Source organism: Trachinotus anak, unplaced genomic scaffold, assembly GCF_046630095.1.
Source record: "Trachinotus anak isolate AG129_WGS33_773 ecotype Australia unplaced genomic scaffold, CSIRO_AGI_Tana_v1 ptg000008l, whole genome shotgun sequence".
In the NCBI taxonomy this organism is placed as follows: Eukaryota; Metazoa; Chordata; class Actinopteri; order Carangiformes; family Carangidae; genus Trachinotus; species Trachinotus anak.
The window spans coordinates 13,243,584-13,387,762 of record NW_027273859.1 but is presented as its reverse complement, the minus strand read 5'-3'; the positions used below and the strand labels follow the sequence as shown (position 1 = coordinate 13,387,762).

The 144,179-nt window shown below is 39.1% G+C and overlaps 1 protein-coding gene across 2 annotated transcripts; it reads right to left on the bottom strand.

The window, feature by feature from the left end:
* Positions 1-29,091: 29,091 nt before the first annotated feature.
* Positions 29,092-138,272, bottom strand: edil3a (EGF-like repeats and discoidin I-like domains 3a). 2 transcript variants are annotated; one of them, XM_071482708.1, is made up of 12 exons: positions 138,201-138,272; positions 138,009-138,087; positions 137,423-137,930; positions 111,578-111,604; positions 100,565-100,693; positions 79,662-79,775; positions 71,218-71,399; positions 60,919-61,074; positions 59,683-59,827; positions 59,339-59,523; positions 40,650-40,805; positions 29,092-32,338 (listed from the first exon to the last, which is right to left on the bottom strand). In XM_071482708.1, the coding sequence occupies exons 3-12, from the start codon at positions 137,484-137,486 to the stop codon at positions 32,189-32,191; spliced, it is 1,308 nt and encodes a 435-aa protein (XP_071338809.1). In that variant the 5' UTR covers positions 137,487-137,930; positions 138,009-138,087; positions 138,201-138,272; the 3' UTR covers positions 29,092-32,188. The 2 variants fall into 2 exon arrangements, with proteins under 2 accessions (XP_071338809.1, XP_071338808.1); XM_071482707.1 differs by having other exon boundaries at positions 111,578-111,607; positions 138,201-138,263.
* Between the last annotated feature and the right edge of the window lie 5,907 nt (positions 138,273-144,179).

Sequence of the window (144,179 nt, the reverse complement as noted above, 5' to 3'; positions counted from 1 at the left end):
CACATTCAGGTAGTGAGACATAAGAGAACATAAAGAACGTGTAAAGAACACGCAGGGGACTGAGAGGGATTAAACAACAGACCGTTTAGGGATGTATGTGTTATGTTACACCAGGGACTGATGCTCTCCACTGAGAAAGTTGTTTATCAGCCTGCTCACTGTTCTATGCTGAAGATTGTGTCCAGCCCCTTTATCGCCTACCAAAAGGCGCTGCATTTAAAGACTGTGGAAGAAAGATAGATGCAGTAGATACATCCAAAACAAGATATCTATTCTGCCCCAACAGAGCTGCTGGTAATAAATAAAGTCTAAACAGCAGGTGGAGCTGTCTGTACAGTTAATAGGCCCACAACAAGGCTTTTTTTTCTTCAAATTGAGGTAACAATGCATGCTTAAATAGACCGCCCTTGAACTTACTGTATCTCTGTACAAAATACATTGTATTACATAAAATACATCATACATGGATACATAAGATAGTGTGTGTAACCTATGTGTAAAAACACACATAGGTTTTAAAATTCAACACTGAATCAAGTTCTGTACAATTGTTGAAAGAACATGTGAAACAGGGCTGTAACAATGAGGAATAGGTAGCAGTTGTAGCTCTGCAGCCCTCTGTCTAAAAGAACATCCAATGCGTGTAGTCGGAATCAGATTAAATCTGAAACATGAGAAAAAAGATCCTTCAATACCAATTTGATTCTGAAGGTTAAAGCAATACTGCATTTCGTGAGGCTGTTTGTTTCCTTTTCCCACCTACATGCTTTTTAACATCCAAGTGCAGGGTGCAATTTGGTGCAGTGTAACCCAGTGAACAGCAGATAGCACCATTGGACTCATCATCCTCCATTTTCCCGTCTTTATACAAATGAGCTCAAGCAGGGAGGCAGGTTGAAAAAGGGTAGGTGGATGCAAGCACTGCTATTTGTATGGTCATAATGTATATGCACTAGTGTCTCACCTGACCTTTTATACCTTAACATCACATTTTCTGTTAAAAATTCCATTAAAATTATTATTATTTTTTTTTCAGTACTAAATGTAATATGTATATTCTGAACGGCCCCTTTGATACCTGCTATTCATGTCTGTCCTCACAGGAATACAATTTACAATACATCAAAGAAGCACAAAAATAAAAGAGGGCTGGGTAGGTAGGGGGATGTACACTTACTGCGTCTTAGGCAGTGCACTGAAAAACACCCACTGTGCGGTGCATTGCATAATGTTGCACTGGGATGACTCATTACATAAATACATGTGTGTTGTAACAATGCAGCAAGAAAGTCAGAGTATGATGGCATACACCCTAAAGATGCAGATCTTAAGATGTTTCTTCTGTTGACTGGGTTTAACTGAGGCTCAGTCTTTTGAATGGTGCAACCTAAGAAATGCAGATTTTTGTTTTTCTGTTTTTCACAGACTCACTCCATTTCCAGCAAATACAATACACAGACTGGGGTGGAAAGTAGCTCTAAGGATATTTATTCACGTGTGGTACTTAAGAACAGTTCTGGGGTATCTCTATCCTATCTGGGACAGGAGGCATTATCATGAGCTTTGGTTTGTGATTTTTCACATTTATGGTATGTATGCTGTAGTAGTTAAAAAATCACTTCAATTTCAGTTAGAAGAGTTAGACTAAATGATCGGAATATTTCTTCCACCACTCTATGCTGGGACATCACATGGATCAATATATTTCAAAACACTGAATCAAAACAATCCACACATCAGCTCTTTCATACCATTAAGTATCATTTCTAAAACTTCTGCTCACTCTTGTCTTCATCTTCAATTCACTTCGTTACTGCCATATGCACAAAGACTGTGACCTTATTTTTTTGTCTGTGTGAAGTTCTGTCTTTTGAGATGAGTGTTGCTGAACTGTGTGAAATCTGAGTGTGGGACTACAGCTTTCTTTTTATGCTTCCATTTGATCATTCTGGATATTCCAACACACTTGGGAGTGAAATATTGTGTTGTTCAGTCTGCAGTCCTGAAAGTGCTACAGTGCTGTCTGGAACTACGGTATATCCTTGCTTTTATATCCTCTCTCAGGAGACCACACAACAAAAGATACAGTTAATGAGTTTATTTGAAAAGGCCAAAAAAAATAAAAAATAAGCTGAATGGAAATTGGCTTAATAATAGTGAATGGATGAATAGGCAAAGGAGCATGAATAGTGGCTTTGGGTAGAAGTCATCTGTGCTTGAAAGTAAAAATCCTCTTCCAATGGAGCTTGTAAATTGAATGCTGGACAGATGAGAAGACTGGATTTAAACATTTAAAGTATGGAAATCTTCCCCTCACGAGATTTATCCAGTGAGGGTTTGCTGAGCTAAGATAACCGAGGTGTCTCTTTTTCTCCAGAACAAGTCATTCTATTCACCCAGGATAATGATGTCTTTTTTTTTTTTTTTGAGGAAACCTTTGCACCAATCTGATTAAAATGTACCCAAAACAACAGTTGTCTCCAGCTGCAGCTTTTAAACAAGGTGATTATAAATTCCATTAGTGGCTCGTTCGCTGCGAAAATCCTACATAATGGTAGTAATTAGGCTCAGTGGGTCTCTGGTCAGTTTGGAGCACATCAGGCTATGCTTGGTGTTAGCACTCCTCCCCCGAAATCACCCCACTGCTCAGTCCAGCTGCGAGGTCAGTGAGCTCCACAAAAACTCAGATAGTCTGGTAAAAGGAAATTACTTTTTTTTTTTTACCATTATATTAGATGTACACGGTTGATTTGATCTTAAAGGCAGCCTTTCAGACACTCTCCAGTGGACTGTGGGGTAAACACACATGACAGGAAATATATTGTGGTGACTTAAGTCAACATTTTTTCAGTTTCTTGCAACCCTCCACATATTTGGACATCAAGGCTTCCCCTATGCTCATGTTGTCTTTTGTCTTGAGTTTGTTAAGATCCCCTGTATCCTGCCTTATCCTTTCACCTTTTGTTCTGTTTGCTGAAGAAGGAGTGAAGTGGTATTGAGGAAGGCTCTTAACTCATGCCCCCACCACCACTGCTGCTTTCTAGCCCTGCATTATTGAACATGCTGCAGCACGGCCAGAAGGCAAGACACCAGGTCACAGTCAAAGAATCAGGATCAGTTGTAGTGGACAAGCTATATTTAAATCAGGGTCAGGGCTGTTCTGAGACAAACAGGCAGCACATTTCCATTTGTTAATCATCTTTGAATGGATCCTGTCTGACTTTAACACCATTGATGTTGAGTTCAGGGGCCCTAATCCCGATCAACAAGAGTTAATGGGAAAACGAATTGCAAAGCAACACGCCCAGATTAAAGAGTTATTGCAATTTGTTGTTTTTTTTCTCTTAAATGATAAACATGGTATGGAGGTCTAGTGTGGAAGCCCTGAGAGACAATTGAGAAAAAAAATATAGTGATCTATTTTCTAAGTCTGATTTAAATTGTTTTCTCACCTGTGTGACTTAGACTTGGGAACAGGTGAATTTTCTTTTCTTTTGCCCAGATAATCTTTCTAACATAACTTTTTTTTTTTTCATCAACACGAAAAAAAATGCTAGGTGAAAAAATAAGTTTTACCAGGATCTTCAAAATTACTATTTTGTTCATCTGCAAAAACAAGTGAATTGTGCACCTTGTGTTCAGCGTGTATGGAGAAATGAAAGAAAGAAAACATGAATACTTAAGTCCTATTTGTACTTCAGCCTCTTCTGGCTAAGATGATGTAAAAAATGTGTTTCATAAAATGGGCACTGATAATGAAAAAAAACAAAAACCAAAACAAATGTTGAGACATAACTTTATTGTGACAACAAGACACATGATTCTAATGATTCTATTGATTTCTCTTAGGCTTGTACTATGAGTCAAGGGCAATTGGAATCCGGGAAAGAAATACCTGTTATATCATTGCTGCTGCCAGGCTAAACTATGGGCCTACAAGACGTGGATCATCAAGCATTTTCTCCTAAAGCCCCCAGAGCCCTTCAGTGCTTTTACACATGAGCAGACAAACCATCCAATATCCTGCATGGGGCAGAATTCTGAAATATCTGCACTGCACAGGCCATCTAATGTCACACTGTGGCTTTCCTTTTGTCTAATTTCTCTTGCTTCTTTCTTACATCTGGGTGTTTTATTCAAGAGGGGTCACTCTTTCCAGACCATGACTTTCTAGTAGGTTGTGTGATGCCCATACTTTAAGAACGTTAAGGTGGAAGAAGAATCATCAAGAATGCCAAGGCAATTAATCTCATGACCTGCTGTAGGTCACATGGAGACATACATGGGCAGAGTTTCATGACTTCAAAGGAAAATGGGACAGAAATATCTGAGAAAACCATGAAGGGACTGTAATCCTTACAGTTTAATCTTTTACTTACTGCCATAAGTTTAGTTTGCTACTATTTTGCCATATTTAATTTTGGATTCAAAATGATACAGATGAAAACCTCCCATAACACAACAAATCTTTCAGAATTGTGTACCATTTGTGAAATGAATATAAATGCGCCATCTGCAGAGCTTGGATGACTGGCCTCTATTCAAGAGCAGACCCAAAAATGGGTCGCATTGTATTACGTTGTCCTGGAAACTCTTGCTCTGAGAAGGCAGCGTGCTAACTTCTGCAGCACCTACTACAGTCTGAAGAGGAGAAAAACTTCATCTTAAATATTCAAGTATTTACATATGAGTCATTATCCAATCACTGCCACACATCAATGCACCAGATGATGAGGGGTTTAGCGTGATGCACTGGGAGACACTGAGCTGGAAAGTGGGTGCGATAAGTGAGCGGGTGTGTTTCTGTGTGCGATGATGCCAGCAGCAGTGACTGAACAGTTCAGTCTGTTTGGAAGAGCAGCTGGAGTCAGAGTTAAGATCTGGTGTTTTGATTTTTTTTCCTTATTTTTTTCTCTCTTCCAGGTGTTTTAACAGCATCCATGTGCACTTTTTGACATCCTTTTTGACAGCCACACTGCTCCAAATTCTGGTTGGCATCTGTTATCGCCAAATAAATTAAGAGAGAAAGAGTTTGAAAAATCTCAGTTATACTCAGTTTGTTGTTGTAACTCAGACACAAACTGAGTAGCTGGCTGGATAGAGAAAACATTATACAACCAGGATTCAAGCACAGATTTTCTCATTCTTTGGAGAAAGTGTTTTGACGAGAAGCGCCAAGTCTTTGGTCTTAATGGGAGTTTTTCCAGTCTACTATAGTTGAATTTGGATGTTGGCAAATGGAACCATACAAGAATTAGGTATGGCTTGGAAAAACCCCACTGCAGCCTCCTCAAACCATAAAATAACGGGTTTGATGCAGAACGACTGTGCTGAGGTTTTTACAGTCGCAGATGCTGAGAGCCATGATAAGCCAGTGTCTTCACAGTCTCATTTGTTGACACACAATATTCACGGCCTTAGGCTGTGAGAATTTACCAATTATCTGTGTGTGCCATAGAGCAACACTGTTTGACTTGGATGCAATGCGTATGTTTGGCTCCACAGCACAAACTGAAAAAGCAACACACATAGTGCCCCCACCACTGTGGCTAGGAGGAAACGAACAATTTGAAGCTGTGTGCATCCAACAAAACACAAAATTATAGTGTAAATGAAATTTGAGTCATGCTGTAGATCCAGACGGTGAAAACTGTCAAATGATATATAACATAATCATTTTTTTCATGCATTGTTTCTACCCAAACCTATGATAAACAGCATGTGCAATATCATAATATATAATACAATATTTTTTTTTCTTTCTATAATTTAAATGAGCTATTTGTAAGTTTTTCTATTGCTACAGAGGCAACGTTAGCTTTAATAGCTGTTTATTCACCAGTCTGGCCAAGAACTTCAGCCGTTGTTGCATTTACAAAAGGTTATAATAAGCCCTCTGAACAGTGCTACTTCTACAGGACAGATTGGACGCTACAGTGACTCGGTATCCAAAAGTGACTTGACAAGCCAACCGGGCGAGGGCTAGCTGGTTAGCATACTAACTTCTAAAGAAGAAAACAAGTGAACGAAATAAAAGCAAAACAAGAAGGTTGATTTCCGCCACTGCAGACAGCTCTTGGTGAAAAAAAGTATAAAGGTTGATGCTTAACTTGCACTGCATAATTTAGCATGTTTGTTTTTAGTATGTATTAATGATGGAGTTACAGTTGACAGTGGTATAACAGGAAAGTATATACAGCACTTCAGATGATAAGATCCTTTACAGTCATAAAGAGCAAAAGACACTGAGACAGCCTAAATCCACAGAAGGGGTGTGGCTAGTTTGCAAAAATGCTTGGAACAATCTCTCTGCCAAGTACCTTGAAAAACTATGCACAAGTGTGCCAAGGAAAACCGCATATTGATTTGATTTAGCCTTTTTTTTCTGCTCCTTGCATAAAGTTAATTGGTAAATACAAATATACTCTCTTGAACTAGTACCTAAGTAATTTGCACAGTGCTGTATGTCATTACAGCAAGGGGTTATCGGTGATAATGAAACAACAGAAAAGGATGTTCCATAAGAAGATAGCATCTTGAATGAACCAGTGTCTCTGTACTGAGGGGAGAAATCTCTTGATAGAGCAGTGGAGACAAAGTCCTATAGCACCTGCATACTAATTATAGTCTCCAGAGCAAAATCTAATGGTGTGTTTTAACTCTAAATTGAGGAGTGGAACAATGCCCTTAAATTTCCTCATTAACTTTTTCTTTCTTGTTAACTTTACATCTTGTTAACTTTTCACATTGTCTGGTTCCATGATGCTTTTCACCATATATGTTTTTTACCATGTAATAAGACATTTTGTGAAAATGAAACATAGCATTGGTTCAGGCTAATGCTGGCTCAGAATGAATGACTAAAAATATTTTTGCTTGTGTATTTGCAATTTCGATGTTACACCATTACCCTGATACCTTCTGCCTCCAGGAAACACCTGTATGCATGCATTCTTAACGCCAATACACACGACCTGTGTGTGTGCGTGTCTGCTGCGTCACGGCCAGCTCTAGCTTCCTACATAGAGTTTACGGGCTACCCAAATGTTGGATTTCTTTTCATTATAAATTAATGTCACTAAAGTGCCACTGTCTACACATGCAGCTGTTAAATTATAATTATGTTTATATATTTTCATGTCTGTGTTCATGTCAGCATAGACATAGACAACTATAGTGAAAGGTGTCAGTTTTATGAAATGTTACTGGTATGATAATATGACAATGACTAGGTCTTTTCCCTGTCTATTTTTGCTGGGAGACATGCGCATTACACGTAAAAAATAGGAAAGATGCCCAATCTCTAGATCACGCAAATCAGCTGTGAGACATGCGTGACGCGGGCAGTGTGTCCACTCTAACTTGGGCACCAACATGAAAACCAAGACATTCCACGGCCACTACACACACCACATAACCAGTGCTCCTGGCCTAAGCCCGACACTGAAAAAAGCTTTTACTTTCTCCCACCTACTCGCATGTTGTATGTTACTAAACTAGCAGTCAGCCACATAAACTTTGTCACTGTGTGTGTGAATAAGTTTAGCTTTAAGCAGTGCAGATCGTAACTGACTAAAACATTTTTTCTTTTTGACTTACTGTGAAGAATGATTCCATTAACAGAAACTGGGTAAATTTTTGGCAATGGCATTGTAATACAATGTTTACAGGTTGAGAACTTAGTTGTGATGAATATTTTGAACTGACTCTAGCGACTCAGGAACTGCTTTGCATATTGTTAATTTCAGCACCAGTTTAAGCAAAGTACTGAAGTTGTGCCTGTATTGACTGATATTGGATGGCTTCAACTGTTTGCAGTATGCCTTCCAGTTACTGGCTCATTCATAGCATCATAGCTAGTAACAACCAGTTATATTCATCACAAGTGTACATCACAAACATAATAAACTTACATTGCCACTGCAGTGACAGACAGTGTCTAGGTTTCTCATTTCGGACATGCTAAGGAGTAGATGATGGGGCATCGCACCTCTTACTGTTGTGAAAGCGGGTTAGACATTCTGTACCAACAGCCACTGTTTGATCTTGGCTTCTCTGTGCATAACACAGCAGCAATATCACCACACAACATTCAATTTATTCTGCGTTCTTCAATAAAACTTGAATATTCCTGCAAGACATTTAGTTTACGTCTGGCTCACTGCAACCAATTAATGAGCTGACTAATGACTTCCAGGTATGTGACAAGCAGGATACTATGTACAACTTCCTGGTCACACCAAGAAAAAAAAAAATCATTAAAATAGCTTGTTTTCCCTATTTTCCTCACCTTTGGCCTTCGCAGTGGCCTGCATTGGAACCGCAATTTAGCCATGAGTGTACTGGTTCTTCATTTGACTTAAATATGAAGACATTTTTACGAAAAGCTTTCTGTCAGTACTTCACCTCAATCATCAACATTATATTGATAAATCATTTTAATTAATCTTATTTAGCTGTCCATTAACATCTGGCATCATTTCATGTCCTCATTGTGTTTCTGTCTTTTCCAGTCACCTGACTTCACACTGTGGACCTGCACAGTAGCCTCGTCACTAATACACAGTGTGGCACACTGTGTATTATGTCAACCAGTCGTGACAGTGGAGCCCTTGTTTTGCCTGAATCTGCCTGCTTGCAACTGTGATTTTGTTTTTTAGCTTTTCCCTGTCTGCCTTAACTGTCCTGTATTATGCCTGCTGACAAAGTAAAATCTGTTTTTAATATTCCTGCTTTGTGAGTCTATACCTGCTTTTGGGTCAAAAGTAGTATTTCTAGTGTTCCTCTTACTGTCAGTATTGCGAGAAAGTACTGCTACAACTTTTGGTTGCATTCCTAATGTAACTATTGCTATTTCTAATGTATAAAGTACATATGGAGCCCATCAACAACTACTAAAACCTCCAATCTGTCTCCTCTTTTCCAACCATCTGTCAATTTGCACATCCTGTTTTTGTCTCAATTTCTGATTTACTGTTGTGCTCTCTTCCACTCTGTACTATTTCCTTGTTTTTTCTTTCTTCTCTCTATTTCCTCTATTCCCCATTCCTGTGTTTTTGTTATTCATATGTATAGATTCCATCCTGTCACTCTCAATTTACTTTCCCATTTCTACTTTGCTTTTCCTCCTAATTTACTTTTTTATTTGTTTTTATCTGTTTTCATCCATTCCTCTGCACCTATTGTTCTATCTTTACATCCTTCCTTCTTCTCACCCTTTTTTCTTCTGATCCCCACCATGTTGCCATTATATATCTTGTCTCCTCCCAATAGAAAACACACTGACGATACAGATGTAGTGCATTAGACTTGTTTAGTGTATGCCATTTACCAGGCAGGACCAACATGACTTTAAACCAGCGATGCTTTCCAATGACAGCATCATGTATTTGATGCTGTCATTGGACACCATGAAGCAGACTTTTGCAGAGAGAGTGTCACAACTGTCAGGGAGGCCTGAAAGGTATTTCAAGATCATTTTTAGCTGGGTGTCATCATCAAAGATGCTTGGGGCTTACTGTACTGTACAAAAGTAAATGGGCTGCTCATCACCAGAGACGAGTGTGTCTTAATAACTCAAATAATAATAATTACTCAGTCCTGCCTCCTTTTCTGGGACAACAAGGCCACAGTCCATCTGTTCCAGTGACACAAAAGAGCAGTATTCCCCCAACTGTGGCTTCCTCTCCACAGTGGACAAGTGTAGCTTCTTCACTTATCAGTGTAACTCGTTTTAATTTTTAACTAATGCATGGCTCAGGCCAATGAAGCCTAGATGTGAAAAAAAGCTGTAAAATCCCCCTTTATTACATTTTCTCAAATTGAACAAAGGTTTCACAAATCTTACACAATGTTTTAAGGGATCTTTAATATGTCAGGGATAATCTAGTTCAGTTCAATTATAAATAATTATTATTATTTTATATGCATATTCACAAATAGAATAAAAAATTCACAAATTTGAAAGTGGGTTTCAGACAGCATTAAGGTTTTGCTTAAAATGTGCAAGCAACAGAGGATTGGTCGCTCAGCACTGTAAGTTGAGTTTCCCTTAACTTTTCCCTTAACTGCTGATTTGAAAGGTGCGAACCAGAGGCTAACTTTAGCTTCATCTTCAGTTCATGATGCCAGCTGGATAGAAAAGTTTTCCTATGATTGCTGTTACACCACATGTTGCTTTGTCAGGGGCCTATTCATCAGATTTGAACTCGCCATTATAACTAGGCTAAGATACATATCCGATGTATTTAGTTCATAATTTAAAGACCACCTTGCATGTTTTACTATTTTCCTTGTATCAAGATGCAGCAGCCTGCCCTATGTTCATCTTACAATATGTTTATCTGACAATAATCAATAATATTGAGCTACCTCTCAGATGAGAGGGATTCAAGGGGAATTGCAACATGCTGTTGCTTCACATAGGTTCGGTACATTTAGTTCAGCATATTTCTTCTGAAGCAGCCAGGATGTTGTCTGAGGTACTCTCAGGTGAAAATGGCTTCACTGGCATTGAAGGGAAATTTCTATGGGCTCCCTGCTAATTAAGTATGGAGCAGTCATTTCGTTTTGATGATTTAGCTCTTAGCAGAATTCAAATCTCTGCTTGGACTCATTGAGAGCTCCTTCCATCAAATCTATCTATATAACCTTTCCTTGACTTCACTCTCCTGATGTAAGTGCTTCAGGCTGAGCTCTAAACTGGGTTCTTGTAAAAGTGAAAAAGCCAAAAAAAAAAAAATTTTTATGACAACATCTTTTATGGCAGTTACGTGTTGTATGTAACAAATCTTATTTTTATTCTTATTTTTTCTCCATAAACAGTTAAGAGGGGAACAACAAAAAATAATAAGTAACTGTAATAATTCATTTTATGTAAAGCAAAGACCACTGACACATATACCTGTGAGCTGTCAGCTAAAAAGTGAACAAAAGCGTACACGCACTTAGTGCAGCTTCAGGTTGCAGTTGGTGCACATGCAAGAATTACTACAGGACAGAGCCCGGAGATGTGGTAATGTATATTAACAAGCGAGATAATAACTTTAATTTTTTGATGAAAATGAAACACAACCATCATAGAGGCCCAGTGAACACAACTGAGGCAGAAATAAAAATAGAAATGTTTTTTTTTTTTTTTTAAAGCTGGGGTGGAGGAGATGTAGGCTTTGTTTGTGTACTTGTGTGTTTGCACCTCCAGTTTTGAAGTAAAGTCCTCTACAGGTCAGAAAATTCTTTGTTACAAAGAGAGTTAGTCACTCAGACAGAGCACAGGTGACAGATATGCATTATGCATGGGAGAGGAAGGGAAGGCTAGATATAAAAAGAACACTAAGATATTCACAGTTACTCATACAGTTATACAGAGCTATACTGTACTGTTGTCTGTGCAACTTTATTAAATAGACCTAGACAAGCACAGACTGCAGTCGGTACTGTTTCAAACAAATTATTATAAGAGAATACTTTAGAATATGTACAGCATGTATTGTGTGTTTATATATGACTTACTCATATTTGTGTGAGCTTTTGCTCATGTTTAAAAACAGCCCTCAACCTAGACCCACCACAGTCAACTCCGTGCTTCTTCTCCCTCAGGCTCAAAGGGCAGTCTGAGGTATGTTACCCAAAGGCAGTAACATACAGCTTTAAAAGGAAAGTCTTGTGTCTCTCCATCTGTCATTCTGTTCTGGGCCGGGCAACGAGAGCTACAGTAAAATTGCTTCAGTGATCAAAAATTACAAACCTGATGTCAGCAGCAGCACGATATACCCAGCAGTCAGCTGCTTACGTCTCCCAGAATCCCACAGAGAACTCTATGCAGGTTCATGTTTGTCCTCCTTTGTGTTAGTGATTGATACTGCAGGTAGAGAGTGTTAGCTATCCTCAGTTGGTACAGGTGTTCATGGTGTCTCTTATTAGCTGCAGAAGATTAATGATGCAGATTAATTGGCAGTAGGAGTTCGTACGTTCTCCTCTGAGTCAAGTTAATTTTATGGAAATGAGGGTGATTTGGTCAGTCGCTATCTTACCAAGCACAATGTTTATAAGTTCTAAATTGGTCCCAGTATTTAACATTTAGTGCCAAAAACTTTTAAGCCCCATGATATTCTAAAAGCCACTCTCCTTGATATCTTTTATTAATTTTAGCAACTTCTTGTATGAAAGGGTCACATATAGAGATTAACTAACAGAGAATTGTCACCAAACTCTGTTTAAGCCCTAAGCTCTGACATAGGGTGTCTTAGTATCTTTCAGCTCATTGTTTTGGTTTCATGGGCTGCAAATTTATGGCTGTCATTAACTCTCATTGTTCTCATAAACCCATTTCCATTCGCAGGTGGCAGTTGTTTTCAGGAAAAAAAAAAGTTAAGGTCAAACTACCAAGCGCCAAACAGCAGACAGAATAACAGGCGAACATAATGGAGCATCTAGCAACTAAAGAGCTGGATGTTTCTTTAGGAGTTGAAAGAACAATACAGAACTAACAAGTATATATTGGACATAAATTCTCTAGGGGCCCTGCAACACAATGTTAACCGCACGTTTCCATGATGCCAATGCTGGTTATTGTAACCACAGCAACAATGACACTGACACTGTAGGGGTGTTATTTCAAGAAACACTCCTGTATGTTGCATCAGAGGTGAGGGACAAAGAACATATATATATATATATATATATATATATATATATAAAACACCTATATATTCTGGATGGAGGACTTGTTGCCATACCAACTTTGCTGATATGCAAATGTTGTTTAGAGCAGAGTAAATGCAGGTTTAAGGTAAAAAGAAACTTAACATTATTGTGTTCTCAGGTAGCAGAGCTGAGCTACCTTGCTTTTTTTCTGATAAATGAAGATCCAGACATCTGAGGAATCCTTCATCCAGTTAAAACATGTAGTAAATAGCATATTTAGTAAATAAAATATATAGTTGAAAACGACCAAGGAGTGAAACATGTACCATAAAAATGTGGCTCATAACTGTAAAAAGTAACTGCGAATGGACAGTTACTATGATTAAAATCACAGATTTTTCTTGGTTTGAGAATTGCTGGAAACATTTGGGATAATGTAGTACCGAACTCAAAAAAAATTACAATAGGTCCAGTAATTTTTAGACATTTTTATGTGGAAAAGTTATATATTATAACTCTAACTAAACCCAAGCTTCTTTGGATCTGGATAGATACGAACTGATAATGACACTGGGCTGTCAGCTAAAAAGTAATATAGTGCCTCTAATAGAGAATGAGAGGAGTTGAATTACTGTGCGAAGCCAGGCAGGGTGGAAAAAGCTGACATGTGAAACCTATGAAGAAAGAGGCTTAGCTAAGTCTCAGAAGACTCTGAACAGAGGAATAAAGAAATGTCAGAGGGGAGGGCGGCTAGTACACAAATACACACTTGCACACATAGAAACCACAAGTGGGCATACTGCAGGCTGCCTTTGTGAGGTGCTACCTACAGAAGTTAGGAACTGCGCAGAGTGCCTCATAATTAGTCTTTCAACAGGCTGGACATAGTTAATCTTAATCTGTCTCTTATCTCTGGTTCCAGACGAGGGGAATTAGTGGCCTTCACCCCGCCACTTGGTTTCTCTTCACGCCTCGGCCATTTCTCCTCATTACAGCATTACAGGACCATGTGGCCCAACGTGATACCACAGCAGACCACGGCTAGCTCGTTAGCCCTATTCTCATTTAGGCTGATGAATGATATGTGCCCTCTGTGGCATCAGCGATTCAGAGACATTGATTCTGCAACTCAAAAGGTTCTTTAATCACGTTAGAATTGTAACAGAGTGCTCATTGTGCTCCTCAAGTGCACATGGGCATGAATGTATTCACCCACACACACACCCACACACACACACAGACACACGAAAGAGATGTTCACTTTCTTATTCTATTTCTTATTATAAGAACCTAAAGTGAGGTGTGCATTTGAAATTCCTCATTTATTTTTCCATAAGCATTATCTGAGTTTACCTTAGCATACTTTTGGCACATTTGCACTTGGCATCCTCTGTAACCATCCAGATAAAACTAATTAATACATGGTATGCTTCAACAATTCTGCCACGTACAGACTGATATATTGTGTTTATCTGGAACTGAGAACCAATTTTCTGCCTGCCAGGATTCACATGTTGAAGCTAGCCTGTAGCATGTTGATGAAATCTTTCTTGGCCGTCGATAGTTACTTAGCAACACATAGTCATTACATTCACAGCACAGTAATCCCAGAACAGCCTATAGCTGGCCCCGCACTAGAAGATAATTGGGCAGGTTTTGAGTCTGATTGACCACTCCCCACAATTGCGGTGACGTATCCAATTCGGGGGTGGTCCAAACGGTTTATCTGCCTATATGATCCTGTAGTGTGAATGGGTTAACAGACATAATCTTAGTGTTTCCGACCGGATTAGAGTGTCCCCTGACTTCCAAAGTCTGTAATGTGAAAGGAACAGCGATGGAATATTGAGCAATATCCAATGAGAGCGAGCTGACCGAGAAAGGTTACCGCACATGATGTTTTCTACCCAGCAATTAACATTACCTCCGCCCAGAGCACAGTAACATTGATATGGAGTGACATCTCCATGGCAGTTGAAGGTCAGAGAATTTATTAAAATGATTTAATTTGTAATGTGGTCCTGTGTCTTGACAGAATTGTCTGGTGTGTAAGTTCTTATAATTGAAATAAAAATTAAATTTAAAAAATCTGTTAAATCTGTTATAAGGTCTGTGGTTCTCCCACATTTTTAAAATCAGCTAAGATTTGATAATTCTCAAGTGGGCACGAAGCCAATGCCAAAAAGAAGAGATAAATAAGTAATGAAGAAGAGAGCAGAGAGAAAAACAGCAAGAACGGAAGACAATATGAGAACACAGTGAAAAAAGATGAAAGCACTCATGCATCTTATCTATGAAAAGTTTTATCTCCCTGTCTCTTTTCAATTAAAGGTATAGTCCGGGTCTTGTCTCAGAAGGATGACACTTTCACCATGGCCCTGCACCATCTGATTGCTATTTCACTAATGTTATTTTTATGCAAATACGGTGTTTATCTCATCTTCTTTTCCATGTCCTAATGAAACGCCTGCTATGCTGCCATCATTGCCCTCCCTGGCTACAAGCAGAAAAGTCACCAGATACGCGTCTCAACACTTCTGAGCGTTGTCTTCACTTTCATGATACTGGAGAGGAGATGAGCTGGATGTGTTTAGGGTGTTGCGGGCCTGATGATACAAGAACTGTTTCCCCCATTTGATATATTTTGTTAATGCGTAAAATGTAAAGATCACAAGAAGGAAATTATAGAAAAATCCTACAAGTAGCAATTTCGTGTCATCATAAAATGGCTTTGCTCCCACTTCACTGATTCAGTGAAGGGTTAACTGCATTTAAACCTAAACAAATACCTCTACAACTATTGGATGGATTGAAATGACAATTGGTACATATATCCAAGCTGCTCAGGTGATCAATCAAACCTCTGGTGATCACTGGACCTTTCCTGTACCTTTCCTGTCTTTTTTTTTTTGTTTTTTTATTTAATTTTTTATAAATTCTTTTTTTTAAATGGATGGATTGCCATGGAATTTAGTACATATATTCATGTCCCCTCAGAATCAACCATAATCATTTTGGTGATCCACTGACTTTTCATCTAGCGTCATCATGGTTTACAACCAATTACCTGCAAAATTAATGACATTCCCATCAGCCTTAGGTGTACTTTTCTGCTTGGTGCTAATTGGCAAATTTTGTGCAAATGCGAATGCACTACTAAGATGGAGAACACTGTAAAAATTATACATGTAAAACATTGGGTTAGCATTGTCACTGAGCATGCTGCCATGCTGTTGTTATCATTTGCCTCAAAACACTGCTGTGCCTACAGCCTCACAAAACCAGCGTAGCCTTGTCAAGAGCCAGAGAGCAGTTTCTCGTGCTCAACCTTGTCAACACTGTAATTGGATTTCTTAATGATTTAACTGCATTTGCACTAAGCACAGGCGATAAAAACAAAGCCATGAGACAAATATATTTGTGTAAATATTAACTTGCAGTGAAGAAGTATAATATATTAGTAATATACCCAGGAAGGAGTGCACACGAAATATTAGTATTAACAAGTATCTTGTTGATAATCTTGGAGTTCACTACAGTATTGTAAATTACCCAATTTGGCTTTTTTAAGCTATGAAAGAGACTCAGCTCGTTATGTGTTGGTGCTAAAAAAACATGAGGAGAGGATGAAAAAGAATAAGGAAACCACTCTACATCTCATACACCAGCCAAAGAGCCCATTTTGTGCTGGCACAGTTATTTCAGGGGCAGAAGAGAGGTTGGCATTGAGAGGGACATTCAAAATCCTTCATCACAATGTTGTAGAGCTACTACATAAAGACAATAGCATTACCTAATTAAAACAATGAGCCAATTTAGATTATTTGAACATCGTGCTTTTACACAGAGGTAATGCTCTGAGACAGAAGTCATCACATCCATCTTGGGAAAAAAGGAGAAAACACTCACTGAAAGACACCTCTCAACAGATATTTTAATCAACGTACTGCTGTTCATATTTGTGATAGTGACTGTGATACAAAACTAATGGAGAGTGTAAATTTGAACTGCAGACTTGTTGGCTGAAATTAGAGATTTTGCCAGGGGAAGCCAGACAGTGTGATGGTGTGAACTCACATGAGGTGTGAAACCAAGAAAAAAAATGTTGAAGTGAGACATGCAGAGATCATAACAAAGGAAAAGGAGATAATGAAGATTACAGAGATCTGACAATGAGGTTGTCACATGCAAAAAAAGGATATTGATTGGATGAGTATTATCATGTCGTCACACTTTTTTTTTTCTTGTTTTAACAGCAAATTATTTTCCTTTGATTGACGTTAACATGATATGTTAACATAGCTCGCTACATTGTTGTCTTTTATAGGACAGTGGGACTGTAAAGATAGGGTGAGCCACTGTAAGCATCCTAAAGGTTATTTTACTGCCCTTGTTATAAAACAAAGACGGAGAATCCAAATGGTTCCGTAATTAAAATGTCATTAATTTGTGGTCTCTTATCAGACCTCACAGACAGCTCTTAATGCAGGCCTGCGAGGAAGATAGAGCTTGCATGTTCACGGACAGCACTGCATGCTGCTCCACTCTCCCATCCACTATCTCAATAATGGGATATATGTGGCTGCAACAGACTGCGCAGCATTTTGACAATTAGCCAATTACATTTCATCTGTGTAATACAGGGACTGGTTCGCAGAAATAGTTGCCTCATGCAAATATCTCATTAAAAAAGTAAATTAGGTTTCATGATCAGTCGCTTTAATGATTCATAATCTTTTCACTTCACATCACAGACACGTTCAAACATGAACATGGGCGTGCAACTGTGCTTGTGAACACAAACATGTAGCTATGTACATACTATGTACATACTAATATGTATTTTCAGTCAGATGTTCTCATTTCAGTGTCATAAATGGAACTGCAGCCTGATATATTCTGTTATTTTCTCAGAATAATTTTATACATATAAAATTAAATAATATAACTCCACAACATGCAGTGAAATAATATTCCATATCAAATTATATGACGGATAACATTATAGGATTGAACGTGATATAATGCATGAAGGGTAATTTTATAACATCCCATTTGTTTGAACAGTTAACTCTCTGAAGGTTCACGTCTGTGTTTTATTCTGCTTTTATCCATTCAAACCCCAGATCATGACAGGTTCTCCCTTTCTCTCCTTTTCGGCTTTGTGCCTTGTGTGAAATGAAAATAATAAACAATAAAAATCACCTTAAGTGACAGACACTAAAATGAAGTCATGCACAACTTTGAAATTTGGGGATTTAAATATGTTTTTCATTAAACTGTCACTAGTTCATATTTTACCATTTCACATTCTTTAAAAAAAAAAAAAAGAGAAGTCACACAGTAATATTGAGTTAGTGGAATGAGTTTCTTGCATGAAACAGTCCAGTTCTCACTAACATGAAAAGAGCATGTATTGTACTCTTGAAAGTATAGATATGCTCATGGCCAGCTCTAGATATTCTACTGTCCTTGGTGAGATAGGCAGAAGTCTGTGTCACCCTGGATAAACCACTCCACTATCCACTGTGTAGGGCATCCGACCCTCATGTATGCATTTATGCTTTGTCAAAATCCAATCCCAAGAGTTTTAGTAACTTAACTTTAACCATACCTTAAACATAGTTTATTCATCCATTGTTAAGGTACTTGTCCTGCTTTAAGGTTAAGATATACGCAGTCTGTTATTTGGGTGTAAAATACATTTCCATTTGAATGAAAACTTCACTGATGGCCTAACTGGCCAAAGTTTAGGCTACTTATCTCGATGAGATTACACATTCACCTCTGTGAGTGACTTGTTCTTGCTGAAACACAGACCACAGACATATCACAAGAGTTAAACATGGTGCAAAGATAGCAGACTGTTTTCTTAACAGTGAAAAGTTGCCTGGCAAAAGTGAGAGGGCTGGGAAAAAACCCTAGATAGAAAACAAACAGACTAATATGTAAGCAGCACTACTGATACTACAGTATATATTACATCCTCACTTTGATATTGGAAGAAGAAGAGAGGAGGCCAGAGTGAACTCTGGAAGAACTCCAAGTCAGAAGAAAACTATTAGATAATCGTTCTTGTTTGACAAATCAGTCTCATCTGATGAATCTCCCCTCTCTATCATTCCCATCTGCTTGACCTCTGTAAGCCCTGAGCTGCTCATGCCTGAACCAGGGCCTGCTGCTGAGGAGAGCTGGCTGGATGTGCCGTGTTACACATGGGGCTCATGATGTAGATCAAACAGGTTGAGCAACGACTGGACACAGCCAAGCCAGTTCACCTGTCCTGGTAGCTGAACAACTGGTGGCATCAGTCCTGGTGATGTTTGAGCCTCAAGCTCGCCAGAGGAGGTCATGGTAGGTGGCCTGACCTGAGCAGATGAGAACACAAGCGAGGACAGCTGCCAGGGACAGATGCTGCCATTTGGAGAGCAATAGCCGGTTTTAACCGTCCGTGTTATTAGGGTGTGTTGTTGAGGCAGCCCTCAGACTGGATTCACTGCTCAGGCAGCTACCATATTCAGTTTTCCAGCTCAGACAATGCAGACTCGCTTGTTCTGCCCCAACAGGCTGCTTTATTAAAGCACTATGTACTCTATTGTCTGTGTAGGGGAAAGAGACAAGTGTTGTGCTGTTCCTGTCAATGTTTTTCATCGTCTTGTGCTTATTCAAGAGAGAGTCGGTTTCCCCCAAACACTCAGAAATACACATGCAAACACATGATGGCTTATTACACACGAGGGCATGTTATTGTAGTCAGAGGTCCAGGTGTGTTCTTCTTGCATGTTTATGACACATTAAAATAAATAAAACAACTCTCTTTACATTCATAATGAATATAGAATAAGGCAGTTATATAACACAATATGTTACTGAAATGACAAAAAACAAATGGTTTAAAAAGTCTTTAGTGTCTGATAAGCTACACTGCAGTATCAGGTCTTAGCAGACAGACTGAGGATATAATAAAATTGGGTCTCTAACATCAGAGTGTGGGAAACATCAGTGATTTATATTATTATCACTTCTCCCATGGTGTTTGACTGCCACTTCCCTCTGATTCTGGTATCATACCTGTAGGAATACAATATTTTCTCTTTTTCAAATAACCCTTCAAATCAGAGTGACTCTGCAGTTCGCTCCATCAGAGCACCACACAGGCCCAGTGAATGTTCCTCCTGTAGCTGATTTAACTGTCATATCACATCTGCATCAGCAGCAGTGGTGCAGAATTCTACGTTGAAACCTCTCATTAGTGTTTTAGTGCGCTCTGATTGCTGATTGACCAAAGTGAGATTGCAGGCATTAAAGCTATTTCCTCTTCCCAGTCACATCCTGCCATATATTCCCTTCTTTATCCTCTCCTGTCTCTCAAGCTTTTAGGGTTTGTTATGGTTTGGCTCAGGTCAGACCTGACAGCGCTTTATTCTGGTCTGCTCTCTTTGTCCCTGGCCGCAAAATTTGTTTTCCTTTTGTGAACTTTAAACAGCAGTTAGACATCAAATTGTGAAACAGCCAAAAAGTCAAATTCTTCTTCAAACTAATTTTAGACTGCATGAAAGGTTCACTCAGAGATTCAGGAAGGTACACAATAGACTGAGGAGAAAAGAGGATTCAATTTGTATTCCCCCCCCCACCCTCCCAGTACTACTACTAATACTCACACACATTTGGCTTTCGACCTTCTGACAATGTTTTAAAATGAAAACCTACTTTTCTGATGTTATCAGAATCATATTTGCCACCCCGTGTGAATATCATCATCTACCTGCTGTTTACAACCATTAACCTGCAATCAGCTTTGCATTTCCTTCACAGGATGCAGATAATATTCCCTACATCTCAACTGTAGCTCCATTTAGTTTCTCTGAACTCAATTTCAGCACTTAGCACATCCCATGCAATGAAACATGTATAACTGCAGAGATGAGATCAGTGGTTATTCCTTTTCATTTCCCCATCATGTACTTTTCTCCACACTGATGTGGATTTCAAGTCACAATTTTTCACTCTTGATAAAACTACTGAGTCGCTTCCTGTGTTTTGGCATTAGGTTTTAATAACATGCAGCATTCATTGGCAGAGATGAGAGGGCGGTTGGTTTGAAAGGCTCTCTGAAGTATAACGCTGCACCCAAATGGCTCATTGGGCTTTCATGCCAATTTGGTATGATCTCTGCCATCTCAAAATGTAAATAAAAAAAGCTTATGCAAATAGGAAGGATTTCATATTTCTGCAAGGATTTAAATGTTTGTTTACTCATATGACTCCCTGGGAGGATATGTGTGCTTTTTTTTTTTCATAAGAAGCTGTTGGGAAAACATATTAATATGCAGATAGGACTGACTTACTTTTGCATTTGACTTTTTTTTTTTTTTCCTTTGGACACAGGAGGTAAAATTCTTTAACATATTTCAACAGGAGTAAGAGATAGAAACATGTGATCCATATCTTTGATCTGCCTGTAAAATCACAACATACAGCTTTTTGCTTATATTATCTGTTAGAGACTATCCTTTGTTTGAGGTGCTCAGTATTTTAAAAAAAAAACATACACAACAGAAAATCACCTTACACCAAAATGTCCCATTGAATTGGGTTGTATAAATTTACCGCAGTTGTACAACTCTTATCAGTAAAAAAGTCACCACATGATACATCACAGTGACTGAGGGATTCAATCTCTGTCTAGTTCATATGTCCTTGAGGTTCTGATCATGAATGAGATAGCATGTTTACCCTCTAGATAACAATGCCGCCCTTCAAACAGCGTGCCAAAGGCCATGCATTCAGCTCTGACGCTAGAGGACAGACTCAACATGGCACATTTACACGAGAGAGCTTCCACAGTTAAATTTGACTCTGTGCTCACGTCTTGCAGCTCGAACAGGTTTTGAGGCTGCACAGCTATTGTAACACTCAGTACATTGGTTCTGAGCATTGCACACAAACACACGCACGTACACATATGCAAGCTTGAATCATTCCAGCTGTCTGGTAAAAGGATCGCTAGTCACTGCAAAATGTTTTCTGAGGGAGTCATCCCATTAAAACTCTTTAATTGCATCTGGCTGAATACAGTTCATTGGCAAAGTGGAGTCGACATGAAATGAAATGATGATGAGAACATTTAAGCCAGTGGACACTCAGAACTATGGGAATCCTGCTGCCTGCTGAACAATGCAAAAATAAATCAGGCAGATATTGAGTAGTTGACTATGAAGATTAAATAACTGATACAAAAGTAAGGTTGACTGGGTAGCACAGAACCTCTCTCAACGGTGTCTTTTGATAAAACAGTAAACACAACTGCCAAAACCTGCACAGTGTGCATGATGATTACTTGTCTGTACAAATGTAAACTACTATTCATATATAAACTGAAACAGGTGGACCCATCCAGGTCAGTTTTTCACAATAAACTGGGCAAAATCATAATAAAAAATTTCACCACCCCCAAATGTTACACAAAATTATTTGACATCACAAAAATATAACTAAGCCTTACCCACAAAAGCTTTCTCATCATCATCATTTGGCAGGAAATCATAAGGAAATGTTTATGCATACATTACACACACACGATCTGTGAGTTTGGGTGGACGTAAGAGACATGTTTAAGAAGTCATTTATGAGCCATTAAGAAAATTTAACCTGTAACAAGTTAATAAAAGAAGCAGGTAATCATACTGAGAGTATTTGTCCTATAAAAGACAGAATATATCTCATGTTGTTGGCTCTGTTTTGTTTCAGAGCCCTAAAAAAGATTTCTAAAGCAACAGAGGACAGTCCCAAATCGAAATGATGCAAGGCCAAACTATTGTTACAGAATATACGCAGTGAAAATGCTTTGGGCTACAACACACTCCATATCACTGCAGATACAAATATCCAAACCACACTATTACTACCTTGAGGGATTTTATTTGTATTATTTGATTCTAATTGAGTCCACAGAGAGTCTACAAAAAGCGTGCATATTTAGGCTACCGCACAAAGAGGTAAGTTAAACATGTTGGCTGGGTTTCACAAGCCTACAGGATCAACAAAAGATAAGAGTCACCATAATTTAATCCAACATTAGTCACACAAAGTCCAAAACTCAAATTAAAAGTCACTGGATCAGTGTGTGTGTGTGTGTGGCCTTGAAAGTACTTTTCTCCTCAGAGTGACAGGAAGATGATCAAGGTGCAAGGTGAGAGAAAATAATTAATTGGACTTTCTGAGATATCACATCAAACTGTCTCTCAGTGCCACACCCTCAGCCTTCCCTCTGATGAAATTTACTTTTATACATAATCAGAACCTGTTCTCTGAAATGAATATTTTGTGTGGAGAAGGACCAAAATAAAGCGGTTTTACTGTGAAAAGTGAAAATTAAGTTGACCGAGCAGTGTGAAATGGTGACCTAAAGAAGTGTTGCTCTGACTCTGAAGCTCTCAGTCTGTTCTCAAAGCTGCAGGCATTACTTACAGTGCTGAGTAGTTTAGACTATATTTCTGCCTAGGATTTTTGCAAGTCGTACAAGAGTTGACTCTTCCTATTCCTCTAGACATGGACTGGAGTCTCGCTGGAGCTCGGCTCATGTATCTTTCATAGGCTCTGCTGAAAAGTTCTTTATTCCCCCATCATCAAGTCATATCATCACTGAGGGACAAGGACCTCATCTCCAGAGGTCTCATCTATCTTATTTTGTCTTGAAACTGGAACCACATTTTCTGACACATCTTCTGTCATCTCCTTCACAACCTTTGATCACTTTAATTTCAAACCTTTAAAATCATTTTGTTTGTTTCTTTATGATGTAAAGCTCATGCATCAGTGACAGCGCCTATTAAGGAAACTGTTCTGCTCAAGTTTAAAAAGTTAATACTGTAGGTGATTTCAGGCCATATTTCTTGAAAATTCATTACTATCTCTTATTGTGTTGTTTAATAATTAATTCTGTTGCCAGAGTCAGATGCAGAAGAGTAAATGTTACATCTCAGTTTTTTGTTTCACTTTCTGTTGAGATGTCACAATTTCATCATGTGTCCCTTTCATAATTAGGTTTCATTTAACTCCTGACATAACTACCACTACTATTACTTGAAGGGAAAAATATTACATACAGTAAATGCCTTTTTGCCTCTTTGGGGCAGTAGGACAAGCTGTAACACAACAGTGGCATATTTTTACAAAGTTGATTAGGCCTAGCGTTAGCCAACATTTGCCTATTTTGCACATTAGGAATAGAATAAAATAGAATAGATAATTTATTGTCCCCTTGAGGAAACTTTTTCCCAGTGAGTGAACATCGATCGACAGTACTCACAATAAACACACCTCAACAACAAAAACGCACAGGTCACGTCACCATGCTACACTCACTGTGATCGCCACAGAGCAGTGGCACAGTGCAAAATTGACATTTATTTGGAGTCAAAAGTTTAACATTTAGTCTGTGTTTAGCTCTGTTGTGGTCTTCACGAACTCCAAAGGGAGTTGCTAACTTTGTCTGTCTGGTGCAGGCAACAAAGGTGCTGGCTCTAAAACCAAAACAATGAGCTGAAAAACTCTAAAATGCTCTGTAAAGGTGAGGGGAGCTGTTGGTTCATCACTTCAAGCACCTCTTTCACATTACACATAGTCACCCTTGATCCGCTGTTACAAATATGGATTAATGCAACTTTAACTTTAACTTTTCCATGCATTAGCATGGAAAGATAAGCATGTTTACATGGCAAGTGTTTATCTGTGCTTTCAGATCTAAATTGATTATGACTAATTTGTTAAACTTAAGAAAAACAATACAATGCCTAACATCTAGGAAAGACAGTCATTGCCCTTTCAGAATATATTTCCTGTGAGCAGATACACGTCACACAGTGAAATAATGACTTGTCTAGGGGATAACAGGGAAAGCATGTTGTCTAAATTGGCTTGCAGACATGCACCCCCACAAAAAGGTTATAGAGAATGTATAAACTCCCCTGACTCTCCTTACCGCAGATTCTCTCTAACGTGACCTTGTGATTGCTATTTTGACTATACTTGGATTTGGTTCATGTGTTCTGTTCTCACAGAAACTCAAGCTCTTTCATCACCTCACTGAGACTTGTTTCCATACTTCTACTGCCACATACATATGTGAGAAGGCATCCAAGTTGACCTCAATGATAAATGACGAGAGCTTGATGCCTTCAGCAGCTTTTTAGTGGTAATTTCTGTCCCACTTGAATCCTCTTACAGGTACCTAAACTGAACCCAAAATAACATTAGCATCAGTTTCATTAGAGAGGTGAAGAGTACACACAAGACTGGCCCAATTCTGCCAAAAACTCCCCAAAGAATACACAAACAAGATAACAAGAGAAATATTGCAGGGCACTTGAAACTCATTTGCCCTCAATACTCATTGTGACAAACAGAGCGCCATGCAGACAAATTTAGTCCATATGATAAGTGACACTATTTATAGCTCAAACATTGAGTGGTGCTGTAATGTTCCAGATGAAAAACACTCTGGCTTAGGCATGGTATTTGTCATCACAGTCTTACTCTACAAATGAGGTAAAAAGTGAAAACCATATAAGGATGGTTGAATGGGCATTGTCAGTAGTTTCATGGAGCAGAGATCATTACTTTAGCAGCTGTAGATGATTGTGACTGGCAGAAGACACATCAAATCAAAGAACTTTTTTTTACAACTTTACTCAAAAAGCTCCTCTTACTACAAAAATTGTGATAGTCTTTTTGCCTGAAATTACCTCTTGCATTTGTGCGAACAACCTCCAGAAAAACACCTGCATTGGATGGATAGGTGCCCCTGTCCTACAGATAGGGGCATCAGATCAGCAAAACTGCTGGCTATTCTATTTGTGATCAAGATGATGTGACTCCCTAAAAAGTCATCCTTTATAAAGGCTTTATAAGTTGTCACTAATGGCTTAATTAATGGCTGACAACATCGTTACTAAAGGTCAATAGAACTGTTATAATCCATACATTAGAACAACCTTCAGGTCGCCTTCCCTCTGGCTGTTTTACATCCACCTCCGGCATGACACTTGTTTTGTTTTGTTTTTTTCATCTCAATGTCCCCTCCCATGCACTACTTGATTTATAATCTGGTAAAAGGGCTGCAGGGCATCTGGACCAAAAGAGCTATAGATTTGCACAGGATGGTGTGGCAGTTGGACAACTATGCTGTTAATACTACATTTACTAACATCAGAGCTGATAATCATTTTGTGTGTGTGGTATCTACGGTGTGAGGCAGTGATCTGCCAAATGTTGCCAAATGTAACGTTGTTAAGATAGCTGCCTTGACCAAGTGAGCTGTATCAGTGAGACATTAAAATGACCTCCATCTCACCCCACTGTATTTATGTTAACACCCCCCCCCCCCCCAGACAAGAGAGGACCTATAATCACAAGCTCAGAAGCATCTAAAGCTGGATTTACAAATGAATGTAATCTATTATGGGATCAGCATAATGTTATCCATCACGTATCAGAATTGGCTCATTCATCCTTGACAATACATTTGTTGCTGTGGATTTACTATCTTGGTGGCACTGAATGGTACATTGCAACACTGACATGGATAACACAACAATTACAGGATTTTGTAGGCTTGGGTATGTGCAGTGTGTATTTAGCAGGTTGATATTGGACAAGAGGAGCAAGAGCTTTTAACCATATCACACAGTTTTCATCAGCCTGAGGGACAAGGACCCTCAGGCTGTTTCCACAGTTGGAAAACTTCCCATTTCTATTATTTTGCTCAGAATATTGTAAAATCTGAACAACTACAGTTCAGTAACACTGAGCAATCTTCAAACATGATGTGACGATGTCACAAGCTGTGGAGAGCCCGAATTCATTTATTTTGTTTGTTCAAAATAACAACCAACTGAATTGATAAAATACAGAAATTTAGAAATATTTTCAAAACCATCAGTATTCTCAAAACAACTTCTGCATCTGAGCTTTTCTCTGTACTGTGGGAGGAAGTGGAGATGTTCCTGTTACACTTCTCTTTGCCCTCCTTTGCCAAACCTGTCAGTCAGCTGCACATGGGAGCAGCAGAGGGGGGCATTAAATGTGATCTGTGCTCTGTCATTTCTGCTCACTTCATAAAGTAACATTTTACAGCATAGGGGTGGACATGCTCCTGATGGGAACAAGACCTCTAATCTTGAGACGTTTCCTCAAATAGCTTTTTGTGCATTCTATAGACAGGCAGTCAGAGAGTCTCCAGATCACACTGCTCTCTCTTTGAAAAAATTTTTTCTCACTCTTTCAGTCTGGCCTTTGAAAAATAACCTTTCTGAATCATTATATGCTACTCTTAATATATCTTGGGCTTATGTAGTGTCATACTTGAAAGTTGAAAAATTCAGAGAAAGAGGAACGTGTTTAAAATGGATCTTGATGAGACCTGGTACATATTTGATACTGAGTTCTCAGATGCCAGTGTGTGATATTAAATAGAATTTCTTCTCTGGAGTTTGGTATTCGTGAAGCACGAAGAAGAAGTGAAGTACCACTACTTTATGACAGTGACACTGCTAATATCTAATACCATTGATCTATCTCTATCAATAGAATAAAATAAAGTATAACCATCTCTCACTCATACAAGTGCCTAGTCAAGTTCCAAGAGTTATAAGAATTAAAAATGGAGCACTGTCAAACCACCACATTTTTTTTTTTATCTTTATGAAAAAAGGCTTTCTTCACATAAGGCCTTTTGTAAATGAATGTGTCTTAGCCTCCTTCCCCCCCAGTTTACACCGTGTAGTGATGCTTTAATCTGGACACTAATTTCATCAGTTTGATGACCTTTTGATCATGGTAATAGAATTATACTCTTTATAAAAGATAAAAAAAAATAATATTGGAAAGGGAATAAAAGTGTCAAGGAATAGAAAGAGGTTAAAACAGCTGCACAAATGTTGAAACTGGCGTGGCTGCTTTATTACACACAGAACTTCATGACACCAGATGAAGATTCCAGAAATTGTTGTAAATACATATATTGGGAGTAGAAAAGTGGGAGGTGAAAAAACAAATGAATAAACAGTATTAGGTGAATATTATAACAATAAAGGGCTGAAACAGATCACGAAGAAATGTCTTGCAAATGTGCTAATGTGTGCAGCAACAGATAGCAAAATATATTCCTAATATAACAAATAATATTTTGCAATACATTATTAGCTTAGTGTATATCTAAAGTGCATTATTCTGTGCTCTAGCAAACATCTTCATATCATCCTGTCACTTTCCTTTGTTCGTCAGGCTCTAGTGAATGTAATGAAATCTTTGCACTTTGATAAGAGTTATAAATTCAGACAGCTTTAAATATAATATCTCTTATCAGTTCTGTCCAGCCAGCTGCACTAATTACAGTCAAATCTAACAAACTCAAACAATGATATTGTGTTTTTATAACTGACATCATTGCAGTTGGAGGAAATTACTTTACCTTACTGAAATCATGCTGCAAACTGAGGTAAAAAGTTCCAAAAAATGTTTAAAAGACTAAATTATTATTAATTATTATTATTATTTAAATTATTTAATCACACAAAATGAGCAGATCACGGTGTGTGAATGTGGAACTGCTTTGTGCTCTGCATTGATTTGATGCAGCTTGCAGGAAGCATCTATTTAAAGAGGGAGCACTCCTTCACCAAAAAGTGGGCACTCTCCCCTTGAATGTATAATCTTCACTGATGGAGGTTTAATGAAAAGGACAACCAGACTGAACTGATTGTTTTCTAATCAGCTTTTAATTTCCAAATAGCTGCACTCACCTGAGTTACGAGGAAATTACCTCCTGCTGCACTGACACTTTGATAGCAGAATCATTACTGGACATTTCATCTGCCAATGCTATGCGACTCACTCTGATCCCCTGCCACAACTGTGAGAACTCACCTGGGAGACGCAGAAACTGGCAATGGCAGGGCAAAGAAAATCAATGAAGCCAACTTCACATGGTAAAACCATGTTGACACTGGGCCAAGCTCGATGGAGTAAAGGACCAAGCACTGCAACGTGAGCTTTATCTGACTAATTACAACCCAAAGCTACAGTGTATTTATACAAATTTTGTTTGCAGTATAGGTTTTAAAATGACTTAACTTTCCAGTTATGTTAATATGTAGGGGGGTTATGGTTAGCTGAGTCAGCAATGGCCAGAGCACAGTCTGTTTATCTGTTACAACCTGTTATATATTGTGGTTCGACTACCATAATCATATTTGGAAACTTAAAATTTTAAAACTCTATTTTCACACTTCTACATCTGATCTGATCATTGCTGCATTACAACATCTGACAGGTTAAAGTGTAAATATTAAAATCCAGGTTACATTTAATGGGTTGTTGCTACATCCTATATCAAGACATGTTTCATACCACAGGAATTAAATAAAGAAAAACGAAGCGACCAAATCATTTTCACAGATATGTTTTTATTTGTCAAACTGAAAGAGCTTTTGTTTGAAGCAACACCTTTTTTGACTGTACACAGCTTCTCACTCTCCTCTGCAGGCTCAAACCTAACCAGCATTATAATAGGTACGTTTTTCTAGATAGTGATTGACACTCAGACTGAGGAGGTAAGAAATAATATGTGAACAGCTGACGCAGAAATACAAAGACAGGATGAGTTTCCACTTTGCGCCCTCTTTTTAACCCATGAGATGAAGTTTTACAATGTACAAGACAATCAATGGTGAGTACAAAGTAAAGGCTATTACATCTTTTATGATATGCGAGAACATAATGTGCCGGTGGACATCTTTGTTATACTGTACTGTTCAAACTCATACATCATGCAAACTTCCTCAAAGCTTTGTAGCTGGCCTGCTCTGTGATAAGAGCTCGCAGGAAACAAACTACAAAGATCTGTCAGAGCAGATGCTGGCCAAGATATAGCTATTTGAAAAGAAACAACTGAAGAATCTAAATGGAAAATGTTCCAGACAAATAATCTGTGAGAAATTATCTGTTTATGCTTATTCTGTGTTCATGAACCAAAGGAATGACAGTCACAGATTTACACCAGTATCTATTTTCACATATTGGTAATCTACAGTTAAGTCTTTAACTGAGTTTAGCAATAACACAAGTAAACCTTTCCAGTTTTACCTGTCTTTAGACACATCAGGGCCATTATAGTCTACTATATCATATACTGTATCTTATTTCTAAAATGCAAAACCAGATTACAATTGGCTATGCTCAGTTCCAGTTACCCAGATACCAATCAAAACTTTTGTTTTGTTTTCAGACTTCATACAGAAATTTGTCAACTACAACAACAACAACCATGTTCATGGCATGTCAGCTGAAAATGCCCTAGAACACAACAATACAATGTAAGCTCCAAAATATTTATACAGTAACTCATCTTCTGGCTGTGCTTTTCATCAGTTTGGACGTGGCAGCAAGTCCAACAATGTTTGATTCCAATGTATTTTTATTCATTAATTATAAAGTGATGAAAATGACAGTGACACACCTGTATTTCCAATCTAGTCAGGCAGCCAAATTTGAAAAGGTTGATGCATTAAATTTCCTGTCAATGTCTACCTTTCTCTTTCAGGCTGTGCTGCAGTCTCAGAACAGAAATGCCATTTTCCTACAATATGAAATGATTGGCTAGTTAAGTGACTGGAAGCTGACAGGTTGCATGTGAAACATGAAGCATTAAAGTAGACATGGCTCCTTTCAGCTCTTATTGGAGCACTTGGGAGCTTTGGGGAAACTAGTGAAGAGTGGAAACCACTGGAGTAATCAAGGCCTATTTTTAAGCCGTGTAGAATGGGCTGTAAGTTTTGACACTGCTGCAATACCTCAGGTACTTGTTTACTTCCATTTATTTGCCCAGCCAAGCATCACTGTTCATTTACTGCAGGATGCAGCCAACAGCAGAAGCCATATATTGAAAACAGCATGAACATAAGGTTTCAATGTGATTGGCTTACAGCATCTTTATCCCCCGTAACATTAATGTGTCTATTTTCAGCACCCTGAAGCCATCTGCATATGCAGCAATCTGCTGTCATGTCATGTGAAAATACCCACAAGTTGTTTAACATTTCATTACTAAATTATTTAAATCCAGATTAAATCCCCTGAAATAAAGACACAGGCTATATTTATTTTAGAGCTCTGTACTGTTACCACGGTTCATCGTCATTGTAGGTTTTGAGATAATTAACTCATATTAATATATTATTAATCTTGGACATTTGCTCTCTTTTGAAAATAAAGAAATGAATTAACTTATCATTTATCAGGATTTCAAAATAAAAGGTAAAAGACTGCTTTCAATATTTGAATTATGCATATATGGACATGATTTATATAATTACTCTCAGTCATTTTCTTTAAATAATACACAGAAATCTTTAAATAGGTGGCCAGAAATGATACATTTGTGGGTTACTATAAATGACATCTATCCTGAGCTTTTTAATTGATTCAACTTAGATCTCCAAGACAACACTAAGACATTAAACATACATTTGTATGCATCTGACAGCTGAGACAAATAAATAAAAAAAAAAGAACAAGCACAAACAGTAATTCCAAATATCTTAGAAAAAGTGTGGCGATAATCAAATAGATTCAAATTAAAAATGGAAACTCCTTATGAGAGCATTAACACATTTTACTAGAGAGCCTATAAGCCTCAGTGTCAGTGCTGCAGTAGCACTTTTAACTGCAGTGCTTGCCTCTTGTCTCACATATCAGTCATCTCCAGTAAGCTTTTGCAGTGTGTGTTAATGTTTCAGAACTATTTAAAAATGCACATAAAAATAGGTCCCTAAATCAAAGCCATTTGCTCTCAGGGCTAGAGGTTTTAAATGATTTGTCATAGTATACATTTATAATTCACGCACCATGCAATTTCTTAGTCTTTTACATATAATACAAGAGCATTAATAGTGTTTTGATTGATGTAGTAATGCCAGTGTCCATTAGGGTAAAAGCATGGCTTGAGGAAGTGTATTTATCCAAGTAAAAATATATTCGATAATGTGATAGCGTGTGATCTCTACATTGTATTTTAGACAGTTTAGTTATGGTATGACGTTGGTTAATCATGTCCGATGAAGCACGACAGACAGATTTCACATCTTTGTTAAAAAGTGATACTGTACAATAGCTTCCATGGCAACAAGTTAAAACCACAGTGAGACCCCCTTTTCCAACTCCACCCCTCTAACCCCACCCCTCCCATGTATATATATTACAGAAGTTCATTCCAAACAGCATGGTAAATCTTGAAGAATAAAAAGACAAAGATCACACTTTAAAGAGGAAAACTAAAAGACAAAAGTGGATCAGGGGCAGGTTTGAAATCATTGTACAAAAGAACAAACAGCAACCCACCACAACCAAACACTTATTCTTGAAAAATCCATTGGAAATCAATTTCTTTTTACAGGTTGCACAGTTTATTTTTGACATACTGGGTGAGATACTCCAGTATGCCAAGGGACAGGGGGTGATGGCAAGAAAGATGGAGGAAAGGACTTCACTCTTCCTCTGTGCATCCGAGTATCTCTACACGCAAAGTGATCCTGCCGTACCATGACCAGGGAAGGATCCGGATGAGCCGAGCGTAGATGGGCGGGTCTATCACATTCTTTCTGTGTGTGTCATTGTCAAAGTTCCCCTGGAATACCTGTGAAAAACAGCAGAGTGGAGGAGTTATTATCATTATTATTTTTTAAATGATTGCTTTTTCACACATTAACAGAATCTAGAGTCAAGTTTTTATCTGATTCACTTAATTTTAATGCTGCAGCAATATTCAGGGGCTTTTAACACTGAAAAAATAGTAAAGAAATGCTTTAGGAGTCAATATGTTGTGACTTTATTTTGCTGGGAGGCAGGTGCAGAACATTCCTGGTGCATTTCTTGCCAAATTTCTCCAGACTCCAGTTACCTTGAAGGCCTCATGCCTGAACAGGCAGCAAAGTGCAGCCAATCAGAGTTTCAATACAAACACTGCCAACAACGGAACATTCTCAGACTTCTATTCTTGGTACTTTTATGTTATGCACCACACAAGAGAGCACCTCAGCAGTTTCCTCTGCAGAAAATTGTGCACTGTTAGAGCGGCACAGCTGGAAGTCCACCTTCACAATTAGTGACTGACATCTACTGTTGTTTTCTCCTCCACACTGAGTGTTAGTGTTATTATCATGCATCCTGTTCCTGTTGGTCTTGTTTTCTTTCAATTTTGTCATTCATTTTCATGAATTTTTCACCTTGGCAATAAAAGAGAGGCTGTGGTGGATGCAAGAAATGTGAACAAAAAAGCTTGTTTCTTCAGTTTTGGCTCCATAAAACTAATGTGTGTTCTGGATCAATGCACCTACATTATTATCATGTAGCTACTGGCATAGCCTTTACTGACAGTACTGAAAATGTCACTGTATTTGCTTCATGCTACACATTGAACTTCAAGAGATTTCAGTACAGGCATCACTTTTATACCAATTCAATGAGATTTAAGAGCCATTTGGTAAATGGCAGGATTAACCAGCTGCCTCAAACAAACAAACAAACATTCCTGTCATACTGGGACGTATGTTCTGTTGTTGATTATTAGTAGGCTTGTGTTGGTGTGTGCTTAATAGACAGTAGAATGAAGTATATTAGGAAGAAATGTATCTACAGGGACTGCTTCATTGAAGGATATGAACATTTAATTTAAACAGACATGATTATGCCTGTGTAATTGGGATGTAATGGGGTTCACTGTTGTGTGAGATGGAAAATCATTGGGCTAAACCAGGCAGGTGCTGGAGACAGAAGGGTTGGGATTGGGGAGGTTCGACCATTTTTAGAGTGAAGCTTCAACTAATGCCCTTTCAAATAATCCTGGGCGCTAGTTCTGGATTTAGCCGATCAACATATGATCCCAAATGTTTCATCATAACAAGTGCTACAATGATGGCCACGCAGCAAAAAACCCTTCTCATGAAGGGTTTTGGAGAAAAATAGTTTAGACTTTGTGTGGTTCGACAAAATATTCACACACTACACACGTATTCACACACTATCGTAAAATAGAAGGTCAGAGAGGAGATTGGAAGATTTAAGTTTAACGCATCCCAGCCTCTGTGTTTGTTCAAGGGCAGAAATACAAACTTTAAGTATATTGCCAACTGGAAGACACCAATCACATAAACCTCACAGTGGTGATAATGGAAACTGACAACAGGGTTTGGTCAAACAAACTGCGTTAATGCCTCATTTACACAAACTAATCAATTTGCACAACTAATATTTATCCAATCCTCTGCAGTTTAAGGGACAAGCATCTGTTTACACTAGGGTTGAGAAAATCATAATATTCTTTAATTATTTTACCTACGTGAAGCAAGTGTGTAATCTCATCCACCATAATAATAAACCAGAAAAGCTTATGAAATAAAATATGAGTCAAGTATGTGATGGTGAAAAAAAACAAAGCTTAAAGGAAAATTGAAATGTTGATTTTGATTTGATCTTAAAACTATAACTTACTTATTTCTTAACCAAATTTCTTCCACAAAAAAACAAAAACAAACATTTCAGTTAACTTACTTACTAACAAGTTGTTATTTCTACTTTTCTTACTTTACTTTACTTTTATGCAGTTGCTCCCACAGAGATGGACACTCATGTTTAGGCTGTTTGTAATTACTCACAAGTATATAATATTTTTAGGTCACTTAAGCTTGATGCTGGTGCTTGTAAAAACCTGAAATATAATAAATGGAAAATCTCATTTTGAGCCTAATGCCACTTTCATCATTATGAAACTCTTATAACATGAATCTCACTAAAGCATACAATTATAGGTAAGTCTAAATGAGGACACAGCATTGTTCAGATTCTACTGAAGTATGAAACAAATGGTTTGTACTAGATACTGTTGTGAGCCATTTGGCTATCCAGTGGCAGCTGGACATAAAAGATGTAATTGTCCCAGATCAATATGCAACAGTGTGTCATGATATCAAACCTCTGCCTCCTCCTCCTAGCATGTGTGGGTGTTTCCATCAGTGCGACTTCTTGTATGTCACATGTTGTTCTCAGTGCTTTTGTGATATACTTTTACTGAGGACTGAAGCTGGAATCATGTGACAGGTGTACACTTTCATTACTGTCCTTATTTCACACGCCTAACACAGAGGAGCGCAGGCCACCTTTTCATCCTGCATTCTTTCTCATCATTTTCTCCCCGTAACCCATTCTCTCCCCTGTCTTTCTCATCTGTACTGTAGCATGGAGCTGTAGTCAGACAAGGTTTGCATCTGCAGACGAGCAAACGATGCTACATGACACAGCAGAGTGGTTGAGAGTGGTTCCCAACTGGACTGTGCTTACACCGATACTTGGTAATAAAGTTAAGAAACTCATGTTGCACAGAGTATAAAATTCTACCAGCTCTTTAAACCAGTCTGTGCTTACCTCTACTTTTCACCTGCTGCTGATTTTAGAATAACACAATAAACATTTGACAGTGGAAAAAGAGAAATATGTGACTTCCAGGAGTGTTGCCAACACTGTAATATTACAACCAGGGCACATAACGGTACAATATAAACGGCAGGACAAGAAGGCCATAAAAGTAGCAGCTGATTGAAATATGACAAGAATCTGTCCTAGACTGTCTGGGGAACTGCACTGTGTCAGAAGCAATGTCTCTAAAATAAACTGTCTGGAACAGGATCTATGAAGAATCTCAATAAAAGGACAAATAAAATTAGACAGAAAAAAGAAAAAGGTATTGGCAAGGTGATGAAAGTATCCTCAACAAAAACATATCAGCAAATTACTTTTAGCATATTAATAATTCAGAGGCTGAAAGAAAATAACAAAAGATATCCTTTGAAACATGTCTAAACCAGAGGTACTCTAGTGTAAAGAAAGGTTACCAGCAATTACCTGAAAACTCTGTGAAAGCTGAATGACACTTAACCATCTCCTGTTATTCCCTAAAGCATTTTAAACAAGGTTTCTTGTCACATAAGCAAGTGTGCAATGTATAGACATTATCGATACTTATTAAAACTCGTTAACATATAGATTTCTTTATTTGCGAATAATCAAACACTTAATGAATCATATTTCCAAATTTCAACAAAACAGTTGTGTGGCAAGTTAAAATATGTCTCACTATGGTGATCAGGTTGGTGGATGTTAGTGGATATTTTGCACAAATTTTTAGATTCTTTTATTGTGGATCTTGGCCCCCTTCCTTTCATTTACACCACTGATGTTACAAAGTAACACTTATCAATCACATTCCAAATATAATTTAATTTGCTGACTTTTACATTTTTATATATATCTATATAGATATAGATATATAGATATATATGTAAAAGAGAAAATAGATCACTATTAGTGGATAATCTTAAGATGTTTGTATATATATATATATATATATATATATGTGTGTGTGTGTGTGCGCGAGTGTGTGTGTGTGTGTGCGTGTATATATATCTATAGCTAAAGTAAATTGCTTTAGTTGTAGAGCAGTGGTAGAGCCTACAGCTGCTGTAAATAGTGACTTTTATAGCACCAGAATCAAATTACTGTAACCACAATTAGGTTTCCTTAAGCAGAGGAAATAATAGATTTTTTTTGTGTCTAAATTCAGGAATGAGAAAATGAAATTCAGAAAGAGAACACAAATGAAGAAGCAACCGAAGCCCGACCTGCTGTGTCTGACCTGTGTTCACCCTGCCCGACATTAGGAAAATAGAAGATGAGCCTCTTGCAACTGTCAGGTGGAGCTGACAGGTAGTTGTTTGTGCTACATGCCAACTACTAAAATAGTTAAGACAGTTAAGTTAAAAATAGTTTTTAAAAAAAAATTTTTTCACTAAAAAACTATTAAACTAATTAACTATTAAACTAACAAACTAAAAAAAGCCCAGTACTTAAGAAGGAGCGGCAGCACTGAGACAATAAACCCTTTAGCTTTGGCTAACACACACATCCAAGGTGTTTTTATGTCTTATAGGCTGACCTTTTAGTCAAATATGTGCAAGCTAGTGGAGGGTAGCTCTCGCTTCTTCCCTCCAAGTATAATTATATTATCCAATAGTCAAGACACAACCATACAGGGCACATTTCTTGAGTGTCTTCAGACTGACCCAGGGGCCACAACTCTGCTTCCAACAATTGATTTGTTGACTGGTAGAGTCATGGGTACACATTACTAAGGTAGGCTTTGTGTGTGTGTCTGCAGATACAACATTGTCCATACAAGGAAGCAGGTTGCTCAGGTGTTTTTGCTCTCTGCCCTCTTGTTACCTGAGCCAGCTCCGGTGATACCAGGAAAACTCAGCCACGTCTTTATTGAAAGATCAAGAGCAGTGTGCCAACTTAGAGGAGGCAGTAACACGCAATCATGATGAAATGCACAACTGCTCACTTCTTCTAAGTAGCCAGGAATGTGTGATCTACTTATGTGTTTCATTAATTCTGAGGTCCATTAAACCTTGCAGCTAATATTTTCCAAGACTGTGGAAAAAGAAGATATCACTATTAGTGGCTAATCTTAAGATGATTGTATTCACAGCTACAGTATCTAACAGTCAGTTACCCTCTGACCTGGTGGGAAGTGAAGGCTCTAATGGCTAATTAACCCTGTGTCACCCGAGTGAAACACTATTAAACATAAATCAATTACTTCTGTGCTTGATTGGCCACATCAACTGTGTAAATATTGACACCCAGCAAAGAGCAGTGGTACAGCAGTAGACAATGCAGTGACCCAGGTGTGAATAGCGTGTGCATGTGGAGCTGCAGCCGAGCCAACATGTATAATTATACAATGAACCTCAATTTAATTATGTTTAAACAGTGGACTAAGTTGTTACTTGTCAGTTAAAAGTGCAGTTATTCAGGATTTGTGTACGAAGAAAAGGCAAACAAGGCACTGGAGTTTGTAGAGGGTTACTGTGGTGTGTGTGTCATGTGCCCCGCTTTGACAACATCTGTATTCTGACAGAGTCTCCTCTCTCAATCTAGATGTAACTGCCTGCAGCCGCTGCCACACAGGAGCTGAAGGGGGGAGCTGAGAAGAATACTTACAAGCCTCTACCACTGTGCCCAAACCAGACACCCAGACACGCACACGCACACACACACACACACACACGCACACACACGCACACACACGCACACACATCCCTTCCAAGTCAGGCATTGTGGTGTGGCAGGAGCACCCTCGGGAGTCCAACAGCCAAATGTGTCCTCTAGCATTAATGGCTGCTTCAGCTGACTGAAGAGGGAAAACACCTTGAAGAATCATACATCTGAACAGCCCCTTAGCTCCACTAGGGAAAAACTGATTGACATTTTCAGAAGCCTTGCTAAACATGCCTGCCCTCTAATACTGAGCACACATGTACTCAGATTGACTTCCTAGCCTTGGTTCTACACTGAATTATACACAGGGAAGGCTATATGGGATCAAATATCTTGTGTATTGTGGTTTGTTTTTTTTCTTTTGAAAATGAGATTTAGAAATAAAACATAATAAACATAATAGGTTCCTGAGATGTAACCAGTACTTTTTTCTCCTTTCCTTTGTTATTTCAGATGATGCTTGCCAGGCCTTTGGAAGTTTTCCAGTGCTCAGTATTGAGATTGAAAATCATGCTGAGCCTGCAGTGGCCCGTATCCAAAGATCATCATGGGTGTTGAAATTATAAACTCCTCAAGCATGGGATTTGGAAAGAAGTGGAAAAATATTTCCGACCATCGGCTGCTGCACTGGCTCAGCAAAACAGGATCAGGGCATAAACTGATAACTGGCTATTCAGGGGTATTTTTTGCTTTAACAAAGTGCTGTCATATTAGTGTTAGATCTATCACACTGAGCCAAACAAAATAAAAATCATACTTTGAAATGACAATTGAAGTTACCTCAAACCCCCATAAACTGCTCAGAATCAGTTTTCATGAGAAAGCCAGACATAGCTGATGCTTTTATGTGCATAGACTGCAGGGCAAGGACTGCAGTAGGACTATGAAATAAGGCATGATGGAAAATGTGCAACTTAGGGATTTTACGCCATTAGAGACCTATTTAAAATTGCTTTCATACTGGATTATTATTTTTAAATATGTGGAAGAAATTTGCATTAATAAATTAATGTGTGCCAATATGAATTAAAGATTGAATGTAGTGAAATCTAAATCATCCTTCACTTTCTGATCAAATACTATGTCAAATAAGGGTCAATTGCTAGAAGTTAGTAGTTTTGTGTGCTTATTTCACCTCGTCAAGAGGTTGCTCACCCAAAAAAAAAGGTTGCACTCAAGCATGATGACATTCTCTCTCCATCTGAATATCTTACAAGCACTCAGATTGAGTTATCTGTGCAAACAAAATATGAAGCACAACTATAAACCTTCATTTCCTCCAAATCTGAGGCCATGGTGATCGGCTGGAAAATGGTGAATTTCTCCCTGTTGGGGGTTAAGTTGTTGTCCCAAGTTAAGGAGTTTGAGTATCTTGGGATCTTGTTCATGAGTGACAGTAAAATGGAGCAAAGAATAGGCATGTGGATTGGTTCGGTGTCAGAAATAATGCAGACGTTGTACAGGACCATTATGGTGAATAGAGAGCTGAGCTAGAAGGGAACGTTTTCGATTTACCAGTGAATCCTCACCTCTGGTCATGAGCTCTGAGGAATGAACAAAAAAGTCAGATCGCGGATACAAGTGGCCGAAATGAGTTTCCTCCATAGGGTGTCACGGCTTAGCCTCAGAGATAGGGTGAGGGGCCTGGACATCTGGAGGGAGCTCAAAGTACAGCCACTGCGCAAACAGGCTGAGCTTGTCTGGGTATCTGATTAGGATGCCTCCTGTGTGCCTTCCTTTGGAGGTTTTCCATCAAATCTTTCGTGGAACAACTTTTTCATTCAAACTGTTAAATTTTGCTTCATGGGAACTTTTACACATATTCACTGTTATTTATTTATGCAAATGTCTTCCACAAGTTTAAAAATGATAATTACACTATAAAGCAATCTTCATAAGATCTTATACAGTTTGAGATCATGTTCAAGACATAGATGACACTGCAGATTAAAACAGAACATATTGCAGTCTATGACCTCAGTGTAAGCAGAGTGACTTCAAGCACCTCTTCAGTATTTGCCTTTAATGGGATATGCAGGTATGAGTTCTACTACATCTTAGCTTCTTAATTCTCGATGGTCAACACATCACAAATAAATGAATAAGCAGAAGAGGTAAGGCTTATCTTTCAATAACACAGAAAGAGAGAAAAGTAAACTACCTCCCTTGCCACCAGAGTCTGAAAGACAAGGGGCTTCAGCTTTGGCTCTAACGTGCTGCCTGCAGCTCTCCTGATATCAGCAGAGAGGCTGCTGCAGCTCTGTGCTGTCTCTGTTGTTGTGGGCGATTGGAATGGACATGTGTACTCTGTTGAAGGGCTGTAAACAAGATTTTCAGCATAGCACTGTCAAGGCCAGGTTGACAGCACAGTCTTATCTGATCCCAAACCAGAGAGAGGCAACAGGACAGACCAGGCAACCCCAGTTTGAGCTACAGATAAGGAGATGCTAAGGCGAAGTGGAGAAGAGAAACAGACAGGTCCCAAAATGGACATGTTCCTACTTAATACCTGCCTTTTTGACAATTACTGCTTTGTATTTCAGTCTGCTTCAGGTTTCTACCCTTCCTGTGCATTTTTCTGTTGGCACTGTTTCTCACTACTCAGATTGCCCCATGCCTTCATGGTGTGATACATAATTCAAAACCTCTGCACTCACACTTCCCATAGGCATGCATTTATGATTCTACAGTATTTTTCAATATGTTTGCTTTGTGTGCGTGAAGATAAAGATTTATTGTATCCTTATATACAGTCATTTCCATTCCAATATGTTGATAGACCTGTTTAAAGCTGTTTGACTTCATCATAGTAGGTGGTGTGAAAAGCAACTTACCTTGTCCTTCCCTTGTTTCTCATCTTGATATACATTCCACCGTTCTCCATCATTACTGTAAGCAACTTTGTATGAGCCAACGAACTGGACATGGCCAAAGTCTTTAGCTCCCTGGGTAATGATACCCGTGACCTTGGTCGGCACAAGCAAGTCCACCTGAGAGAGGCACAAAAGGAGAGAAACAGAGAGAAAGAAAGTAGGCTGATGATGAAGTTTCAGAGATGACAAACTTTCACAATGTAGTCAGCATCTGTTCTTTTCTTATTATGTTATTAGAGAATTCACTGTAAAAAGACACTGGGTGCAAGAAGTCAGTTTCAATTATTCACAGAGTATTGAACAACAAGGCTAAGTCCACAACCTCGCCTCAGCAAAACAGAAATCCCACACTGCAGCAGCTTCTGAGACCCAGACTGCACCATTTGGGTTAATTTTTAATACGCTCTCACATTTGTTGCAAACAATTTGCAGTGCTAGTGTGCTAGGCAGTCAACACACAGACTTGTTATTTGTATTGACATTTTAGGGTTCAATTATGCTTCGTTATTTAGAAAAGGGCACAATACTGCTGGGTTGAGATTAAGCTGAACCCCAAAATGCACGACGACAAGATTAAGCACAATAGCTCCACCACATTTACCTAGCTCACTCTGCTTCAGAGAACATATTCTGCAATTATGATTAAACAGGTCAAGCATTTTCTAAGTGCTACTACTTACCAACGTGTTATTTATGTCAGATGAGTAATGCACAGTCATGGGAAAAAATAAGTACATCCCAGGTAAATTGTTGACTTATATTTGAACAGGCAAAGATTTGATCCTTTTGGAGCCCACACATAAAGGTGATATACTTAAACAAAACAACAAAGAAAACTGTTTTTTCAATCATTTATTATAGATAGATATAGATAGATGTAATATTCTTCTGTTGAAAAAGTCAGTACACCCTTGGCCTGAGAAGCTAGTATTGCCCATTTTAGCAGAAATAACTTGTAGGCCTTTTGGATAACTGTCCTCCAGATGTTGGCTTGCTGAAAGTTTTGACCATTAAAAAAAATTCTGGGCTTTGACAAGGCCACTCCACAACCCCACATTTCTTCTTTTAAAATCATTCCTTGGTGTATTTGCCAGTGTGCTTTATATGATGCAGAATTCAGAGTTGTATCAATAACTGCAAGGTACCCAGTCCCCAAGGCAGCAAAGCAATCCCAAGCCATGACATTCACCACCACGATTCACAGTTGGTATGAGCTTCTTCTCTTGAAAAGCTGTCTTTGGTCTGGGCTGAACATGTCTACTGTTATTGTGACCTGGTCTTTTCCTATAAGTTCATTAGCAAACTGTAGTCTTGCTCTCATGGTCTTTTTGGTCAGCAAAGGCTTTTTCCTAGCACACCTCCCATGCAGTTCAAATTTGTGCAATCTCTTTCTGATGGTTGATGCGAGCACTTTGATACCAACAGTTGCACAAGTTACCTGAAGATCCTGTGATGACTTTCTGGGGTTCTTAGAGACCTTTTTTTACATAAAACAATCTGCTCCTGAGCTGACTTTGCAGGGGCAGCCAGTCCTGAACAAATTGGCAGTCATTTGAGAGCTACACCACTTGTAGATGATTCCCCTTTCAGTGGAATGATTTATTTCTAATATTTCATAGATCTCTGGTCAGACTGATCAGGCATCCACAGCTTTTTTTTTTAAAGGCCTTAGAGAGCTCTTTAGATCTTGGCATGATGACACCACATACTTGAATAACAAAGAGAAAACCTCTGCTCTATAGATGACATCGCTTTGAATAACACAGGTTCCATCTGCACACCATAAGGAGGTTCTAATTATTGATACCTAATCTCAAATGCCTGTTTCTAATTTTATGGATTTGAAGGTGTGATCAATGTAGGAGTGTTCTTACTTTTTTGCTTACTTTAATTGTCAAAATGACATCAGTCGGTGTTGTGTCATATTCATTCAACAGCACAGAAATACCCTTTACATCTCTGTAGCAATAAGCAAATATGACAAATTAAGGGTGTGAAATTTCCATAACTTCCCATGTGATTCACTTTATTTAACAGACCATGTTGTTTTATAATGATGGAAAAACGTGTAAATAATAGCACTGAGTGGTGTACTTTTAAGCCAACAATGTTAGTATAAAACTGTCTCACATATAAATCTGCAGCACCAAATCCCAGTCAATACAGGATGAAAAAAGGGTGCGACTTGGCATTTTGCTGTCACATGGGAAGACAGTGGCAAAATTTAGAAGCGCAGACAGAGCAAGAGAGAGAAACGTAAGCAAGCAGATTTATTTCCTCTGCTGAATATACGCAGCATCGAGACAACAATACATCACACTAATTGGCCTGGTCATGGGCCAACATATACTGTGTCACATTGCTCTGACAAAACAAAATAGGGCCCTGTGTACATTAAACAAATGAACAAACAAACTGAAGTAATGCATGAGATATGGCTAAGGTTCATTCCACCTCCCGGTCTTGACATATTGCAAAACACCACAGTGCATCGCAGCACACTGCACCACACTTCTACTACCTGCAATATCTTACAAACCCTGAAACGATTCCTTTTTTTCTGAGCTGAGATGTGAATGGGCTCACTCAGAGTTTTCCTCTCTCGTAAGGTTACGACACTGCTTGAGAGCTTCTCTTTCCTTCTAGCTACTTAAAGATTTAGGACTGTTCCCTGGGTAGTAGAGGGGCCTTCTTAAATGTAGACCGCATAAGCAGGCACAGACCTGGGTCCTCACACACATGTAGACAAAGCCATGCCTGAGTGACTACAAAGCAAACTTCTTGGCTCTGGGTAAACTCCCAGTTCTCCGATTGTGAGATGTTAAGCTAATGAAAGTGGGACAAAAGGCATTGAAGTTTGCGTGCACACATAATTTAACTTTTAACAACGCTGTGGTTACAGGTATGCAATTATGCAGATGCTGCTCACAATGTGTACATGCTTCATTTGTTGTGAATACACTATTCATGGAGTTTCTCCTTCAAATGGAGGCTGCCACTGCTTCCATTCTTGTGTAAAGCAATGTGCATTTTTGTTTCTGAAAGCAGCTGTGGCAGCAGTGTGGAATACCTTCCTGTGATGTATATGATTACCTTTGTTATAGCAGCTTTGTTATAATGACAATAACACCCAAACTGTTGGTTAAAGGGGCCTGAAAGAAACAGTGGCACTGGCTCCTTGGCTGATTTAGAGAGGCATGACACCTCGCATTGTGAGGCTTTGATTATGCTCCAGTTGCAGAACATTGGGGTAATCTCGTTCTATCCAAGCAGTCAAGTCTGCCACCAAAACAAAGGCACGCTTGACGAGGGAACCTGTAATTGCTGTCACAGGTAGCGGTCAAAAAATACGACCGCCCCTAGCGACGTCAGCTCCCAACACTTTGATGGCCCAAACTGAATTAGGGAGCGAGATAAGCTTGTTAAAGCTACGCCTCTCCACCAGCCCCCGCCTTCTGTTCTTCTTCCATCACACTCTCAACCCCATTTTCTCCTCCAAGAGCTGTTAACACAGACAAACTAGGAGTGTGTGAAGTCTCTGTAGCAATCTCTGAATGCTTGTGGCATAGATGTTCCAAAGAAATACAACACGAGAATCAATTTTAGGATTTTCCTTGCTCTGTCTGAGATTGAAAAATAAGATTCATGTAACTCTAATCTAAGCCTCCAGTTTCCCCAACAACACAGCTGCACATCGAAAAGAGAGACAGGGTCAATTACTTATTTGTACTTCTCTTTGATGGCAGTGTGCAAAGAGGCAACGTTTGTGCACTTCTTCCAGACAAACACTCATCTCCCCTGCTCATTAAGACAAGAGCTGGTGTGTAAATCTAATGTCCCTATTTGAAGTGTGTTCACCATCGCAGGATAAAGAGAGTAATGCAGCGAGAAGCAGCTTTATAAGGAGTCAAATGAGGCCCGGTTTCCTGTTTTATGAATACAGAACATGCATGCACCGCATCCTACTGACATTCTCCCTCCAGCTGTGCTAATTTAACGGCATGTGTGAAAAGAAGACATTTAATGTTATGTGTTTGTGTTATGCATACTTTCTATATATTCTCCTCTTAGGTCACAGTGCAGAATTCAGAATTGTGTGCTCACACCTCACAAAGCCACGAGGACAGTGCTATGGCCCATCAACGCCACAACAGGGCAGCTATCATTAAAACTTAAATCTGGTGTGACAGCTTGAAAATCACCCTGTTACAGTCTTGAAAAAGCAACGATAGGTCATTTTTCTTTGTGATACACTGAAATAACATGCTACAAATACATGCTAAAAATCTTGTGTGTAAACTTCATGTGATGTTGCTCAACATGAAATAAAATGCCCCGCCATGTCACCATAACACACAGTCATTATCGTGCTAACTGTAAAAGCACAGGCTACTAAGAAGAGAAGAAAGTCTGCGTTAAAATCTGGAGGTGTGGGTTTTGAAAGAGGTTGGCATTTAAGAAGTAAAAGAGGGGTCTTATGAAAGTCTGTAGAGACTATAAGTTCCGAAGTCTCTTCCTCCTATGCTTTGATTTTGACCTTCATTATTTAAATCTATCTCTCATGTGTCCCCCTTTATGGAAGTGAAATACTATGTTGTTGTAGAAATACTCATCTATAGTCGCAATGTATTTTTGTGACATGTATTCATGGTGTACAGAATAAAAGACCAGACACTAAAACCCAAGTGAATGTTCAAATACTATCACTGTTCTTGGTTGACGTGGAGGGAAAAGTGGGAGTCATCACAGCCCCACAGTGTGTTTTGGGTTCAGGTGAAGAAACCTAAGTCCCAGTTGCATGGACTACATTTTATATTTCAGATCTGCCTGCTATCTCAACCTAGTAGTTGCCACCACCCGAAGCCCAATATGCTGTGCTGCCGCAACCATACCATCTTCGAAAAAGCCCCTTAACCTGAAAAGCAAACCCAAAATTACTAAAAAGAAACGAGGGATGAGACTGAAGGCAGACAATTTCCAGATAAATGGCTGACTGAGTACAGCACTTCTCTACTGAGTGCAAAGAAAAGCCCATTTGAGTCATGACACCTTTCTGAGTTTAAAAATGTGCCGTTCCACACACAGGCGAGCTAGCTGAACCAATTCTATATGATGAACCAGGGTCTGAGTCTCACTGAGCTTGAAAGGTTGTTATGTGACATGTATGACCTTTTCTGTATGAAAGCACATTGTCCCAGTGCCATGAAAGTAAAAGATGAAGAATGTGCAGTATAGCTGTACTCAGCAACCAGATCAGCCCAAAAGAATACGACTGAAACTTGTAATAATTAATTTTGTTTGTTTTGTTCATTAGTGCAAACAAAAGCCTGTAGCCTTTCATAAACTCAGCCTGTGGACAAAGAACCCTAATGACTTATTAAAATGGAAAATCTAGAGTGCTGATTATAAACAGCTGCAGGTCAAAATGAAAAAAAAAAAAGTGAGAGAGAGAAAAAAGTTTATAAGAGCTTACAGTCTGTTCATGGCCAAATTTAAATATACTGAGAAAGTGCACCTGTAAACCTGCAGGTGAACTGTGAAACCAGGTGACACTGAGCATGTTTGGTAACATCCAAGAAACCATTTTAAGATGAAAATCCACAAATTAATCCACACATTCCCTGTGATATATAAAGATTTCTTCATACTGATAAAAACAGACATATATAAAGGACATCTCAAAATTGTAAAGCAAACACAGAGGTCATATAAGATTTTGGTTTGCCTCAGGTTTAAAGTTAATTAAAGAGATACCCTGTTCGGAAAGGTTTAAAGGTTTAGTTTAATTTTAGGACAGAATGATAATTTGACAAAAAATCACTGTTACCTACTGCCAGATATTATATCATCTCATTATCCAATTAAACTAAACACAATCTAAACCTTCACGGACACTCTTTATAGATGTACTGTTAAGGACAGGGTCTCATCCCCCATTACTACATTATGACTCATTCTCACACACACAAACACACACACACACACACACACACACACACACACACACACACACATAAATGATCATCAACTTAAGTCTCTTTTTATTTCTTCTTCTACAGTATTGTGTGATTAAATATTTATGTGTATACAGTGACTACTCATGGTTTATCATGTTGTATTGGACTTACCATTTAAGTGTGCATGTTAACAGGCTCCAGCAGTAGCACACAGTCCTGTGTTTGACATTAATGTGAAGTCCTTTTTTTAATGTCTCTGTGGCTTTTATGTGGCACACACATACTATAGACACACAGTGCACACACACACATAAACAGACAGACACACAAGGAGTGAATATCCTTTCTGACACTTTTGTTTCCATGGGCTGGCGGGGTGTCAGAGGATCTAAATGCCCGCTGAGCGTGCAGACAGTGTGAGGACAGTTTGAAGTGTGACTCAGTTGCCTGGGAGCACTGGGAATAGTATAGGGTCTCGACTGTCCTCAGTGCTATATAATGTCAAAGAGAGAAAGCGTCATACTGCGTTAGACTGGTCATGAGGCACTGACCACCTTCCAGCTTCAACTTAAACATCTTCCTTTTTGTTTGAAATTAGACTTGTATACAGCATTTTTGAAGCTGCTAAATGTGGGATGTGAGTCAAACACTCCTCTGAAAGACACATCTCCATGTGGAATGAGCTGTCCTGACACGAGGATAGGTGTCTTTGTTACAGAGCAAGATGACTTTTGGCAGTGTGTTACAAGAGCCAGCTGGTTGGCTGGACAAGGCATATCTTACAGCCAAAATGCTGGAGACATAAATAAGAGAAAAGCACTGTGCAGTGACTGATAGTGAATTGCAAAGTGGTGGCAGATGCTCAAATGTGTAAACAGTTTTACATGGCATGAACATTGCTATGCATTACTCCCCTCTCTTCTGCACTCTAGTCTTCATGCCAGCACACTTGCACGAAGCAATGCTGCACACAAGTGAAATTAAAGTCTTCCTTCTTCTCTCTAAAAATATCTAAAATTTTTCTATCCTAACAGTATACCTACTGTGCAGAGTGTATCAATCTGCAAAGACCAGAAGAAATCCTTTTCAAGAACAGGGTGCTCACAGTTCAGACAATTTTAGCCATGCTAGCGGCATGCTGGAGTTATCCCTTCAGCCATGGCCATGCAATTTAGAGCAGATATTTATGGTGCCCAGCGGATTAATTCTGCTGAATTTGGTGATGCCCTAACTTCTTTTTCAGCTCCAACAGCAAGCCGTTATTTTTATGTAGTCACTGAAATATCTCGGTATTTACTCGATGGATTCGTGCAACATTTGCAGACATTCATGGTCCCCAGAGCATATACCCTAATTACATTGATGATCCAATGACTTTTTGTGTAATGCCACTGTGAGACTGACATTTATGTGAAATGTCACTACAACTATAATATGTATTGTCGTGAAATTTGGTACAGACATTAATCTTCCCTTCAGAATGAATGGTAATAACTCTAGTGATCCCAGGTTAAAATTTCAATTTTGCAATACGACCTTCAAAACTAATGACATTACCATCAGCCTCAGTTGTAGTTTGTTTAGTGTTGATAAGGAAATATTGGCATGCAAAAACACCACACTACAACAGCAAACATGGTAAACGTTGTACCTTCTGCCTAGATGAACCACAAAAAGTAAACTGGTGAGGCTGTGTTATGTGTGACTACAAATGCTAATATTTTACTGTAATACAGCCTGGATTGAACATTGAAAACCCTCACCCTCCTACCTTTAAGTGTTTCCAACACAAACACCTGCACGGTCAGGTTTTTTTTTTGTTCCATTTATAATTCATCACCATAGCTTAAGTGCTCTAAAATAGAAAGTGCACATTAAAGTATTATTTAATTCCTTTTTTTTTTTTTTTGCTCCAAAACAAAGGCAGCCCTTCATCAAACCCAGCGTATTAAGCACAAACATTAGGACCTGAAGGTCTGTTCTAGTAGGCCACTCAGAGCATGCAGCCATAAAACAGATGGAGCCTCAGTTCAGCATGTCAAGTTATGTCTAAGTGGTTGCAGGAACTGGGGAAGGGAATTGGCCATGGCAAAAGGAACAGCAAGGAAATCAACCATGGTGGTCTGGATCATTTAAAGCTATTACAGCAAGGAGAACAGCATCTGTACAACCAGTGAGTTGCATACCGTGTCAGTATGAGTGAAGTGAGGGATTCAGATCCATATGCGTAAAAAATGGCCTTGACACTGCACTAGTAAGGGACTGGGAGGATTTCACACTCTGTTTAATGTTCACTGTGAGTAGACATGTGATGGACACTGATAAAATCTAAAGTAGTCTGTCTCTCTGTGTGATCTTGTCTGGAGTCAAATCTGTAATTCATGCTGGAGGAAAAAACAACTGCTTTCTAGCAGAATATTAAGCAGGTGTAAAACGTGAAATAGTTTAATGATCTAAAGTCTGGTGTTCCTGTTCTAACAATGATGATACAGGTTTTTAACGGTCCTACAAAATAGGTGAGTTAAAAATAAAATCTTTTATGACACTGGCTGCTGCACTGCATAGCTCATCATACCTTGCTCCTCTCTCCCCTCTCTTGCTTCTCACATGGTATATGAAATATTCATGTCAAATTTTCACACATGTGCGCACATACACACACGCACTGCGCAAAAAAACATGGTGTGCTTCACACGCAATAAAAAAGGCAACCAAGCAATTACAAAATAGATAGTAATTATGGACATAAGTGGTCTCTGCAAGACAATGCTCATCCTGAAATGAGTTAATGCCTTAGATTAATTTTGGACTATTCTGAATTAATCATAATCCTGTAGAATGTAGCAGCGCTGCTCAAGTGCAGTCTTTACTCTCATGGGTGGAAAACATAAAGATGTCTGACTTAAACATAAAGAAGTGAGTGGGGGATACCCTGTTTTTCAAGAGATGGCTTAGAGACGCCCTGAAAACACAAGATATACATGCAGAACACATTGGACCGAATCTCTGCTGCACTGATTTAAGCTCTGGCGCCTTCACTTCTGACAATTCCTGCAGATCCCAAGATTACAGCTGGCTGTGCTGCAGACTCATGAATCAATCATCCCAAGATAAAACAGATAAATGCATCCTATGTTAGCTGAGAGGGAGAGAGAGAGAGACAGAGGTAGAGAGAGGGAGTTGAGGATCAGGATGTGGTGTTGAAGGATAAGATGGCTTCCATGGATAATGAAAACAAAAGAGTGCTATTATACAGGTTCCAAGCAAACCTATACATTTAAGGATATAGTTGGGGAGGCGACACTAAAAACCACCCGACTGAAACAGGGAAGCAGATGGATTTACCATCCCCTCCGTAACTTCATTTGGAAGCTAATTGAATCAGCATACTAGCTGCAGGGAAATTGAATAAAATAGAGCAAAGAAAGAGCCATATTGGACAGGGTTAAAATGAGGCTCTGACGATAATGCCTTAATGAAATTTACATCAGGCATGTTTTCAAATTAGTGTGGATTCTTTCTAAGATTCTTCTTGAATTCTTGGATAACGTTCTCAAGATGATTGAATTAGCAATAGCTGTGGGCAGAATTTTTCAAGCAACTTACTGAATTTATGTCTGTTCAAATTAGAATAAATTTTGCAAGATGATGGGAGTCTGTAACTGGGTAGTGAGCATTTAGATATCCGGTATCAGACTGGCTCCATCTGATATGCTTCTCCATAGGAGACTGCTAATGATCCACAATAGTCTCACTTAATGTGATCCTCCATCTTCTAAAAACTAAAGTCTTATAATCATGAACACTGTACATGGCTACATGGCGCAAATTTGACCTTGCCTTTCTGAAACTGGATTGGCAAATCTGCAAAAGCAAGTGCTGGCTGAAGAATTTATCATGGTCATGGTTACATCTGTTATCCTGGCTCCCAAGCTTAGATCAGGGGGCAGTTCCACAGCTTAGCTGTTGCTGCTATAGACCTAGACTTCTGGGGGTACTCCCATGATGCACTGAGCCCTCTCTCTTTCTCTCGCCCACATGCATTTATATCTACAGCATGTCATTAACTTTGTATTTTCGTTCTGCCATAGTTTTGTGCTCTATCTGTCTCTGTCTCTCTCCTCATTCTGCAGATATCTCTCACTCCAGAGCTGCATGATCTAGATCTGACACTTCAGCTGTTATTATTATTATTATTATTACTGGTGCTGCTGTTATTGCTGCAGTTATTATTGATAACAACATTACACCTATGGGTATTACTATTATTATGTTCACTATGACAATCACTCTGGGTGCTTAAATATAACAGAAGCTGTTCCTGCCCCACCCCCTTCCCACCCTGAGTCTGATTCTACGTTTATACCTGGTTGTGCTCTCTACTGTCTCCAAGTGCCTGCTCATTGTGGAAACTGTTGGGCTTCTCTCTATGATATAGTAAGGTATTGACCTTACTCTGTAATGTGCCTTCAGATAATGTTTGTTGTGATTTGGCGCTGTACAAATGAAACTGCTGAATGCCTGATGACAGGAGGAAGCAGGAATTCAACTTGGTGTTAAAAATACAAGAGTCCTAATTGTTTTATTTCTATTTACACTAGCAAATTGAGGGCACAGTTGGAAATCCATCTAAATCCTACCAGCGTTGTGTTGGACTCCTGTGAAGGTTGAAGCAAAATGAAGTTTACATGCACAGACGTGTAGTTGCAGCATGACAGATTAGAAGGTATGCTCAAGCCAGTGTTTCATACATTTCATACTTTTTCCAGCATCACAGCTGTGGCTAAATGGTTGTGTGCTTCTAACTGATTGCAACAGAAACCACCTGGAGACGTTGTCCCTCTAACATTCTGTTTCTTTAATTAGTTCAGCAAGAATACTTGGCCGCAGGTGCTTTTCCTATTGATTCAGCTTTGTGTGTAGAGTAGTACAACAAATAATGATAAAACGCTGAGCAGCTGGTAGAATAAAGGATGTATTTAGTGTGACTACAACTTTGAATAGTCAGATCTGCAGGGACAATTGCCTTTATCTATTTTCGACCAGATCAACATGGTAGGACAGTAATCTAAATGCTGGATTTAAGACGATATCCTCTGTACGCTGCAATTCATGGTTTTAAGGACTGTGTTTTCCATTGGGGGTGGATCAAGCTTGAAGGATACAGAAGACAAAGCACCCTTGAAAGTTCCCTATGAAGTCTTACTGTTCGTTTTCCCATGCAAGTAATTTCAATAAAGTACTAGGCTCTTGTTCTCGAAATAAAGACATGATCATTGCTATTCCAGATGATCAAAATCCCTCTTAAATCCTTTCATGCAACAATGCCTTTACACTCTCCGAGGCAGTTTTTCTGTTTTTAGAAAGGACACGCTTCATCTTTGCTGCATAAACACTCGAGAAGAGATGATAGTTTCAATGGGACATATTAAAGCCATTCTTCTCTGTGGATGGATGAAACAAACACCCTGCTAATTCTATTGATTAAAAGAAATAGAGTTTGCTGTCAGCAGCGTTGTATCTGAGGTAGCCATTTGATTAGGAAGCTGTTCTTGGAAATATTGGTGTAATGATAATATCCGCTTTGATTACAACAAATGCACGCTCACAGGCACTGAACGGGAATCAATCTTGCATTATGTCTACTCATTGTTCCTTCTAGCCTCTGCTCCACATGGGACAATGCTCTATGTGAAGTGTCAACATGCACTGAAGCTTTAGTTAGCATTAGCAAAGAGCTGGGGTAATTCACTTCTTTACTACATTAATTTATTCAATTTAAATTACACTATTAAATAATTATTATTACTTTTTGTAATTATGAATTACTATATTATTAAATAAAACATACTTTTAAATGCTTACAGTTTGATGAATACTTTTTAACACAATTAAACCCAACTGCAGAAAAGTAAAATGATGAAAAGCATTTGAAACACCTGACTGATACTGAAACTGATTCATCATATTAGCTGTGAATAATAATTTCTATGAAAACACCATATTATTTCAAATTGACCATATTTTTACCTCACTATTATTTCCAATAAGAATTATTAAGTGTTGGATATATCAAAATATATTATCTTGTGTATGTATTTACATAAAGTAAAGACAGACTAAATGGGTGCAAGCTCTCTGGTACCCTCCACTACAAAATAGTAGCTTTTATTTGAACTTATTATTGTTTCAAATCTTAGGTAAGTGTAAGCACACTAAAAGCTACAACTAAAAGTGAAATCCATTTACATTGCTCTTTACAAAATTGATTTCATTTAAGATTTTCCCTCTGCAAAAATTAATTTGAGACTTCAGCTGTCCTGAGTTCTGCTTCTGCGTCTCTATCTGCCCGTACCTTTCCTCAACAGAGGGAATCACTGATGTTCACACATTTCAATGTCTCACCTCTCACTGTTACTAATTAGTTCAGTGGTCCTTTGCTAGACTAGTCCATATTCTCCTAGTTGTGCCAAAGTATCTTCATCTGCGTTTATGAAGCTTCTGTAATTCTTTCGATCTGGGTTCATTTGACAGCTTTCCAAACGGAATTGTTACTTACTAATGTTTGTTTACAATGTTGTTTAAAACACATGCATATTTCATATGGACAGCCAACAGACACAAATCTTCTTCTCTCAGTTAAGCAAAATCAAATTTACAGTGAGTAACTACTGATGAGATTATTCAGACAGTAAAGGCTCTGTCAGGCACATAAGGAGGATGTGAGAAGGAGAAGGTGACCCACTGCAGCTGGGCAGTATAAGGCTGATCATCCCAGATCAAGTACTGGGTGGCATCTGTCTGTTGTGCTGCTTTACTGTGCCCAGCCTGAACATGACAAATCTATATTATACTTTACTGACATGCAGCCTGCTGGCAGTCTCCTCTGGTTTATCAAGTGGAAGCCAGTGCCATGGATGAACAGGCTTTAGGGACTATCACACCTCTTCCTCTGGGATTCTTAGTTGGTTAAAGCCAGTGTCACTGTATGTCTCAAGTATGAGAAAGTATCTTCACTTTTGTCCATGACCTTGAGGGATCCCACAAAACCTTAAAATCAGTGCCCAAAATGATAACCATGGTGAAATACATCTAGAAGGCTCTAGCTGCAGAGTTGATCCATCCCTCATCTTGGCAAGCCTGCTGGCAATGAGTTCTCCTTCATCGGTAAATTCAGGTCTCTCAAGACATGTATTGGTTATAGAAGTTTTAACACTACAACCATCAAGAAGCACCGTTCTCTGCTGCTTATCTCCTCAATATTGAGCTCCTGCAGGAAACCCCCATCTCGGCAAAGGTTGACTCATGGATTTCTATCATCTCATGCTCATTCACAAAGGGAACAAGTGGAATATGACGTTTAAACCCCACAGCACTTAGTGATGTCATCTACTGCAGGATCTCTTATCCTCCTGCTGTGTTAAAAACTCTGATAACCAATGTTCTTCATTACATCTTCTAATACTTTGTGTGTCTGGCTCAACATGTCTCCTAGATCTTTCAGTGGTGGTAAAGGAGTTTTTATGAATTCAGTGTCTCAACCACCTCCTTGCGGGGCTCCAGCCATGTACAGGACAAGTGGATTTTGCCAAAGACAGGAAAAAAAACAGGCCGCAACCCATTTCTGTCATACACTTTTTCTTGCCAACTTCTACCAGCAAAAACTATACTGATGTGGCAGCACCATTTATTGCTCGTACACCCTATTCACATTATTTCCCTGGATTCCTGAGGCCAGAGTAGTGTGTATATGGGTGGTATGTTTCATCATAGCACCACTATACACATTGATCCACCTTGACTACATGATGGCAGTGATTCCTTATGAGGGGAGCACCATTTCCTCATCAATCAGAGACTCCATTACTTTGTGTGCCACTCTAAAAATAACTGTCACCGCTGGAAAGAAACCATGATACTGGCAATCAAGAAATGCATGCAGGTAAACTGGTGATAGAGTAATGACACTGACAGGAGCCCGTCGAGTGCTTCTGCCAGTGTTATTACAGCAGTGACTATGATAGGTCACATTACTTATGTCTCTCCACTTGTCTTTGTCCCACCTGTCTTGGTTTATAGTCTCCCACTGTGCTTTCTCCTTGGCCCTGCATGTTCCAGCAGAGAGACACTGTTCCCCCATGCGCATGCAGTGCCTTACCTGCTAAGCTGCCACAATTTACCTCATCAGTATCTGCCTATACAAACCTCCGCTCTGGCAGTAGTCATTTGCCTAATTGTTATGTGTGCTCTGCATTTGTTAGTCTACGTACATTTACTAAAGTTTCTGGGATCCTGTGATTTTATTGCACTGCCTTCAATAAAACAAACAGCTACATTTTAGTCTTGCCTGCAGCTGGGTGTTTTAGGTTCCAACTCTGCTTCACACCAAACAGTGACCACAGTATCACTGTTTTGTGACAAGTCTGTGTAATACTGGGGAATCTTTGTTCACCTATGTAGAACATGAAATGTGTTATTATATTATAGAAACCACAGACCCTGAATTTGTACATTAGAATCCACATATCCCGATGACCCAGGTAAAGTAAAATAAAATAACCATGTGCAGGCCCACTTATCCAGTGTGACTTACTGTGACTGACTGGGCATTACCTGGCATATGACATGTCAGCAAAAAAGGATGTCATGTTACAGCTGCATTAATGCATTAGCCAGATCGTGCACTAATGTGTATTAATGACTGTAAGTTGAATTAAACATTAGCACCAATGTAGCATTTGCACAAGGGCCACAGTTCTTTCAAAGTTTTCATAACAGTTTTTTTTTAGCTCGTTCTGCATCATCAGAGGCGGAGGTGATGATCAGGGTGTCACAGCCACAAACCACACATAGCCATCACTTAAAAGAGATAATTGTGTGTGAAAACCTTGGAGACAGGGCATAACAAATGAATCACCAGAACGGAATTTCTTTCATAGCTCTGAATCTTTGCAGGCTACAAAAAAGTTTAACAAGTTGCAAATGAAGGGATGAATGATAAATGTCTGCACAGTCCCAAACATTGGTATACTACAAAAAAAAAAAAAAATGTACACCTCATCATTATTTATTGTACACTTATACTTTGTACGCAATATGAGGTTTGGACTTATTATGTTGCACATATGTTCATGTTACTGTGTTTATGCCTACACTACAAACACAGTTGGTTGTGTTTGCAGAAACCTAGAGGGGTTCTTGGTCTTGTGAGACTGCACTGGCAACTCCCACTAGGAAAAACTAGGGAAATAATGGAAACAGCGTAAGGCAATAGCCAAAAGTTAAGTTAGATGGCAGTGTAGTTTTACAACTATAACTAAGCTTTCCAAACTGTGAGAAAAAAGAGGTGAAACAAGGATGTGAAACACCACCATGAACTGCAGCTATGTGGGACATATTGTATCTGATAGAACCTTAACACTAACATACACCATATGGTACCTATAAAGTGATGATCGTATCTGTAAACTAATTGTTTAGATGCTGTGTGACAGAAAAAGAGAATTTCCTGATATGAAAGAAAACAACAGTGTGAGGAAAAGAGTGTAAGGAAACATGCACAGTTTTCCTAAATGTAATGTCAGACATGTGTGACCCTGGATATGTGATATTTTCAGGTCATTTTCAGTAACAATACATTGTTATTCATCCAACGTCCTGCTCAAAGCTAAGTATCTTTACATGTCAAGTGTGACAGTGCTGAATGGATCAGTGATGATATAACACCGCAGACTGTGTAATTCAAATACATACTCAGATTATTTGAGAAATGTTCTCTTTATTTCAACGACACATGAGAAACTGAGGTGAAAGGTGTGTATTTAGAGAAGGATAAACATTATAAAATACTAAATTAATTCAAGTTGAGTGAACTATGCCACTCTAGTTCTAAAATGTTTTTCTCCCTGCATTTTTCTTTAGAGTCACTGTGCACAAAGGCATTCATCCCCTGCGCAATACTTCTTTAAGTGTGAACAGTGTCTCAATATCACAGTGCAGCTACATTACAGTGTAAAATGCTGTAGGACTCAGAACTTCAGATGGTCTCAGATCAATGTCTGCACATCATCAAACTTTTGCAAGCTATAAAAATAAAGAGGTTTGATGTAATTTGAAGTCTTATTTCAGATATTTAAATAAAAATAACCTTAAAAAGTCATGTGTCAGTGTAACAACCTGGCATCAGTGGTAGTTATCTGTACCTCAGTGACTAAGTCTAGGTATCTGACTGCAGTATTTGCCCTCTGCAGTTCAGTAGACAGCACAGAACTTATTTCAGGTTTTTCTGTTCTGTCTGTGGAGATACCACCTGGAACCTAACTACACCTGCAACAGAATTAAGAGACGTGAGATGAAGAGACATACTCACTACATTACAAGCTTGTTTATGTCTTTGTCCGATGAATGTTTATCATAATCCACCAAAAATGCTGCATTAGCAGGGACACTGTGAAATAGAAAAGTGGCTACTGTCTCTCTGGCAATTTCTCTTTGCTATGTGGACATGTTAATGTGCACAATTAACTAATCAGCTTATGCCAGCTGGAACTCTTGGCAGCTCAATCTGACAGCCTCAGCTCCTCTCTTGAAAACATCTTGAAAGATTCTGGTTCGGTCTCCCTCTGTGTAATTTTATCTCCTGCCAGGCTAGAATAACTAGCTTGGACAACCCAGAAACAAGTCCAGCTCTTGGTGTTTATTTAGATTACAGTTTACAGTGATTTGTGGGCAGAAATGTTTAATTCTGAAGTATTTAGTCTGCTGATCTCAACATATTACTTAAAGTGATTACATTCAAAAGATTAATTAGATATTTGAGCATTCTACTGCTATGATCGGCATATTCACTCAGCAGATCAATATGCTGAGTTAGGATTGAAGAAATAATGTATAGTCAGTGTCTTGTCAAACATATATGTTCAGTGACTGTCAGCTTAAACTGTCATGAGACAACTGATAAAAAATTATTTGAAAATGACAAAACACCATCTAAAATACACATTTTACTAATAAATACTAATACCACAAAAAATAAAAACACAAAATATAGACAAGGAAAATCCTACTTGACAAAAGTGCACAGAGCAAGACTAAAAGACAAAATAAATGCATCACATGATGACTCCTCTGTTTGCTGTTTAAGTGTGATCCAGTCCTATACATCAAGGAACCCTGTTTGATATTCAGTGTCTGTAAAGAGTTTCCTGCTGCTTCCACTTCAAAGCAGAGCAGTTGTCTTGATTAATAGGAATACTTAATTTGTCATTAAGGCTGATTAATTCCATTAATCTTTAAGGTTTTAAGTCTATCGGTAATGTCACTGAGAATCAATTATCTGCCATGGCAACCAGCATAAAGAAGACACCAATGGTGGGAGTTTAACAAATGTATATAGGACGATCAGTAAATTTTAAAAAAATGGTCAGTTCCAACAGCTGTATCTATATAAATGTGAAACATCACTCTACAGTATATTACTCTTAATGCCTACTATTCAGAAGCCGGATATTGTATATACCTGTGTGCGCAGAAATAGGCCTTGGCAGTGAAAGCCATTGATTTTCTCACTGCGTCTGTATAGCATCACCCCTTTCCTGCCGGCCCAGCATGTAATATGAAACCACAAGTTTTCCTTTACCCACAGCAATCAATTTTGCTTAGCCGAGCTCCCTGGCCTGGATGGGGCCTGGCTAAGTACCTGTCTCCTCCGACACACAGCCCCTGCTGCATACCCTCAGCAAAAAGCTTTCAGCGTAATAAAAAACATATCTGACTCAAGACCCCACCAATCTAATAAAGGCCAGACAAGTCAGTGTGACTACAGAGTGCTAACTGTGTCACTGCTAGGGAGGTGGTGTGCGTGGAGCGCGAGTGCAGGAGAAAGGCCAAGAAATCAAAGAAATCGCTCTGATCTTCAATTCCCTGAGAAGATGATCCACATCACAATTTCTTCAATGCTATCAGTTTTACAGCTTGAAGTAAGATGTGGTTTCTCACCCTAAAAGCAAAGAGCATTTATTGCCTTTTATCTTAAAAGAAAAGGGAAAAAAATCCAATATATGAGGCCATAGATGAGGGCATGATTGAGTCTGATTGAAATGTATCTTAAACTCCCTCAGCCTCGATCAATCTCACATATTGTTAAGCAGAAAGACTGGGTTGTAAATGTTCACTTAGAGACATGTCTTGTCCCTTACAGGATACATTTTCAGCCATCAGTTACTGTAATGAAAACAAATGGATTGGCCGTTTTCGTAGAGATAGGAAGCCTGGGCTGCAGCCAAAGATAACAGGGCTAAACTCTTCCAACAGAGGCAGCGTGGGTGTTGGTTTCAAAAAGACTGGCATGGACAAAAATAAGAGATGAATACATATTACTGACTGTTTCGAAGAATGATAGTGAGAGCTAGCTAATAGAGGTAGGATTTTAAGATATAATTCCATTCACAACTGACACTGTAGCCATCAATGAAGTATTTTGCTATGAAATATCATTGAATTCACTGGCATGCATTACCATGTACACACCATCAATTACTATGCCAGGGAGGTAAGAGCTAATCCTTTAGCAGAGCGAAAGTCAGCTATCTGCAAGAAGAAGGCTGGCTGTTGCTTGTTTTTCCTGCAAATATATTGATCTAATCTCTACAGTATCTACAGCAGATAACAGGTTTAGCTCAGATAACATCTTACCTGTAGCCACTGTGACTGATCACTGTGTCCAGCTGTCCAAGCATTGACCTTGCCCTGTTTGTCCAAACGGGCCTTCCCAGGCTCCCAAGTGAACATGTCCATGTTGAGCGTCCTGAAGATGCTGGAGGCCATGACCTGGTAGTCCTGGATGTGGCCTGACTTCATTCCCAGTGGTTCAGAACAGCCTGGCAACGACAAACACAAACAGTATGTTTTCAGTGCTGTCAGCACATAAAAAATGCAGCATGAAACAAATGTGCAGGAGGCATACTCCAGTGGATTGTCAAATCATTTTGTGTTGACTTTGTGTTCACACTTGGCTGAATTAAGTTCAGCTCACTCACCTGTTAGCTCACAGCCGAGCAGCTCCATGCGTAGGGTACAGTGCCTCCTGCAGACTTGGGGGTAGATGCGCACAAACTGGGCTTCAATGGGAGGGGTGAAGGAGTTGGCTGATGGAGCGTTGTTATCGACATTTCCTCTGAAAATCTGTTGCAGGGATAAAATAACAGCAGATGGGGGCGGAGAGGATGGTGAAGCAGATCAGTTTTACCGTGATATGGCAGTCTATCTGGAACTGTCTCTAGTGTCTACTCCACACTCTACAAATTGCTGTCATTCAAGGTCAATGAGCTAGAATTACAGGGGAAAACAGACAATTTCTCGCACCATTTGAGCCCGTAATTCATAAGAACAGTGGTGTGTTTTAAATTAGTGCTCCAATTATATTGCCATACCTTCTGAAGTGTTTTATCCAAATGACCTGCAATAGTCTGACAGATACTGTTTGATTTGAGTGACTGATGTTCTGCGTGTGTGAGGTGCTGAGAGGAAGGGAGAGAGAGAGAGAGAGAGAAAGCAAGGGAGAGATAGAGCAGTGTGTTCATGTGATAAAGGAAATAGAAGCTTCCACGGGGTGGCAACAGGTCAAAGCAAAAAAAACAAAACAAAAACAAAAAGCAAAACTCACATTAGGTCAAGGATCAGAGCGTGTAACTGCTTCAAACGCACCACCAGGTCCTATTATACGGGTATTTGTCCCCTGTATGTGCCCATACAGTTACAACTTCTACCTCAAAACTACTTTGTACAAATTTACACTCAATCATCCACATTCTTGATCTTTGAGCAAAACACAAGACAGACTAGGAGAGATCATAGAATATGCAAGTCCAGGTGTATTGTTCTGTGTAATAAATTTGAGAAGTTTGAAGTCAGGGTCATTCGGAGCTCAGCCAAATGGAGGACAGCCGTGGTTTGCTGTCAGGAATGATAGAACGCTGTGTGGCCTATTTGGTGGCTGTTCATCCCCAAATAGTATAAAAATTCAATCTAGAAGTCATAAAAGTGGAGGGGGTAAGGGGCAGCAAGATGGGCCCGGTGTGTGCTAGCTAATTAAAAAGCCATCTCATCACGTCCTCCACCCTGCCCTTGACTGAGTGCATAGTCTCTAGTCACCGTGTGTGCATGTCTACGAGTGTGTGTCTGTGTGTTACAGAGCGAGAAGCTAAAGGGAAAGAGCGGGAGAGATGACAATGGGTGTGCATGTCTGTGTTTGCGTGCCCATGTGTGTGTCTCACCATATCCTCATCTTTGCCCTTGACTTTGTATGTTCTCCAGGTCTTCCCGTCATCACTGTAGGCTACTTTGTAAGACTTGATGTACTCCGGGCTGCCGATACGTTTTGCACCCTGGGTAATTAGGCCTGTGACCCTCATTCTCCTCTGCAGGTTTATCTGTGGGAAAAAGATAAAATAATGAAATTATAGCTTCATTTTCACACAGTATAAATGTGTGCATCTGTGTGCATGAGCAGTGTGTGTATGCAAGTCATGGGAATCAATTCACCCCCCTGTATCTGTTCTGTCAGGGCCATCCATCTTATTCAGAAAGTCTGTGATCAAATGGTACATTTAATCAATCCTCACGCTCCAGATCCATTCTGTCAACCCTGTGCAGACTGTCAATATGGTGCCAATGTAAAGTGGCTTGGAGAGCCAAGAGGAAAAGAGAGAGCTTAGAAAGAGGAAAGTGATGAATGCTTCAATAGATCCTGCTTGGTGCACACATCACAGGATCATTATTATCTAAGCACGATGGATGTGTTTTCACACCAGTGTAAGGTTTGCTTTTCACTGACAGGTCACTTTGATAATGTTTAGTTCATTCTTGCAAAATTGCACCTTTTCCGGACATTTCCCTCTCCTGACTTAGTGACAGCATGTTTAACATAGTTGAGATTTTGCAGTCATTAAATGGGTTTTGATATCTGATTACATGCCAGTGCAATCTCTTTGTGATGCTAATTATCAGGTAGATAACTGAAGTACTGGGTCTTTAAAAAAGTGCAAATAAGACAGTAATATTGCACACTTGCTTTTATTTCTTCATGTCTTTAAACTAAATGGCCACCATACTGTCTGGTCAAAACTAATGGCTCCTAAATGATCCTTCAATACAGTACCACCATCTCCCCGAGAAGTCAATAAATTTAAAACAAAAAAAAAGTGTCATAGATTAAATAACATTTTGAAGAATGCTTCCCTGATTGACTGGAGCCTCAGTCTGTCACACTCAGGGTGGTTGGTGCATCCTCAGTTCCATCCATCCTTTTTCATTCTGGACAAAATTTCAATAGCCTGCCTCCAATTACAGGATTTCAGCAAGCCTTGAGAGACCTGTGAGTAATGTTACACATGCCACATCCATGTTTTTCTGCAGTCTGCTTCGTCAACCTGTCATCACTGCTAGAAAAGTGCTTGCCCTGTAATTCTGGTGAACTTGTTTAAAAAATGAGAGAAGTCTCCAGAGATATTTTGTTATTTTTCTTAACAGCTAATGGCAGCTCACTTCACTATGACAACATGAAGAACCCTGTGGTAAATAAGGAGCAGTACTGTGTTGGGTTACTCAAAGGCACACATACACACGCACGCACGCACGCACGCACGCACGCACACACACACAAGTTTTTTTTCTTTTTTTTACTAATGGATTTTAATATTGAATAACAGTAGGGAAGGTTAACACAAGGCAATTTTAGAATTATAATATTGTGGTGCACCTTTGATAGTCTGTGACAAATAAAATGAAGCAAATAAATTGTGATAACAATTATTCATGAATCGATTTGGAACTACATTCACATTAAACTGCCTTAGTTTTAGGAAAAGAAGGCAATTTGGTTCTTCTAGCTCACTCTCTGATGAAATATAAAAACATAGCCTATTAAAACATTGTCTATTATTCCATAGCTGCAGAACTGAAGGGCAGCAGTAATACAGTATTAAGAAAAGTATTAAGCAAAGGACGATTAACCTGGAATGGCCAAATCCAAAAAAAGAAATACAGACTTAAGACTGAGAGATTAAGACTGTTTCATTTTTGGGATAATGCATTGTTTAACCCTCCTGTTATGTTCATTTGTCAGGAACAGCAATGGTGTTCCTGGGTCAATTTGACCCAATGCATGTTTAATTATCCAAATGATGTCAGAAACCAAAAAAATCCTAACAAGCACTGTGAATATTTAATTACTAACTCCATTACTAACTATTCTATCAATATTTAGTGCAATGGTGTTCCTTACCTCTAACAGGTAATGGTTCAATTAGGATAATTCACTCGTTTTTCATTAAAAAAATGCATGTTCAAACTTTTTTTAAATGTTTCACCACTTTATTGCTTTTGAAAGACCAACATATGAAACACAATAGTTTTACATAACATTGTAATAACCCTGTGCCATGTCGAGCACGACCCTTGTGCCCTGATTCTTCTCTGGGGCTCCTCCAACCGGCTTTCCAGTCTAAACCTGTATGTTCAATGCATAGCTGGTGTTAGCATCACATGCTGCCCAGATTTTTATTCCATATTTAGCTGGTTTGGAAGGCATGTATTGCCTAAATGGGCAGCGACCTCTGAATGCCACCAGCCTTTCATCCACTGTGATATTAGAGCCTGGGTTATAGAGTAGTGGAAGTTGCTCTACCCACTTGTCCCCCACAGTCCTAAAAGCTGCCAGCTTGTCTCTCTCCTGTCTACCAGCCCTTGTCTCGCGATTATCAAATCGGATTACTCTGGAGAAAATGTGAAAAGTCTCCAGAGACATCGTGGCTCGAAATATAGCCCTGCCTGTCTCTGCATCCCACAGACTGGCTGTCGATTCATCCTTCGACTTATAGACCCCAGCAAGGATGAGGAGCCCCAAATATGCATCTAAATGTATTTTGTCTAGCGCCTTCCAATTCTCCCCAAAAACACGCCTCCCTTCCAGATTAGTCATTTCCAGAATGATTTTCTGTATTGAATCTGGCATGACCAGCTCAAAAGTTGACTTGATGTCAGTCACACGAGTCACTGCCATCCTAGTGGGCCCCGGCACTGTCTTGATTATGTTTTCTGCAGGCAGTTTTGCCTGACGCATGCTCATTTTGTAAAAGTTTGCCTGACAGAGTGTAATGTTGATAGGACTCCCATGCAGAGAATCTTTTATATGTTTTGCCCCTCCCCTGTTGAGTGTCCACTGAATGTGGGTGGAGTTTTCCCGCAAGAACATAAATGGTTCTCGTCACACACCTGCACCTGTGTGTGTGTGTGTGTGTGTGAGTGATTGGGATGAAATATGTCTCACAGTTGAAAAGAAAAAAATAGTCTGACATTTCTGAAACCCATTTACCTCCAGTTTGACTGCTGGGTCAAATTGACCCGAATAGTATCTATGTGATATAAACATGCAGGGGGTGGTTGCAAATATGTGAGATGAACCATTTTCACATTATATGTTGATTACACTAATTAAGGCAAGCAGAAGAAGTTTCATACTGAAAAAATACTTAACAATTTTTCCTAGATCTTCAAACTTTAAAACGGGTCAATTTGACCCGGAACATAACAGGAGGGTTAAAACAAAATCCATAACTTGATGTGATATTGCAAACAAACAAGTCTATATTTCAGTTTATGGTTGTAGTGCTGTTGTAAGTACATGAAACATTTTAAGGCTGATCCACGAGAAATGGAAGTCTAACTTGACTCACAATGTGGCCATATTCAGGATGGTATTCTGGGGCCTTGAGCTCATTTTCCGGTGCAGAAATGGTAACATTACTATGAAATAAGGCAATTTACAAGTAAAATATTTGAGAGCAAAAGCTCAAACCGATAGGCAGAGCCCACTAAGTTATACTCTCCTTTCTGTTAATGAAAAAACTCTAAGCTGTGTCTCCTGAGGACATGAGAGATTAGTGTATTGGCTCTTACAGATCCAGCACTGGAAAAGAACTGTTTTCTTCAACCTTGTCTGAACTGTCAAAAACTACTGGAGTTATGTGTAATAATTGTATTGCTGCATGGATTTCTTTTCTAATGTCCATTTGTAGTGACAAGACTCAATTACACATATTTTTCTACATACTTAAGCCATCGTATCAAGTTAATTATACATAAGCACCCCTCTTAAAGCCTCAGAGCTGCAATGACCCGCTCTTTCTCATTCACAGCATTTCTTCGCTCTTCTCAGTTTTCTCCATAGAGATAGATACTTCTCGCACTAATTAGAGGCCCTGTCACTAAAAGGCCACTGCCTGGGTAATTGGGGTGATCCTTCACATTTTTAATGACCACTCAGAAACACACCTCTGTCACTCCAGTGCTAATAGTGATGCATTTATTTGTCTGAGTGAGGCCATGTTGGAAACATCCTCTGTGCGCAGACCTTTGTCTACACAGTTCTATGTGTCAGTTTAAAGGAAAATGTCTCACTGTGAAAGACAATTAACCTAAATCGCTTGAAATGCACCCATGGGTGTATGAAGATTACACTGACACACAAATAACACCACAACAAAGTCAGTACATGAATGTTTGAACCAAAAAACATTGTACATTTATTTCTTGATATACCATTTTTCCAATAAAAATTTCACAACATATGGTGTAATTGTTGGATGTATTGTGCACCTGAGCCCACATTTAGATGACACATGCATAAATGCTCTCCAAGCAAAATCTGATGGCATTTTGCTGATATGTCTTGTACATATTCTCCTTACACTATATATAATCATTCCTGGGTGGTAATTAGAGCGGCTCACTTCAGATTTAGCAAAATCCACCTATACAAAGACTACCACTATGCACACACTGTGCGTATTTTAATGCATCAAGATGCAGAAAAATTTTTTTCTATTGTTATTATAAAGCAAAACAAACAAAAAAAAGAAAAAAAGCACACACACACACACACACACACACACACACACACACACACACACACACACACACACACACACACAAAGAAAGTAAAAAAAATGTGTGTCCTTAGCAGACATATGCACTCTGTAAGTTTGTTTTAAAACTTTGTGCTAAAGAGAGCTATAAAGAACACTGTAAAGACAAAAGTGCCAGGGAAAGTTTAGAGTGAACTCTTACCCTTTCACCCAATCCCTTTTCTCCACACACACAGTATCTTGTGTCTGAAGTGCTCTGAGAAAAATGAACTTCTACATCAAACCATTTCTGTTCTCGAACTTCATTTGCAACACAAAGAAAATACCACTTGTTGCATGGTGTGATTTAACCTGTTTTCTCTCTGAAAAACTGACTATTGTGAGAGAATGTTCAGCATATAACCATCAGAAACATCCTGGAACTGACTATATACTGTAGCTGTAATTCACACACTGCCTTCGGGAAACACGATTTTATGGGAAACAGTATGGTTGTACTTTACTTTTAGCAGCAAAAACTGACCGTAACAAGGCAGCTCTTGAGTTACAGCGAACAAAGCTACAGGCTGCATTTAAGACGGCCAGAGGATTATAGTTTTAATGTTCTTTGCATTTATGTTTTCATCTTGATTTAGAGCCCAGTAACATTGAAATCCATGTCAGAGGCACAATCTGACTTATGCACATAACCAGAACTGAAACAAGTAGTTGGTTAATGGCAACTATTTTATCAATTAATGATTTCAGTAAGGGTTCAGGCAAAATGGTTCCAGATTTGAGGACTTGCTGTTTTTCTTCATAATATATGATAGTTAACTATCTACTAATCTACTAACTACCACTAACTAACTAAGATTTTTGGATTGTTGGTCTGAGGAACTGAGCTATTTCAATGGGTCACTTTCAGCCTTGAGGAACTGTAATGGGCATTTTTCTGACATTTGTAGATAGAACAATTATTGCTTAATTGAGAAAATGATCAAAATTATAATCAGTAATGAAAACAATCATTCGTTTCAGCCCTAATCATGACTAAAACTTCTCTCTTCATCTTCACCTCTTCATCTCAAATGCTTATTGGTCTGTACTGCTGCTGTTAGGGACTGGTTCACTAACTTATGTCATATTACAATAAATCAGAAAATAAAAGCACTCTGCTAAACAGTGAAGAACAATGTGGAATAACTTATTTTTTATACTTTCCATTAAATGCTTTCAACGGCTCATTAGGCCCTATTTAAACAGGAGAAAACACATTTATTTACAGCTAGAGCCTCGTTTGAAAATGGAACTGACTACACAGCGACTCACTACCGGACATTTATACTGCCACTGGCCACTATCTACAAAATATAATCATACCAACAAGCAAGACTCCAAACGCACTCATATACAAAGGTCAAGAGCATATAAAGGGAAAAGAGAACCCGTGCAATTGCACGCTGGGATCCAAACTGCTGGGGGAACCAAAGCAGTATTGTAACAATTAAACTGCCCTTGAAACTACCTAAGAGACTGGTGGTACTGTTGTGTAATAAAAATTGCATGGGAGTGCATAGTGTACACACACTCAAACACATACACATATTTAAAGAGTCTTACCCATATGTGGGGACATAAGGCCCATAAATTACATTAGTTTTGGTTTTCTTTGTTCTTTTTCGTTTATATGATGTTTGGTTTGTAAGTTAAACAAACCATATGCTCTGTATCTTGTACCTAACCACAGTCACATCACATGTCAGAGAAAGCATGAGATATAAGCGAGTTCCTGTAAATGTGGCCACTCAACCAATATCCCTCCTAGAGCACAGCAGAAAAAAAAACAGTGTTACAACCCTGGATATGTAAGCATGTTAATATTTTGTTTGGTCCAAGGTTTTAAATTATTTTAAATGGCATGAACAAAAACCCCAAATCTAAACACCGCTGACATGTTGTAGCAGAAACGAACATGGGCAGGCCACCTACTGCCTGCGATCTGAAGCAGCTCTGCTTCTGAATAGATGGCCACCACGCCATGTTAGAGACTCATATTACTCACAGCAGACATCAGTTTATAACTCTCAGTGTTGAAGGTAAATTCTGGAAGCATTAGGTCCAAAAATGTTCTGCAAAAATGCAGAATACACTTTTTTGTTTTATATGTATGTATGTATCCAAAGGCTTAATTCAATTACTGTTGATTGCTGTCATGCTGTGTTTACAAAATAAATTGTGATGAAAAGGCATTTGTCAGGGTCACATCAAAACCATATAACAGACTGTAGAATGTTTGAATAACTAAAGTTGCACTGGAATGAAAAGGGAAAAGCTTCGAGTCTTACATACACACATGCCAGCAAATGTGAGCACACTGATGGAGATCTGCATGTGAACATCATGTCATTAACGGTTATGCTTCCATTAAATTATGTATACACCCTTTTAGCCTTCACAAGTTATTTGGATTGTTTCATTCTTCCAACACAGCCGACTGCAGCTCTATTTTGCTGATATTGGTCAGACCAGCAGCATATTTCCCTTGAGTGTTCAAATGCAATTTTATGTGTGAGCTAGTAGTGGCGAGGCTGTGGAAAACTGATATTCTCACAGTACACAGATGTGTGAACAGCGGCTAGCTCACGTGCACGCTCAATTCACAAGCACACAAACTGACGTAAACACAAACAAACATATTTACAGTGTTTGTATGCGTTGTCTGCAGCCCTATGATGTATTATTCAAAGTATGCTCTATGTTTGATCCATTTGTTGAGGTTTAGGGGGGAAAGAGAAAGAGCTGAAACTGGCTGACATCCAAAAGTTACACACTGCACCAGAGAAAACCTTACAAATAGCCAGAGAAATCTCATCCCTTATCCTGATAGGGTTGTCAGCTGTTAGTGTAACCCGTTTCACATGACAGACATGCAAACACAGTCACGCCACATCACTCCGCACTACAAAAGCACACCACCGACTCCTTAGCATAATCCCAATGCACTGACATGAGTGTACACCTCTGTACTCACGTCCCAATTATCCAGGCCCTCTGTAGAAACACACAATGCCTACAGCATCCTGCACAACATCCCACATGGCATCATTAAAGTCAAACAAACCGGCTGAATGTTTTATGTTCCGTTGTCTTTACCCTCTCCATGTGCCAGGCTCCTCTCTCTCACTCATGTCGGCTGTTTCTTTGGCTCTCTCTCTCCCTCTTTTTTCCCTTTTTTACAAATCCATTCTTGCCCTGTCTTACTCTTATTCTCTTGTTGTTAGGTACAGCTTCACTTTCTCCATCACGCTGTCACAGTTTAGAATGCTTTTCTGTTTTATTTTGTGTACGGTTCATTGTCTGTGCATCATGTATCTGATAACAGCATGCCCCAAAGGCTGCTGTCAGCATCTTTGTTGTCACAGAAGTGACTCAAGAGTAAGAGAAATGGAACAAAGCTAAAAAAAAAAAACATTATTTGTGTCGTAGTTTATTATTATTTACTAGCTACATAATTAATAAGTATAAGTAATATTTATTATCATATCTTTCTATCGGGAATACCTTGCACTCTTTGGGGCAGGACCAAAGACTGTCCTTGGAAGAGAGATGGAGTTAAAGGGAAACTTATATAACACAGCTATACATCATCTGGCAGTTGTTTTATATGCCACAGCTGTTTCAGCTCAGGTTCTTGAGGTATGACTATTTGCTCAACATAAATCCGGAAAATCAGTCCTACACAGGTCTGTGTTCGTACATGGGAGCTTGAGCGATACACGATTAACTGTTTCTGAATCGCGATCTTGATTCACATCCCTCTTCAATCTCATTTTCACATGACAACAATTCTGCCATATTTGCATTAGCAGGGAGATCTGCTGCATCAAACCAAGCACTACCCTTTCTCTCTGAGCTGTTACAGCAAATGACAGAACTGTGTTACACCACGTGACAATCTGTACAAAGCAAAGACAGGAAAGATCTGAAAACAAATCTGATGTGTGTGTCACGGTGACATACAAAGCAAAATGAGTCAAATAGATTATGATATGCCCATTGCTGGTTGCACCACACTATGTGTAGTCTGGGGAAGGAATAAATAAAAATGCCTCCATTCCTGTTTGAAGCCTCAAAAGGTTGATTTATTAGACTACCGGAAAAGGATTATGATCGAGGTTTACAATGTCCTTGGTTGCATTGTCATGTTAGATCATACAGCGTCGTATCTAATGTTTTGTTTACATTTGTCATTTGCATTGTGAGAAGCGCTGTAAACAACAGTGAATAACAATGATTATATTATTTTTCCATCTTGCATTACACATTTTATTCCTAAAGAAAATAATATAATAAGGAGAGAATATGTGGCTGAAGAATCACGAGATAGTTGTCATCTCAATTCTGATAAAAAATTTATATCATGATTCACATTTCACCTATAATTATGCAGCTCTTACTGGAGCCGGATCATTTCAAAAGAAGGAAATGCACAAGCGTCATCATTATCATTTAAATCATTGCCTAATGCAATGCGATCTTATATACAGCTAGGGTTGAAATGCTGTAATACCACACATGGGAAATAATCATTTAGGATTAAAACAGGCCTAGAAATAAGAGCACTGGTATCATGGCAGGGCAGGATTGGTGAGGACAGAAGTTTTGGACGTGACTGAAGAAATGAGTCAGGACCACCAGGCAATCTACCGCATCAGTCTGTCTATGCAGCTCTTTGACAGTAAGCACCCACTTATAGCACAGCATGAAGGTTAAATTTAAGAAAACCTAAATAAGAAGGGAGTTGAAAGTTTCATTGTTCAGCTGCTGTAAACATCTCATTTCTTTTAATTTTAAAATTCACGGGTTGTTATAGGTGATGGCCCCTAGGTGGTCACTGAAACATTATTTTACAAAAGGACAAGAAGAGGCACTGAACGGTTGAGATTAATTTAAACATTTTTTATGAATAACAGGGATATTCCTGTTAATGATACTGCTGAGTGTTGTGCAAATTTATCAATCTAATCTCTCTCAACAGCACAGTGATTTGCACATCTGCATTTACATAAGACATAAGAAAGAGAAAGGATCAGTGCATTGAATAATTACAATAACGCACAGCATAGGTTTGTTGCCAGGAAACTTCTATTGCCGAACTCCATTTGATGACACAAAATACAGCTTACATGCCGACACAGTCACGACTGTGGGCACGTCACAATTAAACGTGTGAACCAGCACTGACACAGTTGAGTAACTCTTCACAATTCATCACCACAAAGTGAGACACACAGCCACTAGCTGGAAACTGTTATGCCCTTTCACATTGCTCCTCACACTTGACTACACCTGCATCTGTTCTACCCCCAGCTCAGACTTTTATGGCTCTTTATTACCTGTAAGTGAGCCATCAATTTTACAGTATATGTAATTAATTGTAAAGTTCAAACTGTTGCTTTTTCACAGTCAACAGTTTATACTAACTAACTACAAAGTGGAGTTCTACGACAGGGAGCTTTTCCATATAAGTCAAACAAAGCTCTTTAAAGTCACAACAAACAAGAGAATAAAGTGCATCTATGATTAATATTGTGTCTGTGTCTTAATTCATTTGTATTTGGCCCTGGCCTGGCATTGTGTGTCACCTATCTTGCGACTGTGCTTTACCTGGATCCATGGCCATCTGTCATTTTCGGCAGCAGTCCAGGCATTGACCAGGCCCTTCTTGTTGAGGCGTGCAAAGTACGGGTACCACTTCTGCAAGCCAAAGAGAGCACGGTGGGTGGAAGAGGCTGTTATCTGTTGGTTGGAGATTATACCGCCCTCCATGCCCAGTGGTCCAGAGCATCCTGAGTGAAGAGAGGGAGAAAGAGACAGATGACCCTTCAAAAATGTGTGCAACTCAGTCTATGGGATGCATACTGATTTTTTGGGGGAATACAGATAATGTCATTTTGTCCTCCACACCTTGTTTAATTTTTCTTCTCAGTATCTCCACATCGGAGTCAATATCCTTGTTTATCTCTCGCAGACACAAAAACCTCAGTCTCCTCTACTTGTATTACAACCAGACACAGCCATTACAACTGTAACTGTATCTGTTATATCTTTGTGACGACATGGTTCTTTGAGGTCATCATCGATTTGTTGTTTGACCCTGACTCCCTTTTCTCTTATTATAACTGTTGCTTTGAATTATCACAAGACAATGGCAAAATGGTTTTGAGTCAGAGCTTGAGTCAGATCTTGTCCACTTCCAAGGGACTAACAGGTCACTCCTCCATCAGTAACAAAGCCCTCAGGCTTCCTCCCAAGGAGCTGCGGCCCCTTCTGGACAGCATCATCCCCAAAGTCAACAAGCTTTGTAACACCTTTAAATATCCTGCAGGCTGCAGCATTAAAGTGGGAGGCAAGACAGAGACTGTGAAAAGCACTGTTCTTTCTTCTTCAAGCAGCTTGTTTTCCCTCTTAATCCTAATTGGTATGTCCAGGCACATCAATAGCATTTTAATAGACATACCTGTGGTGAAAGGGATTCTGGCAATGTTTATTCAATGGAGAATTTATTGTTCTGCAAAACAAGTACTTCTTTGTGTTTCCCTTTAAAAAAAAAAGCCAATTGGGAAATCAAGTAATAACAGAAAACACATGAGAAATGAGAGCACAATGTAGAAATGGATTGGAAGGGAACCACGCATCCGTATGGTATGTTAGATAAATATAGCATATGCCACAATATACAATTTTATTGCATAAAATTGAAAATCCATAAGTTACCACGGCTCCCAAAATTATATTTTCCTAATTGCTCATTTACAGACAAAACATCTGGTTTTCTATCAAAACATGTCAGAGTTTGAGAGATTTAGCCAGCACCAGGTCGGATTCAATTAGTATGTGAAATGCATGCAAATCATATACTTTGCTTCTACAATTATAAGCCAACTCAGCCTGTGGAAAGACATCATCACTGTGAACTGTGTGAAAACAACAGTTTTGTTGTTCAAAACAGCTATGGGATATTGCCATCAAAAATGAATCAGATGTCACTGCAGGTCTTCAGAATCCTTCAGCCTGAATAAATTGTGCTACAGAGTTGTGCATCTGCAATGAAATTGTCTCTCCACTGGATATTATTCGCACTTTCGGTTGTAATAGGCATCTTATTCACTTAAAAATAGCTAAGAAAGTGGTTTCTGAGAGGTGACACAAAGCTGGTTTGGATTCTGCTCGACAGTCGGGATGCAAAGACACCCGCATCACTACATTTCTTCTAGCCCACAGTGTCTCTTAAAAATAAACTGCATTGCAGCCGTTAGTGTGCTGAATTAGTTATGACAGATGCTTAAGTTTTAATTAGTCTTTAACTCAAGCACATAGTCGACATAAATACAAGGAAATACAGCTGTGCAATTTTTTGTTTTTAAATAGTTTTCCTAATTGAACATGATTGCAGTGAATAGTGTATAATTCTGTGGCTACCATCTTTTAACTGTGTAAGGAAAAGTGGCTTGACAGTATTTTAGTTATTTATGGTCTAACCCAAAAAAGATAATGAACATCCATCACAAAGTATGCCGAGGATACTTCCCAGAGAAGAACAGCCAACACTGGCTCAATAGTCTAAAGAAAAATACTTAATGTTTACTGGGCATCTGTCTTACACAGAAAAAAAAACTACCTGAAACTGCAGTATGGGGCATTTAATTCCATAGCAGAGTTTAAAGTCATGATGTTAAACATAAAAGCTTAGCAAATGGATTGTTTCCCACAGCTTTCCTTATTGTGTAACAGCAGAAAACAGGGAGGGATTCTGCCTTCTCTGTTGTTGGTGTTCATTTCTAATGACAACAGGGATAAAATTGATTAGAGCAATAAAACACAGGACACAAAAAATACACAATACTTCTTTGTGTGAACAGTGGTGGATCTGATTAAAATTTAATCTGCCCATTGGATTTCTCCCGTTAGCACATGTCTGGTTACAGATGATGAAATAGCTGTGTGTAAAAGACTAAAAACCACAGCTGAGTGAACTTGGAAGTGCCCCAAAAGAATGAGGACATATCAAGCGATGAGTTCAGCTACAGGCACTGCTTGCTCATGCTGGATGAACTGTAAGTGTCAATGTAAGCCAGCCTTCGGGGGAAGCCTGGAGCAATGGTCACCAGAAGGCTGTGATGCCTTCTTTGCCATTTAAGCAAAACACCTAAACATTTCAAACCCAGCACAGACAGACAGACAGACAAGAAACACACACACACACATACCAGCAGATGATGAAACTGGCAGCACTCAGAGCTATGAGATGACTTTCACCACACAAGAAATCCAAGAGTGAGAGAAGAATGGAACAACGAAAGCAACCCTAGCACGACTTATCCAGCTGGTAAAACAGTGGGGTTCTAGTCAACAGGGAGCCAGGGAGACAGTGAGTAATGTCTGAGGATGGTCCAGGGGGATCAAGTGGTGAAGAGAAGAGAGCAAAGAGTATATCTGTGACTGTCTGTGTGTGTGTGTGTGTGTGTGTGTGTGTGTGTGTGTGTACTGACAGTACTGACAGAGATGTTTTTATATATTCCACTATGGTAAATTACTCTTGCTTCACTGGTTTTTTCCTTGTGTGTGACTCATCGGTTCCAGACCTATGAGGGGATGGTGTAGGTGGCTGCGGTAGCCTACTGCTGAAACAAAAGAGGAGCTTGGATGAACAGCTTTTATCTTGAGACATAGTAAACCACTTCAAACCAAAGGCTTGGAAAAACAGAGAGTGTGAGAGTAGGACTTTCCAAAATAACCAGTCTGTTGGACGTACAGTGATCCACGTTACATTTGCATTTCAGCACTGTAGCTCTAAACCCTGTTATTCACACACAGTGGGCATCTGTGTATTTTAACGGCTTTCTCTTTGCTTCACACAGAGTAGAAAAACTGCCATAGCTGAGGAGGTTTGTCCATCAGCAAGATATCTAAAATTCAAATTGTTTGAATGGACCTCCACAAAATTGGACATACACCTTTATCTCCTCGGTCAGGGGGATATTTGCAGACTCGGCAATCAATAGGAACACTGTGTTGCAGTAAACAGCACTATACACCAATTATATTTTCCTTTTTCTAACTTAAAGTAAAACAAAACCAAGAGTGTATAATTGTGCTAGTGCCTCCAAGCACAGCAGCGCTTTGGGCTAAATGTTAATGTTGGTGAACTAACATGCTGATGTTAAAAAGGTGTAATGTTCACCATTTTGGTTTAGAGTATTAGCACGCTAATCTTTGCTAATTAGCACTAAAAGTACAGCGCACAAAAGTAATTGTCTAAAACCATGAATGTCTGCACAAACCTTTATGCCATCCATCTTGAAGATGTTTAGATATTTAACAACATGGGTAAAAATATGTTGATGGACCCGCGAGAAAAAAAAGACGTCACCAAAGTCAGTAGGATTCGTCCACTGGGGACCAGGGATGTCTGTACAAATTTGATGGCAATCCATCAAATACTTGTTGATTTTAAGCCAGAGCGGTGGAACGAAAGACAGATTGACACCACCTTCCCTAGAACCATGCCACTAGCATGGCTAAAGACATGTTTCAAACTGATTCGCAGACAGCAATAGTGATCAAAATATCATCATGTTACAGAATTTGCCTTGTGCCTTTAGGCATACCTATACATGGCTAATCTGAAGAGTGTTAATTGAGTTGAGGGTGACATTTCCTGATCAAATGTAGCAAATGTAGAGAGTGCAAATCAGTACCGACTTTCAGTTTGTTATGTACCCTGTAAAATTGGGCACGAGCACCAAATGGAGTATCACCCTGATTTAACTCCTGAAAGTGACAGAGAATCTATTTTTCTTCTCTTTACTACGGCCTGATGTTAGGGCCGAGGTGCAAGGTTGGATTAACACAATATCATTTTTATCTAGATGTTGCTCTTCCAGGGCAGCTTTCTTGCAAGATATTTTATGTGGATGTTGTGGCAAGACACTGTTGCAAAGCTGCGGTCCTTCTCACCTTGTGGCAATGATGGGCCACTCTTAACGAGCTGCCTGCCAGCCGTCCGTCAGAGCAGCAGAGGCATCCAGCCCCCGGGCCTTGGCCTGCTGGCCCCTGAGCATACATCAACCCTGCGACAGCACGCATCACTAACACCAGCACTACCATGATGTGACAGCTGAATCCATCTCCCACAAGCCCTACCTACAGCCTAAACAAATTAGAGCCCCACTGAAATTAATGCCAGCACACCAATACTAATGAGCATCTGGAACGAGGGAATGATGAAAAGAGGAATAAAAACACAAAACAGACGTCAGCCATACAACAGAAGTTCCTCAGGTGACAAATGAGACTGAATTAAATGTATTTATACGTATAAGAGGTAGGTGTCTGAGTATGTCAACACGTTCATGTGCAGGTATTTAAAATATGTGCAAGACAGCGATCAGTATTTTAATAAGAAAAAAAATATATTGTAATTCAATAAACAGTAACAAACATGAGTAAACAAGTTTTCACATAAATATACCCACTTACTCATATTGTATGGCTGCTGTGTAATTCATTACAGTGGAGTCTGTGTGGTCCACAGCAAACTAAATAACTAGTGCAACCATGTGCTTAAAATAACAACAACAGTCCCAAACTGGCTGCTACAAGGACAAGCCAAGGTTGCCAGTTGTCAAAGCAATGCATGGGTACATACAAGTCAGAAACACTGACTGTTAAGACCAGATGGAAGTAAGGCAGACTTGGTGCACTTGAATCGATTTAACTTCTGCTGAAGGCAAATGTTTCTACAATCATGTTAGCCTTAAGATGCTTTTGTGAAACAGGGCTCAGAACAGCCACCATCGTTCCTCAATATTGGATCTTTAACTTACCATTTAACCCATATAAGTGTCTGAAAGTGTGAATTTCTTTGGACGATTATAGCTGTAACAATCCCAAATTAGTTTCAGCAGAAAGACTGAGGCAGCTCGTTCCAAGTGTTATCTCACTGTATTTCATGCTTTCGTGTATATTTTACTGGGATTCATGTTGGCAAGTGATAGATATGATTCTTTTTCTCACTTCTCGCTTTCCATTGGATCATGGGAATCAATACTGAAGGCACTGTAATTATTTCAGTAAAACAGGATAATCACTGAAAAGGCAGGCACTGGCCAAAACTCCACTACCGCTTTCACATATTATTCTCACGCTGATTTCAGGTATAGTGTGGCACAGCCAGAAAATGTACAGTTGCTTAATCTGCGACAGCCAATGTGTGTGCGGGACCTTCAGCCCACACACACAATGTGGGCTGAAGGAACAAGTCAGAGGAGATGACGAGTCCTCGCATAGAAGTGCATTCCAGGCATTCTACTTTTTTCTGTGTGCACTGTATTCACTGGAGACCCGACTGTACTTCTTATGATAAGGCTGCAACATATTCGACAAACACTGAATTTAAATATGAAAAGTCTAAATTTAGATTTAGATTATAAAGGGGCATTTCACTGCTCAGTTTATTCATCACAAGGAGCACTGGAGGAACTCTTCAAAATCTGGTAAAAAAAAAAAAGAAAAATAACAATAATAATAATAATTAATCCTGAGTGATGTGGCAGTAAAGTCACCAGGTTTGTCTCAGCTTGGAGACGACAGATTTTTAGCTGAAGGTTTGTGCAAGTGAACATGTTACTCTTACATTACTCATACAAGGTGTGGGTATTGACCAGGCAGGGAGGTTGTATTCACTGTGTAACACAATGGGAAATGTAGGTTTCACTGTGTTTTGGAATTTGTATCATACCAGGGACATAAAAAAATCTGGATTTCCAGGTCACTGCTGCTTCAATTATGACCATTTTTTTTCCATGTGCCACTGACAAATCTGCCAACTTCATGAGATTGCATTACTAAAATACTGTGGTCGTATACTGCATCAAATGAGCCTTATAATAACCTGCCAGTTATCAATTACAAAATTTATTAATTTCAAGAATGTAGCTGTGGTTTGGAAGTTTTGATAGACATGGATATTAGTTAGAATAGCAACTAGAATTTCATTGCTTAACTAACACATTTGTTTTTGTAATGTTTTCAATGATATGAATATTCTGCAACCAAATACATTTTTTTTTTCTTTCTTGCTCCTAGAAATCCAGTCTCTCAGTTTCTGACTGCTTTTTGACATGAAGCACCAATGTCAGAAAATATACCGTGGAGTGTAGTTCAGTCTGAAAGAATTAGGACTGTGTTGTGTTTGGCTCAGCTCCAGCACACCACCCGTGTTTGGCGTTGTTAACATTTACATTAGGTGAGCAGTGTAGAGCGACCCTTATTTTACCTTGTGGGATATGTTTGAAAAGGGCTAAAATTTCTGCACAGTTCTTCTGCTGTGGATGTACACACCATCGAATTAAAGGTGAGAGCCAGCACTTTCAAAGTCATGGTCATTGTTTCATTTCCAATGTAATGTGTAGAGTTACAGACTGCACTACAACTTTAAAATTACAGGCTGAATTAATGGTTGTGTAATATACTGTACAAATATCGAATTAAATGAGAAAATGAAAATGAGCATCATTAAACAAATAATGGAGCTTAGCATATGTTCAATCAGCAAGGCTAAATCTTCCTTCCATTGTGAACGCTTCACTCACAACATCAACCTAATCAGCTGGGGTGTGCTTCTTGACTCCTCTCCATTCACAATATTTCCCTCTGCCTTCTGTTGTTCAGGTTTGCAAAGTAAATACCAAAGTTTTTCCCTCCCCAATGCAGACTTGTTCAAAATTCCTGACTGTCTAGCCTGTTGCAGAACTGTACTGCACCAAAGATAGTAAATCTGTGCAGCGGTGGCTCAGGGCTGAGTCCACTGATACATTAATCCGAATGTGTTCCTCGACTGAGCAGACAAAATCCCCACAATAGCATAATAAACACATGAAGGCCTTTTGAGCTCTCCGGCATCTTGCAAGAAGAAAGCCACTTCTGATAAGAGAGAAACTCGCTCTCTCTGTTAAATGAAACGAGGGCATGCCTGCACAAAGTGACTTCTCAGCATTCAAATATTTTCATTTATTTATCTTTATCATTACGCTTTAGGGTTCATTGTGTTTGTCTGAACATGCAGAATTTTTCTTGTTAGTCATGTTTTCTCCTAAACAAATAGAAGGAGAAAATTGGATTTATTATCATGAAATTTTAATAAACAGACTGTGCATAGTTTTTCATATACTATATTGCTCAGATCTCACATTCATGTTGTGTTGTTTGAACATCAGTTAAACAGAATCAGAGTAATTCTGCCTTTTTGGCTGATAACTAATCTCACTGGATGGATTTGAGGATATACCTGTGGTGTCTTTAATTCAGAATGCATGAACATGTTATAACACCAGACATTCATGTTTTAAACAAACAAGAAATGATCATACTCCTCTGGCTGTAACCAAAAATATAGCGGGAAATTTCAGTTTATGTGTGTACTTTCCCTGTAATCTGTCCTATCTCATATCAGTTAAGATCAACTCATACCCCATATGTATTTTCACATATAATTCAGAGATTATTTAATAAACATGCAAGATTTCCCCTTATTCTTCAGATAAAATCCTGAAGTATGCCCCCTCTGTCTTGGGTGCTCTTATTTCTCTGAAACATACTCTTTACCTGTAATGTTGCACACTGAGCACATGGTGGCTCTTATACAGTGCCCTTCACTTGATAGCTCACCCTTCTACCCATTTGAGATGTAATGCACAGTTTATTTACGACCTTATTTAAAACATGTGGATACCGTTGAAAACAATATAAGATAAATTGTGGGTTGCATGCAACCAAAACAATCAATAATAATAATAATGGACGTTATGAAACAGCAAAAGCAAAGGAATGTCCTTACAACTTAACAAACCTATATAACACATTGAAAGTTGTCATCACAGGTTGGTGCACTACCCACTGAAGCATGGTTGGATGTTCGATCAGTTTGCTTGTTTGCTAATACTACCCACTGTGCAATTACCTGTAGCATCATGTGTGTTGTAACCAGTGGGAAGTTGTAAAAGAGTTAAAAGACAAACATTAAATAAAAAAGAAACGTGACCACTTACTGTATTGACAGTTCCTCCCCATGTACTCCCCCGGGCATTCACAGGAATAGTTGGCAACCAGATCTGTGCAAATGCCTCCATTCTTGCATGGATCCCTTTCGCATTCGTTAATATCTAGAAGAACCAAAAAACAACAACAAAAAAAAAAGGTGCATTCATTTATTTAAAGCAGATAGTCGGCAATTAGAAAGACCTCATCCTCATTAGAATGCATTGGTAGGGAGCATATATTGAATTTTCCCTGTGTGTTACTTGATTCTGTCTGCCCTGAGAAGCTCTCACAAAGACACTGGTTTCTTGAAAGTAATAAATCAAATTGCTCCTTGGGAGACCATTAAAGCTAGAACGTAGGCCCAAGTTCTCAAATGTTAAGAACAATTAACCCAGTGTACTTTCTTTGTAGTTTAAAGTATTATCATATGTACAAGTGAAAACTGCACAGAAACTAATTGCTCAATTCTACAAAGAGTTTTTGTTTGATGTTGGCCAGTTTCCAGAAATGTTGACTTAATGATAATGATAAATTAATGATGTGTTTGTGAGAGTCAAGAATTAAAATTGCATTCTTAATGGTGCATATTGGGATATTTATTATGGTTGCAGCCCTCCTAAACTGCACACAGTCAATTCAAATTTTTCTAAGTTGGCCTGTTAGATTTCACATCCATTGACACCAAATCTAGCCAGAGCAGATAACTGTGATGTAAATCTTTAACATTAATTATTTGTAAATCAGAGAGGCCTTTGAATTGGGAGTTTTTTTTTTAGCTGACTCTCTGACTATTACTTCCGCACATGCAGTATTTGGTGTAGGAGAAAGAAAATTGTTCTGCTTGATAATATTCCAAGTTCAGCAGCAGAGACAGTTTTTGTTCTCCTTTATTTTCCAGACATGAGCAAGTCTTAACCAACCACCATCATATTTATTTTACTTAACAGTGGTTGTGCACTTTTAAGCAAATCAGCCAGACTCCAGCTGGACTCAGCCACATCGGAAATGTTACTGAACACCTACTGTACACCACACTGAAAAACAACATTTTGCACCACTGACAGTCATTTTGCAGTAAAAGTAAAAACCCTCAACCTCTTCACTCAAATGCCACAGGCACACAGACAAGAGGAGAACCAACTATCAATATGCCAAATTGTCACAAGGTTATCATCTACTGTACGACCACTTTTGCTGTGCAATTGCTCTGTAAAATCGCTCTTCTCTGATTGTTTCATCTAACCAGTAACAGAAGGTGACAGACCCCCAACCCTACCCATCGCACCAATTTGCACACCGCTCTATTATAGATCCAGTCAAGGGAAATGGGATTATGGGGATGGTTTTGGAGGGGAGGGAGGAAAAGGCTTTTGAACAATTTTTAACAAATTTCTAATGATTTCCAAACTTGCCTGTGGCAGCCCCAAGACTTTTAATCCTCTAAAACATACCCAGAGCTGCCTGTGACTCATAGGTATATTTTGGCTTCATGTATATGTAACTAGGGTTGAGATTTGGAAAGCTTAAGAAAGTGAAACATGATTAAAGCAAGTCTGTTACAGTGCTTTATCTCTCTGAGGTTTTATCTATAAAATCTATAATAGTCACTTGAGCACATTTATAATATCTCAAAATACATCTTTTTCGGTGAATATCTTATGCTCCGGGGAAATACAGCATGGTCTTCACACATAATGGTCACTGAGGTACTGTGACTAGAGGCAGTAGCATTTTTAATCTGCAGCAGAGCAGAGTACAAAAAAATAACTAAATGAAGAGAGTGAAATAAAAGTGAGAGAGAGAGGCTCTGAGATTCACCCAAAAATCCACAGGGGATCCGTGAAGACAGCTCTATTTGAGTGAAAAGATGTTTGATGAAACTGAGCTGTAAAACCTTTCCCAAAAGATGATAAAAAAAAAAAAAAGGTTGAATCTGAAACACACATCTGTTTTGTTTTCATTTATGTGGTATGCATGAGGGGGCATTTTGTTTGTGTCAGTCTGGATGTGTATATAATCTTGAATACAATGTAACAGTTTTCATTTGTTTATTTCTGTATTTTGTGAGCACGTAGCTGTCACAAAGCCTGCTGTTTCTTTTAATGTAATGGTTACCTCCCGATCCTTGTTGGACAGACTGAAGAAAATACATGTACCAGCCAGCACCTGGTGGCTTCTAAGCACGATAGAGCTGATTTTCAGAGTTGGCACTAAAAACATCCAACCCCAACTATGTTGGAAGAAAAGTAGGTTGATGAAAGGCAAACTGCAGCATCCACTCATGTTTGATTAAGATGAAATGTGTAAATTAAAACAGAGAGAAGTGAAACATGTTTATACAATTATTTTGATTGTCAAGCTGTGAGGATTCATGCACATGAAAATTTGTTATGAGGGGTGTTGCATTGTGTTTGTACTTTGCCATTGCACAGATGTTTGTGACTGTCTATTTGACTGTCTGAGCATGTTTTCAGGATCTGTTCCCCAAGACATTTTCAAAGCCATTTGGTACAAAGCCATTAAAGCTCCAATTTACAGTTGGTGCACAGTCCCCGCCTCCCCCAAATTACATCAGCGTTTGATCAGAATTTGTCTACAGTCTTGCTGGGGATCATGTGGTTGAGTCAACGTGGAGACTAAACCAATGCAACAACTGGAGAGATGCACTGTATAGTAAATATGGAGTGGGGTTTCAAACTGAAGCTTGGAGAGGGACAAAAATGATTTCATGATCTTACTCAAACAATAACAGCATGGATTTGTGTGTTTTTGAGTCTTCTAACTGCTTGCTATAATCAGATGCAAACGATTCAGTAGTCAGTTGTTATTGTACTTCTCCATAGCTGATTCCAGTTACTATCATGTTTCAGATGTGATGCTGAATCATGCTTAAAGTCATTCTCTGCATGTTTTCCAGAGTTTTTTCTGTTTTAAACTTCAGTCGTGGCTGTAACCGTGCTTTGAATAGCTAGTAGAGGACAATCTGTGATAATTACACATCTAAAAATGGCCGGCATGACTAATACAAGAAACTAGTCTCCTACTGATAATACATTAGCAGCACACAAATGAACAAACAAGCACTTGTCAGAAGGAAACATCTTGATCGTGGAAGATTACTGCAATCAAGGGGGGATTATGTTTTAATTAATTCCAGTTTAAGGGGCCTCACAATTCCATTAGCAACCATTACCCTGAAAAACCCACTGGAGTCCGCCTTATAAAGAACAACAATGGTCAGTCCTCATTCAACAATTCAGCTTTTCAGTTATTTTAATCGTTGTAATCCTCAAGAACCACTAATTGTTTGCAACTGTGACAACATTAAAAATACTAATGCAATTATTAATTAAGGGTACAGCATGTCCGTATCAAACATCATTCATGTATTCCACAGCAGATTCATTTGCACAGGGAATATCTGGTCTTTACTAATTGCCTTAGTGGAACAATCAAATGGAAATATGATGATGAACCACTTGTAAACATCATAATATAATGAATTCAATGCATTAACTGAATGTAGTTCCAAACAAATGCTGTACCATATGTACATCCATAAGTGAACGGCTTAAGTGAAGTGAAAAGTATGCCTAGTGCAGAGATGGCTTCCTTAAATGTCATAGGGACAAGTAGGTAGCACAAAATTTGAAAAAATAAACAATGCTAAGGTTATTCTGCACACAGCACAATATACTGTTATTTCACAACAGCTAAAACGCTAAGATACGTAATGCTTCTGTTATCCTTTGAGTTCATATCCTGCTTTGTTGTCACCAGTAGGTTCAAATACAGAGGTGAGCCAAATGGGCAAGCCACTCAAATAGCCTGCAGCACAACATACCACAGAAAGAAGAAAACACAGCCAGCCCATCTTACGATTTGCCTCTCTTTTATGAGAGGCCATCAGTCCCTGGGAGATCAGCGCAGGGAAAGTGAGACTTAAAAGTGACGCGTTGCCAGCAAATCAGGTGGGAGAAAAGGGATTACTTCAGGGAATGCAGTTAATCCACTTGGTAAAAACTAAAGAGGAAGGGAGAGGAGAAGCATGGAGAGGATGGTAGGATGTGAGACAGGAACTGTGAGAAAAAAAAGGGGGGGGGGGCAGAGATAGATGTGCTAGCCCAGTGGTCAGGTAAATGAACTGTGTTTACACAACTTCTTTAACACAGTCACTGTTAGAGGCATGCATCCAAGGAGTTCCCCTCATTGATGGTAGTCCAGAACTACCAATCTGCATTTAAATATATTCATTAAACCCCTAAACATGGTGAAACAACATTTTGCAACTGGTGTCTTCAGTTTAATGAGGATGGCGCTTCATTGGTTATGACGATTTAACAAGCCACTTTGAGAAAAGATTTCCACAGTGGATGGAGACAATAAAACTACCAGGCGTACAATTTAATGCAATCCAGCTCGCTCTTCAATAATACTACTTTAGTCACGCTTATAATTCTTAGTTTTTGTTGAAATGGTGCCAGACCGATGCTGATTCATCTGAGGCAGTGTTCAGTCACATCCCACTAGACTGTAATACTTGGCAAGGTGTTCATCTTATTTTGTCCACATACACTGCAAAATGCAAGGCTATACAACGTCAATACTTACAGATCAATAAATAATGAAACAAATCTTATACTGTCTAAACAGAAACTGCAGAGAATCATTAAAGGGTACTTCAGCATGACTGAAGACTCAGGTGTTTTACTTTGTAATTCTATGTAATGACTATATTGTACATCACTGTGCAGTTTTATAAATGAATTGGTTGTTCATGTGTCATATTAAGATCAATAAAAAAAAGATAATTGAATTCGATAGACTTATTAATGTGATATCATCATCAATCTCTAACCCATGCACAATGTCCGGCCCTGAAAAAACTCCACCCCAAAATATATTCCTTCAGTGTCTGGTCAGACTCTAATCATGCTCTCATCGGTTCACTGGCATGTCTCGGTCCTTCGCTTTGCTCCTCTATTGCTCTCTAAAAAGCGTCTCAGTCAGACAATAATGAGAGCGATGAATAGTGCTATATGTCAGAATTGATACTGGCTGTAAGTACTAAATTAGCTATAGTGTGTCCAGGGAGTGAGAACAAGGCCTGCAAAAGGAGGGGTCACCTGTGCCCTCTCCGCTGGGCTGCACTGACCTCTGCAGCGCCTGCACCTGCTACAGCCACACAAACACACAGCCTGATGAATCTGCTTTCCAGTTCATTCAACAGAAGAGGTATTGTGTCAAATTTCACACAAAGGAAGGTTATTGAAGACATATACATATATATATATATATATATATATATATGCTATAAAGTTGAGGAAAAAAATGATAAAATTCCATCAACTGTATTAAACCTTTTCTGAGTGTAAATAATTGTGCAGTAGAGAACTGATACCAAATAATATTTTTTTCTGCTATTTTTTGCAGTAAAAACATAAAATGAGAGTATTTTTTCCATTTAAAATAAAACATTTTTGAAAGAAAGAAAACAATATCTTTGGGACATATTCACGGATGTAACCTCCAAGCTAAGAGTTATGTGTTTGTCTGACAACTGATCCAGTAGGGGCAATGAGACTCAATTTAATCCAAGGGACATGTGCAGACAGTGCAATGTTAGCAGTGGTTTTAACAAACAACACAATTTTAAGTGCTTACATTTGTAGGTACGTTTTTTAATGCTGTTCAGCCTGCTAGAGCAGCTAGCAGTTAATGTAGCCTGCAAAATGATGCCCACAGGTACGCTTTTCCCTTGTTTGCTAGTTTGTCCAACAAGGGAAGGTGCAAAATAAGACATGCATCCAGGCTTGTAACTAAGAGACATTAGAGGTAGACATCTCATTGTGTTCAAAGGTGAACCACTGCATGCACTCTGAAGCAGGTTTTCTTTAAGGACCTCTCTGTATTTGGCTGTCTTCACCCTTCCCTCAATTCTAACCAGTCTCTCTGTTCGTACCATCGAGAAGGCCCCCACAGCATGATGCTGCCACCATCACAGTTCACTGTAGGGATGGTATGAGCGAAGTGTTTGCCAGACACAGTATTTGGAGTTCTGCCCAAAGAGTTCAATTTTTGTCTCATCAGACAGGAGAATCGTTTTCCTCATGAGTCCTTTAAATGCTGTTTGGCAAAGTGTCATATGCATTTTGGCTTCTATAGTCACTGTACCATAAAGCAGTGTTTCCCAGACATACATTTACTTGGGCAGGCTGCTGAGGTATATTAATGTTAAAGTATATTTAGCGACCCATTTTTGCATTTTTTTTAGTTTTAATTTTTTTATCAATCTGAGAGAGAGACTAGTGGACAATCTCCCTTTGCTCTAACCCTCCCGTCCATGCTTGTTCGCCCACCACTGTCTATGTTGACTGTGGAACTATTTTTATACTTCTCGTAATAACATAAAAGATCTCTAAAGTAGTGTTTTGTGCTGTTGCTTCTTTGTAGAGCTGCAGCACATTGAGCAAATCAATACTCAGCCCTTCATTGCCCTGCTCTTTCTCTCTCTCTCTCTCTCTCTCTCTCTCTCTCTTCTAACACACACATTGACAACGGACCGTCTGTCATAGTGAGACTGGCCATTGTGAGCACCGGGAGAAATCCCACCACACTGGTGGACGGGTGCACCATCAAAACATCCAACACAACACATAATTGTACAAAAAGTGAAGTGGTCTGTATACCTGCTGAAGCCACAACAACAATAAAGACGGTTGTTTTCCTCAATAGAGAACAGAGGAAATTTAATTCACAGAGCTGGTTTATATAAAAATAAGCGCTTTAATTTCAGTTGGACTTAAATATAGATACAATAGCATCAGTCTAAGCCTAAATTGGCCTCAAACAACAACATAAATCACAAAAATCATTGAAATAAATGCCTGGTAATAGCTTGTAATCCTCTCAAACTTGTAAAGCCCCCAAATCTAATTAGGAGAATGAAAGGTAATGTCCCTGCAGTATTGCCCCTGCATTTCACCCACTTCCTTCATTAAATTACAGTCAGATGTTGGGTAAAACTGGTTAAAGCCTTCTTTTTCCTCCGCCAAGACACAGTAAACCACACAATTGGAGGTTGGTCAAGACTTTGCTTTCAAAGGGAGATGTCTCATCATGTTATACCTCTTCATCTGGACTTAATTTAGTACTCATGCACAATTTCCCTTGGGGAAGGTTCATCTTCTCTTACTGGTTTTTACGTCACAGAGGCAGCAGACCTACAGATGTGTGGTAAGCAAGCTGGTCCTCTCGAGCCCTCTGTCTAGGCGAAGTGCAGTGGTCAGACCTCTACAGTCAGTGATCGACAGAAATGAAGTGGACAACCAGTTGTTTATGCCTACCACATAATTAACCCCTGACCTTGAACACTCGTACTTCCTTGAAAGTAATCATCCTTTTTTTTATAGTGGTTTCCCCTGAGACATACTGCTGCTGTTGCTGATGATGATGATGAATCCCTGTGATTCATGGTGCAGATGTTGGTTTGATACTGAAAGAAGGATTTTAATCCTTGGGCACATATAATGAATTCATGAGTGAAAACACACAGTCAGTGATTTACATCACTTGGATGCTACTCTGAGTAGGCATAATGTATATCATTAGCTTATAAGATCAGTGACAGAGCTATTTATCAAGAAAGAGTTTTATGCGTGAAGATAAAGATCATTTGGTATATTTATATGGGGTCCACCACAAGGACATAACAGACAACAATAGTTCTAGGCTAATACATACCCTACATACTCAACAACACATGATGTTATCATTCAGTGACCACCCAGACGCATCTAAGGGAGCACAACATTGCATATGATAGAGTGTTTTTCATGCTCAAAAATAGTTTAAAAACAACACAGCACGGCGTTTTCTGCTGCACATGCCACGGCATACACCTGATAATACTTGATTAACTCCATGGGACGACATAAACACATGTTCAGCTGATGAGAGCGTTGCAGTTTTGATGAGAAAAGCTCATATCGTGCTGTCCCGTCTTCAGGTCCCTCTGTGATTAGTGTGCTCATCACTCATGTGATGCAATCCTTGCTCTTATTTATTTCTTTTGTGAATATTATGTCCTCCCACTCATTTTTGGCAGTTTTGATGTAACACAGCACCCTCTTGAAGGAGATGGAGGAAAAAAGAGCCATCTGTCCATATCTCAGTGGGAAAGACAGGACATCTCTGCAGGTTGTGTATAAAGTGAGGCTTTTCTTACCAGTAAAAGTCAAGACACATGCTAGTGTTTTCCACCTGCATTTCATCACATATCTAATCACGTATCTCCTGTACAGAGTCTATGTGAAATAGATTATTGCTTGCCCATGTGAATTCCATTCGGCATATTTCTATAATGTACTCGAAGAAGTGCTGGTATATCCTCAGAGCCCCATCTCTGTATATGGGCTATCAGCCTTGGATGTTGTGGTTGACAGGCCCTGGTGGAGTGAAATGTGCCTCGTCCACACTACACAAGGCCAAGACAAGCTTTGTCTCTCTAAGTTGAGTCAGAGATAGAAGATAGAACAAGGAAGTGACTGTCTCCTCTGTCAATCTATCTTGTCAATCCTCGCCTCACCCATGCCTCTGAAGTGACTATCAGCGCATAAGACAGGATTCCTATCTGCAGTCTGATGAAGTCACAGAACCAGCTGACAGAGAGATTTAACATCACCTGATGTATCCTCGACATGCATTTTCACAGTGATATATTTGAGCCTTGGTCATATGCATCTAGGCTTAACATGAGCATTGATTTTATTGATCCCCTTCACAGAACTTCTCAAATCTCATCTCATGTGCCTGTTAGTTTTCACAGTGGTACATGCTGTATGTTTCAAGGGATATGATGATGCATGAAACAGTGAATGCAGGATTAAGAATGCTGCATTCCAAGGACATGCTTTTTAAAGTGGGATTAGCCCACTGAGAAGTTATTCAGAGCTGCACTCCAGAAGCCCTTGAAAAGGTATCTTAGGATGCATTGCAGAGAGGTTTGAGTATCTAAGAAGCAAAACACTCATCATTTCGAAGACATGCAGACCAGGGACTCTGCCGATGCTGGGATGTGCAGAATGTGAAAAGCCCCAAGCTCACAGGCAGAATGACACTCGGAGGAAAGCCTTAAGTGTCATTTTAAGCTTACAGATGGAGCCTCCGCAGCAGGTGTGTGAGGAGAATACTGATCTAACTCGGAACAAACAGACTCTGATCCACAAGCCTTTTAACATTACTAAGGTACACTTACGAGAAGGCTTAAATGGTATGAGGTGCAGATGGAAAGTGGAGGGAGGTGGTGGGGAAAGTAAGGGCTTGATTTGGGAGAAAATATGTGTTAATAATGTGTTAACACACAATAAATATGTTGTGTACAATATGTTGGTTTTAACATTACTGAGATACTTAGTTACATTCACGTGATAAATGTCAATGAGGTTCTTGAAACATTAAAGTGCAGTGCTGAAATCTGTTTATCATTTTAAATTAGCAAATATCACATTACCATGGTAATATTTGCTAATTAGCACTAAACACAAAGGGCAGCTATGTTTAATGAGAATGCCATTAGTTTTGTGGTTTTTAAGTCATACTACACTGAAAAAAAATATTTTTTTCCCTAATGATGGCACAATGGGATGACCAACTTTAATAATCACTAACAACTTATTGCCATTCAACCTCTGAGGAACATTTAATGTATTTACCAAATTCCACAGCAATTCTATCCAATAGCTGTTGAGATATTTCAATAACAAGACTAGGTAGCACTTAGTGTATGGCTGGACATAATAAGCGAATTCGAGGACATAGTTGGAAACTGTTGTAGAACCACTGTAAAAATCTACTTTCAATGGAAAGTAGCTGAAGTCTGCTGGAAAGGGCACTAAAGGTTGCTACGTGACATTGTATGCTAATTAGCATATTCATGATGTCATCATGTTTGCCTTTCTCCTATTCTCCATGCTCACATGCACAGTACTTGAATACAGCCGAATCCCTAATGAACCTGTTTCTCATTTACACGTTTTTCTGTTTCTGTTGTCAGACAACGGAACAAGTTTGAAATAGTGACTGAAACGTGGCCCAGTAGAGCAACATGTTTACTTCCAAGCCGTTTCCAAGCTACTGGTCTGCTCTGGATTTTATAACACTGTCTGACAAAATCACATACATTAGAAAGTAGCTAAGGTTTGACCAAAAAGTCACTGGATTTATGGCTAGGTGGCGGTTGGTAAATCTAATAACAATGGCGTTAATTTGGTAACACTGCCTGTAAACGTCCCTGACCGGCCAATAGTCACTTAGTTGGTCACAGATATTTGCGTTTATCAAAAAACAAAAAATGTCAATCTCATAATTGCCTTATGGAAAAAGTATGGGAATCACCAAAATCATTAGTGTACATTGTGCAGAATTTAATGGCATCAATGGCATTATCAGTCAGGACTAAGATGGTGGATTGATATTGCTATTCCAGAGCAAAGCAGCTAGCTTGGCAAAAAAAGTTCTTCACAATCAAATAAAAGACTGCAAATACATACTTCTAATCCATCATATGTCATGGCACTATAGGGCATGACATTAAAAAGTCAGACATAAAGGATTTATGAAGTTAAAGTTAAATCATGAAGATGCAGTAACAGCCGAAAGAAAAGTTGCATCTGAAAGTTGCAAATATTTAAAATCATATCCACTGAAAAAAAATGGTCTTGATAAAGGTCAGATTCTGAATGACTAAGGCAGAGTTTAATATTGATAGTGCTGCCAAATTAAGATGCATCAGTGGTTTCGGCAGTGGGTGATTTCACACTGATTTTATTAATGCATTTCCTTGCTGACCCTCTCTCTGAACTACCCTTTTCTGTGTCTAATGAACACGGGATTCCATGAATGCTTAAAGCGCTATCATCCCCATAACGGACATTCACCCATCTATATCATTGCTTCCACGCTGAGTCATATCTATGATTAAATCAAAGGTGGAGTAACATCTCCCTGCTGGGCACCAGCCAAAAACCTGTGTTGCGGTTTACAAACTGCACATTACCATGACCATAAACCTCTCTTTTTTTCTGTCACACTGAATGAACTCAGTTTGTAGTAAAAACAAAACTGATAGTAATTTGGCCACACACTGACCATCCTGAATTAATGCAGCTCTGTGTAGTCAAGATGAACATTTATCAATGCTCTGTTTTGGCTTGCAGTGCCAGCCAAAAGCCCTCGGCAGGACTGAGCCTAGCTCTTTTCTGCCACCTGGGATTTAGAAATGCATCTCTATTTATGCTTTGGCCATCTGCCAACAGGTCCATCCTTACTGCAGAGGCCAGGGCGCGACAGCACAGCTCAAGTGACCGAGGGGGCCTTACACAATTAGGCCCTGGTAACAGCTCGTTCCCTACAACTCTTCCACAGGAGGGATAAGCCATGTGACTGGGTACTCAGGGACTGGGAACAAGGGAGGAGAAAAACCTTAAAAAAAAAAAAAGAAAAAAGAAAAAAAAAATATATACACACTTAGGTGAACAAATATACAGGCTCCATTTTGGCAATTCTCATCTCATCATTTTCTTGCTGTTTTTCTACCTAAAGTACACATTTCTTTTGTTTTTTGTCACGATCTCTTTTAATCTCAACAAACATAACGTAAAAAATCCAGGCACAAACAAAAACTCTTCTGAAGCACTTTTGCACATTCACATTCTTTCAAAGCAATGACCTTTCCATAGAAGACTAAGTTTTATGATAACAAGAATGTACTTAAGCCACCCCTCTGACCATTCCATATAGCAGCAGCTTTCTGATGGCATTCCGTGCCTTTATTATTAGTTTTAACAGCAAGGTTGCACGGTGCAAAAAAAAAGAAAATTGTCTCATCTGTAATTTTGCTAGCAAAGCACCACCTTGCCAAAGAAGAAAGGTCATCTTACTCAAAGTATGTTTCTACAGCAGTTTTTCTTTGGCAGGATTTGCAGAACTGAGTGCTTACTGAAGGCATATGGAAAAGGTGACATATCAGTGATGGGCCAGAGCACTGACAGATGAGGTTGTGAAAACGTGCATGAGGCTAACACCAACAAGATCAGGGCCAAGCACAAATGTATCTTGGTAAACAGTGAGTGTTGTCATTCTTTGTTTTCAATAAACTTGAGAAAATAAGGTCAGTTCTGATCTGTCAAGAAAAAGGCTCCATCTAGAAGGCTAAATAAAATATCTATGTCAGTGGCACAGAAAAAGTGACCAGAAAAACCTTTCAGCTTGTTATCCAAAATGTCCCCTGACAAAAGGTGTGATGAGGTCAGCACCTCCTGGGATGGAGAAAGGGCAGCAGGATACCAAAGAAAATAGACATTTGAGGTACAACATTGATCTTTGACCAGGTCTCTTTCCCTGTGTGGATGTGCAGTATAAACACACACACACACACACACACACACACACACACACACACACACACACACACACACACACACAGAAAGCAAACAAAAACTATATATAGCTGACAAGAAATATTGCCATTAATAGATATATTATTAAAGGCATACTATTATTATTATTGTACACTTTACCAGACTGTAAACAGTAAACATTGGCCTGGTTCTAACAGATAATGTGCAATACCTACATTTATGCTGTATTTATTCTCAAGTAAACAAGACATATCCTTATGGCAGATTCAGCCCATTGAACAGTGGGAATATCCTAAAATATCACTGCCTTAGTAAGACCAAATATAAAAGACAAAGAAAAAAAAGCACAAAGAATTGAACTTGCATATAAATGAAAAATCTAGACGTGTTTCTTTGTACCTCATCTGTATGATTATAGCTTTTGACATATTGTCAATAGAAAACTGATTTCTCTACTGTGTACAGAGGAGGATGGTGGCCCAGTTACTAAAACCTTCTTTACATGTATCTGCATATTCTGTACGTATGGAGGCCCTTTGAGACACACTGCAAGGAGACATGAACAGTGTCATCCTTTAACAAAGTTGCATTACAGAACTAAGACTTTCAAATGAGACAATGCCACCAGGCTCCATTGAAATGGGGAAATGCAGATTTTACTCTAAAGTGTACAATCCATGAACTAATTATAAATGCACACCTTATATCTTTTCAGCTTTGCAAGACACTAGGAGTGAATCAAAAAGAAAAGGTGCATGGGTACAGCTGACTGGAAAAGGTAGGTGGTCATCCTTATCTGGCACCACTGATTTACTGTCCATCTGAGAATCATTAAGGATACTGAATCTCCTGGTGGAAGCAACAGAGGTGGTGGCTACGGCTTCAATAAGCAGACAAAATGGTAGTGATGCATATCTCAGTAAAAGTGGCACCACACCACAATGCCTGTGATGCCACCACGACACAGATAAAATACTGTAACTATAACATCCCCTCCAGAGGCACAAGGGCACCCATGTAGGCCTCCTGCATCACATCCAGAATCTAGGTCAGAAATTCAGCCCTCTTTGCTTGATGCATGTTACCTATTGTTAGTGCAACATGCCAGACACTCCTTTACTGGTCTCCAAAAACCAGAGGAAGGAACCAAAAGCTTGCAATAACAGACAGCAGTCAGTGTAGGTGAGAACTTCCCTCGCTGAAGTCTCCTTACTTGCAGAGTACAAACCCCGAGTCAGAGTAATGGCCTATGCCAGGTACGCCTTCACTCGCCCAACAATGGAAATTATTATGCATCGGACAAGTAACCTAATGCTGGCTACATTCTGCAAACAGCAGTCACTGATGCCCCCGAGAGTAGCCAACTCACCAAGAGCCAATCAGTCACCCAGCTGTAGCTCTCTGTGAGTCTAAGGGAACACTAAAGTCAACAAAAGGCTTACACACATACACACACACACATCCATGTAAACCTGCTCTTTTGAAATCATCAATGAGGGTTAAGTGAACACCGTCTGCAGCCATCTCACAGTCTTAAACTAATTATCATATCATCCAGACAGCTGGTCCTTTAATATCCTCACAACCATAAAGGGCTCTAATATACAGACTTCTCTTACTATAAATTGAAAATACTTTGCCTAAAAAAAAAAAAAAAGTGACCAAACTAACCAAATAAGACAATTTGAAAAAATCAAATCTTTTCTGTTTTGTTTGAAAGCTTTTTGGGTGAGATAAATTGATCAAATCAAACTATGAAACTACCACAGTAACTTCATCAGAGTCACAATGAAGGAGAACCATTCAGGTATGACATGCTGACAAAAACAACTTATTCCGTTCTTTCTTCTGTCCTTTTCGATCTCTTCCTTCCTCAAATATATTGATGAACACAACAGTGACAGCAGCTGAAGCTGTTTTAGACACCAGTCTCTATTTCTGCACATAGAAGAAAAGCAAAAACATAAAAATCTTTTTAAAGCTGGATTGACTGACCAGCTCATAACTGAACCACCACATGCAGAGGAGCTCTGCTGTTTCCAGCGACAGAAATGTGTGGTGCTTTGAAGAAAGAAATACCAAATGTGCAGTGAGTTTAAACAACTTGACTGCTGGCCCACAAGCATATCCATCTTTCCCATTTTGATCTGCAGAGGCTCCTGAGAGACAGAAAGAGAAAGTGTCTCTCCTCCAGTTGTTGATCGTTGCCGTCTGTCGGTTTGGCTGTGTGACTGTGGTGGCTTCTTTGGATGTTTGGTGGACGATGGACCCTTCCCCCAGGATTCTCTACACTCATCTCTTCCTGTAAATGCAGCTTTGTAGCCACAGACTGAGAGCAGTGGGTGGGCTGTGGGATTGTGAATGTAATGCTGAGAAGGTGTCTGGAAATGAGGGCGTCCGCTTAGCTCTACATCACAGTAATGGTGCAGTGGGGAGAGCCTTGAGGCAGCCAGTGTTCACAATAGTTCTGAGGCCACTTCAAGTATTGGGGAACATTTTTAAATCTGTGATACAATGATGACCTTGGGAAACTCCAGCAGGAGTGAATCTATACTCACAAGATAAACAATGTGAGCTTTTTGAAGAATTTCACAGTACCACACGGTGAAGTACATTGGAGAGAACAGTCTAAATAAAAAACATGAAATGTTGCTGTTTTGACATACTGCCACTACAAACTGTCAGCAGGTTTGTGTGTAAGTTTCGTTATTCTGAGAAAACAAACCAGTTTTAAAAGTTATTCATGTTAATTCATGCATATGGAAATAAAACTGGTGTGCAGATTAGTATAATTTCAGTAAAACTTCCCAACTCTTGTAACCCAGAGGCTGTTAAGACGATACAGATTTTTACCTACAAGAAAAGACCTCAAGCACTATGACTAAACCGATGCCTCTTGTTTATTTTGAAAATAGGATGACTCTATGGACAAAGTACCGCTCCTGCCTGTTTACCATGGAAAAGTTTTTCAACAAACTTTGTCAGCAACTTCTAGTTGTGCTTAAATCTATCTTAATCCATTTAGCTAAGCCTGCCCCCAAAACTTAGTTGTTTTTTTTGTTGTTTTTTTTTACTCAAAGTGAAAATATGCCCCAAAACCAAATTCAGCTTTACTGCGTAGATGATCTAAGACAGTTAGTGGATTTCTCTGCATGAACAACTTTCGCCCAGAGCTATGAACAAAATAGTGACAGCGCTTTTTGGAGCTTCAGTACCGAGATGAATAGGAAGCTAATTTTGTAGACACAGTGACAATGTGCAAGATCATTTGCGGGAAATATGGGTCCATTTTCTGCTTCAGAACTGTTATCATTCTACAAAATAGAGTTCACTGTGGACAGAGGGAGCAAACAAACACTCATTTAGTCCACATGTTTGGTATTCTGGACGTTTTGTTTACCGTCAGGGGAGCAGCTCCAGGTGTGATAGCACTCCCAACATACATATACATAACCTTGGAGATATATATATATATATATAAATATATATATATATATATATATATATATATATATATATATATATATATATATATATATATATATATATATATATATATAAATTGCAAGCATTTTTAAGGCCCATTGAGATGCTATTAACATTTAACAGCTACAAAAGGTGAAGGGAATCTTCATGGTTCATCAAGATCTGGGGTTACTTTAACTGTGCAGCCTCACAGCCAGAAGGCGATAACAACTGCCTCAAGTCACAGTGAGAGGGAGCAGAAAACCACAAGCCAACCAATCTCTGTCCATCTCACCCACTGTCCTCTCTTGGTGGCCTCCATGGGAGGAGTGGAGGATATACCGGATAACAAGCGCTACCTGCCTCCCTGCCATCATAACATCCTGAAGATATGCTGCCGCAAAGTCACCTCCTGTGATGCAGTGGCAAGTTTGAGAAGGGCGAGTCATTTTTCGCTTGAAGAGGAGCAGGTAACCACTCAGGGGTGTGATGGCACAGTGAAGGGGTGGGTGTTCATGGGGGCGGAAAGGGTGCTCGGAGAAACTGTCGGACCTCTGCCTCTGCCTTGTGCCTGACTAATAGAGTCTATTGTTGCAGTCAAATGTTTAAGGGTTAAAATGGCCTTTTGATACTCATTCATTCTGCCTTGGGCTGTAGCGTTATTGTCTGTGCTATCATCTTGCTCTGAGGCAGTAAACTGAGCACAACAAACAGATGAGAGTGGAAAATAAGTCATATGTTTATTTCTCTTGCTCACAATCCACAATCCATGTGAAGGTGAGGAGTCAGAGGGCCTGATGAAACATGAGGGAGGAAAAAAAAGTAAGAAAAGGAGATGGAAGTGCCACTGGTTGCCTCCTAACCTACTGCAAAATACACTAAACAGGTCACTAATGTAGTCCTACATGTGGTATACAGAAGAGTAAGCACAGAGTAAGTCCTTATGGAATCACTTTCTTTCTCTCGAGCTGATGAAAAGCAGGCTGTGATCTGGCCCAGGTGAACTGACGAACAGTAATGGCTCCTTGTGGCTGCGAACCAGCCATAAACACTGGTTGATTATCCTGTGGTATGAAGCTGTGGAGGCAGCAGGGCTAATACAGCATGATAGCAGCTGTCAATACATGATCAAATACAGGGGCCATGCTTTAAAAAAAAAATCGCACACATCCCACATTTAGCCTCAATCAATTCTGCGCTGCTGGTGTGTTTCTGAAAGAAAGGCAAAGACATGTATTGATCAAAGAGCAAGATGGAATCTGGTCAAAGGACTTGCAGGTCATGGGAGGATGGAAAAAGACCGAGCTAGAAAATGAAAACCAGTCAAATAAGAGAAAAATTAGCCAAATTAACTTTTTAACTCTTTTTTTTTACATGGCAGTATGTGTTTCTGCACAAATAACCATCAGCCTAAAGACACTGGTTCATACATACTCATACTGGAACTAGCTTCTTTATTAGCTTTAATTTTCTCTTTGATTTGCAGTGAGCTCCACATACAGCATCACTGAGTGAGAGCGTAGAGAGATGGAGAAGAGGAAGCTGCAGAAGCTTCTGATCAAGCTCCACTATTCAAAGAGAAAAGAGGGCAGTATATTCTCATCTGATCTGACAACTTTTCAAGAAAAGGTTTTAGTATTATTGCATCAAATTAAATCATGGTGTTCATATCAACCTGAACATAAGGTGGGCCCGTTACACAAGGCTGTTTATGGTGAGACATTACGGTAAAATTCAGTGCAGAAAAATAAAACACTCCAATGAGAATCCCAAGAGTTTATACTTCAATTGTCCTTGACAGACTAAGAATGCGTGACCTAAAAATGACGACTGAGGCAATCAGTCCCAATCTTCACACTGTGACAGTTCATTACAATGTTTGGCTGCTTGCCCAGTAACGTGGCACTTGTTCACTTGTCACCACAGGGACGTGACGCCACACTATTCAGAAGATGAATGACTTTGCTATAGTGAGGGCTCTAACAATAAAAGCAGTGACACTCGGCCAAAGTTAACTCTAGTTTACTGATGTGGTCTTGAAAGTTAGTCCTGGTACAACAGGTATTAAACTGTGTCACTGAGTGGGTCTGAATAATAATTCAAAAGTTAAATCAGTGCTTTGGGATAAAAATGAAAAAAAAAAAGCACATTATTAATGCAAAGGGCAAAACACGTCATATGAATTGAATATTAAAGTGATCTTTCAAAAGTCTGAAACCACATACTGTGAAATTTAATTTTAGGTAAACATATAGTGGCACGTAAAGTGGCTGAGTGAAATCAAACTTTCACTTTAATGAATGCTTGCTGTGACTGCCCACATCCATCACCTTCAGCTGTGATTGTCTGAAGTCTGACCTGAATGTGGAAATATCAACACCTCAAGTTGAGTCACTAATGGCTGTGTTCCAAAAAAAAAAAAAAAAGAAAGAAAAAGAAGTCAGAAACATTAAGTACTTACGGTACCTGCCCATCAAAAGAGTCTGAAATAGCTTGTACTTATCCTAGCTGTCCATGTGCAACATCATTCCTGGCTGTGCTTCATAAAACTGGTCTAACAAGCGGGATATGTAGTGCATGTATTCAGGATAACATTCAAAGGTATGAAATTGGATTTAGCTCTGACGGAGCAAGGACATGGTAAGAGCAGGAGTAAAAAGCCAGGGCTGGCCTACACATATTTATGTTACATCTGTATAGTACACAGTACACAAAGCTAAACATCGATCTGGGGCAACACTGATTTAAAACACTGGATTAAATATCACATAAATTGCAGGGTAATCCTACTATCCAAGACCATCCAGAATCCAGCATCCTAAATCCAACCTAAAAACGTTTTGTAAAGATGCTGACTGAAGGGTTTGTTTTCTCAAGTATTTGGTTTAATATTTTATGATGAATAGCTAATACTCCAAGCAGCAGACTTCCATTCTGTCACAACAGCTGTGACCTTATTAAAACAAAGACTAGTGAGTGTATTGATGAATTTATAATATCGACAGATGCAGTACTTAAAAGTTATGTACTAGTTTGAACTGTCATTAGCAATGGAAAGACTTACATCATTATCTACCCATAAAACTGGGTGATATTCATTAAAATAACACACAGATTAGATGACAGATTGTTCACCTGCTGCCTTGTTTTTGTATTATTTCTTACACCCTGCAATTCTCAGCCAGCTTGCCATCCATTAAATGCCATCATCATACCAGCAACGCTGTCATTCTAAAAGAGCAATTATTTATGTTCCTTTATCATTTAATTGCAGGGACTACCCAGATGCTAGATTTGATTATTAATGTCTTAAGGTACAGGATTCTCCCGCTCTCTCTCTCTCTCTCTCTCTCTCTCTCTCTCTCACCCACTCTCTTCCATTCGGCTGTAATGACTGAGAGAAATTGGCAGACATTAATGTGTATTCAGCCCATATCAAATCAGTTTCTCACTACCCTAAGGGCTTAATAGGAAACAATAACTGAATTATGACATAAATGCTAGCCAATGGCTCACAGTTCTGGCTGAAGACACACACAATGACATACTGTTGATATAGTGACTTGCTGCATTTCCTTTTATGTTTTGTGCGTTCTAATAAAAAAAGGAGGGGGGGGGGGGGGGGGGGGGACAATGATGTGGAAACAAACAAATGGCTGACTGTTCAAAAACAAAAGCAAAACAAAATAACATCTTATTTCTATTTTCTTGTTTAACCTTGGTGTAAATGTGGCAGTCATGAGACAGAATCAAATGATTCACGGTTTGTGTCTCTCTCTTTCCCTCTATCCCTCTTTTTCTTTCAAACTAAGTAAGGATCCATCTCACTACACAGTTTGCAAGATGATACATTTAATCCATTACTTACAAGCACACCTGCAATGAAGGACAACCATCTAGTGCAGACTAATACAATGCTCAGCCAAGCACACACACATGCAGGGCAGCCACAGGCCTTGGCCTATATATCATACTGTAGGATTAGCAAGATTTAGCACTTGACGTCAAAGCTACATGCTTTTCAAAATGAGGGATATTAATGTAAAGGTTCAATGCTACACTTGTTTATTTGTACTGCCGGCTAGCTAATGTTGATTCCACCTTTTTTTCATGACATTCTTGCTTTTTCAAATGAATAATCTTGGTTTCACTTGTCAGAAATAGGAAATAAGAGGTGCTGCAAGTAATATTGACACAACCAGGCCTTGAAAGCAACTAATATTTTCTGGGAAACTGCTGAGAACAATAACTACTACAGTTTATTACTTTACACTGTTGTTGCTGTGAACAGTTATCAAAACAAACATGGCAGTTGTGGAGTTTCAGAAGAAAAGATGGAGAAATCAATAGAAGTTTTTGTTGTTTTAGGAAAAGTGATGTTTCTCATTTCCCGGTACTTTCATTTCTTTCATTGTAAAATGCTGTCAATTACATCAAAACACACTCGGAAGACCTCTGATTTACACACTATTGCAATGCCAAGTTTTTATAGTTGCAGGTGTTGGTTGCAACCTTATGTGTTCCTTCAGTACCTCTCGTTTGCAGTTCACAGTTTGCAGTCTGCAGTTTGCAGTGATTACCCCTGTGTCCAGTTTCAGGGTGTCAGAGTTCAGAGAGTCAGTTTAAAGATAGAGCATAAATTGTACTGGGGTTGAGAATGATGTTCCTGGACTAACATAAAGTACAATCTCATAGGCAGCAAAGACCTTCTGACACTAACCTTTATTAAGAGCATGCTCAACAAAAGAAAGCAAGTTCAGCACTTCTTTTCTCTACCAAACCCACCGTCATTTTGCTGAACTCGTCCTTTCAACAGCGATTTACTTTCTGTTGGCTTTCCAACATTTATTCACTGCTCAAGGTCATTATTCGTGTTGGAAAACCTTTCAGATCAGACAAACAAATCCTACTTCATGGAAATTTGTAAAAAGTGGGGCATAGATTTTCCAAAATCTTGCATGCTTTTTGATTTAATACAGTATTTTATGAGAATTCGAGTTTTTAAGGTTCTTAGTAGCATAGCTTACTGTGTTGGCAGTGAACTCCACTGAATCCTGGTGGACACTTGCAGACGTAACCAATGAAGGTGTCGCCCCTGTAGGTCTCACTGATCTCACATGTTCCTCCATTGTGGCAAGGGTTTGGATGGCAAGGGCCTGTGTGGAAAGGGAGGAAAACAGTGTTAAGAAGTTAAGACTGTGAGACACTGATAACGGTCTGCATCTTTTACTCTCTCATTTACCATGTATACAAGAACACAGTGTTCTAGGTAATAGATTCAGTCTGGTGTAACACGCTGCTTTTCAGCGAGTGCATGAATAAAATGAATATCACCATGGCAACACCAATAAAAACATTCTCACAAAACATGGTGATTTAAGAAAGGAAATAAATCAAAAGTGGGTATTGGCTGTGTATTTGAACACTTTTACAGTAAAAAAAAAAGTCAAGTCAAAGTTTGTGAATTAATTAAATTGGGTTGGACCATGTGAGACAGAGTGTAAGTAAAACAGTTTGGAAGGCAAAACTGAAGATGACAGCAGAGTGGGGAGAGGCTGGCTTTCAGTGACTGCTGCTGGTCTCCATGGTCTGGAGGGCAGCCCAAGGCACCATCTAAGAATCACTGAATATGTCCCCTCCAGGCAGGCAACATTCTCGCAGTGCTCTGTGGAGAGAGCAGGCTGGCTCCAAGGTAGAGCCCTATCACCTATATGCACTGAAAAACACTCATGCCAACACACATACACATTTACCAAGAGTGGCAGGAAAAAGTGAACTGCTGAATACTGAGTGGAACAACTTTGATGAAAACAGACAACCCCAAAGCAGAAGAAGCAGACTGGTTGTCAGGCCAAACATGTGCTGACCGGCAGAGGTGCGAGCAGGGGTGATCCACCAGCATTTTAACCTCTCCCTACAACAGGCTGCATCCCCTGCCTGATTTAAATCCACCACCATCGTCCCTGTGCCCAAAAAGACAGTAGTTTATGACTATCACCCAGTTGCTCTAACCTAATGCCAGTTGCTATGAAGTGCTTTGAGAGGTCACTATCTCACATCAAGGTCATCACCCCTACTGATCTGGATAACCACCACTTTGTTTATCCTGAGAATAGACCAGTTAAGGATGCAGTCTCAGTCGCACTTCATATAACCGACCAACTGGAGCATCCAAACACATATGCCAGGATGCTTGGATGTTGACTTCAGCTCCACTTTTAATCCTATAATCCCCCATAAACTGGTAGACAAACTCAACAACCTGGGATTAGCCACTTCACTCTGTTTATGGATTATTGACTTCTTCAGTAGCAGACCACAAAATGTCAGAATGGGCAAACACACATCCTCAACCCTCATCCTGAGCACAGGTGCACCACAGGGCTCTGTGCTTGGTCCAGCCCTCTTCACGCTCCTCACCCATGATTCCTCTCACACTAGTGAAGTTTGCTGATGACACTACTTCAGGCGCTGGTATCCGACAATGAGGTGCACACTACAGAGAGGAGGTCCAACATCTGGTCAAGAGGTGTTTGAACAATAATCTGGTTCTGAACAGAATGAAAACCATTAAGACCATTGTGGACTTTAGGAGATCAAGGAAGCCCACACACCTTGACCCCTCTTAACATAAATGCTGAGAAGGTGGAGAGTGTCAACAGTGTGAAATTGCTGGGAATCCCTTAATCCTGTGGGCCTGTCACTGTTTACCTGTCTCATTCAAATGCCTTTATTTACTATACTATCAGACAGAGGACGCCACCTCATCATAATTATCCTGTTTATTTATCTTGTTTTATCTTGTTTTCTATTGTTGTTGGTCTATGAGAGTTTGCTTACAATGACAAATTGTCCTATATCTTATGTCAACAACGCCAACCCACAAAATAAGCAATTAGTACATTTTTTTTATAATGCAAAAAAGCGTTGCATTTGAAATAAATATAAATAAATTAAAAGTGGACACTTACTGTGCACAATTCACCAGTTAAACAGGTCTAATTGCTTATTTTTGTCCTTTCAGAGGGCCAATTATCAATATCAGAATCAACAAAAAACTTAACTGATCCCTGCAGGCAAATTGTGTTGTAACAACTGCTCAACATGCAGTTAGAAAAGAGAAACAGTAATAATAATAAGCACACAGAAAATGTAAAAAAAAAAAAAAGAAAAAAATATACAATGCAAATGTGTAAAAAGTGAAAATTAATGTGAGAGGTAGAATAACAGTGTATACAAAAGTGCAAAAATGGAAATGTACAAAGTAAATTGCCAGTAATTTAACAGCAAATTAACCTTAATGTAAAAACTGAATGAAACAGTAATTTAAACATAAGTTAGCAGTAGTGGCAGTACAGTGTGGAACATTTCAAAATTCAGCAGTTCAAACTCAGCGGAATGAATAGGAACTGTCTATCTGGTGTATTCAGTGTATTCAGAACCTTAAATCACCATGAATACCAGCCCACATTGTAAAAGTTTCCACAAGCTGCCATTCCACACAAAACACATTACAATGGTTCCTCATTCTTACTGAAACTCAAAGGGTGCTTATGCTCCAAGGGTCAGTACTGCTCAGTACAGAAAAGGCCTTTGTGCGTCAAACACTAATTTTTAAGAGAATTCATATTCACAATATGTTCTGTTGGCACCACCACATTCATCATTACCAATGTTTATTCTTCAATTTCTGGGTGTAGTGAACACTGGGAAGCTCTGCAGCTGCTAGTGAATTCATACTTTGAGGATTTAACAAACATAAGAATTTCAACTCAAAAAAATAATTAATTTTGATGGTAATGATTAATAACGACGCTGGAACAATTTTACCTCTGTCGGTGTGCTGTTTCATTCTTTTAAATTTTAGCAGTTCGTTCTCATATTATTTCTTTGGAACCAACAATGATAACCAAGGCCTTGACTCAACGTTATTATATTCAAATGCATGACATAGCAATTTATTACTCCATTGGCAGTGCCCACGACATGGTGCCATATAACTGCCATCTAAAATCTTCCTTGGACTAACCTGCAGCGCGGGGCCAAATGAAAATAACGAGGCTTTGACCCATGCTTATTGGTTTCATAACTCAAGGGCCTGCCGATAGCCGTCTCATCTTTTAAACATCGCATTGTACAACTGCACCGAGGGTGTCAAAAGTTTGTGGATTGAGATTGGATGGGAAAACTTTAGAAGTCTCCCTTTGGATATGCAAACTTGGCTAAACCTCAGCATGTGTTGAACATTAAAAGACCAACGTGAAAAGAAAGTCTAGGGGTTTATGTGCTAGCATACGGTCAGTCCACAGCTTGTAAAGTCTGTTGACAGAAGAACCAGAACAAGCAAAACAAATTTGCTTGCATGAGCCTTTTTTTAAAGCTTCCTGTCCCTTGATACAATTTCTATTCTAGTGTCTTGACGGTCATATCTTACAGTTGACAGATGAGCTGTGCTTTGGCAGGCCTCTTATTTCATTTTAAGTGATGAGCAACAAGAAGAAGTCTCAAGGGTGAGACTATCATGCCCTCTTAAGTCGATTTGACAAATGAACAGCCATAAAAGCAAAATCTGACAATGTCAAGAAAATGGGTGCAGCCTCGAATTGTATTCTATATCATCCCAACCCAGAACATGTGTGCGCTTAAAAAGAACTCAATAAAGAAAAATAAATAAATAAACACCACGAGCAAGCTTATTATTGTTCTCTCATTGGAATTGGTGGGCCTCTGGATATGAATTACAAAACGATGTAATCCTATCGGAGTCATGCCATTTCAAAGCCAGGACCTGTATCGGTAATAATGAGAGCGGTGGCTAATCGGTTGAACAGAGGAACGAATAATAGCTTTCACAGAGGCCCTGCTCTCTGAGGGAGAGGAGGGGTGAGGTTTCAGGGCTGTTTTGACGTGACGATCTATAGTCGCAGCAAAGCGTACTGACAGCCTCCCTAATGGAGAGCGCATAAAGTGGAAAGAAAGCAGGGAGGGAAGGAGAAGGGGAGGGAGAGAGAGAGAGAGAGAGAGAGAGAGAGGGAGAGAGAGAGTGTGTGCAAGAGACACACAGAGAGTGTGTTGTGTATGACATTTACGTTTGACTCTGAAATTTGTGTTTTTTTTAAAGACATAAAAGGCTCCAAAACATTACAAAGACAAATTTCAAAAATATTGATTTACCGATACAGTGATTTATGAACCCGGATGATAATTCTGAGGCAAGCGACCTTCAAGGTGAGACATTGCGTATTTTCATACCCTGTGTGATGAAAAAAAGTCAAAAGCTGATGAACTGCAATGATGCTGGGAGTGAGGATCAGACGCCACAGCCACATTATCACACACACAATATCTGACATTCACTCAGCATTCTCAGCATCAAAAAATGCATTCCTCAGAGAGGACGCAAACTAGCCTCAAACTAACAGCATGTAATTGCTATTGCTACAATCATGTCCTCAGTGGGATGATTTAAAATTCTTTTAAAACCTACTGTAAAAATAAATGAATAAACAAACAATATATAAATATGATGGACTAACATGTCCTCTTGCTTTTATTTCCATTTTGGGAAATGAATGCTACTTTGTGCTCTAAAGAAAAAAAATCACTCATTCACTGCACCAGCTGACCATTTTTAGTTAAACATGAATGCAGATATGACTGACAGGCATGGTGGAGGCTGCAGGGAGGAATGGGCAGAACACATCTAAGAAAACAAAACAAAACAAAAACAAAAAAAAAACAAGCAACTTTTCTACAAAAGGCCAGGAAATGGGCATCGTGTGTCATCTGAGAAGATCTCATCAGGCTGTCAGTTGACGCTCACTTCACCCTGTGTGTGAGTTGTGCGATGCGTGTCTGGAGGAAACATTGGCAGCTTTGGTGTGAATGTCAGCTGCTGCTCTGCTGTACAAGCCAACGCTCGCTCTGTGATTGATGTGAGCCTGTGTTGTGTCCGGCACGAGCGTTGTGATTTCTTTTCTGGCAGCAAAGAGAAGCCGATCAATCAGCTGTGAAAACCTGACCGATGGTTAAACACAGGAAAGCATCCTTTGTTTCCTTCCACATCAATCGCAACGGCCTGACATTTTCAGGGTTAAGGCTACATACAGTATGTGTATGTTACATGTTAGCTGACAGCTGTCACAAACAATGGCTCGATCCAAATGTACAAATGTAGAGCTACTCATTTCATTAAGGAGGAGGATAATGTTGTGTGTTCTGTATCTTATACATTACGCAGCCCTTTAAATGGCATTGTTTACAATACAACAATGCACCATTGAAGTTGAGAAGCTTGAGGCATTAAGACTTACTTGACTTTGTAAGAAGAATATAATTAAAGACTGAGCCTCTTGTTCTCCAGTTTTCTATTACAGAGACTCAGAGAAAATATTTCTCTATGAAAAATGTGAACACTGTATTACAGGTATTCACTGACAGCTAAAGACAGGGAAAAGAACAGAAGTCTTGTTACAGCTACCCTTTAGTATCCATTTAGTCTGAATAGTTTTAACATGATTGTGTAGGGTCATGAGGAGGTCAGATGAAGCTTTATTGACCGTTCCTTGACAAAGATTTCTGCTGATCCCAGTCAAGTGGGTCATGTTGTGGGGCCAGCTGACCATTTATTGTACAGCAGCAGCAGAGGGAGTGCCTTTAATCTAATACCCACAAACAGGCATCTGCGCACAAGATTTGATCTTCCATTGAAGACTGCACTGAGCAACACTACCCCAGTTACAACCACTCCCTCAATTTAAAAAAAGCCTTTATTATCAAGAAGATTCGCTAGACTCAACTGAAATGACTGTCAATGAAAAAACAAACAAACAAACAAACAAAACGGCCCTGTAAATGAATACAGCTCTGACTTTCAGTCCTAGTGTCTCCAGCTACCATGGTACCGAGATAACAGTGACAAGCAAGCCCATCAATTTTAACTAAAATCTTGAAAGAGAAAGACGAAAACACTCACATTTTACCTGCCTCAAGTATGCCTCGAGTATGAAATTTACATTAATGCGTCTTCACTCTGAATGTGCACCCAGCCACATCAAAGAGAAATCTGACATGGCCTAATTGTGTCAAATCTATTTTAACCCAGCCTCTTTTTCCATGATGGCTTCACTGGTTCACAAGCTCATGGTCACTGCACCCATCCTTCACCTCGACTTATGAAAGCTGGCACTGTACCAGCAGTATTACATCAGTGCTCTCAGCGTGAGCTGCCGTAGGTTCTTGCTTTCAATAAGTCCTTGGACTCCTATTCTCCTGTGCCCTTCCCACTCTGCCATTTCAGCCCATCAGCATTTGACAATGTCAGACAAATGCACTTAGAGTTCAAAGTAGTAAGAATCACACAAAAACAAAATGGTTTGGAATATGTCAAATAAATATCTGAAAGGAGAGGTCACACTGAAGATCAGCATCATTCCAGGAAGATCCTGAGACAGGCAGAAATGGAGGTTGTCTTGTCAGGGTCTAAATGCCATGAAAATGTCAAAGCAGTGTCCCTGCCTCCTAAAGGTCTTGCCTAAAAAGGCTTTCTCCTGATTGTAATGGTTGTGAGCAATGCCAAATTGAAAGAATGGATCAGCTGTAATACATTAAGATTTCAGATAATCAGACAGAGGCTATCTCTAACTAGTTCAATAAAGAACTATTTCTCTGTGTTCTGCTTGTAGACTGAGTTAACCACTTAACCTGAAGGCTGAGTTATGCATTTGTTTCCCCTCTTAGGGCCATCTGAAGTATTTTGAGTGCTAATGCCATGGCCATAGAGCTTTCGCATTTACATTGTTAGTTGAGGCATGTAGTTGAAATTCATTTCAGAAAGTCTACATTTTCCAATTACCTCATCCCTGACCTCTTGTAATGAAATGTGTATATTTGTGAAAATGTGCAGCCTCTGCAGTGCTTTAGTTTGTGATTGGTTTGTGGAAGCCAGAGCCCGCCCCTCCTGGAGTTCCCTGGAAGAACTGCACCCTGAAGAGTTTGCTTCATCAATACCAGGGACAGTGTTGACCTGAGAGACTGACGTTAGGCCAAACATTTGATAAAGAGTAAAAGTCTTCAGCCCGTGAAACACATTTTGCACCAACAAAGAAAGCGCACAACAAAGTAACCCTCAATTTTATGGAACTGAAAGCAGATGCAAATTAAAAGGTTGGGATGTTTATTTACTCTTTCATTCAGTGTAAACTTAGAATGTGGCTTGGTGATAGAAATTCAGCCTAAAAACAACTTATCATGCGTGCATGAAGCATAAAGTGCATTGGAATGCACAATAACAATATATCAAAACATACCAAGCTTATGAAAATCTGTAAAATGGACAATCGGTATGAGAGGACACAGTTCTCGCTCAGAGTACTCTCTGTCTCTTTATCTATAATTTTTAAACTTGGATTGTCAATATACTGAAAACTCCGCTTCCGACACTTTCCGGTGCACATGATAAGTTCGTCTACTGCTGCTGAAAAGCCTCTGAAGAGTTTTGAGCATGTGACAATCTGAGAGGAACAGCTGTTGAAAAGGAACATTTTTCTTTATGGAGATATGTGATTATTAGAAACTCTTTACACATAATGAAAGACCACTGCCCATTAAATCACTTCTTATTTATGACAAGAAAAGAGGGGGAGGATTTAAATGTACTTTCAGATTTCTTTGTGACTGATCAAACACCTTTAAGGGAAAAAAAAATGTTCATTTCACACATTCAAGATTAAATTTAATAATTGATGTAACAAAATCAAAGGGGTAATGATGTGATATTCAGTACTAACATGACCAACTCACACTACACTATCAAACACAACAAAAAGAGTCCCACTGAGCTCACAACTTCCGATTATTTGCAACAAATTTGTGCAGTAAATCACCCATGACCTTCACATTTCTATTTTATTCAAGAATTTTCTGTTTCTTATAATATGAATAGGCTTTCCTAGATGTAAAGAAGATATTTTATCTCACCTTATGTATATAAAATGTAGCCAATTTTAATATTCCATTGAGGAGGCGGGCAAAATGAAATCTAATATTCTATCAAGGTTAGCACACTAAGCATATATTCTCTCTAGACCTCAGAGTTTCAATTGTAATAGTAGCTTCAGATGCCGAGCAGATGGTTGGCAAATGTTCACAGACTATACTACAATACAATCAAATCAGCATGGGCATAGACAGAGATACACACAGGAGCTAAGAAATACAGGCCAATTGTTCTGAAGAATAGTCCTCCTTTATGTGAGCCCAGACAAAGGGTGTGAATATGGATATTAAAGATATGGAGACTGTGAAATGGCAGGCGATATGCTAAATTCTTCAAACCTGTCATGAGTAATTTGGTCTTCCACATCACCCTGTCCTATTTTCTCTCTAAGTCCAGTTCCAGGTCAGTGGTCACAAGTCACACCTAATTCAGGTCATTTTCAAATCCGATAATTATTTCTTGTGCTGCTGCCTTCTCTCTGTTATCTGAAATATGTACAGGGTATAGAAAAAATAAATAAATAAATTGTACGTTATAAATATCTGTTGATCTTTAGCATGTTAACAGCTGGCAGTCTAATTATTTTAGAAAAATTAAGACATTAGGGATGATGTATAATCAGATCTATAGTCTGTCTGTTATCTGACATTTATTCCATTAGTCTAATTTAAATTGTGCCTTCTTGATTTAAAGTTTCCATGTTGACATTTAATTTTCAATTTCAAATTGTTTAGCTAAAATAAACTTTTCAATGTTCACTTTCAGTTTAATTGAAAAAGTCACTGTTGTGGCAAATGTCTATTCAGATATATTAATTTTTCCCCTCATCAATTCTGACTCAATATCCCATCATGACAAAGAAAAACAGAGTTTTAGACAATTTTGTTTTCTTAACAAGGAAAAACTGAAACATCACACTGATATAAGTATTAAGATCCTTTGCTGAGACACTTGAAATTTAGCTTAGGTGCCTCCCATTCCTCTTTCATCATCTCCGAGATGTTTTTACACCTTGATTGGAGTCCACCTATGGTAAATGCAGCTGATTGGACATGATTTGAGAACCATTACTGCAGTATTCCTGCAGTCTGGGCTATATGGCAAAGAGGCCAGACATAAGCCTCTCCTCAGTTAAAGTTTGCAAAAAAGCACCTAAAGGTCTCTCAGAGTGTGAGAAACAAGATTCTCTGGTCTGATGAAACTAAGATTGATCTGTTTGGCCTGAATTCTAAGCGTCATGTCTGGAGGAAACCAGACATGATGCATAGAGGTGGTTGTCCTGGAGGTTTCTCCCATCTCAACACAGGAATTTTATGACTGGAGGTCAGCCAGAGTGACCATCAGGTTCTTGGTCACCTCCCTTACCAGGGCTCTTCTCCCTTGATTGCCCAGTTTAAAGGGTGTCCAGCCCTATGAAGAGTCATACTTCCATTTAAGAATTATGGAGGCCATGGTACACTTGGGAACCTTTTGTAGCCTTTACCAGATTTATCGACACCATCCTGTCTCTGTATCCAGTTGGCTTGGTTTTTGTGTGAGACCTTACATAGACATTTGTGTGCCTTTCCGAATCATGTCCAATCAGCTGGATTTACCACCTCAAACATGATCAAGAGAAATGGGAGGCACCTGAGCTAAATTTCAAGTGTCACAGGTGTTGGGTCTGAAAATGTAGGCCGATGTGATATTTCAGTTTTTCCTTTTTGATAAATTTGCATAAAATATCTAAAACTCTATTTTTGTTCTGTCATTATTTGGCATTGAGCATAGATTGACGAGGCGAAAAATGAATTTGCTACATTTAACATAAGGCTGCAACATAATAAAATGTGAAAAAAAGTGAAGGAACACTTTTCTGACTGCACTATATGTGTGTATGTTTATGTGTATACATGTATTTCTAGTTTTTGTCTAATGGATAAGAGACTGAGATTACACTGCGCTTAGCATTACAACAACAAACTGCTTTGATTTCTGGGGTATTATTGTCTTAGTTAAATTAATCATTCTTGTTTTAACCCATTTGATCTCAAATAATCCAGCAGAGATTAATATTAATGACAGAGGCATAGACAAAAACAAATAGATGCTGAGGATGCATTCAGAACTAGGAAGTTTGTATTCAGTTGCAGTACTTCCCCAGGATGTGAAGTGACATTTTAATTACATCACTGATGAAGATAAATCAGGTTCTTGTTTACTGTTGTCCTCTGTGGTCTTGCTTTTGTAATAAAACTCTCATTACATTAGTTCTCTCAATAATGAGAAGCAGTACATCTGAATACCAAATATGGTCTCTAATAATGATTTAAAAAGGGAGTTTCTATATAATAGTTCACAGTTCTTTACTACCTATTATATGCAGACACTAAGAGCAGCACAAACACCCCCAAAGCACTCCTCAGGGACTGGATACACTGTACATTTAGACTGATATTAATGGCACACATTTCAGGATACAATGCTGGATAAAATACAGTGAGCTTTTGAGATATGGAAATTGCTGGGTTAATGCTACTCTTAAGTTAATGGATTTCAACAGTCAACACTCACACACACTGGGGCTAATTTTCAAAAACAGCTCTACAAATGATGTTAATACTCAGGTATGGAGGATATTTCATGATGAAAAGCAATCAAGCAAAAGCAATTATTGGGCTGAATTGGACTGCGAAGTTCTGAAAACAATCTCAAAACTCTGTCCCAGACAAAGACCAGATATTTCTCTTGAGTCACACTATTAGAGGAGGTTTAAATAGAGCTGCGTTACGAATTGAACAACCAAATGGTATAATCATACGTGCTGCTGACCAGGCATGATCAGCGAGTCGATGCAGGAATTAGAGTCAGTAGTAATGAAGAAAGGAAGGGGCTTGGTGAAGATTTAGAAACTGAAGGAGCGCTCTCCCTCCCTCTCGCCATCTCTCTCTCTCTCTCTCTCTCTCTCTCTCTCTCTCTCTCTCTCTCTCTCTCTCTCTCTCACACACACACAGACATACACAAATGAAGGGAAATCATGTTACCAAGCATAAAAATTTCCCACCTGCTGAAGTTGGTTCCTCACCATCTGCTGCTGTTGAGACACAGATCAGGAGAAAGAAGGAGGAGGGGAAGAGAGAAAAATTACATTAGCTTTATCACAACAATTTCACAGAATTCAGTGCTGCAGCTGCATGTAACACTGCTGATTAGACTATATTATTAATTGCACTGTACACTACCATATGTGCCATAACATTTGACATGTAATCCAATCGAGCGTAAAGTATGTAAGACCAGACACACCTGCTACCTGTAGGGTACAACATCCTGCCAACAGAAACACGCCGCACTGCCGCCATGAAAAGTAACCTGGCACCATGTCAGAGCCCATCCCCCATTCATACACTGTTACTATGCTATGTCCTGGTTGGTGGCCTTTGACTAATATGTGTTCATCATTCTGGACCAGTGTAGGATTAGCCCCTGTGGCATACATACTTGCATGCTGCATCCTTGGCTCCCGCACCCCACTCCAGCTCCGTGGCTGAGATTTGGCCTGTCTACCTTCATTACCACAGCCCTCTATCTCCATCATCACTCATAAAATTGGTTTCAAAAAATGCACCTGAACGCTGGACAAAGTTGCAGAGGCAGAAGATCAAGGGCATCAAATGCACACGATGACAAATAAATTTGGCATAATTTTTGGGGATGAAATGTGTTACAGCATGAACTAAAGCCATTGGAATGGGTCTTTGGATGGATGGATGAATGGATGGATGGATGGAAGGATGGATGGACAAACAAACTCTGAATGTATCAGGATTTTGGGCTTCACATTAAATACTTATTACTTCTGATAGCTAATGATACTGCCTACAATAAATCATTAATTAAAGTATGATTCAATGTCATGTACATGTTTTCATGTACAGCACTGAATACTAATTAGGTATTAGCATATGGAGGGTTAAGGCCGCATAGATCATGAGGCAGACGGTGAGACAGTTATTGATGCCAACTTTTCATGCAGCTGCAAATGGATCCAAATCCATCTTAGAAAACTAATCAAGTCTCATTTCCAGCAGCAACACCGAGAAACATGAGTGGATTTTTCTCCTCTTCACAAACCAAACATCACTGCTCTGTCAGCCTGTGCTCCCTGTGGTGTTTTTGGATGTGAAAATAAAATCGCTCCACAAAGTGCTCTCAGAGGGTTTCAAAAACTTTTATATTGCCAATCTAATTTAATGTGGTACCTTATTGCTGGGGGTAAAGGGGTGGGCTGTATTCAGTGTATCCACTAAATGCCTAGCAAGACAAGCTGAGCTGACAAACTTAACACACCCTCAGAACATGTGATTTCAACAGCCGACACAAATCTTTTTCTCAGCAGCTGCAAACTGAAGGAGAGAATGATTCACTCAGACACCATTGTGATAAACAGATGGAATTAAAGAGTGAAATTCAGCCTTTGACACCGCTTTAAATGTGAGAGAAAGCTTTAATTGAAGTCACAAGGAGCCAAACCCAAAGCACTTTCCCAACCTCTCATCCGTTTGGCAGCAGAAGCTCCCCTTTGTGTTTTCCCATGCACAGGGCTAATGTAATCCCAAAACCAAGCACATTCCACGCTTCACTCAGTGTGGTTTTCTTTCTGCCATTCCCTCTCTCCTTTCTTACCATAGGGGTCGAGACACACATATGCAAGGCCACAGACACATACTATCTTATAGTGTACACACACAATTACACACTCACAAAGAAAGAAAGAAAAACCATCACATGCCTCCAAGTGCTGACAGCTATTCACACCCACACAGAAATACACATGCAGAGGGCATGGAGATACATAAAGGAAATTTTTATTTTTTATTTTTTTGTCTTGTTTTGTTATTTGTTTGTTTTTTGTTTATCCGAGAGCTGGAATGGTGAATCATAAGAATGACTAAAGTACAGTTTTATTTGTACAATACACTTTGGCTGATAAAAATTCTGTCTTTATATCTCAGTTGTTGATGTTTCCAAGAGGAGTCGAAACGCCCACTGCAAGCTGCATCATGTGGCTTATTTTCCATGGAAATAAACATCACTCATTATCTATCATTGTCTGACAAGAAAATGGTGTTTTGGCTCCACTGAAATAGTGAAACAACAAACTTGTAACTTACTCATCCACTAGTACTGGATAAATTCCCAGGTAGCTGCAAAACTGGCTCAATGTGACGGGTAGTTGGCTAATCAGGGGTGTTAGAGACCATCCTCATTAAAAAACAGCAGCAGTCGTTTGCTCAAACTGCATTTACTGTAGCAAAAGAAGAGATAATGTGACACTGTTACAGCAAAACCTCTTAAGGTGGAAGCGTGGATGGATGGCTGGGTTAACAAGGCGTGTGACTGTGACACGTGTGCACAGTTCATGGCCCATCTGGCACCGACAGTCAACGCCGGTTTCTCGTAACCGTGACGGCGATGGTTTCCTCACCATAACGGAATCGTTTCATTTGCTTAACCTTATCCAGACCATATCCACAGAGCAGGCATGCATAGTTTCTGGAACAGTCATAGGGTCTAGATCCTGCCAAGGATGACTTTGTCACTGAGGTATGAAGATTTTTTTTTTTAATTACGTTGCAGCCAAAGTTGAATTTAAAAGTGGGTATTCTAAAGGTGCTCGGTTTTCATTTAGCAGCACCCAGTTTTAAGTCTTTTTTTTTTTTTTAATCTCATTGTTCTGTTTAGATGTGTACTATATTTATCAACAACCATGCCTGGCACAGAAAAAGGATGGTTAGTGAATTAATAAATGGCTTCACAGTCTGGTTTTGTAATTGTCACATTCAGCAATAAAAAAAAAACGAAAAAAAATGAAACAAATTATTTTAGTCAGATCCTGACAACGTGATTTACATCATGTGTGCCCTCATCCTTTCTTTGAACATTGAAATGTTCTGTTCATAAAATCCTTCAAATCTACCAGATCTTAAAATTTCCCTCCCTAATAAAAGCTGTGATCAAAGCTAAACCAGCGTATTTCTTTCAGCAGTGGGACTATAAACAGATCTATAATGAATCTTAAGATAATCATGATTTACTGCTCATGTGTGTTTGCGTCATACTACATCTGGGGGGGGGGATGGATGACATAAACATTAATTGGCCAGTTCAGTTTTATGTCTTTAATGTCCATCATTAAGAAGTGGTGAAAACCAAAACCCATCCACACATTGAGCTGTGACGATACATAACATCAAACACTTTAAGTTAATCTTTTCCGTATTTAGTACCAAAAGTTTTTGGCTAACCAACGAGCTACAAATGAATTTGTGTATTCCATTACTGTGTTACATTGGTGTACTGTAATACTATAATTGCTTCCTTCCTTAGCTAGATATGTCTCCTGTCTGTTTTTATAAGGCTTATGTAGGAAGGTTATACTTTACTATACTTTTTTTTTTTTTTTTTTTTTGGTCAATGTTTGCTGTATGTTGCTTAGAACACCATAATGCTGCTATCTCTTCCAGGGCTCTCTAAAATGATAATAACAATAAAAACTATTACAAGCATGTGTTTTTGGGTTTTTATTATAATTATACCAGGTGGCAAGATTGTAACAGTGCAATCGTGTGGTTTATAGTCCTAAAGTTATTTAGATAGAGAGATGGATATAATCTTATCAACATGTAATGTTCTTGACAGACAAGAACATAATATAACATATTGTTCCATTATGTACAACAAATACCTGACACATGGATACACGTTGAGCCTGCACTAATAAATTTGTAAAACATGGAAGGTTGTGGAGATGACTTATTTAAATGGTCCCTCCTCCTTCACAGGAGAACGTCCTCTCTGTTGCACGATAAGCCTCCATCCTGGGACATATTGGTTTAATCTGACTGACAGCCAGGAGGCAGTAATAACCATCCATAATCTAAATGGGAAGCAGCCAACCTGCCCAGCACAGGGCTGATATGACCTCAAGGTGTTCAGCTGAGATAGAGGGGCTGGAGTGCAGGACGAACAGGTACAAAACCCATACGAAACACACCTACAGTACGTGCAAACACGCACGTCTACACACAGGGAGGAGGATACACAGGCGTATATAAAACCATATAGATTCACATGTAACATGACAGACAAATGTGTTCATGCAATCTTTCCTTTCAGTTACCAGTAGCAGCAGTCTTACCTTAATCACTTTGTTTGGAGAAAGGACTTAAACAAGTGGGTCCACATCAGAAATAAAGTTTATGTCAATATACATGACAACAAAATGCTATTTTATTTACAAAGGTTTAGTTTTGTCAGTCACAAAGAGCTGAAAATGGTGTGCATATCAATCCAATTAACTATAAATGGTAAATTAAATTAGGTTAAATTAATAAATGAATGCCAATGTATATAACTCAGAGCTTATTCATTCAGTTTTACAATGTTGAGTAGAGGCACTTGTTGAGGTTGAGGCCACACAGACTAAATAGTGAACTGGTCATACTGCCGGTATGATGCCTAAGAGAAAATTTGTTAAATGGCTTGTCACGGCAGTGAACACTACCAGCTGAAAGAGCTGGAACTAAGAAGAAATGGTGGGATACCAGAACTGATGACAAAGTGCAATGCTCCATCCCTTTAATAAAATTGCATCTTCAGCGGTGTTGTTTGTGGGTTGGAGGGTGACACAGAGCTGCAATTCATTTTCCCTGTGCATCAAACACAAGAATCAACTAGTTCCAATTTAGATAAACAGTGCCTGACTCACTGTGAAGCTCAGGAGGGATATTCAGGAAACTGAAAAAGACATTAATACCTGAGGCAGCCTCCATGTAATATATAGTTATGTACTGTAGTTACTATATAGGGCGAGTTTTTTTCTCAGCCAAACTTTCTGATATCAATTTCAATTTACAACAAAACTCAACTAGAACATCAGTAATATCAGAACCTATAGAGCCCCACCCTTGGTGGAAACCTAATGACATGTCACATCTGCACCGAGATTTCTGTTAATGCATCACTCATGATTTATAGAGCTGATGGCAGATGTGATAAATTTGTATGAGGTGCCGAGGAGAAAGTGACACACTTGAAGTAAATGGGAAGGTGAAATGCATTTGGATCACTTCTGATAAACCATGTGATCACAGTTTCACAAGATGACAGACACTTAGAAATGAAATTACAGAAGGTGACAGAGAGAGAGAGGAAAAGAGAGAAAGAGAGAGGAAAACCTAATCACAAAAACTAAAGTACGTTCAGTACTATATTGTAATGCCATTCTATTAGTTAATCAGTAACAACTTACATGAGAGGCATTCTGTTCTATTTTCTGTAAGACTTTCACAATAAAGTGCTTTGTCTGCTCTGGTTGTGTTCAGTCTCTTTAATGTGGCAATCTTAAATTTTAACAAGTGAAAGCTCAGCCCTACTTAAATTCTTGACAGCTGCGAGTGTCACAGCAAATAATGTAAGAGTAAATGATTTTTCCAACAGTGAATACAGACAACAAAATGTCTACTTTTCTCCCAACATCCCTTGTTGAGATCACAAAAGATTTTTTCTGGATACTTGTTACCTGCCTAAAATGCCAGAATGATTGGAAGGCTGAGTGATGAGATAGGGTGAACAATGAGAAGAACAAAGTTAGTATAGTCAGAGTTTTATAAAATGTCTGTGGGTGTGTGATTAACATTGTGCTTTATTTGTCAATTTTCATAAAAGAGATAAATATATAGAATTTTAAGACATAGTCCATTAGGTTTAACGTGATGAGGTAAATACATTTGGATCGCTTTGAGTGGGACGAGGTCGCATGAAATATTTTATGTACTTTTTCCACTGCTGTTTCCTTAGCATTAGTATTAACCCTGTAACCCTGTAAGGCTTTCACAATGAAGACAAAGTATTGTTTTGATGTATCAACACTTGATTGGGTGCAAGGTCAACACAATGATTGCAATTATTGCAATTATGATAGCAGTCCATTACAGAGTTGTGGGTGCCAGCGTCTGTTCATAACATATTATGTTGCCTTTGATGACACTGACCTGGTGGTTGTTTTGTACACTGGAAAGGCTGCAGAGGAACTTTTTGTTTTGAATTCTCTGTTTTAATGTTTAGTTATTTATAGGATCAGGCTTTTTGCTGCTCATTAGGAGGCGTATACTGTATGACCTGTTGCCCACAGTGTTTTCAGATGAAGACAATACACCATCTAGTAAAATGTTTTTAAGATGTATTTACCAAATAGTCTAAGACAGCAGGTTATATTGTAAGTGCTAATGACACAATCACAGACATCAGACAGATAAATAATTGTCCTATTAAAGTAGAGTAGTTTTTTAAAAAAAATTTTTTAACAAACTGGTTAAATTATGTGCCTGAAAAATATCCAAAAATGTAGTTGCTAGCCGCAGTAAACTTCTTTGTTTTGATCATATTTCCCAGAATTAGTGATTGGTTGGCATTTACGAACTGAGATCCCTCCAATATTAGCTGGCATGGCATGATGGCTTTGTAAAGCTTATCACTCTTACCTTCACGGCCAGTCAGCCCATGACAAAGTCAAAACCAATCCGGGTTATGGATTGTATTCCCATTTAGCAGTGTAGCATCAAGAGTGACAGTTGGCTGTCAGTGCTAATGCTGGCAGCCCAGACACCACTCTCTGGGGCTGACAAATCCTGTTTGTGTCTGTCAAGTGTCTCTTGTTATGAATCTCAAGCAGAGAAACTTTTGTTGAAGTTTTCATGTATCTCTCCAGCATTTGGCAGTGAGTACGAGAGATGAGCTGTTTTAATCAGGATAAAGTAGCTTGAAAAACACTGAATCCAATAAATTATCACAAGAACCAGTTTAATTTGCCACAGGACTGCATTTAATTACTATGTGATTCAAGTCACAGTTTAAAATGTTCCATGTGTTTTCAGCCATAAATGAGCAGTATTAATTATCACTATCAAGTTGCAGGCAGCTGCAGAATAAGAATGACATAAACTGTAATAGTCTCGCTGAAATTGTAAATCTCAGTAAGGATTATTATTAATATAAGTGACACAATTCAGCAAAACAGCATTTACAAGTTTTCATGCCACTAATATTAGATTGCCAGAATACTTGGAGAAGTAGACTAAGACTGTTGAAACTGTGTGAACAATGTTTGTTTGTTTGTTCAAAGACAGTTACAGTTGGTCCAACTGGCAATAAATACTGTCAGAATTCATATTGTCTCCTTTTTTGCTTTTTCTGACAAAAAATAAATAAATAAAGAACGACTGAACTGGTTTATCGCAAATGATGATTTAGTTAGCTGTAGTGTAGCACATATGGCAATCTGTGTACATGTGCTACATTAGCACTACAGATATTACCTTTCCTTGTATCCCCCAACCCACACACACACACACACACACACACATGCGTGCTCTCTCTCACTCTCCAACCTCCAGCAGATGCTCAATGCACATCTATCTCCCACATAACATCACCCTTAAAAGTGCGCGTTCCATCATAGCAGTGCTTATTACCATTAAATAAATCATCTTGCTGTGGAGTGGGAGGCTAACAGTGAAATGACTCACAAACACAATCCCAACAATGATTAGAGAGGCATTGTTGATGTTGTTCCAACTAATGACAAGGAAGTGCAGCAGCACATCCCTTTTTATCAAGTGGAGTGGTAAACCCCATCTCTCTGTACGTAAATAACCCATCCATCCTCATTTTACTTTTTTGTCAGTGGAGCAAGAGTGCAGGGTAAAGTCCTCCATTAACGATTGGCTCTCGACATGTGAAAAAATAAATAAATAAATAAATACACCACACTCCAAACTGAGATCAAGGATTTTTTTTCCTTACAACACATCAGATTTGTGGCTGCTTTACAAGTTATTTCAATCTCTTTTTAAAGTATTTAATAATACATGAAATAATGAATATTGTGAAAAAAACACAGCTGTACAATATGAAAAAAAAAAAGAGTTGCAATGCTCCTGAAAGATACCACAGACTGTGGTACCTGTCAGCAACATATAATAGTTTTGCTTTAGAGCTGTATTTCCTAATGCCGTGGTGAAAACAGTGCCAAAACAGTTTATAATAGGATTAAAGACATGATGGATGATATGTGTTTCAAAAACCTGATATTAGTTTATTAAATTTTAAAATTGGCTGCAGTAGAGTCAGCCTCATAATGTGCACTTCATACTGGAGGAAATGTTACATAACACCAAATCCCTGTAGTTTCTGTAGCGCTGCAAACAGTAAATACAACTTTATTAATCAATTAGGCATGTTTTAAATAAAACAAACATGAAGAAAGGAGTTCTCTCTTTACAGGAAAATGCATTTGCCCACAGTAATATATCAAATTATATACTTAAATATATGACACTGTAATACTTATCTCTCTTATTCACATGTGTTTTTGGTTGTTAACATGCTAGTTTCATTAGCAGGTAAATCAAAAACTAAAACCTTTGTGATGTGCATACTGTATTATTCTTTCACAACATCAACATGAATTTAACTCAGATATGGGCTAAAACAAGGCAGTGATCTTAGAGAAATGTTCTGTGCCTGAGTCAAATAAAAGAAACCACACAACTGTTTAAAATCCATAACATCAAAGACGATATACTGTATGTGATTGCTTGTGAATGGGACGCTCAGTCAAGTAGAGCATCAAATTGCTATTCCAAGCATAACAAAGAAAAATGCATTGGCTCAGACTATCTACAAGGAAGTGTTTTTGTAATGTGGTCAATATAGACTGCAGACATATCCAAGGCCCGATTCATATGGTGTTTTTTCGACACACAATCAATGTGTTTTTTCCAAGTATGCTCCTCAGTGTCAGTGCGCAAAACCAAATGTCATATGTTCTCAATAGTGCTGTGGTCAGTATGGATTGCCAATACCCTATAGGAGGCTACCTCAGGAATACAGAAGTAGACAAAATTTACAATTTACCAACAAGTGCCGATAAAATGAAATCCCTGATGCTGTTAACTGAAATTCTGAGATTTGACAGATCCCTCAGCAACAAATCAAAACCTCAGAGATCCAGTCTGATAATAAAAATATTTATAGATTAATTGTTGCTGTTCTTCCACAAATAATTCCAAACTGAATGACGGTTGCTGCTCTTTTTAATGAGCAACAACCAGATGTCTTGGGAAAGAGGCTGCTATGCATGGCAGTGCATGTGCAAGTGTTCAGCAGGGAGATGGTCTTTCTAAAGCATGTTTTCTACATCCTGTCTTTGCTTCACGTTCTACATGAAGCAAAACTGATCTTGTAGCTCACAAGTCTATAGTTTATAAATAATATATAAATTACTTAAGCCTGGCACTTTACTGTGATGGACAGGGTGATCTGGGTGAGACTTGCTGAATTGAACATATTGTGTTTCATGTATTTTGAAGATTAAAAGACACACACCTAAACAGTAAAAAGACCATTATTGAGGCTATTACAAAAAAAAGTTGTTTCAATATGCAAACCCACAAACTGAAATACTGGGGTTTTGATCTGACCTTATGTATATACAAATTCCAGTTTGTGGACTTACATACATCAGGGCGAAGGTAATCATGACAGCATTTTAATTTTGTTGTGAACTATTCCTTTAAAATGGTGGCCGTCTCTGGCTTTTAAAACAGTCAATGAAATATAAAGAAAAAACAGTGTCTATACACAGAGAAGGTAGGAGCACTCAGGAAGAATCTACATTTATTAGATCATATTCAAATGAATAATGCAGAGGGGGATTATAACTGCAACAATGCCAAGGAGAAGAAAAATGGAGGAGGGGTGTATAGAAGAAGGAAGGGAGGAAGAGGAAACAGCAGACTACAGCAGCACAACTCCAAGATATTAAGAAAGAGACGGCCACCATTTTAAAGGAATAGTTCACAACAAAATAAAAATGCTGTCATAATTACCTTCACCCTTATGTATGTAAGTCCGTTTCTGCCCAAGTGTGTACGACCAGTAAACAAAAGCAAATAAGCTTCTGAGCGCTAGAGCACGCTGACATTATGCCCATTATGCAGTACAAGCTGTTTCAAAAAATGTTATGGTAATTTTCCGCCCCTTTTGGATCACAAACAACAGTTTAATTATCTGAGGGGAAACTCTAAAGGTCAACTCCTATTGTCTCAGAAAAAAAGATCTACATACAGATTCAACTGACATAATGAGGATTTCCATTTTTCATTCTTAGGTCACCAGTAAAACAGCAACATTTTATCACCTGTAAACACATATGATATTACACCAAACATCCTCCAGCTTTATAACTTGTTGCACAGAAAGTTGTAGTCATGGGTTTTTGGATTCACTGAATGCAAATACCTACAGGAGCTGCCATTTGTTTTAAAGGATTTAATTCTCACTTTGATATTTGACACTTCACAGTATCATGCACAACACTAAAAAGATTGAACAAAATTATGTTCTCATTCTATTTCTTTCATCAATATAGACTGTAATAACAGTGATGGTATGGGTCAAAGCTTTTTGATTTCTTAAGTGCACCTCAGATATTTTAGTTGAGAGAAAACCATCGGATGTTAAAGTTTTTTGTCAGCGAAGGATTTTGCAAAGGAGGTGTTTAAAGTCATCATGTACTCTGTAATACGCAGCCCTGCTATATATTCAACTGAAGAGCCTCTGAAAACAAAGGAATTGTTCATGCAGAGATTTAGCTAAATCACATGTTCAGTAGAAGGAAAAAGGAAAGGAAATCCCATAACTGTAATTCGGCATAACTGACTTGATTAGTATCAGAAAAGCTGATACTGTTCATGGAGAGGCTGGAAAGAGTGCTCGAGGAATGGGGCTTAAAAATATGATGATCACAGTTTCTCAACCCCCCAAAAAAAAAAAAAAAAAATACATGTGTATTTATATTTTTATTATACATATCCAATTTCTGTAATCCAAGAGAATAGTGGAAATTAAATACGCCATCAGTCAACATCAAGTGATCACTTCTTTCATTGCATGCTTCATTGTTCACCAAATGAAAAAGAATCCCAACTTGAAAGCATAAACTGCATCTTTGTTTCCTTGCCAAGTGTGCATCTGAAGTGTAATTTGTTCACATCAAAGAAGAGAAAACCCTGACTCATTCCAGTGTATTCCACATTGTTAGTGTGGAAAGAGAGGCGGGGTGAAACTCTCACTCCTCCTAATTGGATGTAATAGCTGGAGGGAATAAGCTCGCTTTGGCCTCAGGGAGGGGAAAGCAAGGAGACAGGAAAGATGTTTAGAGAGGGCTGAAAATGCTAAACATCCATGGAAGAGTAGAAAGACAGACAGTGTGGTCGTAGTTAGCCAGACACATACGCAGTCTGTTGTTCAGAAACAGCTCTATAAAGACACACACACATAAAAAAAAAAAATGGCCATGCAGAGTTGTGGAATGCAGAGATTTGAGAAGCACATCAAACAGCTGAAATGGGTATTGATAACGGAGAGCATACTGGCAGCTAAACCTGTGAAAGCTTTTGGGAGGACCTGGTCCAGAAAGAAGAGATCTAGGTCTCTCGCTGCAGGGACATTTGAAGATGAAAGAAACCTTAGCTCCTATGAAGTCAGTCAATTGCTGAGGGCGGTCCTTTAAACTCCCCCTCCCTCACTGAGTTAAAACACATTTCTACAGCTAGTGGAACTGAGGCAGGATGGCCCAGTATTAGTGTTTAGAGACGTAAAAAAAAACAGTGATTTTCTTATTTCAAACAGATCGAAATCTATTTACAAAGGAAATTTCACACTGAAGTAATTTCATTGCAGTGGAATTCATTGCGATCAGTCATTTTGATCGTGGCTGACAGAACCAATCTGTGCTGAGCTTTTGTGTAGAGAGATCGTTTTTGTCAATTTTGACATGCAAATTCAAAATGCTGACCGGTTGCAAACTATCTTCACAGTGCCAACCTTTGAGGGACCGGAGACCAGAGAGTCCAAGATGAAAGGAACATCTAACCCTGCAATGATGGGAATATAAAAAGCTCCTTAAAAGAAATATGGCACAGTTTGTAGTCAGTCACAAGACAGGAGTGTTCCCTTGGCCCAGTTAGCTTATCTTAGCACAAAGGCTGTGTGGGGGGGTTATGTGCTACATTAAACAACACATTTGCCATTTTTAGACTTCGGTTTTTGCATTAATTTAATCATACATACACATATTTATTAGTGAGCTTTAAAAGGTGCCAGTATACTGACTACCTTTGGACAAAGCCAGGCTAGCTGTTTTCCCCCCGTTTCTGGTCTTCATGCAAAGCTAAGCTGACCAAGTTAATGTAATTCATCTGTTGTTGGGCATGAAACAAACTTTTGTTTCAACTCCATTACTGGTCCCACCACCATACAATATGATGTAAGCTCTGGGCAAGCTTAACTAAAACCTCTGGCTGTCATGGCCCATAATCAGCACTTATAATCAGTATGCTGTGGTTGAGCTTTGGTCACTGTGAGGTTATAGGCTTCACCCAAAGTAATCTTCACCTCAAAGACTTGCACACACAAAGTCCTCTCTTTGGAGTCCTTGTCATAAAAACAACTTCTGTTGCCACAAAAGCCCAACCATAGCACTCAAAGGAGTGGAGAGCTTTCTTCCCAGCCAGAGGTATCCTTCCTTCTGGGTAAGCTCAAATCACTTTCTCTGAGAAATGCTTTTAATCGCTTAAGACCACCTCCATTGCTCCTGTGACTTCATACTTGGAGTAAACTAAATTTACTTTTCAGACAGTCTGTGCTGAGATATATTCCCATGGGAGTCCTAAAGTCCAGATAAGACCACCAAGGCAACAGTGCATGGTGTGGTTAGGACCTAAACTGTGCTCAGAGTGAAAAAAGAAAAAAAAAACTGAGTGGCTTGAAGGGAGGGGTTAAATAAATACAAAACAAAAAGAAAAGGGAAATATGCCCATCTAGCTCCTTTCTTTTCTTTAGTGTAAAGGTCTCCATCCTTGTTAGGAATAAGCTGGTCCCCCATTCTGCCCTCTATTGCTCTCATTACTGTGCATCCTGCCTCAGCCATCTCTAAGTCGTGCAGAGGAGCATAGAGGGCTTTTGTCTGAGGATAAGATCGATACTTCTCCTCATTATGGGCCAGGGGAAGCAATAATGCACTCAGCCCAGGGCCTGGAGGGTTCACAGGATTTTGCAGCAACCTGGGACCAAGGACTCTCACTTTCCTGAGGTGAAACCATCACCCATGTAGAGTATGAACCATGAAGTCACAATGGAATAAAAATGTGCAATGGTTCCAAAACTATGGCGACATTTTGGATGAGCACATTTTAATATATAAAAATATATATCAAGGATTATATTAACTCACAAAAGTTGATTAAAGGGGATATTACACCCTGCTGCCGCTATTAATTATGATAAAACTCAATCAGATGTAGTAGCAAGACCTAATATTAATGCCACAGGGTTAATTATTCACTGTGTCCATTATGCCCCTTTCATGAATGCCTAATACATCTAGTAGTTAAAAATTGTATCGGCTAACTTTGGCACCCAAACTCCACAGGGAAAAGCACAATAAAAAGTACCTGAACATTTTTTCTTTCATATACAACATCCTGCCAAGACACTGCAGGCTCAGTAAAATTTACTACCATCTGAGTCTCTGACCACAACACCAAGTTGAGGCATAAGCTGGCTCACCTTTGACCATCCTTAGTAAAGCCATTTACTTTATGTGACAGCCTCAGCAGGTAACTGATAAAAACTGCTCAGGAGCAAGTTAACTGCTGGGGCAGTATTTCTTCTACATTTACTATCCCTTCAGGCCTATAGCATAGAGGATTTAATGAGGATTCTGCCACTGTTTATATTGTTGCATGTGTATGTGATGTAAGCTTTTAAAGTGTGGCTAGGAATGATAGATATAATAATATTAATAATAGACAGACAATATATCCCAACCTATTAGGTAAGTATATAAAAAGTATTAAAAAAGAAATGTTTAAAACATAAACATGTTTTTAAATTCTTATTTTTACACTAATTGCTCACTTTAAAGCCAACAATAGAAACATAATCAGATCAATCCTAATCTTAACCAAAAACAAATAGCCAAAATAAATAGTGTCTGAACCTCTGCTCTGTTGTAAGTCACAGCCTGCAAGAGAAAAATAGCATCAAGGCCATTTGATGGATGGTGTTAATTAATTCATAAGGTTCATAAACATCCCATTTCAGGTTCTTGCTCATTAAGAGCCAGCAAAGCTCATTTGGTTTAATAAACATTTTACAGGATTTGCAATATTATTTTCAATATTCCAAATACATGAGGAGAGTAATGTCATTTTGGTAACGTAGTGACAATCAGTTTTAAATGGTTGTATTTACCACTGTCACTATCACTGGCTGTGATGTTTGCAAAACAGTTTTTTGTACTGTTATCATTATTTACATGTACAGTAGGTATATGTCAGTATACCAAATGATAAACATGAATTTATGTGTGTGTAGGTGTATACATATATATATATATATATATATATATGTATATATATATATATATATATATATATATATATATATATATATGACACATGTACATGCCAATGCAAAACTGGGTTCAACAAATCATATATTCAGCCTAAATAATGGGCATATGCACAAAATGTTTAACCTCCTGTTTATAATAGTGTTTGTGCTTTCTTCCACAGTGACAAGCACTGTTGAATCTTGCACCATCCATCTAAAAAATCTTTTAACATTTTATATCCCCTGTTAAAAAAAAATTAATAAATAAACTGCCTTTCTGAAGAAACACAATTCAGGTCAGAAGGAACTGGTAATTATCAAATTCTCTCAGTAGCTCTGCTTGAGTGGGAGCTATGATTGACACCTTCTTCCTCTGAACATCCACTGGGCAGCTGATGATACAGCTTGTGGCTCAGCTCATGTCTGTGACATGCCTCCCTCTGTTTTCTCTGGCCCCTCCCCACCACATCCCTCTGCATGCTCATTACAGATGCCCTAGTTTGCTCGTGAGCCAGGAGAGCCTTGCTAGCCTCATTACAAACTTGGACACCTCCCATCTTTTGTATCTTTTTTTCCCAGACAAGATCTCCCACATTCATGCTTGTAACCCAGAAGTAGTATAAAGGGATTCATCAAACATGTATAAAGAAGTGGAGCTCACATCTCATCTGAATCTGCACGTTGAAGAGGAAGGTGTCTGTGATGCAAAGTGCCACAGGAGATTAATGGGTGAGGAAAGAAAAAATGGGCAAAGGGAAAATGCATTTTAGTCGAAAACTGTGTCACTAATTCACTGGATTAATGCATATTCAGCAGCACATGAAGGCATTTCTGTGACCCTGTTTGTTAAATGTTTACCTCATTAGCTCTCTTGTTGTCAGGATGTTTTCCATGTGGCATTTTGGATGAAAGGGAAATTATGCCACACAAATACACTGTGACTGAGCAACCCTCAGATTCAGATTTCACAAAAGATACACTGGTACAGAAAATTCAAATGTTTAGTCTTTTTGCCATATTTTTGCAAGTGTGTGGAAGAGACAGGGAGACACTGATAACTTCAAAGAATAAAATCACAAGTTTGATAAATCCAGGAAAGGATTACATCGAATATTTTCTCATTTTTGTTTCTTGATCATTACATTGAAGGAAACATTTGCAGAAAATACGCTTGTATGCTTTCTTGTCATGAGTTACAACAGAAGATCAATGACACTCTCATGCCTCAGACTGCAGAGAAATTTCTGGGTGAGCCTCGTCTTTCTAACCAATCAGAGAAGTCCATAGTCAGGGGCGGGAGCTCAGGCTGTCAGTCAATACATGGATGTACTTGTGGTTACTTCTCCTCTTGCACCAAGGGTTCAAGCTAGTATTAGCTTTCAAGTCTGAAAGATGTCAGAATGTGCATATCACAGCTTTAAATGTGCTTCATCACAGCTACCAGCCCAGTTAGTTTAAAGCACATTGGTTTTACCAAACCCATAAAACTAAAAGACACTGCACCAGTTCTCACTGTCTCACTATATGGCAGGTCTTTCACATGCTACTAGTATTTGTTTAAGGTTGTACAACAGGGAAAAATGTTAAAGTGCTGCATAGCACTATGTTAGAAGAACATAAAGAAGTAGTTACAAAATATCTTCTGATCCTTGTTCCACTCTATGTCTACTATGCTCCACGCCCGCTGGCTTAAGCTGTGCAATGTGTGTACTGAAAAGGGCAGGTTTTGACAAATTGAATTTTTTCATCCCGCTTACCCCTTGGTCAGTGAATTTCATGCAGCAGGCACTACTTACTCAGAAAGCCTCATTGCTGAGCAAGACAGGCTCAGTGGACAGTGGCTTTATCAGTGATAATGTACAGTCATGGGTGATTACTGAACATTAATGTATTATACTGCAGCTACTTCACAATGATTATTTTGAGTCTGTTTAAATAACCTCTCAGTTAATTTCAGTGGTAGAAGCAAAATTGACCCGGAGAACACAAATAAAATATCATTCATTACATCTTTTCACACATAGTGGCAATGAAGAACTGACGGACCAGCATGGCACTGCAAAATAAGCACATACTGCACAATTCAACACAGGAGTCCGATACACAGTGAGGGGACAACCTTTCCAATAGTTTAATTCATAACATCAAACCAAATCTTCGCACAGCTGCAGCAGCCAGCATGGTCTGATGTGTTATAATTATAACTATTACAATTTGTGTGTGTGTGTGTGTGTGTGTTTGTGAAAGAGAGAGAGAGACAGAAAGAGTGTGAGATATCCCACAAAGATTCCTCTTCAATGCGCTGAACCCTGTTAAAAATACACTGATTGTGATTTAAACTTCTGAACTTCCACAGCTGCTAATTTAACTTGTCACACTCTTCATAGCTTTACAGATTTACAAGTACAGCATTCACAGTCTACTTCAGCATGATTTTGCCTGTATCTGCAGTGGAGGACACCTGCAGAGCTGAGCTGAGGCAGGTTAGGAAAGATCACATGGTAAATATTTCATATACCTCAAACAGTGGTGAATAATAGAGACTGTCAACTACCAGGTTTAGAAGCAAAAAAAGAAGTACGACAAGTTGAGCACGGTGAAAGATATCAGTAGAATTAGTGTGGATGTACAACATGGAAGTTAAACAAAATGTGAGCAATATTTTTTTTATAATACTCGCAAATAAGTGGTTGATAAGGTCTGTGTAGTTTTTCAGTTCATGGATCCTTTTCACCTTCATGTGACAGTAAATGTCAAGTAGGTACTAAGACTGACACAACCAGTGGTGGTGAGAATGTGCCCATCTTTAAGTGTGCTGCTCCTTGGACAGACAATGTGGTAGGGTGTACCGTAACTCATGCCCAATGCATGCTGGGGCTGGCTCCAGCCCCCTGTGATCCTGAACAAGACAGGTGGATATGTATTGGAAACTGTTGGATGGATGGATGTTGGTGTCATGGAGTGATGACTTTAATGAGACAAACAATTATCCGTATAATCACACATGCAGCATGCTGCAAGCATTGCAGACTAGCAGTGTTGTTTCACCACTGTGTCTGCTTTTTCTTGTGGGCTTTGCTGTCCATAAGAGGACTCTTCCAGTAAATACACAAAACAATTATTAGTTAAATTGCTGATAAATGTTTACCCACAGACATTGTTATCTTTTAATAGAGTAATATAATAGGATCTTATTAGCCCTTATGTTCGTTTTTCATTATAATAAACCCTCCACATGTTTTCAATGATGTTCCTGTAAACAGGCAGTGACATAACCTGGCTACAAAAACAATCAGCCTGTTCTTGGTTTTGTTAATGAACTACAGAAAAGAAGTTTCACAAGCAGAATACTGTCCAGTGTTCCCTGCTTTCTGTGCTAATCTAGGGCTTCCCTGTCACTTGTTGTGGCAGCCCCAGACTCGGAGGAGCTTGACGTCAAATATTCCAGTTTTCTGGAGTTTCGGTCAGCCTATGATTACCCTTACACCCCTAACAAGAGAATTTGGAGATAAAGTGTCATCTGATCATCAGTATTATACCTGTACCTAACAATAACTAAAATGGTGCAACTTGTAGCAACCCTTGCCCTTTTTATAAGTGACAATGGACCATGATTACACAGCAGAGAAGATGATCCTTTTTTCAGTTTTCTAATGGGCTATACTTTGAAGTTTGAAGGTGAGTGGTTGCTGTTCAGTGAACTTCACATTAAAGGGGATTTTCACTCTGGCTCTCAGCCCTCTCTTTCTCTCCCTCCCTCTCTGTCCCCCTGTCTGGTACTACCCATCCCAAGGGTAATCTAAAACATCTGGACGGGTGATATTCCACTTTAAAAAATTGCTCTTCAGTTCTCAATGGATGGCGTATATTTTATGCCATCACCTCAAATAACCCTTTTGAAAAGTACTTGGCAAAAGTCCAGCGTAGTTTGCTTATATTTGAATTGAGGCACAGGCTCTCAGTAGAAATTGGGTGCGTACAGATTGATGATATCAAAGAAAATATCAAGAACTTACTATTTCTTTCAACTGATATACTCCTTGTTCATAATCAGTCACTCATCAAACACCTCCTTGTGGGCATTCAGCACAATTTAGCATAAAAGCAGGCAGGCTGACAAGATAAATAAAGGGATGTTGTTTTGTTTTTTGGCAAATGAGTGAAGTATAACTGCACATTCACGCTGCGCAAAAGAGCCAGAATTGCTGCCTAGACTTAGTGTGATGACATTTCTGGGTTACCTCTCCAAGCATCAAGCACACAAACCCATACATTTGTGCAAACACAAACACAGTAAAGCACACAGCACACTCAATACAAAACCAAATATATGTTAAAATGCCGTAAACTAAAGATCTAAAGAGTCTTGAAATGAGAAGTGAAGTGCACAAAGAAATCCTCAGATCAGGCATGTGTCTACCACTGTACATCTCACCAGAGAGAGAGAGAGGAGAATGACAGAAATAATCAGAACAACAAATGGATGGAGAGAGAGCAGTAACAGACGGCAGGCACCTGATGCCATAAACTTTTGAATTTGACTATTAATTGTCAACATTGACATTTTTAATTAATTCAGATGAACACGCATCTCTTTTTTTTTTTTTTGTTACTGCAGCATCATTTACTGCACATTCATGCAAAAAATGAAAAGTGTTAATGATTCAATTTAACTTTACAACCCTGGTAAGTGGACTGTTAGATAGGGCTCATGATTTAAGTATGTCTCTAGAATAGGAATGAGTAGCCCACATCTCCTTAGGGCTTGGTGGAAGTACGAACTTGGGCCACCTGCACCCATCTGATCTCAAATAAGTGGAATGTATTGAAAATGCATTTGTGTTAAGAGCCCAATGGCAACACTTTATCAGACCAAAGCAAAGCTCATTGCTGTAACTCAGTCTTATTTTCGCTAAAGCAGGCTCAGCTTTAGTCCACAACAACTAAAGCATGCTTGTCCAATAAAATACAGAGCAATATAATAAATACAAACAGAAACGTTGCAAGAAATTGATAAATTACCCACAAAATCTCCACCCATTATAAAGTTAAAGTCTAAATGGCCTACACACACAAGCACGTGCTCAAAGACTAAACATAAAAGAGACTTTATATCCTCACAGAGAGCAGATATTAAACTGCAAAAATGTGTCAGGAGCTGGCTTTTTGTGTAAAGATAAAACATTTAAAGATTCAAAGGTCTGTGTATCGTTCATCTGCCCATGTTCAGGCTTTAAACTTTGAAAAACGACATTTGAATTTTAATCTCACTGTCTTAAAGCTTCGGTCTCACAATAAAGATTAAAAGAGCTGGACCTGCTCACAGGTCCTCAGATTTACAAGCTACTGCGGTTCCACACCTAATCCAAAATAATTTATTCTGTTCATTGATCTGCTGTGGAAAGGTGGACTCTTTCACTCATGGTCAACAGAGACAATGAATGGCTGATGCTGCTCTGACAAGTTCCTGACAAGATGGGTGGGTCCAGAGCGCTCAGTTGCCACTCCCACTAAAATACAAAAATTGTGCTTGGCTCGCATGAGGAATGCATTGAAATCCACCCTAATGCTTGTCATTCCTGTCTCCTGACTCCCTTCCTAAGCACACACACACAAACATGTACAAGCCTAGGAAATGTATTAACAGGTTGACTCACATTACAGCCAGGTCTTTAGAAAAACAAAAGAATGAAAGAAGCAAAACAGATTTATTTGCATGATAAATTACAAGGCCCTATTGCTCCCGCTGACTGCAGGGTTGAACTTGAGGTGCTTTATCGTTTGTTTGCAGTAAAAATACTTATGGAGCTCATACTTTAGCTAAGTTGTACCTGATATTGAAAACTTATACGGATATAAGCATTTTGCAAAGTCTAGATTGACTGATATCAGACTCTTCTCCATCAAGCTGCAATGTTTTACTCTGATTGTTTTACTCTGATTCCCAAATTAAGTAATAAGTAATAATAAGTAATAGTAAGTAATAAGTAATAATAATAAGTAATTTGGGCTCCTTCATAATAATTAGACTCTGTGAGCTAACAAGAAAAGAGAATGATAAAACGTGTGCTTTCCCATCATATGTACAAACAAAAGAAACACAGTGAGAATTGCTGGACTATTAGTCAATTATTTGGGCTGTATTTCTCAGATTAAGAGCTCTAATCTTATTCTAGCTAAAAAAAAAAAAAAAAAGATGACTAATGGTTTTTCTAACGCAATTAGCAGAATGCACTCTGACCAGAAGCTACAGTAAAAACATACACTGTAGTACTTATTGCAATAAGCATTATGAAGGTAATGCACTGTTGACACTGTAACTGAACATTAGCCCAAGTTTGTGTTCATATTTAAAATCATTTGAGTCTAATGAGTATCTACTCTGCCCTCTGTATAAAGCAACAGCACACAGTGATAAATGCATATAATTATATTATATGCATTATATATTATTATTATATATATATTATTTCTGCCACATTTCCCAGGTGTAGCCAGAAGCACATGTGATGCTCATAGCTTAAACTGCAAGTTGAATAACTGTGTAATCATTACCTTTGACTTTCGGATATCAAGATGAATTTCAAAGCATGCTGTTCAACGCCTGAAAATGAATTCCCCCCCCAAAAAATTTCAACACCGTAATAAGGTCAGTTTGTCCAGACTCATACCACTGTCTCAGCATATTATGCAACTGTTATCCGGGCCAAGTTTCTGAACGTGTGTGGGTAACACTTTACTGTAGGATGCTGGGTAATACACATTTCTGATGTTCAGCATGAAGCTTACGTACTAAGCCACAGTTCTACCACATGCCACCATATTGGAAGTAAGGTTAGCTACTGTTTGGTAATATCAAATAGTGCTGTACTCTAGTATATATAATACTGAAACAGTTTAAAATGTACTTGCTGCATATTGCATAATGTTAAAAATGTGCCATCTACTTTAATTTAAATGTGTCTGTCTGGATGGCTTTTCTTGTTCCATAGTATTTCTTTGAAAAAGACCTGAATCAAGAAAGTAATGAGCCTCAGCAAACTCCTGAACAACCCGAAATAATATGTTACAAGACATCACACAACTTCATTTTCTGCTATTCTGTTTTTGCCACACACGCACTGTGGGCCCGTTTGAGCCTCCCAAAGTTGAGTCATTAATCGTGACCCAGTGGGATTACTTAAAACCAGCATGCAGTCCTCTGAATGTTCAAAATATGAAAGGATGGGCTGCTGCACGTTCTCAGCTGAAAAAGTGAAGTACACTCTGCATGAACTGACACTACAAACGAAACATTCATATGATGTTTTTCTTTTTCAGAAGGCTCTCTCTGCTCCTTCTTTTTATTGTTTTGGTTTTTTTTTCCTGGCACAGTCACGGTCTGAATTTTTTGACACTGGCTTTAATAGAATGCTAAGAAGATCACTGCTTTAAGCCAGCCTTCCTTCATAAAGTTACATGCTGCTTTTAGTAAACCATAGACCTTTAACATGGCTGAGAAAATTCGGAATCAATGTTTCCAGAGTTTTGTAAATAGAAACATCGGATATTGATTTAAGGATTAGCGAAAAAAAACAGGCAAAGCCTTGTGTGAGAGAGGCTATTTTTACTGCTGATCAGTCTTTGTGTTCTGTGTGATGTCTTTAAACACTGTTCCTTATCACTCTCTGATGTACAAACGTAGGATTGATGAGCCTGAAGTCACCCAGAAAATGTAGAACTTGGCCTAAAGCAAAGCGCCCTGCCAACACCAACACTTTAGTTAAGTAAGACACTTATGACTCCACAACTACATAGATATAACAACTGTGACACATTTATTTTGTTTCTATCTGAAAGCTTATGAGTGTGTGTTAGCCCAAACAACTTATTTTACCACTGTGCTGCCCATCCTCATTTCAGGGCTATATTAAAGTTCCTTGGTAAGCACTTACTCAGCGTGTGTCCTTGCAACCTCCATAAACGTCCCTCTAGTGCCCTCCCAATAAGTCAAGCATGAAATGTAGGCAGGACAACAGAGGCCCGACTACAGCAAAGACAAATAGCACTGTATCCATTAACTTGTCAGAATAGGAGACAAATTAACTCTCCTTCAAGTATTAATGGGATTAAGGAGCGTCTGAGCTGACAATGAATAGCGCAATCAAGTTCCGCAAACACGGGAAATATAAAGACAGTAGCCAATGTCAGCACAGCAGCAGGAGTACTGACTCCTATGTTTTGATTTCCCATGTTGAATTTCCTTATGCGTGGGTTATCATCCATTGAGTTGCTTTCATTCCATTGGTTATCATAACTGTTTATCTGACACAGGTGTGACCTTTCTTCTCCACTGATTGAAGACTGTGCCATTCAAAACTGAAGTGAAGGGCACTGTAGAGGTAGTTTGCTAGCCATTGTTATTAAAAGTCACCTGTACATCAACCGTAACCTTCAGTGGCCACTGAATGTAATGAGCTTTTAGATAGATTGCCTTCATCTGAATCTGCATACATTCGAGGAGAACATCTATCTCCAGTTGTTTGAAAACCAAAGCTCGAGGGCCTTTTTAGACTTGTGTAGAAAATGCCAGTACTAGGGCTGCAATTACATAATTTTAATTATCTATTATTTGACCAATTATTTTTTCATATGTTTTGTCTATAAAACATCAGCAAATAGTGAACGGTATCTGCTATAATTTCCAAAACACATTTGAGAAGCTTTAACCAGTGAATAATTGGAATTTTTGCTTTCAAAATTAGAAAAATCAAGTGTCAAAATAGTTGTTGATTACTTTTGTTGTTTAACTAATACTAACTAATTATTCACCTAATCCCTGCAGTAATTTGTTTACAAATCAGAGGTTATATATCTGTAGTGATCATTACATCAAATAATTCATTACAATTATAGTCCATTGTGCATAAATGTTAGTAAGATGGTGTGTCTGAAATTGTAAATGAATTAGTCTTTACTGTGTCTTAGGTGTTCCATGGCGCCATGACGTCGTGAGCGGTATCAGGTTACATCCAGCCTACATTTGCATCCCTCTCATTTCCAGCCAGGTCTATTGTTTGTCCAAAAGCACCAGATGCCATTCCTGCTAGCAGGGAATTAGCCTTCTGTCAGTCTGTCCCTCAAGTTTTAAACCAACAAATCTACAGTCTGTGAGCATGATGAGCAGCTGATCAAGTCCATCTGAAGCCACAATCATTCTAGGAATCACAAAGTTCCTACGCCAGTTTTGTGTTTGACAAACTTCTCCAACTGTGTTAGGCCAGCGAAATCTTCAAAATCAGCAAAATGAACAGTGACCAATGATATTAACACTAATCATGATTCACCAATAGCAGACAATCACATCGCCTCTCCAGATGGCTGTCCATTTGCCTAAAAGGTTCGAATTGCGCAGCCATTATAACAAGACTGAGACTAAAATTAAGATGCATAAAATTCATTAAAACAGACTCTCTAAACAAGGACAAAAGCTTCTTACATTTCCATACAGAGGGGCCCATGAGCCCGGTCTTGTGCTTTGTCCAGGCAGACAGGCTGGATCCCAAACAATGTGTGAGCGTCAGCACCAGTAACCAACCAGAGGAAGTGATGTATTGCACACTGACTCGGAACAATGCAGTCTGTTTTACCTGAAGGCGAATGTTTCTACCCCATCAATTTGTTTCAGTGGACAGAGGCGCCCCGTGACACCCTCAATAGAGTGTTTGTTAGTAGCTGTCTCTGAAGACATCTGATGAGCTCGGAGAGGCAACCCAGAAAAGGGAAGTAGAAATGTAGCTTTTGTGGAATTCAAAAACATTTCTAATCATCACAATACATTCTTCATCTCTCTTTTTTTTATGGCAGGGAGTTTGAATGCTTTGGAGCCATTTTCAGCTTGACTGTGGGATGTTCTTGTTTTGTTTTTTTTTTTGTTTTTTTTCGTTTTTTTCTCCAGAAATCCCAGAGTCAGACTGATGAAGCTGTTAACGTTGCTAAAATAGCCACCAGGATGACCACAATCACTAAAGGCATGCTCACATACAGATCAAATACTGTTAACCCCTCCATCTTCTCCTCGAACCAGCTCCTCACTGTGATAGGGTTACAGCTGTACTCAGTTTGGAAACAGACAAAATCCTTTTTACAATACCACAAATTTAACTGGTATATGATTAATTGGGGGACGAGTTCAGGGTGTATTTTTAACTCACTGAGCCTTGAAACAAGTCGACCCACAGCACCACAGCTCCCTGCGTTTTCTCTGCATTCATTATGCCAGCCTACTGGGGAGTATTATGTCTTGTATGACTCTGAGTTGACACTGCAAGGCTTAAGGAGCCTCAGAAACTCTGCTTAAGGCACACTCCTGGTTTAGAGACTGAGGTCTGGCTGGCATGTGTGACTCCTGAGGCAGGCATGCTACTAAATGAATAGAGACAGGGAGGATGGCATGACCCACTTCAAGGGCTACACTGCCTTCCCTACACGATTCCCACAGGTACCATTCATGAAAAATATACAGTGGCCAGAAGCTTAAATACCTCTATCACCAGACAAATGGAAGGGAAAAAAGGGGGGGGGGGGTCATTTGAATGCTGATTCATTTGATCAGGTGAAGCTACGAGCTTTCAACAGTCTCCTCTCCACATAAAGCTGCTTGACAGTTTCTGGAAAGACTACATTTGACTTGCAATGCGCAATTAACCTTCTCCGATGTCATCCTAGTCAATAATGTTGCCGCCGCGATGCAACTAATACAGGAGGCACTCTAGCGTATCTCCTCTTGGCGATAGCATCTGGGTCTATCTGAAGCCCACTTTTGCGTAATTCGGTTTGTTAAGAGGGAGAACTGGCATTCTTTCTTTCTTAATAGAGCGGAGCCATACCTGGACGCACAGCTTCATTTTCTCTATCCTGTGGAAGCCTCGGAGAGGAGCAAAGCAAACAGCCGAAGATTATCACTGTGAGGGCGCACAAAATACTGGGGCAGTGCACATTTCCACCTTAAATGTGCGCGTCTGATGCTCGGATTGACCCCCCCCCCCCACCCACCCCTTTACCACAGAGAAATTACGCACGGAAAAAAAAACAAACAAAAAAAAAAACACTGAAATATCATTTTGATCGATTCAAACAAGTGTCAGTTAAACACAACAAATTAACTAACGAGTCGTGCGCATATCGCAAGCCGTAGTTTCCTGTTGCCAAAACGTGCTGACAGACTGCTATAGGCTAATCCGCGAAAAACCCAGGCTCTCCACAGAAGCACATTGATAATCTATTCCTGGATCACTTTCAGTATGTGAAGATGCCCCGATCGCTATGGATCAGTTTGTGGTACAACTCTCCCGCTAAGGGGGTAATCATAAAAAATGTTTTGACAGCCAGTCACTTTTCCACTCACCTTTCACATGCTGCGGGACAGCGGCGCTCACACACAGGGCGATGGAAAGGAGTAGCGGTCCCATCCTCTCTCACAATGAACAGGTCCGACTTCCAAGGTTACGGAGATGTGGTTAAAAAAAAAAAAAAAAAAAAAACAATTCGCGGAGCAATGGCCAAAAGTTCTCCCTCCTTCGCTCTTGCTGGGCTGCAGGGTTGACCCGGGAGCTGTTATATGTCCTCTCAGGTAAAGTCCACCTCTTTGATAAAGTCGGCAGAGAGACGCACTCGCCTCCTGGATGTTGTCGCGCAGGAACAAGTGAACTGTCTCTCTCTCTCTCTCTCTCTCTCTCTCTCTCTCTCTCTCTCTCTCTCTCTCTCTCTGCTGCTGCTGCTTTCCCCGCTCCTACCGCAGTGGTGCGATGTAGTGATGGGAGCGACGTGTGAGCTCAGAGCTCCCGGACAACCACCGTGAAGCCTCCCGGAGTTAGAAAAGCCTGTACTTCCTGCCTGGGCTTCCAAAATAAAACCTGTGAATTAATCAGTTTTAATTCCAAATACGCCACATTTGATTCTGATTTTGGTATTTTATGGTGGTATAATCTTACTTTATTTTCCGTATAGACTTTTTCATGTGCACACATTGCAATGCCATGTCCGTGGAGGCGTGGATGGTTTAAGTTGAGACTGAAAAATAAATAAATAAATAACCACAACAACAACAATAATAATAATAATAATAATAATAATAATAAACATGGCTATGTTTCGTTTTAGTTTTGAAACTACAATTTCCTCACATTCCGGTTAGGCTGTTAGGCGGTTAGGTCGTGGAGTGACACGGCTTCCAGGACAGTTTTACCGGGGGATTCGCGCTTCACCCTCGGTCACAGTAAACCGACTGGAGGCTGTCTCGGTGGTGGAGACAACTCCTCCTCTTCCTCTCTCCTCCTCCTCCTGAAGAGCACATCCAAAAACCCCTGCCGGGTTGGGACTTTGAATTGTGTATAATCAGCCACTTCAGCCTTTCCTTAACCTCTTTTTTTCATTCCCTATTGCATCCTCTTCAAGCCTTAGGAAATGTGATGCTGGCTGATGAATTTAGCTGTTTCAAGTACCCTTTCTCTGGAAAGGCTTGTTGAGTTTTAAAGTGCGGGCCCTGAACCAGCATCCCCATCCCAGAGATAACATTTTGCAATTCTGTAATGTCAATAAGATCTTAAGTAAAATTCAGCTGTTGCTTGATTAAAGCCAGCCCTACAAATTCCTTGTGAGCTATAGGTTTTCTGTGGACGTCCTGCATAGGCTACATCATCTCATCATAACATTAAATCTCCTTGTTTTTTGTGTTTGTCTGTCTGTTTGTAACAGCGGTGGGGTGCGATGGTCAACATGTTGAGTACTCAATAGGGATGTCACAATTCCACGATTCTCAATACCAGATTTGTTACCACAGTAAAAAACAGAAAACAACAGTGGATGCTGCACACACGGTATGTGTATGCAAGTGGTAGCTTAAACTGACTAACAAAGTGACAGACCCATGATGTGAAAATATTAATTTCAAAAGTCAGTGTTATGTTTTGACAGACTGAACAGTAATGACAGTAGTCTACTAATGTGAGCACCCTGCTCACGTTATAAGCCGTCACTACATTAGCCTATATAAGCTAATGTTAACATTTGTAAACGTGTGTGTGCGCTACAACTGATACCAGCAGTCACAATTCACATTCAGGACATGAATATTCTGACAACATGTTTTTCTTTTTTTTTTTTGATTACATGTTCATATAAAGTTAACAAATGAAACTCACTCTCTGTACAGATCCCAGATGCCTGTCTTTGAGCTGGTTAGATAAGTTTGACATTTTTCCTCAAATTTTCATTCAACATGCTCTGTGGAACCGTTTGCATACTGGCTTTTGGTCATATATAACTCATTCCTGCTGATCTGCAATACAAAATATCTCCATCCAAGAGTCTTGCCATGTTGTTTTTTTTTCCTACAAGTCACAGCAGACCTGTTGATGCATCCACACATCAGTGCCTGCTTCTTCTTTTTGAGTTTGATGTCAGACCAGAACGCTTAAAGGGTGATTATACTGCTGCCATTTGTCCTGGAAGAATCACATCTTCAATACCTATGGAACATTCAGTACCAACTGCAGAACAACAAGCACAGTCACATTTTCAGAATTTTAGCATCGACTTGGTGCCAAAGTATCAGTTCTCATGACATCCCTAGTACTCGGTAGTCATTGTTACATTATTACACGAGGACTCAGTACTCATGGGTTGGACCAGAGACATCTTCAAACTCAGCCTCCATTTTCATCTCAACTACACACCTGTAAAGCTTCGGGACTTTGTCTTGCATGTTGGCAATGCTATTATGGTGACAAAATCTGTCCATAGACATATAAACAAAGTACTCAAAATTGCTTCTGTGGTATTTCCCGCCTAAGTAGGTGTCTCCCAAAACCACATTTTGCCACAATGACACACACACACACACACACACACACACACACACTCCCAAGGTGAAAAAAAATACCAGCCCTGTTGTCACAGCAGCTAATGCATGCAAGTTACTTTGCTTTCAAGGGTATCAAAGGTAAACTATTTGCCCATACTGCAGCAAGCTTATTATGATTCCATGAATGACAATTACACCCATGTAGACAATTTCATGTCCCAGACCTTGCTTTTCTAGTTGTCCCTTCAGCTCTATCCATTAATGCACCACTGACAAAACACTGATGGAACTGGAATGTAAACTGCTGTCGGTATCTCACTCGGCTGTGGCATTTTCAAAATTAGATTATTTTGCACGAGGCTGACGCCACACTGATGCCATGTGTGATATTTCAGTCACCACTGATTGGATTTTGATGAAAACTGGGGTTAAATGAATCTAACAATTACACTTCCATGATTTCAAACTTACACCCATGGTGGGGACTATGATTATAGGCCCAATTAAGCACTATTTTTCACTATGTGTTTTGCATATTTGTCATTCCATTTGAACTATTAAAATTGATTTGATTGAACTACTAAAATTGACTATTTTGATAGTCAAAATAGGAGGGTAGAATATTTTTTATTGTGCACAGACTGTTGATTGATGGTTAGAACAATGTTCCCCACTTGTAAGGGCAGCAATTTTGGATTTGAATGTTCTCCTGGTGCCATTAACTGCAGGTCAATGGTTGGTATCTTTTACCAATTACTGATCTACAGTAAAAATGCATCATTTTTAGGGGATGTTGTGTACTCTGTTTAATACCATACTTGTGAACTCTGTTTCTATTAGAATTTTTCCACAGCTGAAGAAAAAACAGGGCAAACTCAGACTTTAAGCTGATGTCATCATCCAACATCCCATAGTTATCAGTCTGACCTTGAGGTGTTTCTGAGCTCCTCATCATGAATCATGAAAGATATTAAGTGTCTTATGGTTTAATGTAGATAGAGACCTATAACTGTATGCACTTGGTCAAGACTAATAAATCATCTGCAGCAGCCACAGTAAGGTCTGCGATCATTTTAATGAGATGCTGCCCTCTGTTCCTATGATCACAGCACCTCCCATTGTTTCAGGTTACCAGGCTCCATATACATGACAGATCAGTCTTGGTGGTGAATGTGATCCCTTCAAAAGGTATTATCATTAAGGAGGATTATTAATGAGAAGAAAACAATAACTGTGCACCGATACGTCTTAAAAAACACTGGTTACAACCTATGAATCAACAATATATCTCATGCTAATCCTGCATATCAAGACATCGATAAACAGGTGTTAATTCAGTGGTATTACCTTTTGTTTGGAGTTGGATTAAGAATGTACTCTTTAATCAGATAAACATAATATCTTCTTTTTCATATGACTAGCTAGTGTCCATTTATAATCATGACATTACAAAAGTGTTTATTAGTCTTCAGTTTCATCTGTGCCAGAGAGAGACGGAGAGACAGAGAGAAAAAAAATGAAGATCAAACAACAGAGAGATGATCAGAGAGGTTTGGCCACCAGCACTGAGGCTTGCTGGTAAATCTGTATCACACGTACAGGCCCCTTGACCTCCTCTCAGTTTCTGCTACCAGCCTACACACTGAACACAGCTTCCACAACTGTATTCTGTAAATCCACCACAGTAGTACATCTAAACCTCGCCACAGCCAGGCCTCCAACTCAACTTCTCTCGTCGCTTTTGCCCTTGGCTTGTTGAGAGGCTGAGCTCAGACCAGTGAATCCTCTTCAGCTCACATCCATCCTCATTTAGGCCATGGGGACCCATTTAGGATGAGCAACGGGCTGGAAAACACAGTGACCTTCTCATATTTTACTCATTTACTGCTGTTTTTATTTCAGCCACTAAAAGCGGGCACCATGTTTTTATTTCTGGCAAAAGTTACACAGTCGGAGAGGAGTAGCCAGTGTTTCTCTTCAGGCAAGAATCCAGACCTTCCGGGGAACAGAGATTTTATCCTTTTATTCAAATGGACAGAGGGGCTAAAGCACCTTTAGGAAACAGAAATAATCTCAAATTGAAACATAATGGGTGAAGAATCTATGAATTCAGACTGAGCATGTACTACTGGCATGAGGCTCTATTATCTATCATGCCCTCAGCATTTCCATAACCGCAATTTTAATGAGGTTAACCTCTTTAAAATAGCGGATAAAAGGATAACCACTTTTTTTTTCTCCCTTGCCCGTCTGTGTTTCCATCAGTATGCTCCCTCTCCTTTCCCATTCCCAGTCTCTCGCAGGGGGAGAAGAGGTTTTTCATATCCTCTCGCTCCCTCTCTCTTCTCTCTTGTCTCTAGGTTCTCGTGCTCTCCTTCCCAATCAGACGACTTGAGTGTCATGTTCAAGGCCTCCCTCTTTCTCTCTGCACCCGCCACAAAGACAGTCTAACAAAGGCCTAAGGCGGAGGAGGAGAGAACGAGACAGCAAAGGGAAAGAGGTGGCGATGGTGGTTTGGTGGTGGTGGGGGGTGGAGGAGGGTGAAGGGGGGCTGAGATAGTAAAGGAGATGGATGAAGAAAGTGGGAGAGACAGAGAGCGAGGGGCAGCGTGAGACAGTAAGAGAGGCAAGCAGCACTAAATTAGATGCTCTTGGAGAAGAGACAGTGAATTAATTCCAAAGAGTATATTGCATTGTATCTTCTTTTCCCTTCCTCTTTCAGCGTTGGGACATAGAGCGGAGTTACGTTCCCCCAGCAGGCTTCTCCATTTCTCTCTTCTCGCTTCTTGTAGTCCCAGGCTGTTGATACCACTGGCGTCGGCTTGTGTTTTGCCTCTCTTTGTTTTTCTGCTTATTATTATAATACTTTTTTTTAAAAATTTTATTATTCTGCAGCAAATACACTGAGTGCTAACATTACAAATGCACAAAGAATGAAAATTTGATTGAGCTCTGATTGTAATGTTCAATATAAAAGCATTTTGAGCATTAAGGCACAAATTGTGCATCTTCAATAATACCACTGTTTATTTAAATTATAATACCAAAAGACAAAAAACAGATTCCAAGATATTGCATTGACATCAAGAGTATTTCTTTCTGTATTTTAACAATGTCATCCATTGTTTTTTTTTTTAGTTTTCCCGAGTGAATGAACCATGATACATTGCCTCACAAGGAACATTTTCCATAACTTGCCCCCACTGTGTGACCATAATAACAATGATCTGACACTGTGCACTCTATTCCATCTGTTTCCACTATGAATGTGTCCGAGGCAATAATCTGGTGGTTGTCTGAAACAGTGGCCTGAGCCACCACATTCAGAAACCTGGATTTCTCATCTAAATTACGGTTGGAAATCATAATATTTAGCTGGTTTTGCTGAGTTGTCAGCTCCTCTCAGACGTTCCACTCTATGGTGTCTCTGTCGGCTTGTGCTGAACGCATTATGGAATGACATATATCAGGTTTAACCGTATGAATGACATGAGCTTTCACACTATTCTAAACTCTCCCCTCTAATATCATATAACATTGTTTAAGTAGTTGTTAAAAGTTTAACCAAGATTACCAACAGAATGTGAATGAATAACAATTCAATTCAATTCAATTTTATTTGTATTGCGCCAAATCATAATAAACATTATCTTGAGGCACTTTACAGGGTAAGGTCAAGACCTTACTTTGTTATAGAGAAAAACCCAACAGTTCCCACAAAGAGCAAGCGCTTGGCGACAGGGGGGAGGAAAAACTCCCTTTTAACAGGAAGAAACCTCAACAGAACCGGGCTCAGGGTGGGCGGCCGTCTGCCTCAACCAGTTGGGTTTAGGACGAGAAAGGGTGGGTGGGGGTAGGACCAGGAACAGCTGTATAGGTAATGGTGTTATCAATAATAATGACAGATAACAGTGGTTCATAGTAATGATGAGTAGTGGTATTAACAGTTAGATAATATGTCAAAGATGTCTATGTTTTGTGTTTTAGAGACATCTGCTGAGGTTATCGTGCTAATAAACTAGGACCAGCCCAGCCCGTCTCGTAATACCACTTTGTACCTCAAGAAGTCAGTCTGGCCTCAGTGCAACATGAGAGGATGAAGAAGTTCTCCCTCTCCCTCACATTCCTCGACCTCTAATCCTGCCACCACTGCATCTTCCCTGTCTCTCAGGCTGGGCATGAAATACTCATTGTCAGTCTAAGAGTAACCGAAGAAAACAACCTACCAGTTACATAATCAGATTGCAAGGTAAACCTGTGTGGAAAACATGTCAGCAACTGCCCTATGCTGAGGTTAGGT

Coding starts and splice junctions, on each gene's coding strand:
- edil3a (XM_071482707.1), bottom strand. CDS start 137,486: ATGGGACCGCTACTCCTTTCCATCGCCCTGTGTGTGAGCGCCGCTGTC. Junction 79,776..100,564: donor TGGAGTTCACTGCCAACACA/GTAAGCTATGCT, acceptor TGGTTCTTCTAG/ATATTAACGAATGCGAAAGG. Junction 40,806..59,338: donor ATCAGTCACAGTGGCTACAG/GTAAGATGTTAT, acceptor TGCCTCTCTCAG/GTGGACTTGCTTGTGCCGAC.